The 140,191-nt window shown below is 40.5% G+C and overlaps 3 protein-coding genes across 7 annotated transcripts; all 3 read left to right on the top strand.

Annotated features, from left to right (window-relative positions):
• Positions 1-90: 90 nt before the first annotated feature.
• On the top strand, positions 91-22,375 carry Cep97 (centrosomal protein 97). 2 transcript variants are annotated; one of them, XM_090347073.1, is made up of 11 exons: positions 91-192; positions 2,304-2,446; positions 3,870-4,028; positions 4,746-4,847; positions 6,059-6,172; positions 6,967-7,133; positions 8,742-8,906; positions 11,575-11,699; positions 16,878-17,652; positions 19,280-19,355; positions 21,533-22,375. In XM_090347073.1, exons 1-11 carry the CDS (start codon positions 150-152, stop codon positions 22,223-22,225), a joined length of 2,562 nt encoding a protein of 853 aa, XP_090203199.1. In that variant the 5' UTR covers positions 91-149; the 3' UTR covers positions 22,226-22,375. The 2 variants fall into 2 exon arrangements, with proteins under 2 accessions (XP_090203199.1, XP_090203204.1); XM_090347078.1 differs by lacking the exon at positions 91-192 and adding an exon at positions 814-1,516.
• Positions 22,376-32,369: 9,994 nt separating this feature from the next.
• On the top strand, positions 32,370-65,943 carry Nxpe3 (neurexophilin and PC-esterase domain family member 3). 4 transcript variants are annotated; one of them, XM_090347051.1, is made up of 7 exons: positions 32,968-33,123; positions 34,587-34,650; positions 42,199-42,467; positions 45,404-46,152; positions 50,458-50,531; positions 57,187-57,393; positions 64,496-65,943. In XM_090347051.1, exons 3-7 carry the CDS (start codon positions 42,375-42,377, stop codon positions 65,044-65,046), a joined length of 1,674 nt encoding a protein of 557 aa, XP_090203177.1. In that variant the 5' UTR covers positions 32,968-33,123; positions 34,587-34,650; positions 42,199-42,374; the 3' UTR covers positions 65,047-65,943. The 4 variants fall into 4 exon arrangements, with proteins under 4 accessions (XP_090203178.1, XP_090203177.1, XP_090203176.1 ...); XM_090347052.1 differs by lacking the exons at positions 32,968-33,123; positions 34,587-34,650 and adding an exon at positions 32,370-32,444; XM_090347050.1 differs by lacking the exon at positions 34,587-34,650.
• A 22,302-nt stretch (positions 65,944-88,245) lies between these two features.
• On the top strand, positions 88,246-100,583 carry Nfkbiz (NFKB inhibitor zeta). Its single transcript, XM_090347049.1, has 12 exons — positions 88,246-88,623; positions 91,096-91,235; positions 91,686-91,716; positions 92,052-92,155; positions 92,315-93,087; positions 94,333-94,438; positions 94,838-94,984; positions 95,171-95,234; positions 95,932-96,101; positions 96,810-96,920; positions 97,027-97,194; positions 99,067-100,583. Exons 1-12 carry the CDS (start codon positions 88,329-88,331, stop codon positions 99,118-99,120), a joined length of 2,163 nt encoding a protein of 720 aa, XP_090203175.1. The 5' UTR covers positions 88,246-88,328; the 3' UTR covers positions 99,121-100,583.
• Positions 100,584-140,191: the final 39,608 nt, after the last annotated feature.

The raw sequence follows: 140,191 nt of genomic DNA, 5'->3' as shown, positions 1-140,191 counted from the left end.
ACCCAGCTACAAGCATCACTAGGCAGCCAATTGGGCCGTGTGGATGCCGAGCATTCTGGGAGTTGTAGTTTCCGACTCCCTCCTGAGGACTACTAGCTCCACTGAGCGGCTGGAGGACGGTTGCCTGGAGTCACCAGCGAGCCGCGAGTATGGCGGCGGCGCGCGCCGACGGGACTTCGCCTCCAGGAGAAGGTAGGGAGATTCCACACCCCTGACTTCCAGGTTTATTTCGCGGAGTTGGATAACTCAGTCGCCCGATGGAGAAGAGAAGCCTCGGTTTAGAGGAGCAGTTCTGAACCAGTTCTTCGGATGGGGGCTGTAGGCGTCGCGGAGGCGCGCGGTCTTCTGGGAGTTGTAGTCCCAGGGCGCTGGACAGCTCCGCAGCATTGCGGCGAGCGCCGAGTAGGGGGGGACTTCAACCCCCAGGAGGCTTCGCGATCCAGGGCGCCCCAGTCCCGCGCTCCCCAAGCCTGGCTGGGTGGTGGGTTTCGGACTGCATTGACCTTTCTGGGACGATTACTTTTGAGTTCCGAGTGTACCCGAGGGAAATTAGCCGGATCTCTCTTTTGCTTCAGCCGTCGCCCTTTCCCCTCCATTTCTAGAACGTTCCGGAAGCATCATATCAGTTACAGTTCGGTCGACTGCCTGGACTGTTCCTTGGAAGTGGAGGGTGGGCACCCCAGGGACGGTGGTCTCGCGCTCCCTCGTTTGCAGACCCTGTGGGCCCCGGGTTCGAGGTTGCATTCCGCTGCGCCGAGCGCGGGCATCCGGTGCGGGGCGGTCGGCCGGGAGCCGGACGTGGGACGCCACCGACCCGAGGTCCTTTTGTTGTGGCTACGGGTTGGTGGCTGCAGCCTCCCGGGCGGGTCCGCGGCTCGCCGGGCTCCGGGCTGGCCTCCACACTGCCGAGCCCGGGGCTGTCGGAGGAGGAGTGGGCCGGCGGCTGGAAGCGGTCAGCGCGCCCCGTGGCACGGGGGGTGGTGGTGGTGATGGGGGGCTCGTGTCTCCCCCACCCCCCGAATGCCGGGAGCCTTTGCGCCGTGACAGGGCCCTGGAAACCCTTCCAGAAGCGGAATCCCACCCCATTAATTCACCTTGTCACCCCCCAACTGGACGTTGGACGCCGGCCGTTACCTTGGCCCCGCCCCTTCTGGTAGCCCCAGTTCTTCCACGCTGGCCCACCACGGCAACCGAGCCCACTGGAGTAGCACTTCGTATTTATCCGGCCACGTTTCCAGACCACAGAGTATTCCCAATGCTGTGCTTCTGTTATCTCTTCTGTTTCTAGTTCCCTGCATGAAACATTTATAAGGCAGGTATTAGTAGAAAAGTCAGCCCCAGCTCCACGAGTGTGGCCTAGTGGGAGAGTGCTTGCCTAGCTTGCATGTAGACCCGGGTTCGAAGTGGTGCTGTGGCTCAAGTAGTAGAGCGCTAGCCTTGAGGAAGCCCCACGGACAGGGCCTAGGCCCTGAATTCAAGCCCTGGTACCGGCAAAAACAGAAAGAAAAAGAAAAAAGTAAGAAAAAAAGTCACTTAACTTGCTTAGAATGCTACATTGGTTAACGGGTGCTGCGATCTGATCTAAAGTGCTTTGTTGAGTGCTGTGTGTATATAATTTCTCCTTTAATTCTCACATCAACCTGTGAAATAGATGTATTATTTTACAGATGAATGAACTGTACTTGGATTTCCAAAATATTTTGGACCTTTCAGGATCTAATCATATTTATGTAGTAAACAGGTTGATCATTTTTTGTTAATCAGCCTCCCTTCCTTCCAGTCCTGGGGCTTGAACTCATGGCCTGAGGACTGTCCCTGAGCTTTTTTGTTCAAGGTTAGTGTCCTACAACTTGTGTCTCAAGTTCCACTTCTTGTGGAAGCTGATGGTTAGTTATCAAAGTTTCATTGATTTTCTTGCTCTGGCTGCCTTTGAATCACAATCCTCCCATAGCCCCCTGAGTAGTGTGGATTATAGGCATGAACCACCAGCACCTGGCTTCACTTCAAGTTTGAAAATGCTGTATTACATACAAAGTATAGGAGTACTAATTTACATATAAATATGAACAATATGAAAATATTATAGAAGCATATACCATAGAAACATAGTTTCACAAATTTAGTTATTTGCTATCTCTAAAGAATGTATCTATATCAACCTGTGGTTATTTAGAACTCTAGATTGCTTCAGTCTTAAAATCTTGATGTTCTGTTTTCTAATTTGTGTAGAGATTTTATTCTGTCCCTGTGTTCAGCTGCTGAACTTATTTTGTGTTTTCTAACAAATGTCTCTCTCTTTGAAGGATCAGTGGTCAATTGGTCAGGGCAAGGACTACAGAAATTAGGCCCAAACTTACCCTGTGAAGCTGATGTTCACACTCTGATTTTGGATAAAAATCAGATTATAAAATTGGAAAACCTAGAGAAATGCAAACAATTAATTCAGGTGGGTATTGTTGCCTGGGAAAGAGTTACATAGGACTAATTTGTAATTGCATAAAATAAAGCAAGAAACACTCAGGACTAAAAATCATTACATGTTTTCTTTAATTTTTACATGACAGCTATCTTGAAAATGAACACAGATGTGTCCAAGTGTCCAAGGACAGTGCCTAGGCCATGAGTTCAAGCCACAGGTCTTCCCCGCCCCCCCCCCCCACGGCTAGTTGTGGGGCTTGAACTCAGTTCCTGAGCACTGTCCTTGGGCTTTATCTCAAGGCTAAAGCTCTATTACTTGAGCCACAGCACCACTTCTGGCTTTTTTTTCTATGTATGAACCCTGGTCTTCGTGCATGCTAGGCAATCACTGTACTACTAGGCCAAATTCCCGGCCCCATAACTTTTTTTTGTCTATCCTAAGACTTGAACTCTAGGCCTTTGAGGTTTTTTTTTTGCTCAGTGCTAGTACTCTACCACTTGTGCCACAGTTCACTTCCAGCTTTTTGTTAATTGGAGATAAGAGTCTCATAGGCTGTGTGTCTGTGTGCCAGTCCTTGGGCTTAACCTCAGGGACTGATTGCTGCTCTTTAGCTTTTTTTTTTGTCAGTAGTGAGGCTTGAGCTCTGGGCCTGGTGGCTGTACTTGAGCTCTTCACCTTAAGACTAGTGAACTACCACTTGAACCACAGCACCACTTCCCAGTTTTCTGGTGATTAATTGGAGATAAGAGTTTCACAGACTTTCCTGCCTGGGCTGGCTTTGAACGGTGATCCTTAGATCTCAGCCTCTTGAGTAGATATGATTGTAGGCATGAGCCACCAGCATCCAGCTTGGTCTTTAGCTTTTGTGCTCAAGGTAGAGCCACAGCTCTACTTCTGGCTTTTTGGGTACTTAATTGGAGAGTCACATGGGCTGTACTTCCTGGGCTGGCTTCAAACTGTGATCCTCAGATCTTAGCCTCCTGAGAAGCTAAGATTACAGGCGTGAGCTGCTGGTGCTTGGTTGCTTGGCTTTGTTCTAGGTTTTGATTGTTGAGCTTACATTCACAAGTTGTTGCTGTGTTAAAATTTTCTTTAAGCAGCTAGGATGTGCCACAAATGCTGTAGCATTTGCAAACAACCTTGAGGCCTTGAATTCAGACTTTATGGCTGGGGAAACAAAAACCAGCAAACAAAAAATATCTAGTAATTGAAGGAAATCAATTTTATTCATATTTTCTGTTAGGAATAACAACAAAAGCTTATAATGTAGATAATAGTTTTAGGTAATATATGTGAAAAGTAAAAATTGAGTTTGTGTATTTGAGAATGTTTGGCCATCTAAACAACCATTATTTTTCCACCATAATAGATATATGCATATATGAGTGCGTATAGGCCTATTTACGTTTGTGTACAAATGTAGGAATAATGATATGTTTCCTTTTCATAGTTGTCAGTGGCTAATAATCGGCTGGTTCGGATGATGGGAGTGGCCAAACTGACTCAACTCCGAGTATTAAATTTACCTCACAACAGCATTGGCAATGTAGAAGGGCTAAAGGAGCTAGTACATTTGGAATGGCTGAATTTGGCAGGAAATAACCTTAAGGTAAGTTTTCACTAATTTTTTTTTTATACTTGCCAATCTGTTCTCTATGGAAACAACAAACAGTATAGAAGTAAGTAGAATTAAAAAAAAATAATAATGAAGCCATTCGTTTCTATGTCCAAAATCACAATCCAGGAAATTAAAGATCCAGATTTTAAATTCGGTCTGTTTGGCTTCTCTCTGAATTGACAAATTCTGTTGTGTGCCAACTGTCATAAGTCACTAAGATTACTTTTAGCTGTAGATATCTGGAAATACATGAACTACTTAATAATCTCCTACTTTTAAAGAGATAGCCCAGATGAAAGCTTGCAAAATCAGTACTTTTTTTTTTTTGCCAGTCTTGGGGTTGAACTCAGGGCCTAAGCACTGTCCTTGGGCTTTCTCAAGGCTAGAGCTCTACCACTTGAGCCACAGCACCATTTCTAGCTTTTTTCTGTACATGTGGTACTGAGGAATTGAAATTGAAACCAGGGATTCATGTTGTTTATTTATTGGTTGTTATATTCCTAGGGTGGGTCTATAGCTTGATTGTTGTGAATAGTCCTTCGATAAACATAGTTGTAACATGACAATTTAGTAAATTTTGTTATCCCTTTTCCTTTCCCTTCTTCCCTTGCTCTGCTCTGCTGCTCTACTTCTTTCAGCTGAGACTCAGCTGCAAAGAAGTAAGAAAGAATTTCAGTTTGTGATTTGGAGTGCATTTTCTTGTTGTAGGCCATGGAACAAATGAATAGCTGCACAGCTCTTCAGCACCTTGATTTATCAGACAATAACATACCCCAGTTAGGTGACTTATCTAAACTGATATCCCTGAAGGTAAGCATTTTTATCATGGTATTTCAAAATATCAAGAGACGTGATCTGATTAGCCTAAAACCAACTTACCCGATGTGAAGAACAAACTGCTTTATTATAAGAATTCTACTAGAGTACTAGAAATTAAGGATGAATCAAATCCAGGCTTCATGCATGCTAAGCAAGCCTTTTACCACTAAGTCACATTCCCAGCCCCATGAAGCATTTAAATTTTTTTTTTTTTAAATTTCTGATTTGCCAGTCCTGGAGCTGGTACTGAGGAATTGAATCCCAGTCTTTGTGCATGCTAGGCAAGCACTCTACCACTAGGCCAAACTCTCAGCCCCAAAGACTGAGCTCCCATTTGAGGCTTTTTTTGGCTAGTTCTGTGCTTGAGCTCAGGGCCTGAGCACTGTCCTTGGACTTTCTCAAGGATAGAGCTGTACCACTTGAGACTCAGCACCACTTCCAGCTTTTTTCCACATATATGGTACCAAGGAATCAAATCCGGGTCTTCGTGCATGGTAGGCAAGCACTCTACCACTAGGCCAAACTCCCAGCCTTCCCCTCCACCCTCCCCTGGCCAGTCCTGGGGCTTGATTCAGGTCCTGGGCACTGTCCTTGGATAGTTTTTGCTCAAGGCTAGTGCTCTGCCACTTGAGCTACAGCGCCAGCTTTTTCTGTACATATGGTACCAAGGAATCTAGCCTGTGTCTTTGTACATGCTCAGTGAGCACTCTACCACTAGGCTATGCTCCCGTCCCCTAGGGCTTAATTCGTTTGTTTCATCTGCTTGTCCTTGGCTGGCATTCCACTAATGGAGCCATGCCTCTCTTGTACAATGTTTTGCAGATTATTTGAAGACAAGTTTGAAGATTTTTTCTGAGCTAGGCTCAAACTGCAATTCTCCAGGTCCTAGCCTCCTAATTAGCTATTTTTTTTTTTTTTTTTTTTGCCAGTCCTGGGCTTGAGCTCAGGGCCTGAGCACTGTCCTTGGACTTTCTCAAGGCTAGAGCTCTACCACTTGAGCCTCAGCACTACTTCCAGCTTTTTTCTACATATGTGGTACCGAGGAATTGAACCCGGGTCTTCATGCATGCTAGGCAAGCACTTTAACCACTAGGCCAAACTCCCGGCCCCTAATTAGCTATTATTATAGGTTGATATTGTTAGAACTGAACCATTTGTGATCTATTTATTTGTAATGAATCCATCCTGTTTTTATTTTCAAGACACTGCTTTTACATGGAAACATTATCACTTCTCTTAGAATGGCACCTGCTTATCTACCCAGAAGTCTTGCTATACTTTCCTTGGCAGAAAATGAAATTCGGGACTTAAATGAGGTAAAATTTGAAGATATTTTATAGGATCCAGGAAGAGGAAGAGTCTAAGAGAGGCAGAGGACTGGTTTGTGTGCTCATTTTGCACTTGAGCATCTTGGCAGAAAATACCATTTTGATAAAACCACTTGACCCTAGAATGTTCACTGATTTTCTTCTTACTTTTCTTTTTTAGTATGTGCCAGTATTGGTGCTTGAACTCAGGGTCTAGGTGCTGTCCTTTAGATTTTGTGCACTCTACTTGAGCCACAGCTTCACTTTTTTTTTTTTTAATGGTTAAGTAGAGATAAGAGTCTCGTACACTTTCCTGCCTGGGCTAGCTTTGAACCACAATCCTTAGATCTTAGCTCCTAGACTAGTAGCTAGGATTACTGAGCCACTAGTGCCTGGCTCCTACTTTTCTTAATGGCATTCACTCATTAAGCTAGTTTTGTTTGTAGTGCTATAATTATCATCCCTTGGAAGAGATTGTTGTTAAAGGGATATCTATATTACAGAGGTTAATAAGATACACTTTCCACCTTTCCCTGGCTGCTCTTTGTTTTCAAAGTAGTATTCTCTTTGCTGGGAAATTATGCCAGTACTTTCTAAGGAGTCTTTGTACAGCAATGAAAAATGACCATATTGTTGGAATTTTAGAAGTCAGTGGCTAATAGAACAATGGTACTTACTGCTTTTCAGAATAAGAGGGAAATTGTTACATTCTCAAATGATGCCAAAGGCTATGTAATCAGTTGAAGCACTGTGTTTCACAGTGAATAGTCCATTTTGTTCATCGAAGATATTCTTTGTTCCAGATCTCTTATTTGGCATCCCTTTCTGAATTGGAGCAGTTGTCAATCATGAACAATCCTTGTGTGATGGCAACACCTTCCATTCCAGGCTTTGATTACCGACCATATATCGTCAGCTGGTGCTTAAATCTCAGAGTCCTTGATGGATATGTGATTTCTCAGAAGGAAAGGTAAACACCTCTTGAATATCATATTAATTATGGAAGTTAGCAAAAAGACCATTTCTAGCTTAATTACAAGTTAATACAGATTAATAAATATTTCTTAAAATATATGGTTAGAAATTAAGATAATGGGGCCAGGAGTTTGGCCTAGTGGCAGAGTGCCTGCCTAACATGCACACATACCTGCGTTCAATTTCTCTGTACCACATACATAGAAAAAAGCCAGAAGTGGTACTGTGGCTCAAGCGGTAGAGCTCTAGCTTTGAGAAAGCCCAAGGACAGTGCTCAGGCCCTGAGTTCAAGCAGCAGGATTGGCAAAAAAGTAAAATTAAAATAGAAATTAAGATAATGCACATGCTAGCATATAGATAATCATATAGTAGCACCTAGGCTATTATGTGATTGCTACTATGGGATGGTTTCCCCTATCTAAAGAAAGGAAAAGATATAAATATCAGCCCTAGAGTCTGGAGCTAATGGATCTAACTTAAGTAACAATTTACTTTCTAAAGTCTTTTGTTAACTGTTAGGAATTTAGAACACTGTTGTATAAAATCTTCGATTAATCTCATAAAAGCTTATAATGCATACTTTTTTTTTTTTGGTACCAGTCCTGGGCTTGAACTCATGCTCTGGGCTCTGTCCCTTAGCTTTTGTGCTCAAGGCCCTAACAGTCTACCATGCATTCTAGGCATGCCCTCTAACACTAGGCGATGTTCCCAGCCCCAGTTCTCTACCACTTTGAGCCATAGCACCACTTCTAGTTTTTTGCTGGTTAACTAGAGATAAGAATGTTGGGGACTTTCCTGCCCAAGCAGGCTTTGAACCAGATCCTTAGATTTTACCCCCCTGAGTAGCTAGGGTGATAAGTGTGGGCCATCAGTGCCCCGCCTTGATTTGTTTTTTAAAATAAATTCTCAAGTTTATGCTCAGGTCATCTTGGACTATGATTCTTCTAGAATGCTTCTTACCTGCCAAGCATTTTGTTGATTGTGATGGGCTTGCTAACTTTTTGCCTGGTTTTGAACCTCATCCTCCCAATCTCTGCCTACTGAGTAGCTAGGATTACAGGTGTGAGCTACTAGGCCTGGTGTATTTTTTTTTTCCTGATGCCATTATGATGTAGTGCCTTTAAAATGCAGGCAATGTATTTAGATGTTTCAGTTTGACAAAGTGAATGGGGGAACACTTATTGTTGCTTTTAAAATAATTGTAAAAGATATAGAGCCTGTAGTGCAAGATATACCTAAATGTTGGGGAAAATGTGCAAATCATTATGTCTTCATTTACAAAAGCATATAATAATTTTTATTTATTTATTTATCTATTTATTTATTTATTTATTTTTGTGAGTCATGGGGCCTGAACTCAGCCTGGGCATTGTCCCTGAGCTCTTCAGCTCAGGGCTACCACCCTACCCCTGAGCCTGGGCATGTCCCTGAGGTCTTGATCCTCAGGTCTCAGCCTCCTGAGTAGCTAGGATTACAGGCATGAGCCACCAGGCACATCCATTCATTTTTATAAAGGTAGATAAGAAAGGAAAATCATTGTTGCATAACAATGTGTTTGGACCTTCCCAGTGCCATCATCCCTTCTTTATTTCCTCAATTCCAGTTTGAAAGCTGAGTGGCTCTACAGTCAAGGCAAAGGGAGGGCTTATCGGCCTGGCCAGCACGTTCAGCTTGTGCAATATTTGGCTACAGTCTGTCCTCTCACTTCTACACTGGGTCTTCAAACTGCAGAAGATGCCAAACTAGAGAAGATTCTGAGTAAACAGAGGTGAGCCCATCTACTTATAGCAGGTGATGAATTCACAAGTAAAAATATCCTTCAGTAGTTCATATGGTTGTAGGATGGAGGCCAGTGATTTGGTGATTGGTCCATGTTTCTAGGTAGTTAGGCCTGTCACTGCAACAGCTCTGCAGGGGTGCCATACTTCACAGTGCCCACAGCAGCTATATTGCTAATCACTTTTTTTTTTTTTTGGCCAGTCCTGGGGCTTGAACTCAGGGCCTGAGCACTGTCTTTGGACTTTCTCGAGGTTAGAGCTCTCCCACTTGAACCACAGAACCACTTCTGGATTTTTCTATGTATGTGAATTGAACCCCAATCTTTGTGCATGCTAAGCAAGCACTGTGCCACTAGGCCAGACTCCTGGCTGCAAATCACTCTTTGAGTAGGAGGAAACAAGCAGTGTGGCTTGGGGCAATGGGATGTCTGTGTGTGTGTCCATGTCTGTGTCTGCATGTGCTGCTGATGGGGCTTGAACTCAAGGCTTGGGTACCGTTTCTTAGCTTTTCCACTTGAGCTACAGCTCCACTCCTGACTTTTTGCTGCTTAATTGGTAATAAGAGACTCATATCTGAACTGACTTCAAACCATGATTTTCAGATCTCAGCACTGAATAATCCTAACTGAATAGTTAGGATTATAGGCATGAACCACTAGTGCCCAACTAGCAATGGATCTTTTTTTTTTTTTTAAAGAATTTATTAATGTTGATTTTTATATCATATTTTAAATGACAAGTTTAACAAACAAGTGTTCAAGGAGGGAATCTCTATTTACAATCACTGGGACTTAGTATTTAGAACTTAATCAAAATTAGGCTAAAGGTTTGTATGTCATAGAGACATATTAATTTATGAAATAAAACATGTCTATAGAGTCATATGTTTTTATGTCTAAATAGTTATGTTTATATTTCCGCAATGGAGCTTTTAAAAATAGTTTTCCCCTCTAGAGGATATATTCTTTTTTTTTTTTTTCTTTTGCCAGTCCTGGACTTGAGCTCAGGGTCTGAGCAATGTCCTTGGACTTTCTCAAGGCTAACACTCTACCACTTGAGCCTCAGCACCACTTCTGGCTTTTTTTGATATGTATGTGGGGTACTGAGGAATCGAACCCGGTTCTTCATGCATGCTAGGCAAGCACTTTACCAGTAGGCCAAATCCAGGCCCCCTAGAGGATATATTCTTATTCAACAATGGGCTTTGTTGTTATTGTTGTTGTACCAGTTGAAAGGCTTGAACTCAAGACCTGAGCCTCTTTTTGTTCAAGGCTAGTAATGTACCTTGAGCCACAGCTCCACTAATGGCTTGGAAGTTTTTGGAGATCATAGATTTTCTTGCCTGGGCTGGCTATGAACCACAGTTCTCAGATCTCAGCCTTCTGAGTAGCAGGATTACAAGCATGAACCACCAGGGCCCAACTTATAAACAATCAATTTTTTTTTTTTTGTTGGTTCCATGATTGTTTATAAAACTTTGGAATTTTTTTTTGTCTTTCCATTTTTATTATCAGATATTAGTTGTACATAGAGATTTCACTGGAGTGTTTCCATATTTGCATAAAGTGTAGCCAAATCAAAACTATCCCCTCCATCACCCTGTCACTTTGTGTACAATCAACAGATTTCACTGTTCTATTTTCTGCCTTATTCACACAACTCTCTAGCCTCGGTTCTTCTCCACTGCCTGACTCCTACCTCCAAATGACTTGTTTTATATTCCTATCCTTCATTATTTTATTGGGACAGATTTCTTTTTTACTTTTTATTTTTAGTTTTTTACTTGTTATTATAAAGGTGATGTACAGAGGGGATACAGTTATGTAAGTCAGGAAAGAGCACATGTCAACCTTTCCGTCACTTTCTCCCAATTTTCTCCATCCTCACCCAGAAGTTGAGTATTTTATTTAACAACAGGACTTTTTTCCTCTTGGGTCCAGGGGCTTGATCTCAGCCTGGGTTCTGTCCCTGAGTTCTTTTGCTTAGGGCTTGCACTCTACCATTTTGAGCTACAGTACCACTTCCATTTTCTGGTGGTTAATTATACAGAAAAGAGTCTCATAGACTTTCCTGCCCAGACTGCCTTTCAACCGTGATCCTCAGATCTCAGCCTCCTGAGTAACTAGGATTACTGACAAGAGCCACTGGTGCTCGGCCAAGCAATGGGATTTTTTATGAAATGGTTTTGTCAGCGACTCAGGTTATAGCTCAACTGGAGACCACTTTCATAGCATGTGTAAGGCTTTAGTTTGATTCTCAGTGTCTCAAAAGAAAAAGAAACATATGGCTTTTTAATGTAGGTGCAGCATATGGACTTTCAAATACTAAATTAAGAAACATAACTAGAAACTTTTAATAGTGCTTTTTATTTGGCCAGGAACACAGTTTGAACTCAGAGCCTTGCTTTTAGCTGATACTCTACTATGAGTCACATCTCCATCTCTAGTAGTCAGCTACCAATCCTGCCTTTAAATGTTTGCATACACACACACACACACACACACACAAATGTGTGCATGTCATGGTGTCTATCCATGTAATTTAAAAATGTTTTAACCTCTTTTTACCCAGTGCTTTCAAATGAGACTATATAATTTGCCATTGACTAGAGTTACCTACTTAATGAACTTGTAAATGTCAGAGTTTATGGAATTTTAGGTTTCACCAGAGACAGTTGATGAACCAAAGCCAAAATGAAGAGTTTGCTCCTATTGAAATAAGGACACCTCCTTCACCTGAGCATTCAAGCCCTGTTCAAGATTCTCAGATCATCCAGGAAAAAGGTAAGGCATTAATTTATCTCTGATCACTTTTCTTTTCTTTTCTTTTTTTGTGGGCCATTGGGTTTGAACTCTGGGCCTGGGCACTGTCCTTGAGCTCTTCAGCTCAAGGCTACCACCCTACCCCTTGAGCCACAGCCCCTCTTCCAGTTTTCTAGTGATTAATTGGAGATAAAAGTCTCACATTCTTTAGTGCCAAGACTGGCTTTGAACAGTGATCTTCAGATCTCAGCCTCCTGAGTGGCTAGGATTACAGTCATGAGCCACTGTTTCCAGCCTCTGATCATTTTTCTTAAGCCATTTGATTTACTAGCTATCGTAGCACACACACACACACACACACACACACACGTATTTTTTAAGTTTATTATTATAGAGATGATATACAGAGGGATTATAACTACATGAGTCAGACAGTGAATACATTTCCTTTCATACAGTGTCTTCCCTTCCTTCATCTCATTCTCTCCCAGTCCTTTCCTCCTGTCTCAACCCATGAGTTGTATAGTTCACTTTTATCAATGTCCACTACTGCAATTTTTTTTTTTTGCCAGTCCTGGGGCTTGAACTCAGGACCTGGGCACTGTCCTTGGACACATTTTGTTCAAACCTAATGCTCTGCCACTTGAGCCACAGTGCCACTTCTGGCTTTTTCTGTAATGTGGTACTGAAGAATCAAACCCAGGGCTTCGTGCATGCTAGGCAGCACTCTACCATTAGGCTATGCTCCCGGCTTCTGCTGCAAGTTATTACCTTTTTCCTTCAAGTTCTGTGCCCTCCCCCCACCATCATGAAGATGTGTGTGTGTGTGTGTGTGTGTGTGTGTGTATACATATATACACACAATACATATGGTAAAGAAGACAGAATCATCAAAAACTAAAAATTGAGCCAGGTGCTGGTAGCTAACACCTGTAATCCTAACTACTTAGGTGATCTGATAATCACAGTTCAAAAGCCAGCCTGATCAAAAAAGTACCTGTGAAACTTTTTTTGTGGGTCCTGGGGCTGGAACTCTGCCACCCCACTGCTCCTGAGCTCTTCAGCTCAAGGCTACCACCCTACCCTTGGGCCTGGGGATTTTCCTTGAGCTCTTCAGCTCAAGACTACCGCCCTACCCTTGAGCCAAGCCCCACTTCCCATTTACTAGAGTTTAATTGGAGATAAGAGTCTCAGGTCTTTTTGTGCCTGGGCTGACTTTGAACCTTGATCCTCAGATCTTAGCCTCCTGAGTAGCTAGTACCTGTGAAACCCTTATCTCTAACTAACCACTTAAAAACTGGAAGTCAACTGTGGCTTAAGTGGTAGAGTACTAGCCTTGAACACAAAGAGGCTCAGGGACAGCACCCAGGCCCTGGGTTCAAGCCCTACAACTGACAAAAACAAAACAAAAACAAAAATCCCTAAAACTTAGACTTCTGTTTTCATATCTTGGAGTTCATTTCAGTATTTTATAAATATGCAGAGGCACTTAGGCATTGAGCCTTTGTAGTTCTCTCTGAAGACTATCCTCTTTTGATGTCACTGTATATATCTAGAATTCTGTATAATTTGTCATATCCGGGTGTGTTTTTTTTTTTTTTTTGTTTGTTTGTTTGTTTTGCCAGTCCTGTGGCTTGAGCTCAGGGCCTGAGCATTGTCCTTGGACTTTCTCAAGGCAAGCACTCTACCACTTGAGCCACAGCACCACTTCTGGCTTTTTTTTTATATGTATGTGGGGTGCTGAGGAATCGAACTGGAGTCTTCATGCATGCTAGGCAAGCACTCTTACCACTAGGCCAAACTCCCAGCCCCATCCCGGTGTGTTTTAGATCTAACTTCTACATATGAGAGAGAGAACATGCTCCCTTTGTCTCTCTGAGCTTGTCTTGTCTCACGTAACACAATTTCTTCCATTTCCATCCATTTCCCTGCAAATGACATTATTTTATTCTTTCTGATGGCTGTGTAAAGTTCCATGGTCATGGATGTACAGGTGTTTTTATCATATCCTGGCTCCTGATGTTAAAATAGTTGCCTAGAAAGTCTTTTTTTTTTTTTTTGCCAGTCCTAGGGCTTGAACTCAGGGCCTGGGCACTGTCCTTGAGCTTCTTTTGCTCAAAGCTACCACTTGAACCACTTTTTTGTGGCATTGAAGAATCAAACTCAGTGCTTCATGCGTACCACTTCATGAGCCACATTCTCAATCTTGGGAAGTCGTATGTTTAGTTTTTTGAGGAACCTCCAGACTGCTGTCCAGAGTGGTGTTTGTACTAGTTTACCTTCCCACTAATAGTGCAGTAGGGTTCCTTTGTTTCCCACATTCCCAGCATTTGTTGTTGTTTGAATTTACAGTATTAGCAAATCTTACTAGGGTGAGATGGAATCTCAGAGTTGTTTGGATTTGCATTTCCTTTATGGCCAGGGATGAGAACATTGCCTCATGTGTTTCTTTGTCATTCTTACTTCTCTTGAGAAGTCTCTTTCCTTCACTTCCTTGCTCATATAGTGTTGGTTTGCAGAGTTAGTTTCTTGCGCTCCTTGTTTATATCGGATATTAGGCCTTTGTCTAATACATTGCTGGTAAAGATCTTTTCCCAATTATTTGACTATCTTTATAGTTTAGTAACTATATCCTTAGCTGCGAAGAAGCTTTTTTTGTGTGTGTGTGTGTGGGGGGGGGCGGTCATAAGGCTTGAACTCTGGGTATGGGCGCTGTCCTTGAGCTCTTCAACTCAAGGCTTCCATCCTACCCCTGGGCCTGGCATTATCCCTGAGCTCTTCAGCTCAAGGCTACTGCCATACCTCTGGAGCCACAGCCCCACTTCTGATTTTTAATTGGAGATAAGAGTCTCACTGTCTTTAGTGCCATGCTGGCTTTGAACCTTGATCCTTAGATCTCAGCCTCCTAAGTAGCTAGGATTACAGGCATGAGCCACTGGTGCCTGGTTTTCTTATGGCTAATTGGAGATAAGAATCTCATGGGTTTTCCTTCATAGGCTGGCTTTGAACCAGTATTCTGATCTCAGCCTCTTGAGTAGCTAGGATTGCAAGGTGTGAGCCACCAACATCCACTCCTACTTTTTCCTTCCTTCCGTCCTTCCTTCTTTCCTTCCCTCTCTTCCTCTCTCCGTCCCTTTTTTCCTTCCTTCTTTCCCTCTCCCTCCCCCCCATCTCTCTCTCTCTTGCCTGTCCTGGGGACTGAACTCAAGGCCTGAGCACAGTCCTTGGGCTTTCCTCAAGGCTAGTGCTCTACCACTTGAGCCACTGCATCCCTCTGAGTTTTCTATATATTTGATGCCGAGGAATTGAATTGGGGTCTTCATGCGTGCTAGGGAAGCACTGTACTACTAGGCCAAACTCTCAGTCCAACTTTTCTCTTATTTTGTTTCTCTGTTTTCTCCTTACCCTTCTTTCTCTTTGTCTCCCTCTCTTTCTTTCTCTGTTTCTCTTTTCTTTCTGTGGGTATTAATTGTACAGTGGTTTTTACTATGGTAATTTATATGTGATTATGTTAAACTTTAGTCAGATTAACTTTTTTTTGCCAGTCTTGGGGCTTGCACTCAGGAGCCTGAGCACTCTCCTTGGGGCTTCTCCAGACTAGCATTCTACCACTTGAGCCACAGCACCATTTCCAGCTTTTTCTATGCATGTGGTACTGAGGAATCAAACCCGGGTTTTCATGCATTCTAAGCAAGCACTTTGCCACTAGGCCACACTCCTGGCCCAGTCAAATTAACATTATGTATTGCTATCTCTTAACCCCTTTTCCCCTCTCCCTCCCTCCTTCCCTCCCTTCCTTCTTTCCTTCTTTCCTTCCTTCTTTTTTTTTTTTTTTTTTTTTTTTTTGCCAGTCCTGGGCTTGAGCTCAGGGCCTGAGCACTGTCTTTGGACTTTCTCAAGGCTAGAGCTCTACCACTTGAGCCTCAGCACCACTTCCAGCTTTTTTCTATATGTGGTACCAAGGAATCGAACCCGGGTCTTCATGCATGCTAGGCAAGCACTTTAACCACTAGGCCAAACACCCTGTCCTCCTTCCTTCTTTCTTTCTTTTTTTTTTTTTGGTGCAAGTTCTGGGGCTTGAGCTTAGCAGCTAGCTCTGTCCCTGAGGGTTTTTTTTTTTTTTCGTTCTTTTTTTCCCCTTAAGACTGTTTACCACTTGAGCCATAGCTCTATTTTGGCTTTTTTAGTAGTTGATTGGAGATAGAAATCTCATAGACTTTCCTGCCTAGGCTGACTTCGAACCATGATCCTCAGATCTTAGCCTCCTGAGTATCTGGGATTATAGTTGTGAGTTACCAGTACTCAGCTGAGAACACATTTTCTAACAAATGTTTGATTTGAACATAAAAGTATGATTGTTTGGAGGAGGGTAACTAGTAGGAAGGAGGATGTGAAGTATAGGATGGAGGGAGAATATGTTTGAAATCATTGTATACATATAAGATACATTGTATACATATATGATACATTGTATACATATATGATAAGGTCATTATGAAACCTATATAAAAATTTATTAGGGGGAAAGAGGAAAAAGCAGTTAGGGGGGGTCAGGAAGTTTGGCCTAGTGGTAGAGTGCTTGCCTAGCATGCATGAAGACCTGGCTTCAATTCTTCAGTTCCACATACATAGAAAAAAGCCAGCGGGGTACTGAGGCTCAAGTGGTAGAGCTCTTACCTTGAGAAAACCCAAGGACAGTGCTCAGGCCCTGAGTCCAAGTCCAGGACTGCCAAAAAAAAAAAAAAAAAAAGGAAAAGTGGGGGCCGGGGGTTTGACCTAGTGATAAAATGCTTGTCTAGCATGCATGAAGACCCGGGTTCAAGTCTTTGGTACCACATACATAGAAAAAAGCTGGAAGTGGTGCTGAGGCCCAAGTGGTAGAGTTCTAGCCTTGAGAAAGGTCCAAGGACAGTGTTCAGGCCCTGAGCTCAAGCCCAGGACTGGCAAAAAAAAAAAAAAAAAAAAAGTAGGGAGGATGATTTAATGATCAAAATACATTGTGTGAATATCTGGAAATATCACCCTCACTGTATAGTTAATATACACTGAATTTAAAAAATGGTTGGTTTGATGTTTTAGGCATATTGAAATCACTAAATTTATTTATGTGTGTATTTCACTATACTTCAGGGATTAGTTTAAAAGGATATAGCTAAAAACACATAGCTAATTCAAATAATATTCTGTTGATTCTTCTAGAACCTGTCATCCAAGTCAATTCTTGGATTGGATTAAGCAATAATGAAGATCAGATATACGCTGTTATGAATAACTTTCCAGTCTCTACGCATACTCCAAGATATTCTCGAAGTGACTTGCACCTAGAAGATATACAGACAGATGAGGACAAGTTAAACTGTAGTCTTCTTTCTTCAGAGTCTACTTTCATGCCAGTTGCATCAGGACTGTCTCCAGTATCACCCACAGTGGAACTGAGGCTACAAGGCATTAACTTGAGCTTGGAAGCTGATGGTGTTGCAGATGAATCCATGAAAGGGCTGGAAAATGAGGACAGGAAGAAAGAAGAGTTAAAGGCTTTATGGGGTACAAATGAGGGTTCTGTTCAAATGTTGAAAAATAAGGTCTGTATAGAAGTCAATGAGAAAGCTGAGCTAATACCTTGTCAAAAGGCAGTGACAGTCAATTCAGTCTTGAAGAGTGCTAACTGTGGTCTTACATCTCTTCCTGAACCTGCCAGCCATAGTGTTTCCCATACAGAACCAAGCAGTGATGAAACTATGTCTCAAAGGACTTTAGAGGAACTTCCCTGCAGAATTTTAACCAAGACATCTATTGCTTTGGGACAAGATGACATTGTCCTTCAGAAATTGAATGAAGCAGCTACTAAGCTTCAGGCCTGCTGGCGAGGGTTTTATGCCAGGAACTACAACTCTCGAGCCAAAGAGGTGCGCTATGAAATCCGGCTGCGCAGAATGCAGGAGCATATCATCTGCTTAACTGATGAAGTACAGAGGTGAGCAAAGCTGTGCTGCCTTGTTCGATTGACAATGCCAGATTGTTACATTGTCTCACAATGTTGCTGTGTCAAATCAGTCAGATCAGTTCACACCATGTGAGCCCTATTGGTTTACTTGTTTTTCTCCTAAGATATTCTCAAAATAACTTTTTTTTTGGGGGGGGTGGTCATGGTGCTTGAATTGTGGGCCTGGACACTGTCCCTGAGTGCTACCACTGTGTGTGTGTGTGTGTGTGTGTGTGTGTGTGTGTGTGTGTAGTTTAATTTCTCACAGCTGTAGTGTGTGACTGTATGAACTTTGGCAATGTGTCCATATTCAGGGTTTTTATTACAGATCAGTCATATAGGCTTTAAGTTACCTGTGTGACCTGATTTATTAAGATGGCCTGTACCTTCTGTGCTTTCTGTGTGTTTGGCTAGGAAGTTGGAAGACGTGTAAAGAGGCAGTTAATATTTACTTTTTTTTTTTTATCATTGACAGTACTTTGTAGAATGAGCATCTGAATTTCAGTCATATCTCATTTGTCTGCTTCTTTGAATCATAGTTTAAAAAGTAGGTTCTGGAGATCTAAGAGTCATGACTTAAGTGGTAGAGTATCTGTTTGGCCAGCAGAAGGTCCTGAGTTTACACCTTAGTACCAGCAAAAAGAAAAATCCCAAAACAAAACAAACCCATCCTGGGGCTTGAACTCAAGGCCTAGGCATTATCCCTGAGGTTCTTTTGCTGAAGGCTAGCACTCTACCACACTTTCAGTGTGTATGTCCTACTGAGAAATGAAACCCAGGCTTCATGCAGCTAGGCAAGCACTCTACCACTAAGCCCACATTCCCAGCCCCTAGTTTTTTTTTTTTTTTCTTTTTGGTTAGTTGTGGGACTTGAACTCTGGGTCTGGATGCTGTCCCTGAGCTCTTCAGCTCAAGGCTACTGCCCTGCCCCTTGACCAATAGCACCACTCCTGGTTTTCTGGTGATTAATTGGAGATATGAGTTTCACAGACTTTTTTAGGGCCCAGGTTGGCTTTGAACCTCAGTCCTCAGATCTCAGTCTCCTGAGTAGCTAGGATTACAGGCAAGAGCCACTGTACCCGGCAACATTTTTTTTTTTTATTTATTTTTATTTTTTTGGTGGTCTTGGGTCCTGAACTCAGGGTCTAGGCAGTCTCTGAGTGAGCTTTGTTACTCAGGGTTGGTGCTCTACCACAGCCACAATTCTGGCATTTTTTTTTTTGCCACTCCCAGGGCTTAAACTCAGAGCTTGAGCATTCCGTGGGCTTTCTCAAGGCGCTCTACCACTTAAGCCACATTACCACTTCCAGCTTTTTTCTGTGTATGCAGTACCCAGATAGCAAATTCAAATCTCTGTGCATGCTAGACAAGCACTCTACACTAGGCTAACTGCCTGGCCTGGCTTTTTTTTTTTTTGCTTGGAGAGAAGTCTCATAGACTTTCCTACCAGAGCTGGCTTTGAACCAAGATCTTCAAATCTCAGCCTCCTTAGTACTTAGGATCACAGGGGTGAGCCACTGAAGCCCAGCTTGTTAATAGATTATTTAACTATAATGTACCTGTTTACCAGTTATAACAGGAAATTTACATCAAGACAACCCTTCTTGTATCATTTCAGGTTAAGAAAAGAAAGAGATGAAGAACGTGTTAAAAAGTTTGTACAAGAAGAGGCTGTGAGATTCCTTTGGAACCAGGTAAACCTCATGTGACTCATGCCTGTAATCCTAGCTACTCAGGAGGCTGAGATCTAAGGATCAAGGTTCAAAGCCAGCCAGGGCACTAAAGTCCCTGAGGAGACTTATCTCCAATTAGCCACCAGAAAACTGGAAGTGGTGCTGAGGTCAAAGGATAGGGCAATAACCTTGAGCTGAAGAGCTCAGGGACAATGCCCAGGCCCAGAATTCAAGTCCAACGACCGACAGGGAAAAAAAAAGAATTTCATGATGACTTTCCAACTGATAGAAAAAAGTTTCACAAAGCTAAACTTTCTAACCAAAGTTTTGCATAGCTATCTATCTGAAATATTTGAATGAAAGCTGACTAAAGGTACTGTATTTGCATGTCCTAAAAAGTACACATGAACGTATGTGAATACTTGAGATATAAGGTTTAAATCATGCGATAGCATACTTTAGATGTAGTTTAGACAATTGGTTTTTTAATTAATTTTGTGTTACATCAAATACTTATTGGGGCTGGGAGTTTGGCCTAGTGGTAGAGTGCTTGCCTAGCATGCAGGAAGACTCAGGTTTGATTCCTTGGTACCACATACATAGAAAAAAGCCGGAAGTGGTGCTGAAGCCCAAGTGGTAGAGCTCTAGTCTTTAGAAAGTTCAAGGATAGTGCTCAGGCCCTGAGGTCAAGCCCAGTACTGGCAAAATAAATAAATAAATAAATAAATAAAAATACTTCTTCTTTTGTGCCAGTTTTGGGGCTTGAACTCAGGCCTGAGCTTCTTATGCATATGGCTAGTGCACTACTATTTGAATGCCTGGCTCAAATGCTTCCCAATAATACATTTCTTGAAAATATTTTTTTTTTTTTTGCCAGTCCTGGGCTTAAGCTCAGGGCTTGAGGACTGTCCTTGGATTTTTCTCAAGGCTAAAACTCTACCACTTGAGCCTCAGCACCACTTCTGGCTTTTTCTAAGTGTGTGGTACCAAGGAATCGAACCCGGGTCTTCGTGCATGCTAGGCAAGCACTCTACCACTAGGCCAAACTCCAGGCCTCTTGGAAATACTTTTACAAAATAATTTGTTACAGGGTAGGATGGGGGGAAGTAGGAAAACAGCATGGGAAGGGTAACAGTGTTCAAGAAGTAATATACCCACTACCTGATAAATGTAACTGCGAACCCTCTGGACATCACTCAACAATTAGAAAAAAGTACAAAAAAAATTTGTTACAATAAAAATTGACCTATAAAATTAAAAATAGGACTGGGAGTTTGGCCTGGTGGCAGAGTGCTTGCCTAGCATGCACAAAGACCCCAATTCGATTCCTTGGTACCACAAACATAGAAAAAGGTCGGAAATAGTGCTGTGGCACAAGTGGTAGAGCATTAGTCTTGAGAAAGCCCAAGGACAGTGCGTAGGCCCTGAGTTCAAGCCCTAAGACTGGCAAAAAAAAAAAAAAAAAAATCAGCAAGCCACTGGTGGCTCATGCCTGTAATTCTAGCTACTCAGGAGACTGAGAACTGAGGATTATGGTTTGAAGCTAGCTAGGCAAGAAAGTCTATGAGATTAAAAAGCTGGAAGTAGAGCTGTGGCTCAAGTTGTAGAATATTAGCCTTGAGACAGGGATAACAAAAGCTAGGAAAGCACTCAGGCCCTGAATTCTAACTTAGTACAGGCGGTACAAAGAGACTTTTGCACTGATACTAACATAGGCTGTAATCAGTCTTACTGGTTTTATTGAATAGAGATTGGTGTAGAGTTTGAACATTATTGACCCCTTGCCCATGTACTATACTTCTGTGTTTTCCTAGTAGAAGCAAAAGAATTACCTTGGCCTATTCTCAGTGTCATGATGAGTGTCTGTTGTTCCTAAGGACGTGTGCAACTTTGCCTGCTTGGTTTAGGCTGGGCATACAATGAAATGTACAATGGTGAATAAAGAATGAAGGCAGTTTTTAATTCCATTTTCATGACTTCTAGAAAGCAAAAAGACTCAAAGTCTTAATTTTTTTAAAAGAATTTATTAATGTTGATTTTTTAAATTTTTTATTAGAGAATTTATTAATGTTGATTTTTACATCATATTTTAAATGACAAGTTTAACAAACAAGTGGTCAAGGATTGAATCTCTATTTTCAAAGTCTAATTTTAAACGGTGTGATTTTTATAGTAAAACTGTGCACTTTGGTTTATAGGTAAGATCTTTACAAGCTTGGCAGGAGACAGTAAACCAGCGACTAATTTCCTGGAATAAGGATGTTCCTCCTATATCAAGTACTCTGGTGCCATCTGAACCTCCGAGTCAGGAGCTCTCTTTTGATCAAAATTCTGATTGGTTCATTGCTCAGGACCAGGTTCCTCAAGAAAAATCCTTACCTGAATTTCCAGATTCTGGTTTTCATTCTTCCCTAACAGAACAAGTTCACTGTATGCAAGATTCTTTGGATTTTGAAAAAAGTTCCACAGAAGACAGTGAAAGTTCCATATTGGGGAATTCCATTGACACAGTGAAATATGGCAAAGAGCCAGATTTAGGGGATGTTAGTGAAGAACATGGTGACTGGAGTAGGGAAAGCTCCAACACTGAGCAGGATAATAATCTTCTTGAGCAATATTTAACTTCAGTTCAACAGCTGGAAGATGCTGAGGAGCGGACAAATTTCGATGAAGGTTCAGGAGATAGTAAGCTTCACATAGCGGGTTCCCCAGACAAATTAGATGCTTTGTCTGACAGTGTTTCTATAGAGGAGACCCAAAACATATTTCCCACTTCACAGGATGAAATCAGCCAGACACCAGAGCATTGCAAGTTAAATGCAGAAGTTCAGGAGCAGCAGGCAGAATGTGATTCTACATTTCAGATTTTGCATGTTGGTGTTATTGTATAGAATGTCTGATGAAACAGAAATGGACTTAAATTTTCCTGAGAACATTTTCAGTTGCCTTTCTTCTTTTTAAAGGCGAATACTACTTTCCTATTTTGTTATTATTTACATAAAATTGATATTCTTGTCTCATATTTTTCAGGTTCTAGATATTGAATTGTTGTCATTTTGATTTTGCTAGTTTTTTGGCTATAATATATTAAAATATTTATATTGAAAGCTATATGCACTTTATTTCTTAATATTTGCATCAACAATGTTTTTTAGTACTTCTTTCCTTTCAAAAACAGTTTCTTAAAAAAGTAGAAATAATAATACAAACTAGGATGATTTTGATTTTTCTGAGAAAATTATATAGTAAAAAATAGCAGTTTCTTAAAATGAATATAAATGACAATTGTGAACTATGGAAATTTGCCAGAGTTTCTTGAAATGAACACATATTTTAAAATGTTTTTCCTCCTCTCTGAGTCGGGGGAAACTCTTATATAAGTAAGTTGAAGAAGACAAATTGAGATCATAGAATCTTTTTTTTAGTGTATTTGATGTGCTGACACTTTGAGCATGCTAACATGTGTTCTCTCATTGAGCTCTCCCCTCTGCCTGCAGATGATCAGATTCTTCATGATTCATCATTCTTAGGATGGTCACCTTGTTTCATAGAAAACGTAGTAAATGTTATAGATAAGTTTTAAAGCATGAAGTATTCCATCCAGGATTAAAATCAAGCATACTTAGGCAATGTGTAAGTATCTCTCTCTTTGATATGAAGAGAGGAGATGCTAGGCTCCATTCACTCAATAATGCCAGGACCAAACATTATATCTTTTCATTAAGTGCTTTTTTATTCTACAGACAAATATGTGCCAGCATATGGCCAGATGTTAATGGATGTCTATCCCCTCTGTTCTTAGCTATATTTCCATATGTGTATTTGCCTAATATCAAAGGCCATTCACTGTTGTTGTTGATTTATTTTCTTTCCAGCCTTGGGAATTCAACTTGGGGCCTTGTGCATACCTGGCAAGTATTCTACCACTGAGCTACCTTGTCAGCCCTTACTTCTAACTCTGACCCAGAGTGAAGAAAAGTTCCAATAAATACTAGTGGTAGAGTAGGAGTAATTTTTTAAATTTTTACTACCTTATCTCTGACAAGTGCCACATTTGAAAGCTGACTGAATGGTGGTTAAGAAAAAAAAAATACACCCCCTTCTCCCCGACCTGTTGACAAAGCTACATGTTTGAATGTTTAGGTAGATACATTTGTAAATCAGGATAATATTTTGAAGTTTGGTATTTTAATCATTTAGAATGTTCTAATATCCCTAAATAGCACATTTTAAATATCCAATATACAAGTGTTTTTTAAATTTGGGTGCTAAATGACTATTTATTGTTCTTTTACATTTTATAGATTCTCTTCTTTTTTCTTTTTACTTTTATTTTTGTGAAGGCCCTGGGGCTTAAACTCAGGGCCTGGATGTTATCCCTGAGCTTTTTCTCTAAAGCTGGCATTCTACCACTTGAGCTCTACATCTTGGTTTTGGTCGTTACTGGAAATAAGAGTCTCAAACTGCAATCCTCAGATCACAGCCTCCTAAGTAGCTAGGATTACAATTGTGAGCCAGTGGTGCCAGCTTGATCCTCTTCTTTAAAATTATATAAAAGTTCTCGAGCTAAGTTAAGGATAACCTGGTGTCCTTTGTTGATACTTAGAAATATTTCTCCACTGTGGTCAGTTGTATCTTTCTCATTTTTCAACTATGAAGCTCTCAGGTTAAGAAGGCTTAGATTTCATTTTCAGAAATCTAGAGTCCCTTGAAATAGATGACTTCTGTTTCTTAAAAACAAAACAACAGTCCTAACCTTAAAAAAATTTTCTCTAGTGAGGCCTGTTCAACATTGAATGCATGTTAAAAATAGGATTTTTAACTTTTTGAATAATGCTAAGTATCTTTTATGAATGATTTTGAATTTCTTCCTAAATATACCTTATTTTTTTACTTTGCAGTTAAGTGCCTCATTTGTTGCCCACAGTTAGACAAAGAAAAACCAATTTGCATTGCACTAGTACCAAAATACTGCTTCATGGTGCATTAACTCCTCAGTGAAGCCAGAGACTTGTCATGGTTCAGTATTACCAAAATAGAGTGCTTCTGACATCTTTTTCTTCTCTCTCTTTCTCTCTCTCTCCTAAGTAATAGGAAACACAACCAAATGCATTAAGCATCACCATGTCAACATAGTTGTTCTTTTTTTTTTTCTTTGAAGGCTGGACCTCTACCACTTAAGCTACAGCTCAGATTCAGGCTTTTTGGTGGTTAATTGGAGAAAAAGTTTCACAGGCTTTCCTGCCTGGGCTGGCTTCAAACCATAGTCTTAGATCTCAGCTTCCTGAGTAGTTTAGGATTACTGGTATGAGCCACAGGCACTGCAGAATTGTAACTATATGCTTTTCTTAGTCTTGTCTTTCTAGCATGTAAATAGTATGCAGTATACTTTTGTAAGAAATTTGATAGGACATGACTATTAAATATTATTTTCTCTGTATCTTATTTTATAATAAGTTTAGAATTATAGGACTATATTAACTGATTCCCCTCTCTTAACTGTAGCCTATCTTGAATGCAGGTAGGCAGCATGAAAATTATATAAATTAAAATGTAGGTAAACTAAGTCATAGACAATATATTTTGATAGGTTTATAATGTAATATAAAGTTATTTATGTAACTAAGATATTTGACTTTGTAGGTTATTAGTTTGGCTGAAGAAGAAAATGGGTCTTGAAATGGAGACTTGAACTTTGAACATGACCTTTGGGACTTTTTCTGTTTTCTTTTTTTTTTTTTTGTCAGTTGTGGGGCTTGAACTCGGGCTGGCATGGTCCTTGAGCTCAAGGCTATTGCACTATCCCTTGAGCAACAGTGCCCAGCTCTTTGGGATTTTTTTCTAATGGGACTTTTTTTGTTGTTGACTTGTGGAAGATGCCAACTATTTATTAGAAATTATTGTAAAGCCAGGTGCTGGTGGCTCATGTCTGTAATTCTACCTACTCAGGAGGCCGAGATCTGAGAACCAGTAGCCAAGGCAGGGAAGTCCATGACACTCTTTATTTCCAATTTAGTACTAGAAAAACCATAAGTGGAACTGTGGCTCATCGTGATAGAGTTCTACCCTTGAGCAAAAGAACTCAGGAACAGTGCCCAGGCCCTGAGTTCAAGCACTATGCCTGATAATAAAAAGAAAAAGGCCAGGTGTGGTGGCTTATGCCTGTAATCCTAGCTACTCAGGAGCCTGAGATCTGAGGATCAAGGTTCAAAGCCAGCCTCGGCATAAATGGACCTGCCACTCTTATCTCCAATTAACCTCTAGGAAATGGGAAGAGGGGCTTGGGTCAAGAATAGGGCAGTAAGCCTTGAGCTGGAGAACTCAGAGACAGCACCTAGGTCGAGTTCATGCCCTGTGACCCACAAAAAATTAAAAAAAAAAGAAAAAGTTATTGTAGAAACAGACTATACTGTTTGAAAATTGGAAGAAATCTTTGAGATTATCTTTTCTAATTTGTCTTAAACCTTCCAAAGGAGAACTAATGCCATAGCACAAGGGGGTAATGTGTAAACTGTTCCCTTCATTGTTTTGAAGTTAAAACAAAAGCACAGAGAAATTATATGACTTGTTTTAGACTAGATTATAATAAATAAACTGTGAAGCATGATGCTGTGTTCCAAAAATTCATTTATTCTCAATCTTTGTACTGTTAGTATTTTTTTTTCATTTAATGAGTAAGAAAGTCTTTACATAGTAGCCATTCTCTTTGAAAGAAGAGCAAAACTTCCAAGAGAGCTATAATACTATCACTAATGGTAGAATAGCTTGTAGAAAATAACTGAGTCATTCAGAACTCTGAATGAAGGATCTCCAAGAAACTGGACTTTATTTAAATGAGTTTAAAGAGCAATAATAGGAGCCAGGACACAGTGGCTCATGCTTGTCACCCCACCTCTTAGGAGGTGTAGATATAAGTATCGTGATTGAAACCTCCATTTTCCCTTATCAACAAATACATTGGGCAAGTGATAGGTAGGTGTATAGCAGACTGAGAATAGACCTAGGCAAAAAATGAGACCCTATCTGAAAATATAACTTAAAGCAAAAGAGTCCCTGAGCTGAAACTCCATTACCATTAAATAAATAGATAAATATATATGAAAAGGATTCGTAGAATTACAGCAGCATGTAAATCATTTATTTGATGACAGGCAATATAAATCTTACACTTGAAATTCAGTTTGATTATATTTTATCTGCAGTTTTGTAGAACAGTAGACATTAGAGGTTTTCTTTTTTTGTTGTTTTTTGCCAATTCTGAGGACTGAACTCAGCGTCTGAGCACTGTCCTTGAGCTTCCTCAAGGCTAGAGCTCTACCTTTTGACCCACAGCTCCACATCCGGCTTTTTCAATGTATGTAGTTCTGAGGAATAGAACCCAGGGTCTTCATGTATGTTAGGCAAGCACTCTACCATTAGGCCAAACTTCCAGCCCCATATTGAAGTTTTAATGTTGCTGGTGGACAGAAAACGAATCAGTTGGTAAATATTCAGATAGTTTGGTTTTATAAGTTTAGTTACAAAAGGTATCAAAATATGCATGTCTCAGAAAAATGTTTTTTAGCCACATAATTGCATGTATAAGTAATTTTTCAAATAATTTGGGTACCATTCCTGAATGTGTATTTTTTGTTTTTATTTCTTTTGGATTATTTTTTTCTGTGTTTTTTTATTAAAGAATTTGTTAACATTGATTTTTACATCATATTTCAAATGACATGTTTAACAAACAAGTGTTCAAGAAGGGAATCTCTATTTTTTGGATTATTTTAAATGCAAATGCCAAAATAGTATGTTTTCCTGTTATCTACTTAAGTATAGTACTACTCTTCACAACTGCTTTCAGGATTTATAAGCATAATCTGCTGTGGTATTTGTTGGGACAGCCTTCAGTTGGATTTATAACATTAATTGTATAAAATATGAAACTTGGAGAACAAGTGGGATAGTAAGAAGAGAAAATATAGACTGAGTCTGATTAATTTCGTATTCATAAACTCTTCATTGTTTAGTTCATATCTTCATTGTGCCATATCCCTTAAAGGTATTTATGAAAATGTATATTATACTTTTGTATATGTATATGATACCATTGTTCATGGAGTGAAGCAGAAAGGGTATGTAGGACATCCTAAACTCCTAAACTTTTTTTTTGTTTTATAAAAAGGTGAATTTATTGCGGAAGTAGATGGTGAACTGACCGGCCAGGGACACAGTGCAGACTTGGGAGCTGACACTGTGATCCTCAGTGGTTCTCACACTGGGTTTTTAAGGGCAAAACCCATGTGGTCAAACCTGGCCACACACAGATGGCCAATGGGATTGTCACATACACAGAGGGACTATATAGCCAGCTCCAGACACACTTTTTTTTTTTTTTTTAATGTCAGTCATGAGGCTTGAACTTGGTGCTGGGCCCTGTCCCTAAGCTCTTGTTTGCTCAAGGCTAGTACTCTACCACTTGGAGCCACAGTGATATTTCCGGTTTTCTGGTGACTCATTAGAGGCAAGCGTCTCTTGGATTCCTGCTTTGGATAGCTTTGAACTATGATACAGATCTCAGCCTCCTGAGTAAATAGGACTATAGGCATCAAGCACCAGCACCTGGCTTCTAAACTTTTTTTTTTTTTTTTGCCAGTCCTAGGGCTTGGATTCATGGCCTGAGTACTGTCCTTGGGTTTTCTCAAGGCACTCCATCACTTGAGTCACAGCACCCCTTCTAGCGTTTGTCTATGTATGTGGTACCTAGGAATCAAACCCAGTCTTTGTGCATGCTAGGCAAGCACTCTACCACTGGGCCAAACTCTGGCCCCGTCTAAATTTTTTTTTCTTTTTTTTTGACAGTCCTGAGCTTGGGCTCAGGGCCTGAGCACAGTGCTTGGGTTTTTCTCAAAGCTAGAGCTCTACCACTTGAGCCACAGGACCACTTCTAGCTTTTTTCCACATATGTGGTACCTAGGCATTGAATCTGTCTTTGTGAATGCTAGGCAAGCACTCTATCACTAGGCCAAACTCCTGGCCCCACGTATAAACTTTTGGAGACACGGTCTTACTATGTTGTTTAGGCTTTAACTACAAATGGTCTTGCATTACCCGTAAAGTAGCTGAAACCACAGGCATCTAGATAAACATGTTTAATAATATTACTTTCTTTAATCAAGCCTATTGTTTCTTTTTTTTTTTAACTCTCTTGTTAGTTAATAAAATTAAGTCCAGTAATGAAAGCACTCCTCAGGCATGGTGATAAATACTTGTCTTTTTCAAATGATGTGCTTTTTAATCTGAATAGAAATCACCCTAAATTTTAATTCCTTATTTGGTTGTAGTGGATAGGAGGAATTATTTTGTAGATTTATGTGCTGTTTACTTTTCTAATTTTTGGATGTTTTGTATTATTATTATTATTATTATTATTATTATTTTGGTGGTACTGGGGATCTAACCCAGTGCCTTGCACATGCTAGGCAAGGCACTCCACTACTGATCTGCATCCCCAGGCCCCACTTTCTGTAATATTCTGAATGTTGGCAATAAGAATGAAAAAACAAACAATGATTTTGTACTATTTTTAGACTTCTCTTTAATTTTATTGTAGAAGTGTAGATGATTTAAAGAGGTAATGGTCTGTTTTATTAAAGCTTAACATTTTCTATTATACTTTAATTTATATATGGGTCTCTAATTTTAAATAAAAGGTTTTATATACTTGAATGCTTCATGTGCTTATTTTAATTTCAATGATCAATAGAAATGGTTGTTACTCATTTTGGTTGTTTTAATGCGTAAATAACCTTTGGAACAGATGGCAAATAGAATCCACTTTAGTGAGTCTTGTCATTATATAAGTGAATTTACAGCAAAACAGTGCTAGTCTTGTGAAAATGGATTTGAATTACAAGGCGTGCCAGTTTAGTTTTATTCGGTGTAGGTTTTATTCGTTTTCCAAAATGCTCACTGGAGTTCTCTGAGTAGAAAGCATAGGTATAGCTAGGTGCCAGTGGCTTACACCTCTATCCTAGCTACTCAAGAAGCTGAGCGCTGAGGATCATGGTTCAAAGCCAGCCCCAGAAGAAAAGTCCTGAGAGACTCTTATCCCCAATTAACCTCTCAAACACGAAGTGGCACTGTGGCTCAAGTGGTAGAGCACTAGCCTTGAGCACAAAGGTTCAGGGAAAGCACCCAGGCCCTGAGTTCAAGTCCCAAAACTTACCAAAAAAAAAAAAAGAAGGACGGAAAAGGAAAGAAAATACAGGTATACTCCCTGCAGAGTAAATATGACACCTCAAGGTTTGGGAAGACAGTGGGTGTTGAAAGTCTTAGGAGTGAGTAAGTAGAGTAGAAGCTCTCTCATTTGACAAAAGTAGGGCCTTTGGTTGGTTGGTGAATCAAAGTTAGAGCAGGCAATCATGAGGTCTAAATATCTTTATTGAGATAAAACTGACATATTAGACTACACATAAAATGGGGAATTTGATAAATGTTGATACATCTGTTCATTAAGCTATCACAGTTGTGTTGTTGGAAGGGGAGTAGATGCATAGAGGAGGGTGTGAGAATAGTTATAATATTCAGTGAACAGAGTGAAAAGGGAAGGGTAGAGTTGGAAGAGATGGAGTATGATGTAAGGGATGACATTAAGATCTATTTCACTCATAAACTGACATGCTGAATTAAAACAACTCCCCCCACCCCCCTTTATTTTGCCAGTAAGCCCTCAGGGCCTGGGCACTGTTCTTGGGCTTTCCTCAAGGCTAGCACACTCTACCACTTGAGCCACAGCACCAGTTCTGGCTTTTTCTGTGTATGTGATACCAAGGAATTGAACTCAGGGCTTCATGCATGCTACATGAGCACTCATCAATAGGTCACACTCCAGGCCCTGAAACCCCCCTTTTTTAAAAGGATAATTCCACCCCCATCAAAATTGTGAAGGCAGGAGGGAGATAAAACTAAACAGTTATCTCTTTGTTAAGCATAGAGGCTTGAGTACCAAAGTCTCTGAAAGGATTTATTTCCCAGAGAAGAGAATGAAATGGTTGCTGGGGAGAGACTGCTGTGTGGCAGAGCTTTCTGTTATCCCATTGGTGTGTCTGGTGACTCATGATTATGGGGCTGCGTGAGCACACAGAGCCCCCCATGGCTGATAACTATAAAAACCAGTGTCAGTTGCAATTTTGATTACTACTTCTCCAACCTTGGGAGTATTATTTGCTGGGGGGTGGGGTGGGGCAGGTTTCTTATTGGATCTGGGTTTTTCTCAGATAAAATAGCACTCCAAACCCTAGAGAAACCTCATCCAGGGAATGGCAATCTGAGAGCTCCTCTCAGTCCGTCACTTGTTTTGTTTTGTTTTGTTTTCATTAGATATCTTTATTCTCTCTTTCTTGTCTGTTTCCTACAGAATAGGAACCCCCCTTTTTTTTCTCATAGACAGTAGTAATGACCATGAAAGAAGGTAAACAAACACAGGATGATGCATTGGATAAAGCAAAAATCAGTTTCAGTTGGCAGAACCAGTACTGAATCTAGGAACAGTGTCTGATCTTCAAAGTCCAAGTTCAGATCTCAATACTGAGATATTAAAAGGACACATTATTGTGTGTAAGCTAGTATGCTATCATTATTAGGTCAGTCCCTCAGTTTGATGAAGCTGCTACTCACTAGTTAAATGTCTAAAATACACCAACCCAAAGCAGAGTGGAAAAGTATTCTGGCTGGCATCTTTTCCATATGCATATATACACAGAGTAGAAGGAAGGAGGCTATTGCAAGTGCAAGTTCAATCATAGGAACTTCGAAGCAGAAGATTCTAGGATCAGCCATCTCTTGGACTGTGATCAGCAAGTCGTATTTCCACAGAAGACGGAACCAGATATGCCACCAACCAAACTAGAAAGATGGCCCAGTTGTGCTCACTTCTCAGGATGCCTCTTTTTGCAAGAGCATATGGGCTCCAGGGGAATGCTGATGTCGGTAGGAGTTATGAGCTTAAAGATGTGATGGTAGAACAGGGGATAATGATGTGAAAATACTAACACAGTGAATATGATGCGAAAATAACAATGAATATGGTGTGAAAATCTAGAATATGGTATGAAAATTCTACATGAATATGATTGAAAAATACTAACAATGAATATGATTAGAATGAAAAACAATGGATGAAATACAGCTAAAATACTTAAATATATGGCCAATACAAACTTGTATCTAAAGGCATGTGGACATGGGAGATAAAATCGATGCAGGGACATCATAACCATAGGAACGTTCAGGAGCATGGCTTACAAGATAGAGTAAATCGTAAAATACCTAAGAGCCCAGATACCTGGACATAGGAGATAGAGCAACAGCTAGAGTAAAACACCAGCACATCTTTGGGCACCACCGACCAAGGGTGTAACCAATCCGAATCAAGCAAGAAGGAGTTTGGGCCAGAGAGGAACAGCCAAATACCAATAAACAAAAGACCCAGAATGAGGGACAGCACTTCTGCTGGCTTTAACCGAGACTGTGGTTCCAGGATCTCTGGCCTGCAGAAGCTGCTCCTTGCCCCAGAGGACTGATGAGGACTGAGACTTGTCGTGAATCCCAAGGGCTCACACCAAGGCAGGACTGGGAGCTGGGTCTAACATCTGATGGGTAGGCCCTGCTAGATTTGGGGTCTAAGACAGGTGGGAGAGGTGAGTCCAGCAGGTGTGCAGGATAGGCAGGATAGAATTAGGACTAGAATATAGTGTTAACTCTGCTCACCTATGTTAAATCAATAAACTGTGTTGCATCATATTACCTGCCTATTGGCGAATTACTTCTCCTGCTCACGACAGTAGGTCAGGAGCGATGGAGCAGAATTAGGGCTCAGATCTCAGGCCCCAGGACCAGAGCCTCAGGATCACCGTACCGGCCCCAGAGGGGAGGGGCGTCAACTCAGCCTCCCTGGGCACTGCTGTCAATCAACATCCTCGGTCCGCCTCTCTCGGAGATTGGCCAATCATAGCCGGGCTTGGGGGGGGTGGGGAGACGAAGCGGGGTCAGGAATTAGGGGGAGGAAGGGCCTGACGCAGCGGCCCCAGCCCGCATCGGGGAGCAAAGTGCTGGCGGCGGCCGTGGGTGAGGGTGAGTAAGCGCTGGGACTCCCGTGCGTGCGCGAGCCCGGCCCCCGTCTCCGGAACCGCCCGTGCGAGGTGCCCTCCTGCACGCCCCCGGGCTGTGAGCCCTCCCCTCCGCGCTCGCTGACTCCGGGATCGTCCCCAGGCCCGCGGGCTCGGGGAGGCGCGGCCCTAGGGGCCGGGCGGTGCGGACCCGGACCCGGACCCGGACCCGGACCCGGACCCGGACCCGGACCCCGGGCGGAGCTGCGCCCGCGGGGTGGGGCGGAGGGGCGCGCGGGAGGGCGGGAGCCGAGGCCGCGGCGGGCGGGGCGGGTTCCGAGCATCTCCTGCCTCCGCTCCCCGGGCTTGCTGCAGTGCTGCGCCGCTAGCCTGGTCGGGTGGCTGACGACGGGATCCCCGCTGCTCTCCCGGCGCGGAGCGCAGAGCGCAGAGCGTGGGGCCTGGCCGCCCTCTTTCCCGCGGCTCCCCGGCTCTCTGTGCAGTCTCTTCCTGAGCTGCAGTTTTGGGGGTGGAGGGACGATTCGGGGTTCAGAGTATGACTTGGCGAGGTGCTGACCCTCGCCGGTGGGTCAGCCCGAGCGGCGCGTGGTGACGGTGTTCTGGGTTGTTCTCGGATGATGAACAATCGGGAGGACTTTGTATGTCCTGACCAGGAGTAGAAAGCATCGCCGGGCCTGGTGAGTGCCTCCCCCCTCCCCCTCCCTTTCGTCACCCCCCCCCCCCCGGGTTATCTTTGGGAACATCAGGTGTGCTTGAAGCTGCAGCTGGCGGGACTCCCTGACCCTAACCGTTCATCCGGTGGTTAGCGGAGCTAGCCCTCCACAGTGCCTGGGCTCCCGGACTTCCCTTTGCCTGTGTTTTACAGGTTCCCCCCCCCTCGTTTGTCATCATAACCATGAAGTTGATAGATCATTACTGTGAAAGGGAACACAAGGGACAGGTCACCGAAGTGGACTTGGCTGACCCATCGCTCCAGACTCGGGTGGCCCTTTTGGCCAACCTAAGTTGCAATGGAAACCTCGTATGAAAGTCCATCCCTTACCACTGATAAAAACCGCACCTTCGGGCCCACTGGGCTAGGAGGTCTTCTGTTTCACTGCACACTAAAATCTCTGGGGAAGATTAAAAAAAATTAAACCATTGTCTCTTAATCCCACTCGTGAAGATTCTTGTTTAATTAGTTGGGTGGCGCTGAGACACTTAACATTTTTTTTTCTTGTTATTATTAAGTAGTTCAGAGGGGTTACTACAATTCCATACATTAGGTGAAGAGTACAGTTCTTTTTGGACAGTGTCACCTGTGCTTTCGATTTTCCTATATCCTTCTCCCATACTTCCCCACAAATTGCATAGATAATTTTTTACATAGTGTGTATTAAACAGTGCAGTTGTCTCTTAAATCTACTCCTTAGATTCCTGTTTAATTGTTTGGGTAGGGCTGAGGCACTGGTGTTTTAAAAGTTTCCTCAATTTTTTTTTTTTTTTTTTTTGGTCTTCGTGCATGATAGGCAAGCACTTTACCACTAGGCCAAACTCCCGTGCTCCCCCTCCCCCCTTTATTTTTTGATAATTTTTTTGTGTGTGTTACTCAGGAGGCTGAGATCTGAGGACCAGCCCAGGCACAAAAGGCCATGAGATTTATTATTATTTTTTTCAATCTCCTATTAACTACCAGAAAACCAGAAGTGGTATAGTGGCTCAAAGTGGTAGAGCATTAGCCTTCAGCTAAAGAGCTGAGGGACAGCACCCAGGCACAGAGTTCAAGTTCCACAAGGAAGGAAGGAAGGAAGGAAGGAAGGAAGGAAGGAAGGAAGGAAGGAAGGGTAGAGAAAGAAAAGAAGGAAGACTAGAGGCTACCGGGAACAATGACCTTCAGTATCAAGGCATTGCCCACCCTGAAGTATCTGTAAAGTCTGAGAAGCAGCGTTTTAGGACAGAGGATAATTTCATAATCAGGATCCCAGCTATTCTGCTACATAATGTTTTCTCCAAGAGTGGGAGAAGACCAAAGATGATAATACACAGGAGTTAGCTGTACCCCATAATGTGTGGTCTGTGGATAGTGCATTCGGCAGTAACCCAGTGGTGGTTGATGATGCAAACAGATCTTTCAATATTCCCTATTTTTTTTTTCTCATAGCACTTACAAGTATTGTGTAACTTACTTAACTGGATTCAATCCTCTCTCCTGGCTGTGTAATCTTGTAAGTACATTGAGTCCTGCTTTGGAAGAAGTGTAAGGGTAATTCTGAATGAGTCAGCACTTTGGGGTGTGAGATGTGGGTAACTGAAAGAGAAGTGAAATGTGTGGAAACCGGGTCTGCTCATTATTGTTCTTGGATCGTCTTTGTGTCAAGATGAATTTCATTTGGTCTACCCATCATTTGTGTAGATCCAGCTTTATTAAATCTCCAGTTCCTACTTAGTCCCTTATGAAATGCAGCTATTCTTTGGAAAGTTGAAATAGAGCCATATAGGTTTGGATACATTCCAAAAAAATAATGCATTTGCATTTTATATGTGGGGTGCATATATTCTGAATTATAATTCCAGACCCTTGTACAATTATATTTATGTGAATACCAAGTTAGAATATTTAGAATAGGGACTATCTGAGCTGGGTGTGGTGGCTCTCTCCTGTAATCCTAGCTACTCAGGAGGCTGAGATCTGAGGATCGCAGTTCAAAGCCTGCCTGGGCACTCAAGTCCATGAGACTCTTATCTCCATCTAACCTCTAGGAAATGGGAAATGGGGCTTGGCTCAAGGGTAGTGCAGTAGTCTTGAGCTGACAAGCTCAGGGAGAGCACCATGACCCACAAAAAAAATAAATAAATAAAAAAAGAATAGGGACTATCCGAAAACTGAGGTAGATGCATAAATGTCCTAGAATATATTCCTTTTGTGAAATGAATGATTGCCAGAATACATGCGCTCCCCAGTGAGTGGGGTTGCTGTTAAATTTCCTTAGCTCAGGTATTTCATTTGTGTTAATACAGTTATAGTGGAGGAACTACTTTGTGATTCTCTTGGGAAATGGGAGTACAAAGTACCTAACTGTAGATACCTAATTGCAGTCTTGTGTTGTTGCTACCAGCCATAAAGAAATTAGACTGACCAGTATGTGTCTAGGATTGGAAGTATTCTTAATCAAAATCAGGCAAAACAATCTGAATACAATACTGGGTTATCTCTGTAAGAGAGTTGGTGCCTTTTTCCTTCTCCTATCCATGCCAAAAAAAAAAAAAAAAAAGAAAAAGGAAAAAAAAAGCGTAAGTGGTGTTCTGACATTTTACAAAGATTTGAAAACAAGATTATGCAGGTTTCAATTCCTTGAATTATTTTATCTGAATTTATAGAGTTACTTTTTTCTTTTCTTTTTTTCTTTCTTTTTTAAAACTGTAGGAGGATGGACCACACAATTACATGGTTGTGTAGTTTTTGTTTTTGTTTTTGTCTTTTTATGAGAAAACAGTATTTGGAACTTTTATCTTTGGCTTTAAAATTTTTTCTGTTATTGTGGCTAGGAGTTTGGCCTAGTGGAAGAGTGCTTGCGTAGCATGCAAGAAGAGGGGTTCGATTCCTTGGTACCACATATACGGAAAAAGCTGGAAGTGGTGCTGTGGCTCAAGTAGTAGAGCTCTAGTCTTGAGAAAGCCCCAACGACAGTGCTCAGGCCCTCAGTTCGTACTCCAGAACTGGCAAAAAAAAAAAAAAAATCTGTTATTTAAGGTTTTGACCACCTAAAATCGAAGAGTAATTTTTCAGGTTGAAATTAATATATGTAGAGTACTTTTTTATTAAAGAATTTATTAACATTGATTTTTTTGCATATCATTCTAATTTTATGTTTTATTTTTAAGAACTTTTTTGTAATTAATAGGATTACAGTTATATTTACCAGGTAGAAGGTGCATTACTTCACATATAATGATACCCCTTCTCATGCTTTTGTCCCTATTTCCCTTCCCCCACTCCCTCCCCTCATCTTGTTTTGCCCCCTTCCCTTTCCTATTTCAAATAAACAAATAATTGTATATACAATATACCAGATAACAAGGTAAGATACTGTAACAATATGAGAATAACCAAGGGACAACAAAAGCGATGAGAAATAACATAGTACATTAAGAACAATAATCACACATTATATAGCTCTTGTTTCCATTTTATACTGCTGAAAATCACTTCAAAGTACCTCAAACAGACCATTTCTGATTCCTTGGAGATTTTTTTCCTGTCCAGTGACTTGGAGAGCATTTTCGTGACTCTGTGTTCATTCATCTTAGATTTTTCCAGAATAATCTCAGTAGTACAGAGAGGTTAAATATCCTTAATCTAGAAATGAAATATCCACAACTCTGGGAAACTCAAAACTTCTCAAGTTTCGAGAATGACAGGGATCCACAAATGAAAAAATATTTTACATCATCCTTCAACCCTAGCCACACATATGACTCAAGACAGCACCTGCCCATGTGAGGAAGTAACTAAGAGCATGAAACATTTGAGGACAGAACAGGATTCTTATACATTGACACAGAAATATGACCATATTTTATAGTCCTAGCTATTTTAGTGTTTATTCTTTTTTTATTAAATAATTTTTTATTGTGATGAATAGAAGGGTTACATTATATTCCACCAGATAGAAGGTGCATAACTTCACAAACATAGATGCCCTTTCTCATGACATGGTCCCCATTTCTCTCCCACCCTCCCCCTGCTTATCTTGATTTCTCCCCTTCCCTATCCAATTTCAAATAACCAATAAAGCACATATAAAATATATCAGATAACAAGGTGAAATATTTTAACACAGATTTTTACATCATATTTCAAATGACGTGTTTCACAAACAAGTATTCAAGAAGGGAATCTATATATACAATCACTGGCACTTAGTTTTTAGAACATAATCAAAATTAGGCTAAGGGTTTGTATATCATAAATACATATTAATCTATGTAATAAAACATTAATTTTTACATCATATTTTAAATGACAAATTTAACAAACAAGTGTTCAAGAAGGGAATCTCTATTTACAATCACTGGGACTTAGTATTTAGAACTTAATAAAAATTAGGCTAAGGGTTTGTATATCATAAATACATATTAATCTATGAAATAAAACATTATGTCTATAGAGTCATAGATTTTTATATCTATATAGCTATGTTTATATTTCCATTACCATGTCCATAGCATTGGGTATGCAGTTATTGAGGCCTTGCTCTTGTAGTCTTTGGATTTAATAGCCACATATTAAGGATACCATGCGCCTTTTGTTCCTTAGGTCTTGACTTGTCTCACTCAACATGATTCGCTCTAGATTCATCCACTTCCCTGCGAATGCCATTATTTTAACTTGTCTGTTGTCTATGTAGAATTCCATTGTGTACATATACCACATTTTCTGTATCCATTTATCTGCAGTAGGGCATCTGGATTGTTTCCATTGCCTGGCTATTGTGAATAGTGCAAAGATGAAAATAGCTGAGCAAGTGTCCTTATAATATCTTGGGTCATGATGTTCAGGATAGATGCCCAGAAGTGGTATGGCGGGATCGTAGGGAAGGTCTATTTACAGTTCTTTAAGAAACCTCCACACTGCTTTCCAGAATGGTTGAACTTGTTTACAATCCCACCAGCAGTGCAATAGGGTTCCTTTTTCTCCACAACCCTGCCAGCATCTGTCACTGTCTGAGTTCAGAATCTTGGCCATTCTAATTGGGATAAGGTGGTATCTTAGGGTTGTTTTTATTTGCATTTCCTTTATGATCATGGATGATGAGCATTTTCTCATCATTCTGTTTAACGTATTCGTTGGATACGTCTCTATTAACCTATTCATCCTATTTGATAAGTCTCTATTAACCTATTATTTTGATAAGTCTCTCTTTAGTCTCCTTGCCCATTTAGTGATTGGCTTTTTGGGTTTGGGAAGGATTAGTTTCTTGAGTTCCCTGTAGATACTGGATATTAAGCATTTGTCTGATGTATTATTGGTAAATATCTTTTCCCAGTTGGTCGGCTGTCTTTCTCCTTTTGTGGCTATGCTTTTATCTGTGTGGAAACTTTTCATTTTTAGGTAGTCCAATTTATCAAGTCTCTCTCCAATCTGTTGTGACCCTGGGGTTCTGTTCAGGAATCTCTTGCCTGTGCCTCTGAGTTCTAGTGTCTCTCCAACTCTATCATGTAGTAGTTTCAAAGTTTCTGGTCTGATATTGAGGTATTTGATCCATTTTGAGTTAATGCTTGTGCATGGCAAAAGGCTAGGATCAATTTTTAGTTTTCTGCATGTGGCTTCCCAGTTTTGCCAGCACCAATAATTGAATAGATATGTAGAGTACTTTGAGGTGGAATCTTGTTGTACTTCATAGCCTGGCTTCAAACTCCAGGTTCTTTTGACTCAGCCTCTCAAGTGGTTAGTAGTATAGTCTTGCGGCACTGTGCTCAGCTCAAATACTGTGCTGTATTAGTAAAAAAAATTAATGCTGGGCTGGGAGTTTGGCCTAGTGGTAGAGTGCCTGCCTAGCATGCATGAAGAGCCAGGTTCGATTCCTTGGTACCACATACACAGAAAAAGCCACAAGGGTGTGGTGGCTCAGGGTAGAACACTAGCCTTGAGGAAAGTCCAAGGACAGTGCTCAGGCCCTGAACTCAAGCCCAGGACTGGCAAAAAAAAAAATAAAATAAAATAAATTAATGCTTCTATAATTCTACTACTACAGCAAACTAAATATATGGATACCTCTTGCCTATGAAATTATACTCTTAATTTCTGATGTGGTTTTCTTTATATCATTTTTGCATTTTTATTTTTTATTTTTTGCAGTGAGGGAATCAGCAGTTTAACAGTAAGAAATTCCAAGTGCATATGAACACTGTTCCTGACAGAGGCGAAGTACATGCCAAGTTAATTAGAAAGCAGAGTATTAAAATACCAACAGCTATATTCAGAGCTTCTGTTCTTGCTTTGCCCAAGTTGTCTAAAGTGGCTTGAAAAAGTGGATTTTTATTTAAAATTTTTGAATAAAAAGCACATGTATAACACTTAAATATTCTCCAAATTATAGACAATGACAATAACAGCTAGCCTAAGGAGAGCTAGCTTTTGTGGTCATTTTTCCTTCCTTGACAGGAAGTTGTGTCTTGATACATGTGACAGTGCAAATTAAATTCACTGAGTAGGAAGAACTGAAACATTTTGTTGGATAAAACCAACTAAAGTTAATAAGAATTTCTTCAAATATACTTGTCATACCATTTTTTAGATACATGATGCCGTGCTCCTCACAACCACCATAGGAGGTAGGAAGTATGCCACTTCCCAGATGACAGGATAGACTGTAGTCTAAAGTGAGCCATTCAAAGCCTAGACAATTTACATCCTATCAAAATTCCCAGCTCTTCATACCGTTCTCATTCTGTTTGATACCGTTTTTTTTTGTTTTTCTCTCCGCTCAAGAGAGGTGAGGTAGAGGTAGAGGTAAGTTTAGATATAAGAAAGAGAGGAAGCCAGGAACTGGTGTCTCATACATGTAATCCTAGCTATTCAGGAGGCTGAAATCTGAGCATTGTGACTCAATGCCAGCCTGGGCAGGAAAGTCCATGAGACTCTTATCTCCAATCAGCCACCAAAAACCTGAAAGTGGAAGCAACTGTGGCTCAAAGTGGTAAAGCCTTGAGAACAGAAGTTCAAAGAATAGTACAAGGCCCTGAGTCAAGCCATGAATGAAAAAAAAAAAAAAGAATTTATGTTAAATGCATAGATGGCTTTCTTCCATTGTTCACAGAAGTCTGAGCAAGGTCACATAATGCAAAGAAACAATTTTTAGATTTCATTATATAATGACTCAGTCAAATATGAATTTGAATATTGGAGCCAAATTCAGTCTTTTGAAACTCAAAGAACCATTGTAACCCAATGTCTTGTAAGAGGACTTGCTCCTAGCACAATTATATTTCCTAAATATTACTTTTTCAGAGAGTAACTAGGATCATAGGCTTGAGCCACTGGTACCTGCTTTGTTCTTTCTTCCTTTTTCCCCTCTTTCTTTCTTTCTTTTTTTTTTTTGTGGGTCAAGGGGCCTATGGGCTGGCCCTGAGCTCTTCAGCTCAAGGCTACTGCCCTACCCTAGAGCCAAGCCCCACTTCTTATTTTCTAATTGGAGATAAGAGTCTCAGGCTGGCTTTGAACCTTGATCCTCAGATCTTAGCCTCCTGAGTAGTTAGGGTTACAGGTGTGAGCCACCATACCCAGCTCTTATTTCTTTTTTAAAAATAGAACTCTTTTTTTTTTTTTTTTGGTTGGTCATGGGGCTTGAACTCTAGGACTGGTCACTGTCCCTGAGCTCTTCAGCTCAAGGGTATCACCCTGCCCCATGAGCCACAGGCCCATTTTCCATTTTCTAGTGATTAAATGGAGATAAGAGTCTCACAGACTTTAGTGCCCGGGCTGGCTTTGAACAGGGACCCTCAGATCTCAGCCTCCTGAGTAGCTAGGATTACAGGCATGAGCCAATATGCCTGGCTTGTTTTTTAAATGTGGTAACAAGGAACTGAACCCAGGGCCTCATGCATGCTAGGCAAGCACTTTACCACTGTACCACATTTCCAGCCCCTGGTGTGGTTCTTATGGAATGGAAATGATTCAGTCAGGTACAGTAAAGGTAGGAGAAAATTGGCCACTTGCTAAGTGTGACACAAAGCTGAGGGGAATGTTAATGCAGTCAGGCTAGTCTGAGGTTCTCTGTACCATAATTACACACTCTTTCCATCTGTACCTCTACACTTGCACTCATGGAAAAGTCCTCTTCAGGAGCAAGACACTGTCTCTTGTTTGCCTGAATGAAAATAGCATCCGGAGCATGCATTTTGAATTCATATGTGACTGGATGATCTAGTCTATAGTGGCTGAAGTCCTCTGCCCCTCACAGGTATAATGAAGGATTAAGAACTTATATTACGTTCTCAAGCTTCATTTTTCCTCCCCACAGCTTCAGGGCAGATACCTTTCCTCCTTCAGCTTGTTAGCTGAGAGAGAATGTGGTGAGGAAGTTCAACACTCAAAGGGTGTGTTTTTTTATTAAAGAATTTATTAACATTGATTTTTTACATCATATTTCAAATGACAAGTTTAACAAACAAGTGTTCAAGAAGGGAATCTCTATATATAATCACTAGGACTTAGTTTTTAGAACTTAATCAAAATTAGGCTAAGGGTTTGTATGTCATAGAAACATATTAATTTATGAAATAAAACATTATGTCTACAGAATCATAGGTTTTTTATGTCTATATAGTTATGTTTTGTGTTTAGTGCCACAAAGATGGGTGGCACTCCATGTTTTCCAGTGTGCTGGGATAGTTAGCATACTCCCAGAGTTCCTCAGAAAAAACACAAGGCTTCATCTTAATTTTTTAAAAATATAATCATACAATTGCATAGTTAAGTCATGTAGCTTTGTAAGGAAAAGAAGGCAGTTTTTATTTACTTAGAGCTCTCTAAAAGTTATTCATTCTTTGCAACTTCTAAGTTTTGAGGCTATTTCCTTCATAAAAGTTGGTAATAGGACGCATATCTACATAGAAACCTGAGGCTGGGAAAGAAAGCAGGGAAGACATCTGAACATATTACTTTCTCCTTGTAATCAAGCCTTATGTAAGATTTTGGAAAAGGAAAGAAGTTTTTCTTCTTGTTCTCCCCTAGACTTTTGTCATTGATGATACTCTTTCCTCTTTGCAAGGAGCTTGTCGAAAAGAAAAAAAGGCTTTTCGAGTCGACTGCCGTCTCTCCTGTCCATAACTCTTCAGACTACGAGCAGCATAGACGCTCCTCTGCAGCTCAGAGGAAAAGACATGGAGTTTTGAGAGGTGAGGGGACCACAGTGGCGGCCATGGGTGATGAGGACACAGCCGGACAATGTGGACCAGTGTCTTCAGACTCCGGCTTTTCTGCTGTCTGCTTGCTCTGCTGATGGTGGTGGTGCTGGTCATCAACGTCACTCAGGTGGAGGTGAGTACCCGGCATGCTCCCTGACAACCCAGTCACTCAGGTGGCGGTGAGTCCCCGGCATGCCTCCTGACAACCAAGCGGTGCTGCCCAGCCTAAGCACGTGGTGGAAATCAGGAAGCTTATTCTACACCCAAGTTGGTTGGTTGGTTGGTTGTGCCAGTCCTGGAGCTTGAACTCGGGGCCTGAGCACTGTCCCAGAGTTTTTTGCTCAAGGCTAGCACTCTACCAGTTGAGTCACAGCTCTTTACTTTGGGATTTTTCTGTTCTATATAATTCCAAGGAATCAAACCCAGGGTTTCTCGAATGCTAGGTAAACATTTTACCATTAGGCCACACTCCTGACCCTACTTGTTTGTGTGTCTCCACATGTCTTCTCCTTTCAAAGGAAATTCTGACCTATGTCAGAACATGGAAGAATGATGAGGACATTCTGTTATCAGGAGTAAGCCAGTTACAGAAAGGGAAACACCATTCAGCTCCACTTCTATGCCGTATTTACAATAATCAAATCCATAGAGACCAAAAACAGAACAGTGGATGTCAGCAACTAAGGGAAGGAATAAGTAATTATTATTTATTATAGGTTCAGTTTTAGTCTGGGAAGGTAAAAATGTTCTGGAGATAGCTGGTAGTAGTAGTTGCTTTCAAGGTGAATATACTTAATTATAATGAACTTCGCACTTAAACCAGTGAAAATGGTAAATTTTATGTAAATACTATGTGTATTTTATAGGGAAAGAGACAGATAGACAGAGACACAGAAAGAGTGAAAGTTTTACAATATCGAGTTAGGTTGTGGACAGCTTCCAGGCAGGTGGCACTATCAGTATGAAATCAGCACTATCTTTATCATATCTGTAGTAAAACATTAACAGCTCAAGCCAAGAAAAGAAATAAATACCTGGTTTTTATACCTTAAGACCATTTCTGATAGAAAATATTTAGCGGAACCACTTCACATTCTTCAGAGTATCTAACGAATGTTACTAATGGCTCACAGACAAAAAAAAAATCTGTTGAACTCTATGTGACCATTTCATCATAAGATTAGGTATTCTGCTAAAAAGCACAATGTGAGTAAGAGAAATAAAAAGTCCTCTGGCTATCTTGTAGAACATCTAGTGTTTAAAACCTAATGAGCTTTAGAAGAGTGAGGGGAAGTGGAGAGGGAAAAGAAGGAGGGCAGATTACTTTGAAATATATTGCAACTGTGTCTAATGACAGCTCTGGGAACCTCAAGGATAGCTCTTGACTACAGTTGTGGGGGACAAGACAACAGATTTATTCTGAGCAGAATATACTGTGTGCATGTTTAAAACACCACAGTGAAACCCCTTGGTGCAATTAATATACCCTTAAAAAAAGTGACAGGAAAACAATAGGCTCTGATGTGGGCAAGGGTACCATGGGAGTAGATTAGGCTTAACAAGAAAAATGTGGATGAACTTGGACAAAGTAGTTTGTTTGCATGTACGAATATAAAACAGTGAAACCTGTTGAAATTATTATTATTATGATGTTGTTGTTTTTGTTGTTCTAGTCCTGGGGCTTGTGCTGGTTCAGAGCACTGTCCCTGAGCTTTTTTGCTTAAGGATAGCACTCTGCCACTTGAGCCACCACTCTACTTTGGCTTTTTGGTGGTTAACTGGAGATAAGGGTCTCCCGGGTTTTCTTGCCCATGCTAACTTCAAATACGATCCTCAGATCTCAGCCTCCTGACTGTTGAAATTATGCATTTTTGTTTCCATTTCCTGGTTGATTATTTTGTATGATTAGAGGCATGTTTGTGTCTTTCTCCTTTGGTTTCACTGTATGTAGATGCCTGAAATCCTGTATATTAACATTATTTTAAGAAGGGCAAGATAGAGAATAAGGACAGTGATGGAGGAGGTGTGAGATTGATTGGGATACCTTGTGTACCTATATGGAATGTCACAGTAACTCCCCTCCCTTTGTAAAGCTACTGCAAACTAATAAAATTTAAAAAATGAGCAAAGAAATACCATGATTAGGAGCTAGAAATGTGGTTTAGTGTTAGAGTTCATGCCTAGCATGCATGAAGCCCTGGGTTCAATTCCTCCATACCACATATACAGAAAAAGCCAGAAGTGACGCTGTGGCTCAAAAGGCAGAGTGCTATCCTTGAGCAATAGAAACTCAGGAACAATACCCAGGCCTTGAGCCCCAGGACCGACAGAGAAAGAGAAAGAGAGAGACAGAGAGAGGGGGGGGGGAGAGAGAGAGAACACAAGAGAGAACACGAGAGAGAACACGAGAGAGAACACAAGAGAGAGAGAGAGAACACAAGAGAGAGAGAGAGAGAGAATGAAAGGGGAAGGAAAGAAGGAAGGAAGGAAGGAAGGAAAGAAGGAAGGAAAGAAGGAAGGAAGAAACGAAGGAAATACCATAATTAAATAAGACTTGTAATTTAAGAAACGCCATAAATCAACACAATAATGGAATACCTTTTTTTTTCCCCCCAGAAACTAGTGTGTATATTTTGGGACTCTCTGTGTTCACAGGAGGAGGTGGAGGAGGGAAAAATAGTACCAAGTTTACCTTTTTTAGCGCTAGTCACTTGAGTGGGGTTCAGCAAGACCTGGTCCTACTGAAGACACCAGCTTTTTTTTGTGGGGCACACAGTTGTCCCCAGAACAGACTCCTCAGCTCCTTCCCCTGAAGATTCCTTCAGCCATTAGTTAGATGTCAGCCGAAAGGGTTTCTTGAGAAAGCTTTTCCTTCTTCACTGTAAGGCAACCCTATAGTTCCTCCTATGGACTCTCTTATGTTACAGTAAGATAGTACTATAAAACTTGGGAACTATGTCTTTTGAAATAAAGTCAGCCCAGTTGATCTTACACTCATCTAAACAGAAGCGACATCTGTTTGCCTGAAGGTTCAGCGGCGGTGTCAGTCGTTTGTATCTTTCTCTTTAGTACTTGGACCGTGAGACTGTCTCTGCCGTGGACAGCAGTGGCCAGTTTGTCCTCTCCCAGGCCACGGGCATTAGCCGAAGCCCCTACTGCGGTTATGAGCACCAGACCCTGTCCAGGCGGGAGCGCATGGAGGAAGACTCCTTGCTGGCCGCCTTGCAGTTGCAGGTGCCTGATGTGGGGCTCGTCCCATTTGTGAAGAGCACGGATCCTTCTTCAAGCTACTTCGTCATCTTGAACGCTGCAGGCTTCTTCAAGGTGGGAAGCCAGCTGGAAGTGCTGGTTCACATGCATGATTTTCAAAGGAAGCCCAAGAAGTACGGTGGAGACTACCTGCAGGCCAGAATCCATTCCCCCAAGCTGCAGGCAGGAGCTGTGGGCAGAGTGGTTGACTACCAGAATGGGTTTTATAAGGTTTTTTTCACTTTGCTCTGGCCGGGCAAAGTTAAAGTATCCATCTCTCTGGTTCACCCCAGTGAAGGAATCCGGGTTCTTCAGTACCTACAGGAAGAGAAACCAGATAGGGTCTATTTCAAGAGTCTCTTCCGTTCAGGAAGAATTTCTGAAACCACTGAGTGTAACGTATGTCTTCCTGGAAGCCTGCCCCTGTGCAACTTCACAGACCTCTACACGGGAGAGCCCTGGTTCTGCTTCAAACCAAAGAAGCTCCCTTGCAGCAGCAGAATTAACCATTACAAAGGTGGATACCTGAAGAGCCTCCTAACTGCCTCCCAGAGCGCTTTCTTCCAGAGGTGGGTGCTCCTCAGTCTAGGGGTTTCCACTGGCCTTGTTCCAATTAGGAGACTCCTGTTTGGTCTCAGGTTGACCCAGTTTAGGGAAACTGGAACTAAGAATATAAACAATACTTTATACCTATGATTAGCTTTTTTTCTTTTTCTTTTCTTTTCTGCCACTCCTGGGGCTTGAACTCTGGGCCTAGGCACTGTCCCTGAGCTCTTCAGTTCAAGGCTACTGCCCTACCCCTTGAGCCACAGCACTACTTATGGTTTTCTGGTGGTTAATTGGAGATAAGAGTCTCATGGACTTTAGTGCCCAGGCTGGCTTTGAACTGCGGTCCTCAGATCTCAGCCTCCTGAGTAGCTAGGATTACGGGTGTGCCCCACTGTGTCGGGCTACCCTTGAATTTTTATTCTTACCCAGATAGCTTTGTTTACTTCAGAACTGCACTTTGTATTTGCAGCTATATGGAATATTAAAACAAACTTTAAGGGGTGCCGGTGGCTCACGCCTGTAATGCTAGCTGCTCAGGCGGCTGAGCTCTGAGGAGCGTGGTTCAAAGCCAGCCTAAGCACAAAAGTCCATGAGACTCTTAGCTCTAGTTAACCACCAGAAAACTGCTGTGGCTCAAGGGGTAGAGTGCTAGCCTTGAACTGAAGAGCTTAGGGACAGAGCCCAGGCCCAGAGTTCAATTCTATGACCAACAAAAATAAACAAAAAACCTCACTCATGTCCAAGGTTGCTAGGAGTATAGTAGTTAGTCTGGAGTTTGAGCATGGTATTGACTTCACCTTTCCTTTTGTGATGTGGCCATTCACGAGACGTTGTCCTCTCATGAGGGGTCAGCCATGTTCTCTCAGAAGTCCTTTAGCAGAGATGGAAATCATATTCTTTAATGAAGTCAGCCCCCCACATGTACTGAATTACCTCATTAGAATAGCAGTTCCATAAACGAAGAGATTTCTGTGTGCTTTGTTACCCTGACAGCCCCGACCCAGACAGTATCTGGCACACAGTAGAAGCCTAAGACTTGTTTGCTGAATGAACATATTTTTTTCTAAAATGATGAAATTAATAAAATTCATGGTTGTACATTTCCTATGTTAAATGTTTGGTTACATATTTATTTACTTTTTTATTTGTTATCTTTGTGCCAGTCCTGAGACTAGAACTCAGGGTTAGGGTGCTGTCCCTGGGGCTACAGTGCCATTTGTGGCTTTCATGGTAATTAATTTAATAGAAGAGTCTCATGAAAAAGTGGCACCGTGGCTCAAGTGGTAGAGCACTGCGGGAGCCAGCCGGCAGCAAATTGGGATTCCTGAAATAGGGGACAGGGACTAGGAAAAAATAGGAGAGAGACAAACAGATGGGGTTCGGGAGGGCTATAGCCCATATCAGCAGCCACAGCTTAAGAAGACTGTAGCCCAGTTTATTTCAAGTTCTGACCTTAAATACACTTCTTTAAACTCGGGAACTGCCAGGAGTTACATTCGTACAAACAGTGTCAAGTCTCAAATAGCTTAAATGAGAAGCGATCAAGTCCCAAATAGGTTAAATGAGAAGCTATCAAGTCCCAAACAGGTTAAATAAGAAGCTATCAAGTCCCAAATAGGTTAAATGAGAAGCTATTGACACAGCCCAAAATCATAAGAGCTACTTCCTTGCATACACAATTGTGTGGGTCCAAGGTCACTGACCCCACAGTCATGGTCACTGACCCCACAGTCGGTCCCCAACAGAGCACTGGCCTTGAGTACAAAGAGGCTCAAAGATAGTGCCCGGGCTTCAAGACCCAGGACTGGCAGAAAAAAAAAAAAAAAGAAATTGCCCAGTGCTGATGGCTCATGTCTGTGCCTAGCTATTCAGGAGGCTGAGATCTGAGGACCCCAGTTTGAAGTCAGCTCAGGGAAGAAGCTTTGTGAGCCTCTTATTTTGAATAAACTATTCAAAAAACCAAAGTAAAATTAGAAGTAATGCTGTGGCTCAAGTGGTAGAATGCTAGCCTTGAGCAAAAGAATCTCAGGGAGGGGGGGACAGGAATGTGGCCTAGTGATAGCTCCTGCGTAGCATGCATGAAGCCCTGTGTTCGATTCCTTGGTACCACCTACACAGAAAAGACCGGAAGTGGTGCTGTGACTCAAGTGGTGGGGTGCTAGCCTTGAGAAAACTCAAGGATAGTTCTCAGGCCCTGGAGTCTTACAGACTTTCCTACTTGGGCTGGCTTCAAACCATAGTCTTTCTATTTCAACCTCCTGAGTAGCTAGGTTTACAGATGTGAGCCACTGGCATTAGCTTTTATTATTATTGTTGTTGTTGTTGTTGTTATTGCCAGTCCTGGGCTTGGGCTCAGGGCCTGAGCACTGTCCTTGGGTTTCCTCAAGGCTAGTGCTCTACTACTTGAGCCTCAGCACCACTTCTGGCTTTTTTCTATGTATGTGGTGCCGAGGAATCGAACACGGGTCTTTGTGCATACTAGGCAAGCATTCTACCACTAGGCCAAACTCCCGGCGCCTTATTATTATTATTATTGAGTAGTTATTCAAAGGAGTCATATAATTTCCTCCATTGTTTTTCACTCAATTCCATATATAATTTTTTACATATGTAAATTGAATAAAATGACTGCATTTGCTCATTCTGTCTCCCTCTATTTGAGTTCTCTCCCTTTCCCTTGCTTCCAAACATGTTTTTATTTCCTGGTATTCATTTTGATATTTAATACATTAGTTCAGAGGAGTTATACCTTTGGATTCTTCCCCAGTGATACTATCCTATAGTTAATGTGTAAATGCAGAGAGCCCTGTATATGTTATCATACCTATTTGTATTTTACACATACTTTCACATATGAGATAAAATAATTTTTTTAACTGAAGCATAAGAGGCCTAATTATTGTGACTGAGTTTTGGGAATAGTTGCCCCATTTTTTTGTTTTGTTTTGTTTTGCCAGTCCTGGGCTTGAGCTCAGGGCCCGATCCCTGTCCTTGGACTTTTTCAAGGCTAGAGCTCTACACTTGAGCCTCAGTACCACTTCCTGCTTTTTTTCTGTGTATGTGGTACTGAGAAACCACTAGGCCAAACTCCCAGCCCCCCCCCTTTTTTTCTTTTTCTCTTTTTTCTTTTTTACACTGATACTGGGATTTGAACTCACTGTACCACTTGAGCCACAGCTCTACTTCTGCATTTCTGGGTTATTAATTGGATGAACTTTTTGCTTGTTTGGCTGGCACTTCATCATTTAAGCCACCATTCTTAGCATTTTGTTTGTGTTTTTTGGTGTTGGTCTTAGGGCTTGAATTCAGGGCCTGCGTATTGTCCCTGAGCTTTGTTGCTCAAGGCTAGCCCTGTACCATCTGAGCCACAACTCTACTTCCAGCATTTTTGGTAGTTGATTAGAGATAAGAGTCTCACAGATAGACCTTCCTGTTGCTGTTGGCTTTGATCCACGAGCCTCAGGTTTTAGCCTCCTGAGCAGCTAGGATGACAGGTTTGACTCACCTTAGTGTCATGTTTAGCTTTCTGCTGGTTACATCAGAGATAGGGTGTCACAGACTTTTCAGCCTAGGCTTGCATTGAACTGCAGTCTTCCTGATCTCAGCTGTTGAAATAGCTAGAATTGTGGGTGTGAAATACCAGTGTCCAGTTTGCACTAGATTTTTATTCTTCTACTAGCTTTTACTGTCTTTCCATTTTTTTTTGGTGCCAAATATTTTACTGAGTATGTACTATAGTTCCAGGTTTGTGCTTAGTGTAAAGATACAGAGGAGAAGGGAGCACTGGCCATGTTTTTGAGGATCATCTGTTTTGGCACGGGGACAGACACTAAAGGCTCACCATCATGACGAGCTACTTGCTGGGTGAGCACAGGTCTGAGCTCTGTGTCCCAGGAGGACTCATCTCGCATAGGGACATCTCAGAAACCTACGTGTGACTTCTGCTGCATGAACTCGAACTCAAAGACTAGGTGGTGACAGGACTTTGTCAGCAGCATGAGCCATTCCACAGTCAAATGGGATTCATTCAAACCAGAGCTGGTCATTTTGTATTGTGCGTTCTAAGGGTTTGCTAAGTACTACATACACACACACACACATACACACATATATATTTGAACCCTTCCCCAAACCTCTTTGATTCATCTTACCTCCCTATGTAACCTGCTTCCTGTAGGAGATATAGTTTGCTGATTATTATTATTTACATTTATATTTAATCATATTGAGACTCTAGAATAATCTATTCTTTACTTGCAGATAATGATACATAACTGAAAACAGATGTCCATGAATCTAAGTTTTTTTTTTAATTTCTCCTAAAGTGGTGTCAATATCAAAATGCCAATCAACTCCAGTGGACCTGATTGGGTAACTGTGATTCCCAGGAAAATAAAAGGTAACAAAGGAATGAGCTCTGCTGTTTGTTGTTGTTTTTTTGGTTGTTGTTGTTGTTGTTAAAGTTATAATGTTATAAAATCTTTTCTCCCTTTAGTATGCCATGACTCCTTCATGACACAGCTGAAAATACTAAAATTGATTAGAAAATCAGCTAGACCTCATGCTCTTAAGTCTCTAGTTTGCTCTTTATGTTTACGTAGGTTTTTCTTTTTCTGTCTCCCCTCTATTTTTCTCCTCAAGAACTATGTTTTCAATGTGGTAGCTATGAACTTCATGTAGCTATTAAAATTAATTTAATTTAGTAAAACGTTCAGTTGTTTGATCACATATTTGATGCCCTTATGTTGGAGAGTATTTTACAGAGAATGTATCAATGGTTGCCAAAAGTTCTGTTGGACATTGCCTTTCGAAAGATACTCAAGGAATGTATATACAATTATCATGAAAAAATTTAAAATAAGAAACATTGAGGACTAAACATGATGACATCCACCCATAATCCCACTCAATTGAGAGGCAGACACAGAGGAATTAGTTCAGGCCTGCCCAGGCAAATGTCAGCGAGACCCTGTTTCAAAAACAAGCTCTAAGTGGCGGGAACATGCCTGCATTTCCACAGTTTGAAAACCAAACCGAAAACAAAAGAACTGGAGGAGAACTGGGATATTCCTTAGTGATAGAGCTCTTGTGTGAGTTGAATCCCTAGTACTGCAAACCAACAAAAAACCACGGGCCAGGAGTTTGGCCTAGTGGTAGAATGCTTGCCTAGCATGCATAAAGCCTTGGGTTCAATTCCCTGGTACCACATACACAGAAAAAGCTCGACATGGTGCTATGGCTCAACTGGTATATCATTAGCCTTGAGAAAGCCCAAGGACAGTGCTTAAATACTGAGTTCAAACCTAAGGATTGTCAAGGGAAAACTAACAAAAAACGATTGCTGGTGGCTAATGTCTATAATTATACTACCCAGGAGGTTGAGATTTGAGGGTTTCTGTTCAGAGCCAGCCTGGGCACAAAGGTCTGTGAGAATCTTATCTACAATTAACCACCGGAAAACCAGAAGGGGCACTGTGGTTCAAAGTGGAAGAGCAATAATCTTGACCTGAAGAGCTCAGGGACAGGGCCTTGGCCCAGAGTTCAAACCCCATGACTGACCAAAAAAAAAAAAAAGAAAGAAAGAAAATGTACTAAATATTGACTAGGAATGTGTGAGGGATAGGTAATATGGCTTGATGGTAATGTGCTTTAGGATGCTGGAGGCCCTGGGTTTGAATTCTCAGCATGCATGTGTGTGTGTACTTACACATGCACACACCCCCATCCACGCACGTAACTGCATTGATGAACACCAGCTGCCAATGTTTTCAGTGTGCACAAGCATCGGCATTACCACAGTATCTGCTAGGCCTAGAAACTCTCAGGCTTTTCCCTGGACTACTGAGTCAAACTGACTGGTGGGGTATAATAGTTGTTTTTTTTTGGTCAGTGTGGGGCTTGCACTCTGGGCTTGGGCGCTGTCCCCGAGCTCTTCAGATCAAGGCTAGCGTTCTACCACTTGAGCCACAGCACTACTTTAAGTAGTCTGTATTTTAATAAACTTTTTGCGTGATTCTGATCCATTGATATAGATTATTAACAGTAAAAGTCTCAGAAACTTTTCAGCTCTGGTTGGCATTGAACCACAGGCCTTAGATCTCAAACCTCCTGAGTAGCTAGGATTACAGGTAAGATCCACAGGTGCCCAGAAAGCTATAGTGATTTTTTAGAAAGAAAAGGGGAGCAATGTTAGATACTTTGGCAGGCAAAACCAGGAGGTACAAATCACTTGTCCTTTAGTTTTATAACATACCTGATCCAAACAGGGTGTTACGTGGATATTAGCCATATACATGCCTTGAGTGAATTAGAATAAGTGAAGACTGACTCAAGGAGGTGGTCTCTCCCCATGGGCAGATTCCCCCAGGTCAGCTCCTGCTTCTTTGTTACAAACTCAGTGCGAACAGATTTATAATTCTTTTTTAAATAAGAACTTAGAAATCTCCGTGCGTGTGTGTGTGTGTGTGTGTGTGTGTGTGTGTGTGTGTGTGTGCGCGCACGTGTGTGTGTGTACTGGGGCTTAAACTCAGACCTGGGCACTATCCATGAACTTTTTCGATCAAGGCTACTGCTCTACCACTAGAGCCACAGTTTCACTAACGGCTCTTTTGGTAGTTAAGTGGAGATAGATTCTCATGGACTTTCCTGTCCAGGCTGGCTTTGAACCACAATCCTCAGATCTGAGTCTACTGAATAGCCAAGAGTACAGTGTGCTACCAGTGAGCCACTGGTACCCAGCTGGAAATCCTAATTTTTTAAATATGATAGTTTCAGATTCTAAAACATGGGTATCAAGTTTTTAACTTTTGTTTTCTCCCTGTTTCTGGAGCTTGACTTTGGGCCTTGTGCTCTAGGTTGGCTGCTTGCACATGGCTGGTGCTCTATTACTTGAGCTACACTGCAGTCCAGCTTTTTTGCTGGTTAATTTGAAATGAATCCTCTCAAACATTTTTGTCTGGGCTGGCTTCAAACTCTGTTCCTCACATATCTGCCTCCTGAGTAGCTAGATGACAGGAATGAGCCCCTGGCACCTGACAGTTTTACTTTTAGTTTAGTTTTGTTTTCAGATAGGGTATCATGCTAACTTGGCTAGTTACCCTTGGTTGCCAATCTTGAATCAGATACACTATTACCTTTAGAGGATACATATGTGAAAGAAATATTAGTGGAAACAAATATCTTTTAGTTGTCTGAGTTTATTTCAGTTTATAGCCAAGATGTCTGAACATCAGTAGTACAGTACTTCAAACACCTCTAGTGTCTGACCCCCTCCAGACCCTGCATCTGCTTTGTGTTACTCCAGCTGTGTCTGCCTTGCTCACGTTGAGGTGTTCCTGGTGTCATGTGGAGAAGGTAGTTTACCTTTATTTGCAGGCCTTAGAGATCATTTAAGAACTGATAGTTTGTGATGTATTATTCTGGTTAGAGGGAGACAGGCAATAACTAGAAAATAAATTGACAGATTTTTATTGGAACAAAGTATTGAATGAGTAGGATTAGAATGGGTTGGCTTTGGATGAGAAAATAATTTTGCAACTGGTGCGTAACCAGCCAGCATAGTAGAACTTTGCTGAAGTTCACAATAGTGACCAGGAGAGGGCACTCAAATACCTCCTAACATTCTGTTTCTACTAACAAAATTTTAAGTGTTCATTAGATTTCATCTGTAGCAGTGATTTCCACAGTGTTCTAATGGTGTACTAATGTGTCTTTCGTTCTTTCAGCATTTATTAGTTGAAATTCTTTTGTAAGGAGGAATTGTCCTCTTCCTTCCACTAACTTTTTAAGCAATGTTAGATTGCTTGGAATCATATTAAATTAGTTAAGAAATATTTTTGTCCCAGTTGACCATAAGGGGTCAGTATATGTATTTCACTTAAAAGAAAGAAAGAAAGAAAAAAAGAAAGAAAGAAGGAAAGAAAGAAAGAAAGAAAGAAAGAACTAGCTGGGAGTTTGGCCTAGTGGTAGAGTGCTTGCCTAGCATGCATGAAGACCTATGTTCGATTCCTTGGTACCACACACAGAAAAAGCCAGAAGGGGTGCTGTGGCTCAAGTGGTAGAGCACTAGCTTTGAGAAAATCCAAGGACAGTGCTCAGGCCCTGAATTCTCAAGGCAACAAAAAATATTAGGATGTAGCACAATCCATGCTTAAAGATGAGCACCTGGTTTATGCCTGTAATCCCAGCTACTGGAAGCCAAGATCAGAAGGCTCCAGGTGTCTTCTGCTGAGCGGTAGATCTAGGCAAATTTGGTAAACTAAAATAATGAGGCAGATTGGGCAAAGTGAACTATCCCTATGATATGGAGCCATACTTAATGGTAACATGCTTTCTTTTTCTTTTTGTCTTTTCTTCCTTTTCTTTTCCCTCTCTCCCTCCCCCCTCCCTCTCTCCCTCCCTCCCTCCCTTTCTTCCTTCCTTTCTTTTTTTTTTTCTTTTTTGCCAGTCCTAGGGCTTGAACTCAGGGCTTGAGCCCTGCACTTCCTTGGGCTTTCTCAAGGCTAGAGCTCTATCACTTAAGCCACAACACCACTTCAGGCTTTTTCTAAGTATGTGGTACTAAGGAATCGAACCCAGTTTCAGGCATGCTAGGAAAGCACTCTACTACTAAGCAAAACTCTTGGCCCTTTTTTCCTTTCTTCCTTCCTTCCTTCCTTCCTTCCTTCCTTCCTTCCTTCCTTCCTTCCTCTCTTTCTTTCTTTCTTTCTTTCTTTCTTTCTTTCTTTCTTTCTTTCTTTCTTTCTTTCTTTTCTGAGAGGGCCTCATATTTACTAGAGAGGAGTTGTACTACTTGAATCACACCCTCTCAATTGTATTTTATTGTTGGGGTCATGTAGGGGTTACAGTTACATTCGTCAGGTAGTAGGTACATTACTTCTTGAATATTGATACTGCTTCTCATATTTTTGTTCCACTTTCCCTCCTTCTACCCCCTCCCAATTATCTTGATTTTTCACCTTCCCTTTCCTATTTCAAATAAACAAATAAATGCGTGTACAATATACCAGGTACCTTGATATATCGGATATATTTGTATTTGGTTATTTGAAATTGGATAGGGAACGGGGGAAAACAAGATGAGGGGTGGGGGTGGGAGGGAGGGAAATGGGGACCAAGACATGTGAAAGGATATCAATGTATGGGAATTAATTCACCATCTATCTGGCAAATATCATATAACCCTTCTATTAATTACAATAAAAAATATATGAAAAAAACAATATACCAGGTACCAAACTCAGATACAGTAACAACATGGGAAAGCATAAGTAGGGGGGGAAGAGAAGAGCAAGAGATGGGGGGAGGGAGAGAAATAACTTCACACAGTAGCTTGAGAACAACAAACACAAACATAAAACTCACGATTCCGTATCCTGGAGTTCATTTTGCTCATCTTCATCTTATATGGCCATATCTACATATCTACATATCTACCAGTAGAGGATTTACTCAAGTTTAAATTTTTGGGTATTTGTACTTCAAGTTGTGATTTAATAGATGGAAAAATGATTGGATTATGGTCATGGGTGAGCTTTGAGGTACACAGAGATGACATATAATGGTGGTTTCTTCAGGATTGTAGATTTAAATGGTAGAACTACACACTCCATTCATTGTTGTTACAAATAGATCTCCCTGCATTCATGGCTGCATGCCTGTAATTCTAGCTACTCAGGAGGCTGAGATCTGAGGATCGAGGTTGAAAGCCAGCCTAGGCACAAAAGACAGTGAAACTCTTATTCCCCAATTAACCACTAGAAAAAACAAAACAAAACAGGACGTGGGGCTGTGATTGAAGGGGTAGGGCAGTAGCCTTGAGCTGAAGAGCTGAGTCAGCACCCAGGTCCAGAGTTCAAGCCCCATGACCCACAAAAAAAAGAAAGAAAGAAAAAAAGAATGGCTGACATTTATTAATATCTAACAAGATGTGATCTAGCATAGCAGTTAAAAAGCGGGGCTTCTATGCTCTCCTGCTTGTGGCTAAATAAGTTGTGTCTTTATCCCTAAATCAGCTCTGGGACCTTGGTGAAGTTGTTCTGAAAGGCAGGACTAGCAGTAGGCTTCATGTGTAGTACTATGTTTAGAACAATATGTGATAAAGAGTAAACTTGCAAGAAATATTAGCCATCACTGTGTTTTGAAGCATGAATAATGGGTTTTTTCTGTAGTGGCATGTTCCATGAAAGGTATTGACTTTCCCTCTGAAAGGTGTCCTGGGGCTAATGTTACTGTGTGTCTCTAGGCTACAGCAGTGAGTATATAATGCTGATAGTTTCTGATATTGCGCATTATGCACAGACTTTTTTTTTTATTTGCCAGTCCTGGGCTTGAACTCAGGGCCTGAGCACTGTCCTTGGATTTTTCTCAAGGCTAGAACTCTACCACTTGAGCCTCAGCACCACTTCTGGCTTTTTCTAAGCATGTAGTACTAAGGAATCGAACCTGGGTCTTCGTGCATGCTAGGCAAGCACTCTACCACGAGGCAATGCACGGACATTTTCTGAGCCCTTTGTATTTCAGAGAATAGTTCTTTATATATCATTGGTTTATTTTCTATATTCAGTAGTGATTTTTGGAAATAAAATTTAAATTTGGAACAGATAGATCAAAACTTTTAACACTGAAAAGCATTATATTACAACTATAGCACATAGGTAAAATATGAAACTAAGTTGTTACCTGTCTTACAGATTTGGGGATGAAAATGTTTCTTCTATCTGAAACAATACTAGACAAACACACACACGATCACATATTTCCTTGTTTTCTGCCTTTTTTTTTAAACAATGCCTCATTAGTGAGGGTGCTGGTTTCTCTTCCTGTGTCCTCCACCACCCTTTCACCATTTCACATCTTCCTATTTGTGCACCAAGGAGAACCTACATGTATTGGGGGAAACTCTGGGATTTCTTTAAGATGTGACAGCAGGAAACACGGCCATGTGCTTAGAGGCTAATAAATATTTGAGCATAATTTTTATTTGTTGGAAAATTTTTCATCTATTTTTGGAGGAGAATTTCAGCAATATATCTTCCCCCCCTTTTTCTTTTTAGAAATTAACAACTTAGAAATCACTCAAGGTTCAGGACCCTTTCCTTCTGGGTATTATTTCAAAGATCAGTGGAGACCCAGAAACTTTAGGATGCGTCAATTCAACGACCCTGACAACATCACAGAATGCTTACAAAGAAAAATGGTATATTTATTTGGTGACTCGACAATCAGACAATGGTTTGAATACCTCACGACATTTGTTCCAGGTTGGTACTTTGCTTTTGTTTGGTCAGATAACTTCCTGCATGAATGAAATCAGATTTGAAATAAGCAGATTCACTTGATACCTGTTTGTCAAATGCTGGTCAGCTAGTAAATAATTGGACAGAGTTGTATTTGTGGGAAAATCTTTTCATCCATTTTTGGTACTGGGGCTTGAATTCAGGTTCTGCAAACTGTTCCTTAGCTTTTTTGCTCAAGACAAGTACTACCACTTGAATCATAGCTGCACCCTGGCTTGGAGGAGATCCTCAGATCTTAGACTCCTGAATATTTGGTATCTGGCTAAGGATTAGGTTCTTATCCAGATTCATCTTACTGATTTACTGCCTGACTTTGGACAAGTCATTTCGTGTGTGTGTGGGTGTGTGAGTGAAAGAGAGCATATGTACAGATACTGGGCTTGTCATTGTCTGATTTGACTTTTTAACACTTAGTGCTCCACCACTTGAGCTACGCCTCCAGTCAAGCTTTTTTGATAGCTAGTTGGCAGTAGAGTCTTGGAAGATCCCCAATCCCCCCCCCAAATTGGCTTTGAACCATAACCCTGAGATCTAGCTTCCTGAGTACATAGGATTATAGATTTGTGCCACTGGCAGCCAGGTCAACATTTCCTTTTTAGTTCTTAATTTCTCCACATGCTAGATGAGAAAGCTGAGCCATGTTATCTACTTCTAAAAACCAGGATTGTAAAACTGAGGAGGACATATCCAGTTGTTTTTCTTATGGTTCTGTTTGGTCTAAGTTCAAGGTCAGAGAGGATTTAACTGGAAGGAAGCCAATGTAATATGTTTCATTGTACCAAAATCATCTAGTGGGTCTACCATTCCCCTGACTCAGATAGAAGTAAAGCTTTGGGTGGGTGTTTGAGCTTAATCAAATAATAAGCCGGGCACAGTGACCAAGTCCGTAATTTTAGCTACTTGAGAGATAGAACTGGAGGGTTCTGGTTTAAGACTAATCCAGGCAAAAAGGAAAGTTGAGAGACTCCATGTGAGCCCGTGACTGCGAGCAGTCATGCATATTGCGCCTCCAGCTACAGAGCAAACAGTGGTGGCATCTGCAGCCACACAGAGAGCATCTCAGCCCAGACTGGTCCAGGCCTAAATACCTTGAAAATTTCCAGTATAAAGGAGGCTAGAGGTTTGGCTCAAATGGTAGAGTCTCAGTGCCCACTACCGAAAAGAGAAAAGAAAGAAAATGGTAGCTTGAGGTTTTATTTCATGTCAATAGGGCTGGATGCTGAGTAGTAGTGAAGGAAAGTATAGGAATATAGACAATTACAGTCTGACTCTATCTCTTCAGCAATGACTGTAAACACCCCAAGTGCTAAGGCTGTGCCCTCCACTCCTCACTTCTGACTGTCGTATGGATTGAACAGTCACTTAGGAAGTGTTCATGGAAGTTCATTGCCAACATTTATTTACTCTTTGTTAGGCACTAATGGGAATAGTGAGAGATATGAGACAGATTGTCTTTCTATATGGGCGCATTTGTACAGGTTAAAAAAAATTCCCACTGGGAAAATATTTTAGTTTAAAAAATTGTGTTAGCAGCTGGGTGCACACCTGTAATCCTAGCTACTCAGGAGGCTGAGATCCGAGAATCATGGTTCAAAGCCAGCCTGAGCACAAAAGTCCATGAGACTCTTAATCTCCAATTGACCACCAGAAAACCGAAGTGGTGCTGTGGCTCAAAGTGGTAGAGTGCTAACTAACCCTTGAGCTGAAGAGCTCAGGAATAGCACCCAGGCCCAGAGTTCAAGCCCTATGATGGACCCCCAAGAACATGCTAGCATGTATGAATTATAGAAAATAGTGGGCTTTGTCATGACATTTTCAATATATATATATATATGTATATATATATATATATATCTGTGCACAGTTTTTAGAAGTTAAAATGTCCCATTGTTTGGAGATAATCTTTGGAATAGTTCAGAGGAGTTCAAAATGGAAACATGGCTTCAAGGGAGAGGGAGAGAAGGGCATTCTGTTTTGTTTTTCTTTTTTTTTTTTTTTTGCCAGTCCTGGGCTTGAGCTCAGGGCCTGAGCACTGTCCTTGGACTTTCTCAAGGCTAGAGCTCTACCACTTGAGCCTCAGCACCACTTCCAGCTTTTTTCTATATGTGGTACTGAGGAATCGAACCCGGGTCTTCATGCATGCTAGGCTAGCACTCTACCACTAGGCCAAACTCCCGGCCCCGGCATTCTGTTTTTTAAAAATTTATTTATATTAAAATTTTTTTTGTCAGTCTTGGAGATTGATCTCTGGGCCTGGGCATTATCCCTGAACTTTTCAGCTCAAGTCTACCTCCCTATCCCTGGAGCGACAGCACCACTTCTGATTTTCTAGAGGTTAATTGGAGATAAAATTTTTCACTGCCGGAGCTAGTGCTGGAGCTAGCTTTGAACTGTAATCCTCAGAACTCAGCCTCCTGAGTAGCTAGGATTATAGGCATGAGCTACTGTGCCCAGCCTGAGAAGGGCATTGTAGATTGCTCTACTACCTCTGTTAAAGAAGTCCTCTTACAGAACCTAACGGTGATTTTCCAACCATAGGGTAAACTGAAAGTTAGAAAAAGAAGAACTGAAGAATTGCTTTTTTTTTTTTTTTGCTTATTGTAAAAAGAAGAACTTAGTCTTTACTTAGAATTATAGGGGCCAGGAGTTTAGCCTAGTGGTAGAGGGCTTGCCTACCATGCACAAAGACCCAGATTTGATTCCTTGGTACCACATACATAGAAAAGCTGGAAGTGTTGCTGTGGCTCAAGTGGTAGAGTGCTAACTTTGAGGGAAGCCCAGGGACAGTTCTGTGGTCCTGAGTTCAAACCCCAGGACTGGCAAAAAACCAAGCCAAAACAAAACAAAAAAACAAGGAAGATCAGAATTATAATTTAGATTGCTTTCTTTTTCTTTTTTCCTTTTATTATTAAGTGGTTGTTAGGTTACAATTCCAGAAACCAGGTTACAGTATTTCTTGATCAATGCCGTGTTTTTCATCATTCTGCTCCATTGTTTATGTATTTATGAATGTATTTTATCTTGTTTATTTATTGATTTGTTTTGCCATTCTTGAGTCTTGAACTTGGGCCTGGATGCTCAAAGCTAGCCTTTTACCACTTGAGCCACAGCTTTACTTCCAGCTTTTTAATGATTAATTGGAGATAAGAATATCATGGACTTTTTTCTCTGCGCTGGCTTGAAATATGATCCTTAGATCTCAGCTTCCTGAGTAGCTAGGATTACAGGTGTCAGCCACCGTGCCCAGCTTACCACTATCTCTTGCTTAAGAGTTTGTTTTTAATTAACAAATAATTGTATATGTTCAGGGTACAATGTAGATATTTTCATTTAGATACACATTGTGAAATATTCCATTAGATAATTACTAGTTTTAGTAAGTCAGTAAGTTAATCCACCAATTAGTTGCTAATTAAGGATTAATTTATGAATAACTTAGTATCATATAATTAATTTACTAATTAACATCTATCATATTACATATTTGTAATAAATTCACTCTTGGTGTAACTGTGAAATATACAATATATGCTTTTGGCATATATATGGGGTTTGAACGCAGGCCTGTGTCAGCTTTTATGCTGGCCCTCCATCACTTGAGCCATATCATCTCCACTTTGGGCTTTGTGATGGTTAATTGGAAATAAGAATATCACAGACTTTCCTGTTAGGCCTGCTTGGAGCCACAGTCCTCAGATGTCTGCCCCCTGAGGTGTGAGCCACCAGCACCCAGCCACAATATGTTCTTCTTCTTCTTTTTATTTATTTATTTTTTTGTCAGTCATGGGGCTTGAACTCCTGGGCACTGTCTTTTAGCTTTTTCCCTGAAGGCAAGCGCTGATAAAGTGCGTCACTTTAAGCCCAATATCACTTCTGGTTTTCTTTCTTTTTTGGGGGGCCAGTTCTGAGGCTAGACCTCAGGGCCTGAACACTGTCCTTGGACTTTCCTCAAGGCTAGTAGCGCTTTACCACTTGAGCCACCACAAGACTTCTGGCTTTTCTATGTGTGTGGTACCGAAGAATCAAACCCGGGTCTTCGTGCATTCTAGGCCAAACTCCCGGCCCTCACTTCTGGTATTCTGGTGGTTAATTGGAGATAGTCTTCTTGTTGGGATTAGCTTTGAACTGTGATCCTTAGATCTCACCCTCCTGAGTGGCTAGGATTACAGACATGTTACCCAGCTTGATTCTTAAATATTCAATAATCAGTGCCAATAGCAAGAATTTTTTTTATGTTTTAGATCTTCTTTTATTTTAATGTATAATGGGGTTAGTTATATTTGCCACATAGAAGGTGCGTTACTTCTCATGTTTTAGTCCCCATTTCCCTCCCCCCACTCCCTCCCCTCATTTTTTCTCCCTTTCCCTTTTCTATTTCAAATAAACAAATCAACATACATATAATGTACCAGGTAACCAAGTCAGATACTGTAACAATATGAGATTAACTAAAGGGCAAAAAAGAGAAGAGAAAAAAACACAGTACATTAAGAACAACTATCACTCATAATTAAGCTCTTGTTTCCATGAGTAGCAAAAAGTCCAACTTTAGAAGGCTTTCTGAAGCAGAAGTTAGATAAACCACCTTGGCTGGCTGAATACTGTACTAAATAAATTGATTTAGGAGAAAGATCAAGTTCAGGGTGTGGTCTTCCAAATTATAGCTCCAGAAAGCCTTTAGGTAGCTACTTTTTTATTAAAGAATTTATTAACATTGATTTTTGCATCATATTTCAGATGACAAGTTTAACAAACAAGTGTTCAAGGAGGGAATCTCTGTATACAATCACTGGGACTTTGTTTTTAGAACTTAATAAAAATTAGGGTAAGGGTTTGTATGTCATAGAAACATACTAATTTATGAAATAAAACATTATGTCTATAGAGTCACAGGTTTTTATGTCTATATAGTTATGTTTATATTTCCATTACTATGTCCATAACATTGGGTATGCAAATATTGAGTCCTCACTCTTGTACTCTTTAGATTTAATAGCCACATATTAAGGATACCATGTGCCTTTTGTTCCTTAGGTCTTGACTTGTCTCACTCAACATGATTCGCTCTAGATTCATCAAAACTTCCCTGCGAATGCCATTATTTTATCTTGTCTGTTGTCTATGTAGAATTCCATTGTGTATATATACCACATTTTCTGTATCCATTCATCTGCAATGGGGCATCTGGATTGTTTCCATTGCCTGGCTATTGTGATTAGTGCAGAGATGAACATAGCTGAGCAGGTGTCCTTATCATATCCTGGGTTATGATATTCAGGGTAGATGCCCAGAAGTAGTATGGCGGGATCATAGGGAAGGTCTATTTTCAGTTCTTTAAGGAACCTCCACACTGCTTTCCAGAATGGCTGAACCAGTCTACATTCCCACCAGCAGTGTAGTAGGGTTCCTTTTTCTTCACAACCCTGCCAGCAACTATCATTGTCTGAGTTCAAAATCTTGGCCATTCTTGTTGGGGTAAGATGGTATCTTAGGGTTGTTTTTATTTGCATTTCCTTTATGACCATGGATGATGAACATTTTCTCATATGCTTTTCTGCCATTTTAATCTCTTCTTCTGATAAGTCTCTCTTTAGTTCCCTTGCCCATTTAGTGAATGGTTTATTGGGTTTGGGGGGGATTAGTTTCTTGAGTTCCCTATAGATACTGGATATTAAGCATTTGTCAGGTGTATAACTGGTAAATATCTTTTCCCAGTTGGTTGGCTATCTCTCTACTTTTGCGACTATGCTTTTATCTGTACAGAAACTTTTTATTTTTAGGTAGTCCCATTTATCGAGTCTCTCTCCAATCTGTTGTGACCCTGGGATTCTGTTCAGGAATCTTTTGTCTGTGCCTATGAGTTCCAGTGTCTCTCCTACTTTATCATGTAGCAGTTTCATGGTTTTGGTCTGACATTGAGGTCTTTGGTCCACTTTGAGTTAATGCTTGTGCATGGCGAAAGGCTAGGGTCAATTTTTAGTTTTCTGCATGTGGCTGCCCAGTTTTGCCAGCACCAATAATTGAATAGACTGTGTTTGTTCCACTGTATATCTTTGGCTCCTTTGTCAAATACAAGTTGCCTATAGGTATGTGGTTCTATTTCTGGGTCTTTTATTCTGTTCCACTGATCTTCTGGTCTGTTTTTGTGCCAATACCAAGCGGTTTTTGTTATTATGGCTCTATAGTTGAGTTTGAAGTCTGATATTGTAATACCACCAGCATTGCTCTTTTTCCCTAGAGTTGTTTTGGCTATTCTGTGTCTTTTCTTGTTCTATATGAATCTTTGGATTATATCTTCTATTTCAGTAAAGAATGTCTTTGGGATTTTGATGGGGATTGCATTGAATTTGTATATCAATTTTGGCAGTATAGCCATTTTCACTAAGTTGGTTCTTCCTAGGCATGAGTATAGGATGTCTTTCCATTTCCTAGTGTCCTCTTTAATTTCTTTCGTTAGGCTTTTATAGTTTTCATTGAATACTTCCTTTACATTTTTGGTTAATTCCTAAGTATTTTATTCTTTTGTGGGCTATTGCGAATGGGATCATTTTCTTGATTTGGCCTTCTGTTTGTGTATTGTTGGTGTACAAGAAGGCTACTGACTTCTGAAGGTAAATTTTGTATCCTGCCACTTTGCTAAAGTAGTTTATTAATTCTAGGAGTTTGGGAGTGGAGTTTGTTGGTTCACTCAAGTAGAGGATCATGTCATCTGTGAATAGGGAAAGTTTAATTTCTTCTTTCCCTATGTGGGTCCCTTTGATGTCCTTTTCTCAATAGCAAGAATTTTTAAATAAAAGAGGTAAATAGGCTCTTTTATTCTTGATTCATCGCCATACTAATATATATATATATACATTCATACCATTACTGATAATATTACTGATCATACTATGTTTATAGAGTGATTTGAATAATAAACATGCTAGCTAAGCATCAGTCGATTCAAAATAGAGCACGAAATAATGAAAGAAGTATCCTTTTAACACTTGTAGTGTGTATTTTTGTATTACTTTTTATAAAATTGTTCTTTGAATGTGATTATGAATTTGAATTTTCCTTGTTTCAGATTTAGTGGAGTTTAACTTGGGTAGTCCGAAGAATGTGGGTCCTTTCCTTGCAGTGGACCAGAAGCACAACATCCTACTCAAATACCGCTGCCATGGCCCACCTATCCGCTTTACCACTGTCTTTAGCAATGAGCTCCGTTATGTGGCGAATGAACTGAATGGGCTAGTGGGTGGGAAGAACACAGTGGTTGCCATATCTGTGTGGTCTCACTTTAGCACCTTCCCCTTGGAAGTATACATTCGGAGACTCAGAAACATTCGTCGAGCAGTGGTCCAGCTCCTGGATCGAAGCCCTAAGACCGTGGTGGTAATCCGAACAGCCAATGCCCAAGAACTAGGGCCTGAGGTGAGCCTGTTCAACAGTGACTGGTACAACTTCCAGCTGGACACTGTACTTCGGAGGATGTTCTCAGGGGTTGGAGTGTATCTTGTTGATGCCTGGGAGATGACTCTAGCCCATTATCTACCCCATAAGCTGCATCCAGATGAAGTTATTGTGAAGAACCAGCTGGACATGTTCTTATCTTTTGTGTGCCCTTTGGAGACTTAGCCTGCTCTCAGGAAGACTAAAAGAATCCATCCCTTCAGTGACCTTCCCAGTAGACAGATGTTGTAGAAACTTTGGGGGTGGCCTATTGTGAGATGGCTTCTATAAACATGTATAAAATTTCAAAAAGAGTATACTTTATCTAATGACTTGTATAGAACTCAGAAAATCCAGGCTACATTTAGAGCTGTAGGATTTTTCCCTCCAACTTGACTTAGCCATGGTAGAACTCTTTATTAACGACATTATACACTGATGAATTGCCCTTGTAACCAAAGATGCTAATGAGTGTATGGAACTGGCTAGGGCTGAACTAGCTTCTCCTGTTAGTAGAGATTACCATGCTAAAGCATGTTCTGTTCAGCAGTGGATGTGTGTAGCTCCCCTGGTAAAGGCAATGAACACAACTTCATGAATAGGTCAAGTAGTCTGTCTTGGGGAGTGAACTAGAGAGGGTTTATAGTCCCGGGTCCTGTGAACACTAAAGACTGCCATGTCTCTAGAGTTTCTCTTGATCTACCTTTTTCTGAATTACTTGAAAAAGCCAATGGGCTTGATTAGAATTTTACAGTGAGGATATTAATATTTCCTGCTTTGTGTAGGAAAGAAGCAAAAAGGAAACATGGAATTAGTATATAGAGAATCTATGTGTGAATTGATCTTCGCATTGGATGATGATTGTGATCCTTTTTCCCTCCCTCCGTCCCTTCCTCCCTCTTTCTCTTTCTTCCTTTCTCCCTTCTTCCCTTTCTCCACTCTTCCCTTCCTTCCCTTTTTTGTGCCAGTCCTGGAGCTTGAACTCAGGGAGTAGATGTTATCCCTGAATATTTTTGCTCAAGGCTAGCACTCAACCATTTGAGCCAGAGCCCCACTTCCAGTTTCTTTTCCTCCCTCCCTCCCTCCCTCCCTTCCTTCTTTCCTTCCTTCCTTTCTTCTTTTTGCCAGTCCTGGGCACTGTCCTAGGGCTTTCTCAAGGCTAGAACTGTACCAATTGAGCCTCAGCACCATTTCCTGCTTTTTTCTTTCTATGTGGTACCGAGAAATTGAAGCCGGGTCTTTGTGCATGCTAGGCAAGCACTCTACCACTAGGCCAAATTCCCGGCCTCCAGTTTCTTTTTTAATTGGAGATAAAAGTCTCATGAACTTTATTGCTTGGGCTGGCTTTGAACTGCAATTCTTAGATCTCATCCTCCTGAGTAGTTAGGATTACAGGTGTAAGCCACTAGAGCCTGGCTTTCTTTCTTTCTTCTTTTTACGTGTGTGCCAGTACTGGGGCTTGAACTCAGGGCCTTGTGCTTTTGCTTAGCCTTTTCAGTTCTAGGCTGGAGTTCTACCACTCGAGTCCCACTTTCACTTGCAGATGATTCTGTTATTTTTAAAATTTAAGTAATTGTACAAAGCGATTTCAAATCAGTGAGTCAGACTATGAGTACAGTGCATCTTGACAGATGATTATTTCTTACTCAGCTAAATTTTATATGATGCTTGTAGAATAACCATTTTTGGAACTGAAAAGGGAAAAATCTATAAATAAGTTTATTTTTTTGTTCTAAAGTTTGAGGGTTTTAAGAATTGACTTTGATGTAAAGAATGCTTTTGATTATTACAAATTTGCAGAAATTTTTCCTCTCAATTTCAATTTTTTTGGTTATTTTGAACTATATGTGAAAATTAAAATTAAAGCCTAATAAATTAATAAAATTATGTACTGAAACTTATGACAAGTAAGTGTGTGTGCTGGTCCTGGCCTTGAACTCTGGACCTGGGTGATGTCTCTGAACTATTTTTTTTTGTCGGTTGTGGAGCTTGAACTCTGGGCCTGGGTGTTGTCCCTGAACTCTTCAGCTCAAAGTTGCTACCACAGTGCCACTTGTGGTTTTCTAGTGGTTAATTGGAGATAAGAATCTCCTGGTCTTTTGTGTCCAGGCTGGCTTTGAACTGAAATCCTCAGATCTCAGCCTTCTAAGTAGCTAGGATTCTAGGCGTGAGCCACCAGCTCCCAGCTCTTTTGAACCCCTTCTCAAGGAAGATTGGACAAAGGAAATTGAGGTGTTACTTTCCAAGGCTCTTCTAGTGGTTTGCAGTGTTTGCACCTTTGATTTGGCTACACAGGTCCTAAAGATTTGATGAGGTTCTTTAAGTGTGCTCCATCACTTTTACCCTTTGTCTATTTACACTTTTGTGTGGAAATTTTAGTAAAGTTTGAAATATTACCCAAACCATTCTCTGAACCAGTAGATACAGCTGGAGCATCTCTAAACTGAAAATCCAAAATGCTCCCAAATCCAAAGCTTTTAGAGTACTTGATGCCACAAGTGGAAAAATTTACACTTGATGTCAGTTGACGGTCACAGCCAAAATGTAGATGCATTAAAAATATACAATTGGAAGTGGTGCTGTGGATTCAATGGGTAGGGCAGTAGCCTTGAGCCGAAGAGTTCAGAGACAACGCCCAGGCCCAGAGTTCAAGCCCTACAACCAGACAAAAAAAATGATATACACTTACCTTCAGAGCCAGAAATGGTGACTGGTGTCAGTGATTCCAGCAACTTAGGAGGCAGGGAAAGGGAAATAGGGAAGATTATTGTTCAAAGCCAGCTTGGGTAGCAAGTTGCAAGACCCCACTCAGTGAATAAACCAAGTGTGGTGCCTTGTGCCTGTGATCTCAGTTATACAGGAGGCCATGGTAGGAGGGTCATAGATAGAAGACTCACTCTTTGAGGTAAAAAGTGAGGCTTTATGGGAAAAGAAAAATAACCCAAAATTATGAAAGATATGGAGGTGTAGTTCAAATGTTAAGTGTTTGCCAACAGGTACAAAGTCCTCACCTCAAACTTTCAACAAAGCAACAAAATAAGAAACAGTTCAGGCTATATATAAAGTATCTATGAAACAATCTTCATATTTAGGCTTAGATCACAGCATTAAGCTAACTAATTTTTATACAAACACACACTCCCAATCTAAAGTCTGAAACACTTCTGGCCCCAAATATTTCAGATAAAAGGGTATTTAACCTGTACAATAATTTCTATTCTTAATTTTAAAAATTGTTATCATAAAGGTGATGTAAAGAAGGGCTTCAGTTACATAAGTCAGGTAAGGAGCATGTTTCTCTTTGGACAATGTCTTCTTCCCTTCTAGTTTTCCCCTCCTGTCCCCACCCACAAGTTGTATACTTCATTTACAACAGTATCTAGTGAGTACCACTGCTACGTTTGTTTACCTTTTGTCCCTCCATTTCTGTGTCTCCTTTACCATCCCAAAGACAGATAAATGAATAAATAAGACAATAAGAAAACAAAAACAATGAAAAAAAATCTTTGCATTTCTTTTTCTTTTTTCAATCTCTGGATTTAATATACATCCTTTATAATTATATCTAATCATTACCTGAAAATATGGATTGAACTGTCAGTTTGAATAAAATAAGGAAACTGTAAACTTTAGGGGCGAGATTGTAGGTCTTTCTATTTCTTGGGGTTAATAATTTACATTTTTTGTTTTTGTTTTTGGTCGAGGGGCTTGAACTCTGGGCATGGGTGTTGTCCCTGAGCTCTTCAGCTCAAGCGTACCGCCCTACCCCTTGAGCTACAGCACCACTTCCCATTTTTTAGTGATTAATTGGAGATAAGAGTCTCAGGTCCTTTAGTGCCCAAGCTGGCTTTGAACCTCGATCCTCAGATTTCAACCTCCTGAGTAGCTAGGATTATAGGTGTGAGCCACAGTGCTCAGCAATAATTTATATTCTTATGAAATATTAGGCTACAAAGATATAATTGTAACTATTAGCATATCAGCCAGCATATACTTTATTTTCAACATGTAATTCCCTTTAGAATATGGAAAACTCAGGGGTTAAAATCCATAATTCTATCATCTGAATATGATGAATACTAACATTTTGATATATTTTCTTGCAGGTTTTTCACCATATGCAGTTGGCCCTCAGTATCTGTGACTTCTGTATTAGTGGGTCAGGCAAAGCTCATATAAAATGATTTGGGGGGAATTTCCTTCTATACTGGACATTTATACACTTTTCTTGTCATTATTCCCTGTATAGTACAGTGTAATACTTACACACATAACATTCTCACTGAATTAGGTATTCTGAGTAATGAATAGATAATTTAAAGTATGTGGGAGGATATACAGAGGTTATGAACAAATACTATATTACTTCATATAAGGAAGTGAGCATCTGTACAGAATTGCTAGTCTCAGAACTAAAATTCTGAAATAGTTTTCCATGTTAGTCTTAATAATAATTTTTGTGCTCAAGGTTGGCACTCTTCTACTTTTGTCATAGCTCCACATCTCGCTTTTAGATGTTAATCAGAGATGCTGTGTGTGTGTGTGTGTGTGTGTGTGTGTGTGTGTGTGTCTGTCTGTCTGTCTGTCTGCTATGCTGAGGCTTTACCTCAGTCTGGTGCTTGCCAGATGAGACTTCTACCATTTTAGCCACACTTCTAATCCTTTAATAATTTTTAGATAAAGTCTCAAAATTAATTAATTAATTAATTAATTAGCCTGGTATGTCTCAGATTGTTGCGCCTCCTCTGTCTTGGCCTCCTTAGTGTCTAGGTTTAGAGGCATGTACTATCATATCTGCCCAGATGTTTAGGTTTATGTTCAGTTTTTTGGCCATTTGTGGGGCTTGAACTCAGGGCCTGAGCTCTTTTGTTCAAGGCTAGTGCCCTTCCACTTGAACCACAGCTCCACTTCCAGAGTTTGAGTAGTTAATTGGAAATAAGAATCTCACTGAGGGTCAGAAGTGTGGCCTAGTGGTAGAGTGCTTGCCTAGCATGCACGAAGACCCAGGTTTGATTCCTTGGTACCGCTTCATAGAAAAAAGCCGGAAATGGTAACAAGGTTCAAGTGGTAGAGTTCTAGCCTTGAGAAAGTCCAAGGACAGTGCTCAGGCCCTGAGCTCAACCCCAGGACTGGGAAACAAACAAACAAACAAACAAACAAACAAACAAACAAAGAATCTTACTGGGACTGTTCTGTCTCGGCTGGCTTTGAACCACAATCCCCAGGCCTCCTAAATAGCTAGGATTATAGGCATGAGGCACTGGTGCCCCGTGTATATTAAATAATAAAACTAGTTTATGTACTATTTAACTGGATTCAGTTATAATTTTTTTACTGTACTGTAAGTGACTGTGCTGGTATCAGTAAACAAACCTCATATTACAGAATTGAAATGATTGTACTATGAAAGGGAAAACCCATAATAAGTGCCTTTTATGCAAACCATGTGTATAATTTTATTTCTTTGTGCTGGAACTGGACTTTGACATTAGGGCCTCCAGCTCTCTATTTTTATGCTCAAGGCTGGCACTCTACTACTTGAGCCATACCTTTACTTCTTACTTTTTAAAAAAAGAATTAAAGCATTTATTAACATTGATTTTTACATCATTACTTCTCACTTTTTGCTGGTTAATTGTAGATAAGAGTTGTATGGACTCTTCCTGCCCTGTCTAGTTTTGAACTGTGATTTTCAGATCTCATCTTCCTGAGCAACTAGGATTACTGGATTTGGTAGCAGTTATCCTATGGGAAAAACAAAGAAGCCAGCAAATGCATACCATACTTTTTGGTGTTCTAGTGTGATCCAGTTTACCACTGTTAACCATAATTCTATTAAATACTACTTAACTGATATGTAATGGCTTTAGATACTATTCCAGAATAAGAAGTCGGAGTACTTCAGAAGAAAAAAAATATGGTAAACCTTTATATATTCATGTGTTACCTGGTAGAAGTTGATCATCTGTTTCTGGACCCTAATAAAAGAAATGTCAGTCACTGAAAGGTAGAGTGATATAAACATCCAGGGGAAACAAGACATCCGGCCCCTTGGAAAGTTGCTTTCCCATGACTTTTGTAGATTCTGGCTATATTCAGCATTCAAGCTCTAGCTAATCTGCTAATGTAGAAATTCCTTTGCAAGTATATTCTTTTGTCTTTGTTGTTTGTTGCTGCTGTGCAGTCTTAAGGCACTACAAACTTCTGACACTAATGTGGACAGTCAACAAATAACATTTTCTGGGTCTGAGAATGTGGCCAGGTGGTAGAGTGCTTGCCTAGCATATACATAAACAGCACTACATAAACAGAAAAAGCTACAAGTGGCACTGTGGCTCAAGGGGTAGAGTATTAGCACTGAGCAAAAGAAGCTCAGGGACATTTCTCAGGCTCTTGAGTTCAGGCCCCAGGATTGGCCAAAAAAAATTGTTAGGGGCTAGGCATGTGGCCTAGTGATAGAGTGCTCGCCTAGCATGCACAAAACCCTGGGTTCATTTTCTCAGTACCACATACAGAGAAAGTGGTTCTATGACTCAAAGTTAGAGCACCTGGAGAAAACTCAAGGACAGTGCCCAGTCCCTGGCTGGATTTAGGCTCCAGGACTGGCAAAAAGTAAATAAATAGAATATAATAAATTAAAAAAAAAACAGGCAAAACCCTTGTTTAAGGTATCGTTGCTGTTTTTTTATGCTCATTTTTTATTAAATAATTTATTAATGTTGATTTTTACATCGTATTTTAAATGACAAGTTTAACAAACAAGTGTTCAAGGAGGGAATCTATTTACAATCACTGGGACTTAGTACTTAGAACTTAATCACAATTAGGCTAAGGATTTGTATGTCATAGAAACATTAATTTATGAAATAAAACATGTCTATAGAGTCATAGGTTTTTATGTCTATATAGTTATGTTTATATTTCCATTACCATGTCCATAGTATTGGGTATGCAAATATTGAGTCCTCGCTCTTGTACTCTTTGGATTTAATAGCCATATATTAAGAATACCATGTGCCTTTTGTTTCTTAGGTTGCTGTTTTTGTGAGACTACAGCTTGTGAATGCAGGGAGCTTCTGGGAGGCCCGGGGTGAGTGCAAGTTGGTGGGCAGAAGTTGCTAGGACACAGAAACTAAGAAGGTACAAAAACACATCATCAACTTCAGTATAATTTGTCTTTTGAAAGTGCACTTAGCATTTTACTATATATATATATATATTTATTTGTTGTAGAGGTAATGTACAGAGGGGTTACAGTTATGTAAGATAGATAATGAGTACATTTCTTGACAATGTCACCTCTTATCCGTCCTTCCTAGTTTTTCTTTCCTGTTCCCACCTACAAAGTGTATAGTTGATTTCTTTTTTAAAATCTAATGTGAATTTAGCAGGGAGGAGGGAAAAGAGACAGTAATAGGAGGAGGAGGTGAATGTGATCACTGTGTACCTGAAAATATAATGAAACTCATTATTTTGTACAATAGATGCTAATAAAACATGAAGCTAAACGTACCGTGGGTATAATTTCCTTTTTAATAAGTTGTGTTAAGCGAGAGGAATTAGCTGTTGAGTTTGAAGGACCAACCTTCAGCTGGAGAAGCCCATTCCTTTTCTCCAAGGGGAAGGTGCCAGCCATTCCCCCGGGGGCAGTTACAGCACTCGTTTAACACTGCTGGGAGGGTTAAGATGACTCTTAAACCCAGGGAAAGGGAAGCATTGCCAAGATCACAGTAGCAAACGTCCCGAAAGAGAAAGAAACTAAGTAACCTCAGTCCCGAAAGGCACGTCTGCTGAGGACGGCTCCTTGGGGGGGTTCCCGTCCTGGGTGGAGTCGCGTTCCGAGCCCCGGGGCGCGGGTCCAGGCCGGGTCTTGGAGCCGGCCGTGGCGGGAATGTCCCGAGCTGGTGGAGGTGAACTTTTTCAGCCTGGGAATTTCCAGTGTACGGAAGAAAAAAAAAAAAACCCACCTCCTCCGAGCCCGCGTCCGCGGCCCCTCCGTGCCCACGCCCGCCCGCACACGGCCGCCCCGGACGGGCCGCGCTCCGCGGCCCCGCCCCTCCTCCTCCGCCGGGTTGGGGAGCCCCGGGCCGGCCGGGCGGCGCGCTATAAAGCGGAGCCGGGCCGCGCGCTCCGCTCCCCCGCCGCCGCCGCCGCCACGTCCCCTGGCCCGTGCGGAGAGCCCGGCGCCCGGCCATGCAGCCCGTGGAGGACACGCGGCTCCGGGCCCGCGCGCGCCCGCCTGCCCCTCCGCTGAGCACGCCCGGAGACCAGTGACCGGCCCCGGTGTCGGGGCGAGGCTGGACGCCCCGCACACACAGGTACAGCTTCCTGCGTGGAGGAGAACGGAAGAGCCCGCCCCTCCTTCCTCGTCCCGCCTGTCTGCCTCACCTCGGAGCAGTCTGACTTTTGCTTTGAGGCCAAATATATAAATATATATATATATATATAATATCTTTCTCTATATATTGTTTTTTCTTTCTCTCTCTCTCTCTCTCTCTGTGTGTGTGTATATATATATATCCCTCCTTCCTCCCTTCCTTCTTTCCTTTTCTAAAATTTTCAGCACGGTTTTATATTTTGAGAATAGCATCGATTGTGCCTGCTTTAAAGCCCAAGTAAGACTACAGCGCTGACCAAAGGAGTGGACAGGATCAGTGACGAAGGAAACATAAATGTAACAATTTTTCATCAGCACCATCAATTATTATTATTACTGTTGTTATGCGTATGCCAGACCAGGGCTTGAACTGAGAGCCAGGGTGCATTCAAGGCTGGCACTCTGCCGCTTGAGCCACACCTCCACTTCTGTTTTCTGATTGGCTATTTGGAGACGAGTCTCTTGGACATTTCAAACTACGACTCTCAGTCCTCTGCCACCAGAGCAACTAGTAATGTAAGCGTCTGGTGCCATCTTGGGATTTCTCTTTAGTCAGTAGTGTGGAATTGTGTTATCTCACCACATTTATCTCCCAGAAAGCTTGCTGTATGAGTTTAGTATATTTTTTCTCCGTCAAGGGGAGACATAAAACTAGCTTTATGGAAAAATGTATCTGAGAAGACTTAAATATTTAGTATCACACCCTCAGTAATTACAGTTTTCTCTATAAAATTAAATATGATGGGGCTGGGAGTGTGGCCTACTGGTAGAGTGCTTGCCTAACATGTATGAAGCCCTGTGTGTGATGCCTTGATACCACATACACAGAAAAGGCTGGAAGTGGTGCTGTGGCTCATGTGGTAGAGCTTTAGCCTTGAGAAAGCCCAAGAACAGTGCCCAGACTCTGAATTCAAACCCCAAGACTGGCAAAAAAAAATTATGAATTACTGATTTACAAATGTAGGAAATGGAGATATTGATGACTTGGCTACACCTTCAGGTTGATAAGTTTGTGTGAGGTATTTTGAAAGCATGTTACCCAAATAGGATGTTTCTAGACAAGGATGAATGAAAGATTCTTTCCAAGGGGCTTAGCTTAGTGGCTGAAAGGGCTGTCCCAAAGAAGTTGACGTTTACTATGTAAATTTTAAACACTGGATAATATGTACACTCCATTTGAATCTGTCATTTAGAAACTCATAAATTATCTGCTTGAGGGGAATTATTTTTGCTTCTCTTAATTGGGGGGGAAAAGAGTTGTTTCAACAAAAATAGAAGAGAAAAAAATGTCCAAGACTCATTCACAGCTCTCAAACCTGATACTGAAGAAGGGAGCGTTCAGATGATGTCATTTTATTTAGCTTCAGAATACAACATATAGTCTACCCTCCTCTCCCCACGGTCAGTCATCTGGCATCTCTCACATCAGCTTGCTGAGATTAAGGGAAAGTGTAGGGTGCAGGTGGGGGGCGTGGAGGAAGCGGGGAGTGGATGCACCTGAAGTGCACACACCTTGTAAATGCTCGGCAGCTTTCTTTCCAGGGTGGAGGTGATGATCACAGCCAGCATAATTTAGTTCAGGTAGTGGCTTTGCTTCACTGAGGAAAAGGAGACAAACCTCACCTTGGACATCTGTTCTAAAATGTGTCTTGTTCTTTCCCAGAAGCTACAGACTGAGGAGAATTACAGAGGGCAAGACTTTGTAATTGTTCGGAGACACAGCACCAGTTTTGGTCTTGTTTTTGACTTACAGCTGGCACTGATCTCTCCACCTCCTGTCCCCTCCAGTTGCTGGGAAGACCCAGAGCCCCTGCAGAACTTGACCTTTTCACTTCTGTGACCTGATGCTGAAGTACTGAGGGTGAGGAGGGTGGACGGACATTTCTAACCAACAAGGGTCCACGTGGCACTGGGGCCTTGGCTAGTACATTCAAAATGGGGAGTGGGATGTTTTCTAAGTGTTTTCCTATCTCATTCTGTCTCTCTCTATCCCTCTTCCCTCTCCCCGCTCCCCTTTCACTCTTTCCTCCTCTCCTCTCCCCTCCCCTCCCCTCCCCTCCTCTCCTCTCCTCTCCTCTCCTCTTCCCTCCCCTCCCCTCCCCTCCCCTCCCTCCCTCCAGCTCTCTTTCTCTCTCTCTCTCTCCTCCAGCTCTCTCTCTCTCTCTCCCTCTCCCTCTCTCCCTCCCTCCATCTCTCCTTTTCTTCCTCTCTTTGCTGGCTGTAGGACTTGAACTTAGGGCTTTGGAGCTGGCCCTGCGCTTTATTTTTCTTAAGGCTAGCACTCTACCACTTGGAGTTGTAGCTCCACTTCTGGTCTTTCTTATTAAAAAAAGAAAAAAGGAAAAAAAAAAAAAGAAAAAGCCTCTTATGGCTTTCTGGCTGCCACATATTTTCTCTTTTCTTTCTTTCTTATTTATTTATTTATTTATTTTGGCCAGTCCTGGGCCTTGAACTCAGGGTTTGGGCACTGTTCTTGGGCTCTTGGGCTTTCTCAACTCTAGAGCTCTACCACTTGAGACACAACACCACTTCCAGCTTTTTTCTATGTATGTGGTACCAAGGAAACTCAGGTTTTCGTGCATGGTAGGCAAGCACTTTACCACTAGGCTAAATTCCCAACCCCTCACTTCTGGTTTTCTGTAGTTAACAGGAGATGAAAGTTTCATAGCCTTTCTTGCCCAGATTAGCTTTGAACTTTGATCCTCAGATCTCAGTCTTGTGAATAGCTAGGATTATAGGCATGAGTCACCAATGCTTGGCATAGCTTGTATTCTCTTTGGTGGTACTGGAGTTTGAACTCAGGGCCATGTCTTTTTCTTTATTAAAAATTTTATTAACATTGATTTTTACGTCATATTTCAAATGACATGTTGAGCATTCAAAAAGGGAATCTCTACATACAATCACTGGCATTTAGATTTTAGAACATAATCAAAATTAGGCTGAGGGTTTGTATGTCATAGATACATATTAATCTATCCTTGATAGACAAGCAGCTTACCACTTGAATCACAGCTCTAACCTTTTTGTTTTTAGGTTATTTTTCAGGTAAGATTTCATTTTTTTGCCTGTGCTACCCTGGAACCATTATCTTCATATCTGTAACTCCTGTGTAGCTGGGATTATAGGAATGAAACACCAGATCTGGCTTGTCTGTTGAGATTAACTTTTTGTCTTGTCTGATCTTGAATCATGATCTTACCAATTGCCATGTTCTGAGTTGCCAGGATTATATGCCTAGTCATCAAAATTAATTATATATCTGTAATACATGTATAACTCATTTTTGAAATTGCTGCATAACTAGGAATTTTATTTGTAATCATGTTACTGTGGTTTCTTGTGAACTAAACTAGTTTTTTTTTGTGGTGGTGGTTGATCATTTTTTAAAACAAATTTGTTGAGTTTCCATTCTTTTTCTTTTCTATTTTTGCCAGTCCTGGGCCTTGAACTCAGGGCCTGAGCACTGTCCTTGGGCTTTCTCAGGGCTTGAGCTCTACCACTTGAGCCACAGTACCACTTCTGACTTTTTTTTCTATGTATATGGTAACGAGAAATCGAACCAGGGTCTTTGGGCATGCTAGGCAAGCATTCTACCACTAGGCCAAACTCCCGGCCTCTCCGTTCTTTTTCACAGGAAGAACACAGGAACACATTGAAAGGAAATTCAGCTTTCTGATGACTGACGGTTTCAGGGTTATGCAATGTTTAACAGCCTCCAAGAACATCTTGGAGCATTTTGAAGAGGCTCATTAAAGCTAGGATATGTGGCTTTTTATTAAAGCATTTCCTGTTCCTTTAATTGGGAACTGTCAGATAAAAGATTTTACTGTTCCTAGAGAAGTTAGTGGATTAGGAAAGGGTGTGTGTAAATACTTGTTTAAATAGTTGACCACAAGAGTTCTTTTAGCCCTCACAACAGCATGAGGTAGGTATAATTAGCCTTATTTCAGAAATGAGAAAACTAAGGTTCTGGAGAGTTGAGTAAGTGGCTCAGAGTTCTCAGGATAGTAAGTAGCAGGACTGAGATTTGTCACTGGACCATCAAGATGTTAGGACAGGGAAGGTAGAGCAGGGAGAGACAACGTCTTCATAGGGCTCTGAATTCCTGAAGCCCTTCCTTTCTCCAGCTCTTACTAGTCTTTCACCTCCACTCTGCTCATAGTTAACTGTTGAATCTTTAGCTGGAAACATTTCATATTTTAATGGGAACCACCTCTGCTGTGGCCAAGTGAATTAGTGAACTCCCTGCATTTCAGGAGTAAGCTCTAAGATTGAATTTTTCATGTATTGCCTCTCCAATGAATTTCCAGCAATCACTTTCTAGTTGGCATCTCTCATAAACTCTGCAAAAGCAGTTGAGTAGAGAAGTAAGGAAATCTACTTGGATAGTTAAAAACAGAATACTCTGGGGAACTAAAAAATTGTATTGTTGTTGGATGTTTTGAGACAGCATTGTAGCTCAGGTTGGTCCTGAACCAAACCTCAGTCAGAAGGCAGTTAAAATTGCAGGAGTGTACCAACATACCCAGCTGACATGGTTCTCAACTGGTATGTGTAAGAGTTGTCCCATAGGAGCCTTGCTGTATTGCAGATTCTGTTACAGTAGAGTTGGAAGAGGTTGGATGCATGAGTGACTGTCTTTTCCTTTTCCTTTTTGGAACTCAGGGCCTCTTCCTTATTCTGATTTTTCTCTCAAGACTGGTGCACTACCACTCAACTCATGCCTTCAGTTCCAGCTTTATTTTTTTTTTAACTATTTAATTGGAGATAAATGTTTCCAGGATTTGTCTGTCCATGCTGGCTCTGAACTACTGTCTTCAAATCTCAATATCCCAAGTAGCTAGATTAGAGGAAAGAGCCATTTGTGGTCAGATGATTGTGCCTTTTGAAGAAGCTTCTAAGTGATGCTAACGTTACTAGTGCAAGGTCTGCACTCTGAGCAGCAGCTTGCACTTACATAAATAAGAAAAATCACGTAGCCTTTTACAAATTCTGTGTATAATATTTTTACCATATATAGAAATAGATTCTGTTATGGTTACATTAAGTAATAATAATGTTCTCTTCTCTATACATGATACTAAACATTTGCGGTAAACAAAATTCTGTGAAACATATAGGTTTTGAATCTATACAGTGTTAACCTTCAGACAGTTACAGTGGATTTCTGGTTTTGTTCAGTTGTTTAAGAGCAATTGGGCACTTTTAATATTAACATAAGGCTTTGGACACATTATAGCATTGATAATATTATGTACATGCTCAGTTTGCTCTTTGAATAGCAATGGTAGAGGTGTTAGTACTGTAACATGTATAACAAGGTGATGTTATCGTATAGAGGACAAATATCGGTTCTTGGGGAAAACAAGTCTAAAGTATTACAGTGTTTATGACTTTTTCAAAGAGCCAATGTACATAAACAGATATTTAGTGTATGTATACTATTATACTTTTATCAGGGGATGTCAGGAAAGAAATATGTCAAAATGTTCCTTAGCGGGGCTGGGAGTTTGGCCTAGTGGTAGAGTGCTTGCCTATTATGCAAGAAGATCAGGGTTCGATTCCTTGGTCCACATATATAGAAAAAGTCAGAAGTGGCACTGTGGCTCAAGAGGTAGAGCTCTAGCTTTGAGAAAGCCTAAGGACAGTGCTCAGGCCCTGAGTTCCAGCCCCATGACTGGCCAAAAGAAAAGAAAAGAAAAGAAAAGAAATGTACTATAGGAGGTATGGTAATAAAAGAAAATTGAGACACATTTCTCTAAATGCTTTGCATATACTTATTCAGTTAAAGTCAAAAGTTTTTTCTCAGGTTTATTTTGTCTTGCTTTGCCTCCAACAGTGTCATGAATTATAAAAAATATTCTAGAGAAGGAGTAATTATTTTTCAATATTTCTGTGTTTCAGGGAAATATACATAGTTTGAAGCATGTAGCTTAAGTAGCTCTCAGTACTTTCATTATATTTTATTATAGTTACATTTTTTTTTTGCCAGTCCTGGTCTTGAGCTCAGGGCCTGAGCACTGTCCTTGGACTTTCTCAAGGCTAGAGCTCTACCACTTGAGCCTCAGCACCACTTCTGGCTTTTTTCTATGTATGTGGTACCAAGGAATCGAACCCGGGTCTTCATGCATGCTAGGCAAGCACTTTAACCACTAGGCCAAACTCCTGGCCCTATTATAGTTACATTTATCTACAGAATCGTTCCATTTTCTCACACTGAAACTTGGCATCTGTTAAACAAAAACCTCTCTTTCCTCTTTCTCCAGTTCCCTAGCAGTCACCATTCTTTTTGTCACTGAGTTTATGATTCTAGATACCTTATATAAGCTGCATAGTAGGACCTTTTAGTGGTCGATTAATTTTATATCATGATTTACAGATTCGTTCATGTGGTCAGTATGTCAGGATATCTTCCTTCTCCCCTTTTTGGGGTACTGGGGCTAAAACTCAGGGTTGGAGCTTCCTGGGTAGGTTCTGCATGGCTGAGCCAATCTAAGCCCTTTTATTCACTGGTTATTTTTTGCCTGTTACTGGGGGTGAAGTCAGCACTTCTCTCTCACTAGGCTTTTTCTTCTCTTGGCTGGTACTCTGTCCATTGAGCCATACCTGTAGTTGTGGCTTTTTGCTAGTTAATTGGACATAAAAGTCTCTTGGATTTGTCTGCCTAGACTGGCTTTAAACTTCAGTGCTTAGATCTCCGTCTTGTGAGTATAGCTAGGATTATAAGTGTGAGCCACTCTTTGTTTTGTTTTTTAAATAAAGTGTTGTTTTTGCCCAAGTGCACGCCCAGACTTCTATCCACGTTTTTGGGGCTTCCCATTGTAGCTGAGCTGCCAAATGTGTGACACTGAAAACACCTATTGGGTCTCATGAACTTTCCTGCCCAGGCTGGCTTCAGATCAGGACCTTCCATTCTCATACTCAAACCACTGGCATCCAAGTACTTTTCTGTACAGTCTAAATACATTTTTTTGTGTGTATCTGTCCATACCACATTTTTTTCCATATATTTTTTTATTGTATTTAATAGAAGGGTTACATGATATTTGCCCGTTAGATGGTGCATTAATTCCTATACATACCACGTTTTTGAATCTACTTTTCAATGCATACCTGCTTAATCCTGCTTGTTGCTTTGAACAGTGTATATAAGAATCCTAGCTCTGTCTGGGTACTGTGGCTCACACCTGTAATCCTACCTACTCAGGAGGCTGAGATCTGAGGCTCGCAGTTCAAAGCCAGCTCTGGCACTAAAGACCGTGAGACTCTTATCTCCAGTTAACCACTACAGAAGCAGAAGTGGCACTGTGGCTCCAGTGATAGGGCGGTAGCCTTGAGCTAAAAAGCTCAGGGACAGTGCCCAACTTTTTGAGACAAACCAATTTCCATAGTGGCTACAGAAAGACTATTTTGGGGGGTAGTCAGTTGTGGAACTTGAACTCAAGGCCAGGGCACTGATCCTAACCTCTACTACTTGAGCCACAGCTCCACTTCCTGATTTTCAGTGTTTAATTGGAGATAGAGTCTTATGGACTTCATTACCAGGGCTGGCTTTGAACCATAATCTTCAGATTTCAGTCTCCCGAGTAGCTAGGATTATAAGCATGAGCCACCATGTGCTTGGCAAGACAATTTTTTTTAAACTCATTTTTCACAGGGCTAAGGGCACTGTGAAAATGTTTGTATACACCATGACTTTAAGATAGAAGATGATAGGAAGACTAAATAATCTATATAGTAAGCACACACATTTGAAAATAAATGCATGATTGGGAAGAATTTCTGAAAACCGTTGGAGCGGTATATTAAATTTCTTATGGATTAGATCCTTTTGAAAATTTGAATCTTTTGCCAGAGGATTACAAACATATTTGAAAGAAACAGTGGGATATTTCCCAGTGACTAGAACTACAAAGGAAAGACCTACTATGGGGATTAAGTCTTGAGGAATAAGGATGAATAAGGACTAAGCAAGAATTCCTGGAGGACAGGAAATGTGTGAGTTCTAATTTTCATTCTTTTCTTTGCCCCCATTTCTTCCAGTGCTTATAAATAGCTCATGTTCACTCCATGAATTTTGGTTGAACAAATTGGTTACTAAAAAAAAAGTGAAATAATAATTCTATGAAAAGCTCTGATCAAAGGTACAGGAGCTCTCTACTCCAAGGGCAAAAGTAGTAGATTACATTTGAGGTGAAAGATAAGGGTTGGGAGAAACAGAAGCACCCACTTGGTGCTTGGCTGCTGAATTTGCCCTTGGAGAATGACCTTATACCAGGGAGAATGATGTCAAACGATGTGAAAGTTAGCGGAGGTTGATGCAGCATGTCCTGCTGTGCATGATAATATTTCATGTAGTTTACATAGCCAGTGACAACCAGTTTGTTTGCCTGTGGCGTTGAACAGCATCCAGCATCAGGATAAGAAAGGGATTCTTAAACAAACATTAATTAAAAATCTAGGCCATGGAAACATATTGCAATCAATATTTGTAACAGGTGGGAAGTAGAACCTGTGATGATAATAATGATTAAGGGTACACGCTCTGTCTTGTACCTCATGTAACGTTTGTCTATTCTCCAAATTTCATGTCCTTTTTGGGGATCCTCTCTTTAGAATTCAGATAGCCTTTTCCATTTATGTCTTAGTATGATGTGGAGATCCTTTCTTGAAGATTTTTTTTGGAAGAGATTGCCTTGATCAGATTGCAGATAGAAAGGAGTCGGCAGGGTAGGAGCAGAATGAATGAACTGAAACTGAAGTTGAAAGTCTGCTTAGTCTCCCTTCTTTCACATGCCTTTTCATTTCTGTTCAGGGTTCTATCGTTTGCATCAGGCTCAAGCCTCTTTCTGTTTTTTTCCATTGCCAGTCCTTTAGATGATATGTCTGGCATTGTTCCTCTAAGCAGTTGCTTTCTTTTTGTTCCTGTAGACAACACTCGAGCAGTTTTAAAATGTGTCATCTTGACTGATGTGGAGATTTTCTTGATCAGTTACATGCACACAACAGCCACTTATGGTCATGTGTTTACTGTTTAGACCCGCCTCATGGGTTATCCCACTAACTCTCCCGTGTTCTCAGTTCAGTATCAGGCCTGTAAACTGCGGCTTCAAACTTGACTCTGTGGTTCTTCTTTTTTTCCCATATAGTCTCTTCCAGTTAGGCTAGTGAACTAAAGATGCCAGAATTCTTAACAATCAACTATCAAACATAAGTCTTGCAAAAGACGTAATCATCATCGGCCACATCGTTGGGTACATACTCTGTGCCAGAACTGTGTTATGCATATCATGTACTCTGCCTCATTGAATCTACATACCAACAGGATCTAGTTGAATTATCTTTCTATATCTACATACCAATGGGATGTAGTTGAATTATCATCCTATATATGTGACTTGAACTTGGTACCTGATGCTTTTCCTCACTGACTAGGGCTTTACCAACTGAGCCACACCTCTAGCCCCTGAATGGCCTTTTAAAGCTGATAAACAGTTCTTTAGACTGTAATGAGAATTCAAATTTTTTTCCCTTTCACTTTAAACCCTGTCTTTTTGAACAAGGTATGAAGAATATTACAAGGTACAATTTTAGCCTGCATAAACATCTGTGGCAAGAACTAATATGCTGTTTTCAAAAATAATTCATAAGGAAAGCATATTGAAGGATAGATGGAAGTGTGTATGATGGGATGGTGAATTAGATTGTTGGGACTGTGTACTAGTGGCTCATGCCTATAATCCTAGGTACTCAGGATGCTGAGATCTCAGGTTCAAAAAAAAGACTCTGTCTCCAATTAAGCAGCAAAATTTGGAAGTGGAGGTATGATTCAAGTGGTAGGGTGCCAGCCTTGAGCATAAGAAGCTAGGCAAGAACATAAGGCCATGGGTTCAAGCCCCAGTACTAGTGGGCATGTGTGTGTGGGCACGAATACACATGTGGCTAGAGCAAGAATCTACAGTCTCTACTCAAGTGGGAATTGAGTCAGTGGGACTGGGTAACATTGTTCAGAGTTCAGTAGAGATTGAAGATAAGAAATCTCAGCTCTCCATTTGCTTTGTTGTGACATACATTTAGAAGGTGCCATGAAGGTTTCTGAATAGTACTTCTGGCTTTCTTCCTGTCTCTTGCTTTGTTTCTCTTCATAGCACATTACCACTACCTGGCATTAGGTTATTAGTTATTGGATTCTTATCTCCATGGAGGCATGGACTGCCTTTCTGTTCATGGCTGAATTCTCAGTACTTAAAACATTGTAGGTGCTCCATAACAAATATTTATCGAATGAATCCATGAATGGGTGTTTTTTTGTGATCTATAGAATTTAAATTGACTTAAACTGACAGATATTGTCTTTTCTTGAAATAATGTTTTATTCTTTTTTTTAAACTAGTTCTGGGTCTTGAACTTGGGGCCTGAGCTCTGTCCTTGGGCTTTCTCAAGGCTAGCACGCTACCTCTTGAGCCACAGTACCACTTCCAGCCTTTTCTGTGTATGTGGTACCAAGGAATTGAACCCAGGGCTTTGTATATGCTAGCCAGGCACTTTGCCTTAGGCCACACTCCCAGCCCCAATAATGTTTTATTCTTAAATTTTTTATTGTCATAAATTGTACAAAGGGGTTTAATTTTGATATTCATTGGTATACATACAATGTACTTTGATCAAATTCACCCTTTATTTTACTCTTTCTTAAATCTCTCTGTTCACTTTTAATGGTTTTTAGTGGGTTTCATTGTGCTAGAAAATGTGGTTTTTTGACAAATGGCTTTTGATAAAGGAACACAGACACTTGCACAGGAGGCTCTGTAAATACCCAACCTGAAAAGTTTTGTTTCTCTTTGTGTTTTCCTTAACTTCCATTTTCTCCATATTGAGATGACCTCATCTCTTCTCTGCTGCATCACTGCATTCAGCGAAAGTACATGTGACTTTCTGAAAACTGGCCTTTTTGGTTTCTCCTAGTTTATTTGTCTACTATGGTTTATATTGCTACTTCATAGGAGGGTAGTTGTACAGTCCTTACTTCTGTCATTTTCTACAGCACACCTGCACTTGGCATCTATCTATCCCATTGTACCTTTGTGGGTACGCTGTCTCCCTGTACTGTATACACGTGAAGACTAGTCATCTAAATTTCTTTTTGCAGTAGTCAGAGTGATATAAGCAGCTGTGGACTTATTAGGTACTGTAACAAATCTCCAAAAGATGGAGAATTACCTTCTTTTCCCTTCTCCAGTCTCTCCTCCTTCCTCTTTCCTCCTCTCTCCTTCAAATTTTCTTCTTTAATTTCAATGTTAAATTCTTTCAATGATAAAATTTTTCCCATTCCTTGCTAAGCATGTCTGTTTTCTTTTAAAATTTATTTTATTTTTTATTGTCGGGGTAATGTATAGAGGAGTTACAATTAAATTTGGCAAGTAGAAGGTGCATAACTTCTCACACATTGATACCCCTTCTCATGTTTTTGTCTCCATTTCCCTTCCCCCATTTTTTTTTTTTTTTTTGGCTAGTCCCAGGTTTGAGCTCAGGGCCTGAGCACTGTCCTTACACTTTCTCAAGGCTAGAACTCTACCACTTGAGCCACAGCACCACTTCCAGATTTTTTTCTATGTATGTGGTACCGAGGAATTGAACCTGGGTCTTCCTGCATGCTAGGCAAGCACTCTACCACTAGGCCAAACTCCCGGCCCACCATGTCTGTTTTATCTTCCACTATGTATTGTGGTTGTCAAGACTTGGTAGCTGCCAGTTTCACTTCAATTTTTGACTACTCTTCCAATTATTACTTAACATTAGAGATAATGTACATATAAATTACCTAAGGTAGTCATCATGTCATGGACTTTCAATAGTTGTATTTACTATTATTAACATTATCAGTTGTATGAAAGTGTATTTTGTATAACTTGTATGATTTCTTTGGTTAGGTTGTCTGTTTTGCATGTGTTCTAGGTTAGTGTCTTTTTTTTAGTTGTAAAACTTTTTTTTTTCCCGTCCTGAGCTTGAGCTCAGGGCCTGAACACTGTCCTTGGGCTTTCCTCAAGGCTAGTGTTCTACCCTGAGCCACTGCACCACTTCTGGCTTTTTCTATGTATGTGGTACCGAGGAATCAAACCTGGGTCTTCGTGCTTACTAGGCAGGCACTCTACCACTAGGCCAAACTCCCGGTCCCTGTAAAACATTTTTATATCAGTCTTTTGTGTGTGTGTGTGTGTGTGTGTGTGTGTGTGTGTGTGTGTGTGTGTAAGTTGTGGGGCTTGAACTCTGGGCCTGGGTGCTGTCCCTGAGCTCTTCAGCTCTAGGCTACCACCCTACCCTTTGAGCCACAGTACCAAATTAATTAGAGATAAAAGTCTCATTGTTTTAAGTGCCCGAGCTGGCTCTGAACTGAAATCCTCAGATCTTAGCCTCCTGAGTAGCTAGGATTACTGGTATGAGCCACCATGGCCCGGGTTATATCAGTCTTCTTATCTGGCATATACATCTTTCTTGTTTTTAGAAATTCAGAATAAATCTTTTTAATGTAAAATACAACCAAAAATTGTCTCAAAACCAAACATTTCAAATTTTGAATACAATTTTAGATAAAAGTTATTCATGTAAAATCACAATTTTAGAATTTAAATTTTTGTTGGAAAAATACATCCTTGGGCTCGATTCCTCAGTACCACATAGAAAAAGCCAGGAGTGGCTCAAGTGGTAGAGCGCCAGCAGCCTTGAGAAGGCTCAAGGGGTAGAGTGCAGCCTTGAGAAAGCTCAAGGACAGTGCCCAAGCTCTGAGTTCAAGGCCTAGAACTGGAAAAAAATATAGCCTATACTTTATGTAAGGAATAAAATTATATTCCCAACTGGCAGACAGTTTGAAAAAAATACATATTTTCTATTTTTAAAAAAGAAAGGGAGAAGTTTGTGAATATGATTTGTGTGTGTGTGTGTGTGTGTTTGTGAGTGTGTGTTTGTGCTTGCATCCTGGTCCTGGGGCTTGAACTCAGGGCCAGTGCTCTCTCCTTTAGCTTTTTCACTCAAAGCTGGCACTCTGTCACTTGAGCCACACCTCCATGGCTGGCTTTTCACTGATTAATTGAAGGTAAGAGTCTCTTAGATTTGTCTGACTAGGCTGGTTTTAAACTATGACTTTTCATATCTCTCTTTCCTGAGCAGCTAGAATTACTGGCATGAATTATTGGTGCCACCTGACATGTTTTAATAATATAAGTTAATTTATACATCAGTTCAACATGTTCTTTTTTTTTTTTGTCGTTTGTGGGGCTTGAACTCTGGGCCTGAGCACTGTCCCTGAGCTCTTCAGCTCAAGGCCACCACCCTACCCCTTGAGCCACACCCCTTTTGGTTTTCCGGTGGTTAATTGGAGATAGGAGTCTCCCAGACTTTCTTGCCCTGCTGGCTTTGAACCACAGTCCTCAGATCTCAGCCTCCTAAGTAGCTAAGATTACAGGCGTGAGCTACTCCACCCCGCTAACAAGTTCTTTTTGTTGATTTTAATTTTGCTTTTGTGCTTTTGTTTCTGTAACTGTTTTTCGCTATATATTGTAAGCTGACCTGGAACTTGTTATGTTGTTTAGGGTGGCTTCAAACTCTTATCCTCTTGCCTTAGCTACCCAAGTACTGCTCAGGGAACTTTTTATATTCTGTACAGTTAAAAGCCTTTGCTCTCACTAGTATGTTGTATAGATCATTTGACCCATGTATAATTTTTGCAATCTCTTACTTTGTTCACTTGGAAAATAATAGTTAACTGAGTTAAATTTTTCCAAATGATAACACATCATTACATAATATAAAAAAAATCATAATCACCACCAGCCTCATAAAACATGTTTTCAAATGTTGAGAAGCTGTCAAGTTGAGGTTTTATTGGGGAAACCAAATGTATTGGGGTTTCCTAAAAAAGCAGACAAAGGCCCACACATATGTTTGTGTATGTACATAGACCCTGAATGATTATGGAGGCCAGGAATTACAACCATCTGCTGTCTCCAGTGGTGTAGTTCTGATGCAAGCACAAACAGAATTCAAACTGTCCTTGGGCTTTTCTCAAGGCTAGCACGCTACCCTTGAACCAAGGCACTACTTCCTGGCTTTTTCTGTTTATGGGTACCAAGGAATCGAACTAGGGTTTCATGCATGCTAGGCCAGCACTCTATCACTAGGCCACACTCCCGGCCCCAGAGGTGAAACTTTTAGAACAATCTTGTTTCTGTTTCTCTAGGAAGGCAGGGGAGGCAGGTCAGCTGGGCTGGGCTGTGAGTTAAATTCCCAGGCAGTTTTGGGGTGTGCCAGTGTTTGCACCCCAGGAAGATTTATCCAGTATTGATAGAATTAAAAGAGGCATTTTTAAAAAATTCCAAGCCTGTACATTAAAAAATTATTGTGGCTCAGCCGGTAATATGAAGACAGAAAAAATGCCATAGCTCATCTTTCAGCCTGTGTTTGTGGTGATTACTTGGCTCATGGACTTGGTGCCCCGGCTGGCTTCGAACCCCGACCCTCAGCTATCCGCTCGGGCCCAGGTGTGCGCCAGCAGCGCCCCGCTATTCGGGCAGGTTTGGGGGGCGGGTCGTGGCTTCAGGCCCCGCGGAGGAGGCCGTGCCCGGGCGGGCGGAGCGGAACCACCGGGCCGACCCGTTCGCGATCACGGTGTCGCCTCCCAGGAGGGCCCGGCGCCCCAGAGCCTCACGGCCTTCTCCAGGGCGCCATCCATCCGCCATCCGGAGCTGGGAGGCGGGGAGGCCGGGCCGGCTAGGCGCGGGGCCGGGAGGGCGGGGCGCGCGCATTGCCTCATCCTGGACATTTTACTGGAAACCCTCCGCATCCGGAGGCGGGGCGGGGCGGCGGCCCGGGCGCCGCCAATGGCCCGGCCGGGCGCGGGGGAGGTCCGGCCGCGTTGAGGCCGGTTAAATACCGGTTAGCCTCCGGGCGCGCCCGTGCCTGCGCCGTCCGTCCGCGGCTCTGTCCACTCCTCCGTCTGTCCATCCGTCCGTCCCTCGGTCGTCGGTCCAGCGGGGGTGCGCAGCGTGCGGGCGGCGCCGGTGTCTGTGGGTCCCCGACCGCCCCGTCGGGGAGCATGATCGTGGATAAGCTGCTGGACGACGGCCGTGGCGGAGAGGGGCTGCTGGACGCGGCCGGCGACGGCGGCCTCATGACCAGCCCGCTCAACCTGGCCTACTTCTACGGCACGTCTCCGCCCGCCGCCGCCGCCCCGGGGCTCAGCGACGCCGGCTGTCCCCCATCCGGGCCCTCGGCGCCCGGCTCGCCCGGCTCCGACTCCTCCGACTTCTCCTCCGCCTCGTCTGCGTCCTCCTGCGGGGCCGTCGAGTCCCGACCGAGAGGCGGCGCCCGCGTCGCCGAGCGCCCGCCAGGTATCCGCGTTCCCCGGGCGTGCGGGCTGGCGGGGTGGCACGTCTCCGGGCGCGGGGGCAGGGGACCGAAGGCGCCGCGGTCGTCCATTTATTTAAGTGACTGTTGGACGGACGCCCGTGGACTTCCCCAGTCCCGGTGCCTTCCAGCTGGCCTGGAGCTCCCTCTCCTCTTCCTCCCCCTCTCCTTCCCCCCACCCCACTTATTGAGTTAGGGGGAAGTAGGGGGGGGCGTTGAGGGCCGGGGTCGGATCCCGCGCCTGCGCAGTCTTCTCTTGGCCACCTCCAGCCTGGCGCAGGACAAGGTTCCTGACTTCCAGGTTATTTATGTGTGTGTGTGTGGGGGGGGGGGGTTAGGTGATGATGTAGGTGTGTAAAGTTGGAAGTTAAAACAAAAAGGGCGGAGGGGGGGCTTAATGAGGAAAGAAACCAACCTGGGGTCGGCCAGTGTCTTGGGTTTCAGGGTGCTTGAGAATGGATGGACTCAGTGTCTCAGGGTGCTTGAGAATGGATGGACTCGGTCCGTCCACCGCGGTGTCTGACCTTCTTTCCATTGGGAATGGGTTCGTCTCCTTTTCTTCACGCACCAAGTTGCTTAATTCGGGGCGGGAGGGGAAACAGGATGTCCTTGTGAGTAATTTATCAGAACACCTAGAGAACCCCAAACGGTGAAGGTTTAAAATGTCCATTTAAAAAACGTCAGCAGCTTGATTCTTCTTATTTTTTAAACATACCTTTTGGGTGTTCTCTGTTCCTGTTTTGGTTTTTTTTTTTTTAATTTGAAAAGTTATTCCCCCCCCACCTCCACCCCCACACTTAAATTATTTAAAAGTGGTTTAAGGCACACTGTTAAGAGGCCTGTCTAGAGTAAGTGTGGATGTTCAGGATTTTTTTTTTTTTCTGAGGCCTTCTGTGCTTTTTGACTTCCGTGTAGATGAAACTATTTTGCTGGTTCTTGGCTTGACCACACAGCCCAAGGGGATTCCTGAAACTACATGTTTCTCCTTGTGATGTGCAATTAACTGCTGTCATTTCCGAGGAATGTCCTGCTAGGTTCCAGGTTCCTGCAATTCTGGGATCTGTTGAAATCTCTAATCTTTCAACATAAAACCAACTAATCTTTTAATTCACCCACCATTGAGCTATATTTATGAAATATGCATGTTCAAATTAGACACGGTTTCTTGTGAGTTTCGGGTTTTCCCACTTTGCTAGTGTGAAGTCATTTCCTGATGTTTTGAACATTTATATTCAATCTGCCTCTCAAGAGAATGTCACAAAAAATACACTAAGACATGATAATTATTCAGGTCTCTAGGCATTCATACGCAGTGAGACCAAAGGAGGAGCACCAAGGTACAATGCAATATCTATGTTAATCTGATTATATGAAATAAGATTTATTGAAATGACTCCAAGAAAGGGAAACAAGAACTTTTATTTTTTTCTTCGTTGCTCTTTTCTTTTGTGGTTGTTTTCTTTTCCTTTTATCTGTCTTTGGGAGGGTGAGGGGGCACAGAAATGGAGGGACAAAGAGTGAACTAATGCAGCAGTGCTGCTCACTAGACACTGTTGAAAATGAACTAGACAACTTGTGGATGGGCATGGGAGGAAAAAAGTGGGAGAGCGAAGGAAGGGTGATGTTTTTCAGAAAGAAATGTACTTTTTACTTCATGGAATGAACTGTAACCCCTCTGTTTATCACCTTTATAATAATACCAAAAGCATGAATTGAATAAAGAGGATGCAACACAATAGTCAGAGGTAAAATACTGTACTTACATTCTAACCTTGAAGATGCATTCTGACCTTCACTTAGGAGGCCTGTACACACAGTTCTTAAAGTGAAGGGGAAATCCTGTGTGTATGCTCGTATGGGTTTGAGTTCAGTGAATTTAAGCTGATTTCTTGGCACAGTTGAATTGAAGGAAATGATTTAGGCTTTGGTACATGGAGATCTTTGGAAGAAGTTCTTTTGTTCCTTCTGACTGCTGTTAGGAGACTTAAAAATTCTTTTTATGTGAACATAAAGCTTTTAAGTTTCAAAAAGTGCAAAAACATTTTTACTGTGTTCCCCCAAGGTTTTGTTTTGTTTCAAAGTCAAAATAGTAATTATAAGTCTATAAGAATCTAGTAGGTAAAATCTGTGGTCTTTTTTTTTCATGAGTGGGTAGTACCGAGATAACACATTTAATCTAGGTTTTATCTGTTGAGACCTCAGGGGTCTCTGATCCCATTTGACTGAGCTTTACTTTCCTATGGAGCCTAGTAGAGGAAGCTGTTGGGTAACATAGAATCTTTGAAAGGAGTTGGGTTCTGGCACACACCACCCCTGGTTAGAGCAAGTCGCATACTTCCAAGCTCTCAGACTTCATGCAAAGGGCAGCGAGCCTTTTTTGGGAGGCAAGGGAGTAATTAGGATTTGTGACTGTGAAGACACTTAATTGGCACTTTTTCCACCCTCCTTTTAAACAGCTGAGCCCCATATGGGGATTGGCAGGCAGCACAGAGGGCCCTTTCAAGGTGTTCGTGTGAAGAACTCTGTGAAAGAACTCTTGCTACACATCCGAAGTCATAAACAGAAGACCTCTGGCCAAGTGTCGGATGATTTTAAGGTGAACCCGTTTTTTGTTTTTTTGTTTAGTTGAGAGATTAGTTTGTCATTGTTATTCCCTGACCTAGGTCCACAGGGCAGAAATCATTTGTCAGCTGTGCTATCCCTGTTGCTTAGTTCAATCAGTGTCTGGCACCTGACAGGTGTGCAAGAAAACCAGTGAATAGATGAAAGCAAGTGGAGGGGCAAGGAAAGTGAGCGTTAATGAACATGAAACATTGGCTAGAAAAGGAAAGATATATATATATATCTTGACCTGAGTTGAATTAGGTGAAAGTGCAAATGGAGAAGTTGAGAATTAAAATGAAGATTGAGATAGAAAATATTGATAGCATAACTGTATCAGAGATTTATGGTGTGCCATAAAGAATGGTAGAGATAAATTTTTATTGCTACATGTTAAGTAGCCATTTTTTACGCACTAAATTAGATTTTTTTTTTCCCCTTACAGACACAAAGTGTGAACATTGAACAGTTCACAGGTAAGAGTCACCATAATATATTGGGGCTACAGAATAAAGTAGTGTAGTGTGATGGTGAGTAAAAGTTATAAATTAAGGGCCAGGAGTTTGGCCTAGAGGTAGAGTGCTTTCCTAGCATGCATGAAGACCTGGGTTCAATTCCTTGGTACCACATACATAGAAAAAAAAAAAGCTAGAAGTGGCTGTGGCTCAAGTGGTAGAGCTCTAGCCTTGAGAAAGTCAAAGCACAGTGGTTAGGCCCTGAGCTCAAGCCCAGGACTGGCAAAAAAAAAAAAAAAAGTAAAAAGTTGAAAATTAAAATGATCACAGATTTCCTATCTCTTTCTTGGGTACAGAAGTGAAGAACACAGTATCATCCAGTGGGAAAAGAAAAGGGCCTGATTTTCTGTCCGATGGACCAGCTTGTAAAAGGCCAGCTCCCCTGCATACCCAGTTTTTGGTAAATATTTCATATCTTTTTCTAAATACACTTTGGATATCATTCCTGGACTCATTTAAACATTCTTCATTGATTGATGCTGGAGATTGATCCATACACTGTACCAGCTCCTAGAAGGTAGTGATTGTGCAGATGGCATTTCTTTTCATTTCTTTCCAGACACCACCTCAAACACCAACACCTGGGGAGAGCATGGAAGATGCTCATCACAGTGAATCCAGACTGGACAGCAGTGCCGATGTGCTTCAGAACATTATCAACATTAAGAATGAGTGCACCCCGGTTTCCCTGAACACAGTCCAAGTTAGCTGGATGAGCCCTGTGGTCAACCACAGCTCTCCCGGGGAGCAGCAGGAGGACTTCCACGGAGGGCAGGTCTTCTCTCCACCTCAGAAGTATCAGCCATTCCAAGTCAGCAGCTCCCCACAAATGATGGAGCAGGCTTCCATGTACCAGTACTCTCCACAGAACCAGAATGCCCAGCAGCCGCAGCCCTATACCCACAACCCATCTGTGGAATACAGTCCGTATTCCGGAACTTCACAGTCCCCCAACTATGAATCAAACCTCTTTGAGGGTCAAGAATCATCCTTCTGCCCAAACCAGAGCTTCGTGTCCCTTCTGAGTGGGTTTGGAGACTCTGGGGATATTGCCCTTCCCATTCAGTCACCTCCCAGCATCCAGCAACAAAGCAGTGCTCACCTGCAGAACTTCAGCATGAGGCCCAACAGCGCCTGTGAGGCTGTGGGGACTCGCGATGCAACTGTGACAGCTTTAAACACCTCGCCGCCATTCCCCAGCATCATCGGAAATCCCCTGAGCACGGCACAGTTAGGGAAGTCATTCTTTCAGTGGCAAGTAGAGCAGGAAGAGAACAAATTGGCCAACATCTCCCAAGACCAGTTTCTGTCAAAGGATTCGGATGGAGACACGTGAGTATCCATTTATCTCACGTTCTTAATTTGGTAAGCCACATTGTTGGACCAGTGGGCACAGAATTTTGCCAGAGGATACCAAATTATACTTCATTGGTTGTCTAACCAAGATAAAACCGTCTCTACTCTGTGATAACTTCTGTCTCAAGGAAATAGATCTCTTTTTTTCTTTTTATTTGGTGGGGGGCTGAAAAAACCCCCCACTTTATTATTTATCTATTAAGTAGTTGTATAAAGGGCTTACCATTCCATTAGTGAGGTTACGAGGACAATGCTTCTGGTCATTGTCAACCCCTCTGTACTCCTATTTCCCCCATCCCATACCTATCCTCAAATTATGTAGCTCAGTTTTAATATAGTATATATTGAATATAATAAACTGCATTTGCTTAGGTACATCATTTTCTTAGAATAATTGGTTTTGGAAGACCAGTGTAGGCATCATCTATGGAGCAGAAACAATTGGATCATAATCAGTAGCCTGAATCCTAACTTGTCTTGTGTTTATGGCCTTTGGCAAGTTATTTTAAAATCTCAATGCATTTATTTCTTTAAAAAAAATAAATCAGGAAGTAGCTCTATTTCAAGTTACTTAGAAACTACTGGAGCTCTCTAATTTTTTTTTTTTGCTAGTCGTGAGGCTTGAACTCAGGGCCTGAGCTCTGTCCTTGGGCTTTTTTCAGGGCTAGCACTCTGCCACTTGAGCCACAGCACCACTTCCAGCTTTTTCTATGTATGTGGAACTGAGGAATCAAATCCAGGCCTTCGTGCATGCTAGGCAAACACTCTACCACTAGGCCAAACTCCTGGCTCCTCAATGCATTTATTTCTTGACATGTAAAAGAATAATGCTTTCAACAAAAGAGTTTTTGTGAGTATTAAAAAAGTAATAGATTTAAATGGTCCAGCAAGGTATTTGACATTCTTTCTTTATACCCCAACTTTTCCTGTGGCAATTCAGATGGATTTTTATATATTTTTAACCTAGTAGAAAAAATAAAGTATGCTTTGTAATGTTTTCATTGGAGTGCAACAATACCATATGAAGAAAAGGGCTAACAGAAGAATTTTGTTTTGAAATATGCTCTGTAGTCTAGACTGGAATCCAACTCAAGAAACTTTAGCTTCAGCCTCCCAAGTGCTAGCAGAATAGGCATGCACCAACCACACTTGCCTGAATTATTAACTTTTTGGCAAACACTGCAATCAGAAATAATTCTCCTTTTTCTCTTTGTTTGCCAGGTTCCTCCATATTGCTGTTGCCCAAGGGAGAAGAGCACTTTCCTATGTCCTTGCAAGAAAGATGCATGCACTTCACATGTTAGATATCAAAGAGCACAACGGGCAGGTGAGTATGTGGAGAAGGTCTGAAGTGGATGTGGACAGGACAGCAATCTCCTGTGTGGATTGTTTCAAAGCTCAAGGTCAAGAGAGTTAATATTAAGAGAGTTAAAATCAAGAGTTAATATTAACTTTGAGATACTGACTTTTTGCCACCACCAATCTTGAAGTTATTAATGTTAACTCTAGTTAACTAAGTATCTGACCAAAGATTGAATACAATTAGGCCTCACCCCAAGATTGTTTCCTTGTTTTACGATATCAGATTGCTTATTAATAGGATTTATTTTCTCTGTGGGTTTTTCCCCTTATTCATAGTTTACTTTCGCATTCTTTGTTAGGATAGTGTTATATATGTATATATAAAATTTTTCTTTTTGTTTTTCTTTTCTCGGAATATGCACAGAGCGCCTTGCAGGTGGCAGTGGCTGCCAATCAGCATCTCATTGTGCAGGACCTAGTGAACCTCGGGGCCCAGGTGAATACTACGGACTGCTGGGGAAGAACGCCTCTGCACGTCTGTGCTGAGAAGGGCCACTCCCAGGTGCTTCAGGTGAGAGAAAAAGCCAGGCTTCTATCACAGGCTCAGAGAGAGCTTGGGTATTAGAGCTTAGATGTAGTGTGTCTGTTGCAATCATCTGTGTTGAGTTGCTTTATTAATTTCTTGGGAAACTAACAAATTGGTATTTATATGTTTCTCCTCTTTTGCTAACAGATGCCTGTTTTTAACATTTTGCAGGCAATCCAGAAGGGAGCAGTGAGGAGCAATCAGTTTGTGGATCTTGAGGCAACTAATTACGATGGTAAGCAACACCACAATTACTGGATAGAGGACCCTACCTGAAAAGTAGGTCCAGCGTCCTTAAGAATATATTTGTGTTGGCCTGGTGTGGTGGCTCCCACCTGTAATCTTAGCTATTCAGGAGGCTGAGATCTGAGGACCTGAGACTCTTATCTCTAATTAGCCTCTAGAAAACAGCGAAGTGGGGTTTGGTCAAGGGTAGGGCGGTAGCCTTGAGCTGAAGAGCTCAGGGACAGTGCCCAGGCCCAGTTCAAGCCCCATGACCCACCAAAAAAAAAAAAAAAGAATGTTAGTGTCAGCTGAGCATCGGTGGCTCACACTTGTAATCCTAGCTACTCAGGATCTTGGTTAGAAGCCAGCCTAGGTAGGAAAGTCTATGGGACTCTAATTATAAGCACCAAAATGCTAAAAGAGGAGCTGTAGCTCCAAGTGGTAGAATGCTATATAGCTAAGGGACAGCATCCAGGCACTGAGTTCAAGCCCTAGCACCAGCACACAAGAGAACAAAAGGAGTGTTAAGTATCATATTTAGAAAGAAGGGGGGTCAGAGGGCATGTTTATGTTCAGATTGCCTTCCTAGTTTTTGTGAAACCCATTTGTAGATGAAATGAGACGCCATCCTGTAGGTTTGTAATTTTAGAGCAACCTAAAAGAAACTTGACAAGATGCTCAACAGTTACTTCATTCTGTTTTCCTAGGCCTGACTCCTCTCCATTGTGCAGTCATAGCCCACAATGCTGTGGTGCATGAACTCCAGAGAAATCAACAGCCTCATTCTCCTGAAGTTCAGGAACTTTTAGTGAAGAATAAAAGTCTGGGTGACACCATTAAGTGTCTGATTCAAATGGGAGCATCCGCAGAAGCAAAGGTAATTTCACAGAAGAGGTTTGAGCTGGGCTAGGGAGGAAAGTGATTAGAGCAAAAGACCTGAATCCTGAGGACAGATGAAAGCTTTCCTTCTTTATTGTTTTAGTGGAGTACAGTAGCCATGTATGGGTAGTTAAGCTTAGACTTGAAAGATCTTTTATCTGCTTCCATTTTTAATAGCTCATAGCAAAGTTCATGCTTCTTTTTTTTTTTTTGAAGGGTTTTCTTCTTTGTTGTGGAATCTGGAATCTGGACTTAATCTTGTGTTTTTTAAGTTGGAAAATAGTCTTTTAAAAATATGAGGCTTAGTTTCCGAGTACAGTCCTACAGCACTGCGCTAGATGTTTTGTAGGGAAAAATGCCTAACAAAAACCAAATGGGCCATTTCAGAGTTTATTAACAAAAGAGGTGCACTGTAGCTCTGTATGGTAGTCACCAAGCCTGGAAACACAAGAGAATACATAATACATGCTAGGACAGATTTTATATTTGTATGTTTTTATGGCTCCACAGTGTACAGGGCTAGACGATAGGAGGTAAGTTAAACACATGGATAAGGAACTTCTGAGGAATAGAAGATTCCATCTAGCTTGGGCTTGAGGCTAGTTTTTTTTGTGGAAGTCTGCTCAGACACTTCAGAGACGGTGGAAAGCATGCTGTAAGGTGTTGTTCATGGATTTTCAGTGTTTTACTTTTTCACCTCTGCAAGGATCGGAAAAGTGGTCGCACAGCCCTGCACTTGGCAGCCGAAGAAGCAAATCTGGAACTCATTCGCCTCTTTTTGGAGCTGCCCAGTTGCCTGTCTTTTGTGAACACTAAGGTAATTGTAGAAAGCTTCAGAAACTTGAGAGTTGGAGGGAGCCTTGAAGCTCCCTCCGTGGAAATCCTCCTTGCTGATGTGTGGCATTTCAATTCTGTGTCTTCAGGCTTACAATGGGAACACCGCGCTGCATGTGGCTGCAAGCCTGCAGTACCGGGTGACACAGCTGGATGCCGTCCGCCTGCTGATGAGGAAGGGGGCCGACCCCAGCACTCGGAACTTGGAGAATGAGCAGCCAGTGCATTTGGTTCCCGATGGCCCTGTGGGGGAACAGGTGAGGGCCACCTCACCTGGAGGTGATGGCACGATAGGCTCACTGGTCTGAGGGAGAACAGAAAGTGAGGCTATGTAATGGGAGGCTGGCGGGATCTTCCAGGTATTAGCTAAAGCACTCTGGAGTGCGTTACTTTGTTCCCAAAGAAAGAGTTAAGACATTTGAGCTTATCCTTAGGCCCTTATCACATAAATAGCCACAGTCAGGAAGTCTTTTTTTTTTTTTTTTTTTTTACTCCTGTGACACAAACTTTGGTTTAGAAAAAGTCTAGTTCAAGGTTTTGGAGCTAATGAGAGAGCAAGTACGAAGACTCCTGTAGACAGACAGTAAGGTCAGAAAATCTTAATTTTGTAGACTGAGCCTTCAAATATTAAGAGGGTTAAATGAGATGATAACTGTAAAGTGCTCACATTGTCCCAGGCATGTAAATACTCAATGAAGTAAGCTGATACAATGATTTCTATCTACCAGGTCATACTGCTCAAGCAATGGAAAGGGTATTTATGTAATTTATAACCTAGCAGTGTTTTGTATGTTAAAATTTTGCTGTCCTCAATTGTCATTATATATATTATCATTAGGGATTGAATAGTTTCCCAGGTGAACTTTTCTAGATAATAGAACTCCATTACTTTTTTTTTTGGTTGTTGTTTAATGTTATTATAGAAGTTATTTACAGATAACTTTTTATTTTTTTATTATTTATTTATTTATTTTTGCCAGTCCTGGAGCAGGAACTCAGGGCCTGGGCACTGTCCTTGGGCTTTCCTCAAGGCTAGCACTCTGCCACTTGAGTCATAGCACCACTTCTGGGTTTTTCTGTGTATGTGATGCCAAGGAATTGAACCCAGGGGTTAATGCATGCTAGGCAAGCATGCTATCACTAAGCCACACTCCTGGCCCTACAAAGAATATTTTATGAAAATCTTTATAAGGTGTAATTGCATTCTTACTAGGTGAGGCTAATTTTAAGATGATTGAGTTCTTTTATTCATTATTTTTAAATCAAGTTAGGAAAGGAATACAGGCCCTATTGGAGGTTTTCAACTTACGATAATATTAATGGATTTACTTTAGCAGAGGCAGGAATCTTTTACTGCTAAAGACCATTTGAATAACATAACATCATTCAAGACCCATACAAAATTTCCAATATAGGAAGATAGGCTAATGACAGCTGATGAGAAGAAACATACATCAATTCCTGTCATATGCCAGATGATTTCTTGAGTGTTACATGCTTTCCACCCTGTCTACTGTCTTATAGTTGAAGATCATTTTCTTTTTCTTTCTTTTCTTTCTTTTGTGCCAGTCCTAGAGCTTGAATTCTGGGCTTGCTACTGTCACTGACACTTTTATTTTTTATTTTTTTGCCAGTCCTGGCTGGAGCTCAGGGCCTGAGCATTGTCCTTGGGTTTTCTCAAGGCTAGAACCCTACCACGTGAGCCACAGCACCACTTCTGGCTTTTTTTAATGTATGTGGTGCCAAGGAATTGAACCGGCTCTTCATGCATGCTAGGCAAGCACTCTGCCACTAGACTAAGCTCCTGGCAAACTCCTGGCTTCTTTTGGTGGTTAATTTAGAGATAAGACTGTCAAGGATATCCCTACCCAGGCTGGATCTTCAGCACTCAGCCTCCTCAGGAGCTGGGATTCACCTCTGCTCACTTAAACATCATTAGAGGAAAGCTAAAAAGTGGTGTAGTGTTTTTGAAAGTCACTTCAGTGGTGACAAATAGTGTGTGTGTTCCCTCATGTACTTACAAGTTGGGTTGGGAGTGTTACACGGTAGCAAGGGAATGAAACTGAAGAAAAGACACCACTTTACACATCAAAAATAAAGCTTACAAATCCTGTTTGTTTCTCTTTCAGATCCGACGTATTCTGAAGGGAAAGTCCATTCAGCAGAGAGCACCACCCTATTAGTTCCATTAGCTTGGAGCACGGTTAGCGACACTCACTGTCAGTTAGGCAGTCCTCATGTATCTGTACATAGACCATTTGCCCTGTATTGGCAAATGTAAGTTGTTTCTATGAAACAAACATATTTAGTTCACTATTATATAGTGGGTTAAACTAAAAGAAAAGAAGAAAAATACCCAATTTTTCTTGGCAGATTTACATATTTCATACCCAGGTATCTGGGGTCTCTACATCTGAATTTGATCATAATGATAAAGTTGCCATCAACAGTAGCTTTTGAGTAGGAAGACTTTAATTTGTGGCATAAATCATTGCCTCATGTAGCTATTGCTGGTTTCAGGTAAATTGCCAGTAAATTGTACACATTTACTTAAGAAAAATAAAAGCATTTGAAAGGGAGAAAACAAATGAGTTGGGATATAGTGCTGAGGTTTCTTTTAGCCTCAAGTGGTATCCAGTGGTTATTCTGGTGTTGGCAAGTCTAGTCAGAGTGACCAGATGAAAGGCACCTGTGCGTAGGATTTGATTTTTGCAAGCTGTGTATAGTTATTTTAATCTTGAGAATATTGTATATATTTGATCATTAATGTGGACATTTAAAATGTGTAGAAAAGAATGAGGGAATTAGCATTACTCTTTGTGTGTGTATGTGTGTGTCAGTCCTGGGACTTGAACTCAGAGCCTGAGTGCTCTCCCTGAGCTTTTTTGCTCAGGGTAGCACTCTGGCACATAAACCATAGCTCCACGTCCAGCTTTTTGGTGGTTAAGTGGAGGTAAGAGTTTCACAATCTTTCTTGCCCAGGCTGGCTTTGAACCTTGATGTTCTGGTTTCACCCTCCTGAGTAGCTGGGATAATAGGTGTGAGCTACCAGTGCCTGCTACTGCTTTTTAAAATTATACACATTGAAAGGAGATGTTACTGTAATCACCCAACTAAGGGTTTTTTGGTTTTTTTTTTTTTTGTTTTTTTGTCAGTGTGGGGCTTGAACTCTGGGCCTGGATGCCGTCCCTGAGCTCTTAAGCTCAGGGCTACCGCCCTACCCTTTGAGCCACAGGGCCATTTCCAGTTTTCTAGTGGTTAATTGGAGATAAGAATCTCACGGATTTTAGTGCCTGGGCTGGCTTTGAGCTGCGATTCTCAGATCTCAGCGTCCTGAGTAGCTAGGATTACAGGCATGAGCCACTGCGCCTGGCTCAACTAAAGCCTTTGTAGAGAAGGGAAATGGAAAATTGGTTTGTAAATAGGTGAAAGAGCTGTGTTTGAATTATAAATATGCTTCTCATGAATTGAAATGTAATAAAATGTAGATAATTGCATGCGTAAGAAGAAAACTTCCTTATATTGTAGCTCACATAGGTTGTATAATTTACATGTCCAGTTAAAATTTTGTTTTTTACCTTTATAGAAACAATAAAATGTTAATATTTAAGCTATCTTTCTGTTTGCTGTTGTCAAATAATAATGTGCCATAATAAAATGTTAATATTTAAACTATCTTTTCTGTTGTCAAATAATATGTACCATGATATTTATGTTATCATGCAGAAAAGTTTTATTGTTTTAATATTAATTACTTTAACATTATTTTGGTGACGTCTGGTATGCCCCAAGGTGTAACCTTAGCTTTCATTACATATTAATGATTCATTAGTCTTCAAAAAATTTTAAGTGAGATCTTAGTAGTGATTATCTTACCGTGTTTGTAGTTGGATCTTACCACTTTTGTAGTCAAGTATTATAATTCATTTTAAAAAGATTTTATTTGATTTGATCACATTTCTTGACCCAGGTTGTCTTATGGAAAAATGTTAACTAGTGTGATAAAAACCAGTCCATTCACATGGGAAAAACTTGTGCCTGGTTTTAAGGAAATATTAATACACAAATACTGTCTAAAGAATATGTATTTTCCTACTATCTGATTTCTATAGGTAGAGAAAGTACTATTAATGACATGTTTATACTTTTTAATTAATTAGATAATATCTTCATTTGGAACTTTGTTTTTTTTGCCAGTTGTGGGGCTTGAACTCAGGGCCTGAACACTATCCTTGGACTTTTCTCGAGGCTAGTTCCACTGCACCACTTCCAGTTTTGTTTTTGTTTTTTTTTCTATGTATGTGGTACTGAGGAATCAAACCCAGGTCTTTGTGCATGTTAGGCAAGCTCTTTACCACTAGGCCAAACTCCTGGCCCTTCATTTGGAACTTTTGAGAACAAGTTTTCTGAAGTTATGTACCTTTTAACATTCAAAACAAAACGAAACAAAACAAAATCTGACATTTTAACATCTAAAAACTTTCTCAGCAGCCGGGAGTTTGGCCTAGTGGCAAAGTGCTCGCCTAACATGCACGAAGACCTGGTTAGATCCTTGGTACCATATACCTAGAAAAAGCTGGAAGTGGTACTGTGGCTCAAGTGGTAGAGCACTAGCCTTGAGAAAGTCCAAGGACAGTGCTCAGGCCCAGAGTTCAAGCCCCAGGAACGGCAGAAAAAAAAAAAGAGGAACAAATGTCACAAGACAAGGTGTTGGTGGCTCACACTTATAATCCTTGCTTCTTGAGGCTTATGATTTTTTACTATCTTGGACAAAGAAGTTGGGGACAACCATTCAACTCATAGTTGACCATGGTGGGACACACACTTATCATCCAAAGCTTACAGGAAAGGCTGAGATTGGGAGAATCACAGTTCCAGGGTGACCTGGGCAGAAAGTCCAAGAAATGTTCCTTTTTCACAGAAGACAGTTGGATGTGGGTGGCTTTCCCCTGTGATCCTAGAAGGCTAAGGAGGCATGTGCCTGGGGGGAAAGTGAAGCACTATCTCCAAAATAGCAGAAGACAAAAGACACAACAAAAAAACAGGACTGGAGGGTTACCTCTACTGGTACCAAGTGTGGGGTTCAGGCTTTAGCTGCCACTTGAACCACAGCTCTGCTTACAGCTTTTTTTTTTTTGTTATTAGAGGTAAGAGTCATACAAACTTTTCTGCCCAGGCAGGCTTTGAACCTCGATCCTTAAATCTCAGTCTCCAGAGTGGGTAGGATTTCTGCCATGAGCCATTAGTGCCTGCCTTTTGCTAGGCATTTTAATAGACACCAGCTATGATGATGACTCACTCACCTAGTCTGTTTCCCTGATTTCATAAAACACTTTTTCTGAGATCATTCTGGTTTCAAAGTCCTCCAGGTTTATTAGTTTGCTGGGACTGTGTAACCACTGAAAACTTGGTGGCTTATACAAGAGAAATTCATTCTCTTGTAGATCTGGAGGTCAGAATACTGAAATCAAGGTGTTAATGGAAGCAGGCTCCTGCTGAAGATTGGTGGTACTGATACTGGTGGGTTTTTTCTACTTATTTCAGCTTCTGGTGGCTCATGTGTTCCTGGGCTGTGACAACATTACTCCAATAGCTATTTTCTTCACATGGCTTTTTATGTCTTCTCTCTGCAAATATCTTATAAGGGTACTTGTCTTTGGATTTAGGGCTCACTTGACTAATCTAGTATGATTTCATCTCAAAGTTTTTAATTACATTTGCAAAAGACTTTTTGCAGATTTGTAGTTTTTTATACACTATTATTTCTTTGTCTCTCCTTCCTCTCCATCTCTTCCCCTCTTCCTCTTTTTGATCATAGGACTTGAACTCAGGGCCTGAGTGCTGTCACTGAGCTCTTTTGCTCAAAGCTAGCACTCTACCACAGTGCCTCTTCCAATTTTTGGGTGGTTAATTGGGGATAAGAGTCTCACAGACTTTATTGCCCAGGCTAGCTTTGAATCATGATCCTCAGATCTCAGGCTCCTGAATAACTAGGATTACAGGCATAAGCCACGAGTGCCCAGCCGTTTCTCCCCCCTCCCCTCTCTTTTGCCACTCCTGGGCTTGAGCTCAGGGCTTGAGCCCTGTCCTTGGACTTTCTCAAGGCTAGAGCTCTTACCACGGCTTTTTTCTGTGCATGTGGTACCAAGGAATTGAACCCAGGTCTTAGTGTATGCTAGGCAAGCACTCTACCACTAGGCCAAACTCCTGGCCTGCTATTTCTCTTTTAAAATGAATAAAGTTCAAACAACTTTTTTTTTTATAGGGCTGGTACTGGGGCTTAAACTTAGCTTTCTTGCTCACTGTTTCTTCTCTACCATTTTAACTATGCCTCCAGTCCTTCATTTTGCTAGTTATTTTGTAAATGGAGTTTTATAGACTTTTCTGCCCAGGTTGGTCTTCATTTGCCATCCTTCAGGTCTTGGCCTCCTGAACAGTTAGGGTCTCTAGAATTTAAGTATTTTTTTTATTGTTTAAAGCTTCCCTGTCATACATGGATTTGTAATAAAAAGTAGGTGCCACTCAAATTTGTTTTTATAGAGGATATTCTTTCCTGTTTGTTTTAAAGAACTCTTCTTTCCAGAAATACTTAAGAATAAAAAATGTTTTTTTTTTTTTTTTTTTTTGCCAGTCCTGGGCTTGAGCTCAGGGCCTGAGCACTGTCCTTGGGCTTTCTCAAGGCTAGAGCTCTACCACTTGAGCCACAGCACCACTTCTGGCTTTTTCCTATGTATGTGGTACGGAAGAATTTAACCCAGGTCTTCGTGCATGCTAGGCAAGCATTCTACCACTAGGCCAAACTCCAGGCCCCTAAAAAAGGCTCCTTTTAGGCTTTTTCAATGCATGTCAATTTTGTTTGATATACTTAAATTTGTTTAAAGCTAAAATCCAGAACTAAGGCAAGTAAGTAAACATTTGGATGGTACCTTTCTACTCAAAAAAATTCTTGGATTTCTTTTATTGAAGAGGCAGTATTTTTTGTTTTGTTTTGTTTTGTCAGTCATGAGGCTTGAACTCTGGGCCTGGGTACTGTCCCTGAGCTTTTCAGTTCAAGGATAAAGAGGTAGCTTTTTAAACTCAACTCATAGGCAACTTCAAATACAATAAATTATACTCCTTTGTTTAAAGAAAAAAAACTAGAGATAACATTAAGGTTCCACAAAAGTGATCTTTGGTATGTATAGGAAAATAAGACTGTCAAACAAGACTATTATTTATTTATTATCAGGGTGATATATAGAGGGGTTTCAGTTGCATTCATAAAAAGTAGTGAGTACATTACTTCTTGAATGTTGTTACCCCTTCCCATATTTTTCCCCCACCTCCTCACAAGATGATGAGACAAAGGATAAAGGATGAACCAGTGTAACAGCGATACTCACAAGACAATATGTTGGAAAATACTATTTTCTTTATTGTCGGGATAATGTATAGAGGGGTTATAGTTACATTCATCAGGTAGTAGATGCACTACTTTTCACACAATGATACCCCTTCTCATGTTTTTGTCCCCGTTTCCCTCCTCCACCCCTCCCAATCACCTTGTTTTCCCCCCTTCCCTTCCCTATTTCAAATAAACAAACATATATACATTATACCAGGTAACAAAATCAAATATAGTAACAATATGAGATTAACCATAAGGGCAAAAAAGAAAAGAGAAATAACATAGTACATTAAGAACAATAACCACACAAGATAAAGCTCTTGTTTCCATATCCTAGAGATCATTTCATTTAGTCTCATCCTATATGAGCTGATGTACCTAGGTTTTGAGCTATTGTAATCCTCTGCTAGAAGAGAAAGACTGTTTTAAGCCAGTTTTTTTTCATGCAGTTCTAAATTTTCTGCTCACTTGTCACATTTTTCATATGATATAATGAAGATCTATACAGAAAAATTTAATTTATGCAGACAATTTTCATATATATGCTAGCCATATGAAGTAATGAGGTACATCAAAACCAAGAACATATAGACAATTGCCAGACTTCTCTTTTATGGCATTTTTTACTTTCCCATCTATATACATAAGAAGCCTAATTTCTTCTCATTTAAAGTTATATCAAATCTGTTACAGCAAAATACTCATTGAATTAATGTGTCTTGGTTCCATTTTCTTTCTATCCTACTCATATCAAGGTTTTCATTATTTTATTTCCAGATTGCTACCATAGACATTTTTTCTTTGAATTCAACTAATTTTTTAAAAATGAAACTTTCAAGTCCACACAAAAGTCTGGAGAATAATAAATTGAACCACATGTGCCTACCACAAAGCTTCAACAATTATGAACAGTTTGCTATTTTTTTTTTTGTTGTTGTTGTTGGTTGTGGGACCTGAACTCTGGGTCAGGCCGCTGTCCCTGAGTTCAACTCAAGGATACCATCCTACCCCTTGAATCACAGTGCCACTTCCGGTTTTCTGGTTAATTGGAGGGAAGAATCTCATGGACTTTTTAGTGCCAGGGCTAGCTTTGAACTGAGATCCTCAGATTTCAGCCTCCTGAGTAGCTAGATTACAGGCATGAGCCACGGTGCCCAGTGTAGCAATTTGCTATTCTAATTCTTTCCTTTCCCTTCATGTTTTTTTTTCTAGCATAAATTCACTCCACACATTACAGAATGACAGTAACTAACTCCAATCAATAATTTGTGTCCTCTAGTCTTTTCTAATTGTTCTTTAACTCTTCTTTCCTTGCCAGTTCAAAAATTCCCAGGTCTTTTCGTTTCTTTCTTTTCTTTTTTTTTTTTATTTCCAGGTTGTTCTGGAGTTTAAACTCAGGGATTTGCAATTGCTTAGCAGACATTCTACCATCTGAGTTACTCCAGTAGCTCCTGCCATTTCTTTTGAAACTTTTGCTCCACTTAGTTTTTCCTTTAGGTGGTTGTACAAAGGAGTTTCCCTTCAGTAAAACAGTTGATCAATGTCACTCCTTTAACATTCTCACCTACCCCTCCCTCCCTTCCCACCCCATCCCTTATGTATTGGACTTTTTGCCACTTAAAGCAATATATGTATAGTTTAAGATGCATATTCTGTGTCATTCCTTCAACATTCCACCACACAAACTATAACTCACTGCTTCCTTTATTTTTCTTACTTCTGTGGTATACACAATTCATTCTTGTCTGTATTTTTATTTATTTCCACATTCATTCTTCTACTCCTCTCTTCTAAACTCCCCACTCCGTTGCAAGTGTTATTTCCTAATATTCATGTTGTTAGGCATTGACTTAGTCTTTCTAAAGAATTATACTATCTGCATTCTCTATAGGTTCTTTTATACTTTAATTAATTCATCTGTAACTGCTTGGTGTCACCTAGTGTGCTCACTTCTAAATTCGTAGTCACATTTTAGTTCCCACTAATAAAAGAAACCATGGAACCTGTGCTTCTTTGGCTCTGGCGCCTCCCCAAGTCTTTCCATTTCCAATGAATGGTTCAATGTCATTCTTTCTAATGGCTGAGTAGAATTACACTGTGTATATGTACTACATTTTCCTGATCCATTTGTTCATTGATGGGCCTTTGGGCTGATTTCCTATTGTGGCTATTGTAAATAAAGTGGCAGTGAACATGGTTGTTCTGGTAGCTTTAGTGTCACCTGGTTTGTGGTCACTTTTTTTTGCCAGTCCTGGGCCTTGAACTCAGGGCCTAGGCACTGTCCTTGGGCTTTCTCAAGGCTAGAGCTCTACCACTTGAGCCACAGCACCATTTCTGGCTTTTTTCTATATATGTGGTACCAAGGAATGGAACCCGGGTCTTTGTGCATGCCAGTCAAGCACTCTACCACTAGGCTAAACTCCCAGCCCCTATGTTTAGTTTTTTGAGGACCCTACATGCTGCTTTCCAGAGTGATTAAACAAGGGCAAAGCAAAAGTAAGGCAAAAAGCAAAGCAAAAGGGCTTTGCAAACCGGAACAGGAGTTTGCATATGATTCTGATCTTTTCTGGTACCTAAGCTAGATGCCTACTGTGTTAATGAAGATTAACTAAGTCTTGTCACTTTGTCTTAGCCAGCACTACAAGGTCCATAAACACCGTCTTGCTGTCTAGAATCTCTTCAGGTGTATATGTGTGTGTGTGTGTGTGTGTGTGTGTGTGTGTGTGTGTGTGTGTGTGTGTGTGTGTTAGTATATTGGTATTGGGACTTGAACTCAGGGTCCTGTGCTCTTGGCTTTTATTCCATTCAAGATCAGAGCCTGAGTGTTTGAGTAGCACCTCCAGCTCCTCAATCCCTGTCTTCTACTGTCCTCTTGTTACTAAAGGATCAGGAAGTTTTGGCACTGGCATGGGGCATCAACCTTTAATTCATAAAGAACCTTCTATTCTACTTCTGGGCCCCTCTTTTTGTCCCTCATCAAATACACTTTCCTTACCTTTTGATACCCTACAGATTTCAGACTGCTTCAATTGTTCTAACCTCAGTAGGTTAGAACAGTAGCCCAGGATTGGGCTTCAGCTTTTTATGACATGGTTGCTAGATTACACCCAGGCAAAGATTAAAGGTAATCATTGAATTTCTTCTCTCATAGGGATCAGTATTAAGTTTCCTGTTTTCAGAACTTAAAAACAACTGCTTCTATAGGATTTGTAATTTTATTGCTAATGGATGACGGGTTAGACTAATGCCAGCAGCTTTAGCATACCTGGAAGTAGAAGTAGCTTATCATGCACTAAGCTCTGGTTTCTGTACTTTCTTCCCTCAAGTAAGAAAACAAAAAACAAAACATGAAAATAAATAAAAATATTACATATGCAGAAAAAGAATTAACAAGGAGGAGGTCCCCAAATCTGTTTGAGCTTCAAAAGAGTTTGGTAATTATGAATTCTACCCTAAGATGAGAACATTAGGTCCATTCACAGGAATTTAATAGGATTCAGTATAGTTTCTCTGTACTTTTCTAATATTGTTTTCTAGACATTTTTCTCTATAAAGCAAAAACAAAGATTGTAGCAATAGTACTTATTGCAGTAACATGATGTTATTAAATATTAATATTTGAAGGACTGTCCTTTAATTTTATTAATGGCTGTATTCTTTCTAATCTGATTACTAATTAACTACAAATCAACACATAAACATTAATTGCCATTTACTAATCTTTTTCACAGATAAGACAATGGAGGTACATGTAGATTAGTTTTCTTGAGGTGACACATAAGTGGTAGATTTGGGAGATCTATGAAAAGCTGTTTCCTGTTTCCATTATTCAAATGTTATAAGGGCTCTTAGATAGAAACACAAAGTATGTGTAGGAGCAAATCAGTGGGTAGATTTGTGGGGCCATTTATGAGTACCTGTGAGTAAGTGAAAATATTGTAATGTGAGTCCTCTTCAGGATCCACTTGAATTTCACTTGGTCTCAAACCTTCCTACCTTAAGTTAATTAAGCTTCCTTTACTACATTTCCATAAATCTGTTGTTAAGTGTACTTCCGTTTTGGAGTTTTAGAAATGCTTTCCCACTTTCATTAGAAGCTACCAATCCTATTTTGGAGTTTTCTCCAGCTTTCAACCAACAGTACACACCTATGTGTGACCTTGTCCCTTGGCCTGATTTCAGTTGGGCTTAACCATATCAGCTTGCGTACAGAAACTCAATTTGCAACTGTGGAAATGAAAAAGGGAAAAATGGAAGATGTTGAAAGTGAGCATGAATTTCCCACTTGTGGCTAACTGGCGTTGAACTTCCTCTCCATTGAAGCCCAGAGTAAAGTCAATGTCATTGTGTGCTCAGGACCCAGCTGGCCTGTTGTTTACCTCTTAATTTGCAGTGTTGTGTTCAGTCTCATATCCACTTAATGAACTATCATTCCAGGGATCTTTGACCCAGGATATATAGGGACCAAGTATTTGACATAGAAGTAAATTTAGTTCTTTCTTGTGAAAACTAAAGTATTAAATCCTGTAAAAATATTTTAATTATGTCAATACATTATAGAAACTGAAAGTAAATTAAAACCAAAAAAGAATCGAGACATGTACACAAGATAGAGTTGTAATATTTTGTTCTTGGCAAGAAGTGAAGGCAATTGGGAAAGAGGAGTATCTTTATATCTTCATCTTATTTGGCCACAGTTAAGGTCCCAGTGGGAATTCGCCTTTTGTTTTTTGTTTTTATTTCCCTTGTATGCTCACAGCTGTGAGCCTGGAACTTTCTGGCAAGGGAAATTAGCCATCTTGGAAGGCAATTATATATTCTAGGAAAGATTGAAGTTGTAAAGGAAATGTTTAGACCACACGTTATACTATGATTTTGGATAGTCATCAATCTAGGTTTGTCTTTCTCAAACTTGGTTTTTACTGGAATTGACTAGGAAGTTTGTTAAAAGAGACATCTTTGATTTTAATCCCTGGGGATTTTGGTTCAGTAAACTTGGTCTGGACCGTGTGTGTGTGTGTGTGTGTGTGTGTGTGTGTGTGTGTGTGTGTGTAGTGATTCTGGGACTTGAACTGAGGACTTGGAGACTGTCTCTAAGCTTTTTTTCTCAAAGCTAGTATTCTACCTCCACCAGAACCACATATCCACTTCTGTATTTGTTTTGTTTTTGATGGTTAATTGGTGATAAGAATCTTACGAACTTTTCTGCTGAACTTCTGACCAGTTATTAAAAATTATTAAGGGACAATTAACTGGGTAATCTTCAGAAAGAATATCTGCACAGTACATTTATCTGCACTGTGGCAAACATGTATGGGTGAACAATTGGCTTGCTTGACATTATACTCAGAAGTTCAGGCTTTGGGGGGCCAGGAGTTTGGCCTAGTGGTAGAGTGCTTGCCTAGCATGCACGAAGGCAAGGGTTCGATTCCTCGGTACCACGTACATAGAAAAAAGCCAGAAGTGGTGCTGTGGCTCAAGTGGTAGAGCTCTAGCCTTGAGAAAGCCCAAGGACAGTGCTCAGGCCCTGCATTCAAGCCCCAGAACTGGCACAAAAACCAAAAACCAAAAACAAAAAGTTCAGGCTTCAACAATAATGGCAAAAACTCTCAAAGGGATAACTTCTTTGAAATAGGTAGGTAGACACAAGTTATGATTTGTGCAAATTAGTTTTTAGTAAGTATATTTTACCTGCTTTGTCTTCTCTGTGGTGGTCCATATTGTTGCTGCCTTAGCATTCTTTTCCCAGCCTTTTACCTTTCCCCATCTGACCCAAGCATTTCTACAACTTTGACAGTGTTTCTCTTGTTCTTCTTAATCCCCAGATTCCCATCCTGTGTGTTATATTGGAAAATTCTCCAAGACCATCCTGTTCCACCATAGTAACAATCGCACTTACAGAAACTTGTTTCATAGGCATGATTTGGCACATTCTATTTTGTGGTAGATGACCTCATTTTGGAAAATGGAAAAACTGAGGTTCAGAGAGGACAAAGCAAGTTAAGACTGGATTGTGGCCTGCCTCAACTCATCTAAGATCTCTTTTTCAGAGAATTATCTTATGTTGACCAATAGGACTTACCTCTTTATTTCAAAACGCTTGAATCTAGGCATCATTTTAGTGTACAGAGACTCTGGCATTGTGTATGTCTGTGTTAGGATGAGGAGAAAATGAAATTGTCTTGGCAGTTAACATACTGCTGACCAACAAAATAAAAGAAGAAGGAAATATTTAACACAAAAGGAGAGAGGACCCTTGTATTTTTAACATAAAACATGATTTGAATAATTGCCAGTCAGTAATCCATAAGTCTACAATCTTATTACAGAGATTTTCTGAAGTTTTTCTAGAACCTTGCTCAGCAAGTAGCAGGAAAGAAATGGTTGGAAAAAACAAAAACGGTTCGGCCAGTTCCCTGTTGTGGTTGTGAGATGAATTTTATGCAATAGATTACTATTTAAAGAATGACCCATAGTTTTATATAGCTGACTTTACATAGTTCTAAAGAAAGAATGTGGAATGCTAGCTTTGAACCTTATAGTACAATAGTTTTAACCACATAAATTAGTTTAGTCTCACAGAGTTCCTGAGAGATTGGTGACTATTTTTCTCTAAATGCTGCAAAGTGCCGCAATAACATAAAAATAATGATAAAAATGGTATTCTAATTATAAAATATTTATTTCTCTATAGTATTTGGTACAATTGAAACCCATTCTTCATGTTGATAGAATTGAATTCAAGAGGCAATGAGGGCAAAGACAAACTATATAGTGTTTATGTTGAATTTACCCAATCATCCAGAAACAAGGACATACTACAAAGCTACTAGCACAACGATGTTCATTGCAGCACTATTTACCATAACAAAGATATGGAACCAACCCACATGCCTCTCAGTAGATGATTGGATCAACAAGATGTGGTATTTATACATGATGGAATTCTATGCTGCCATCAGAAAGAATGACATCACCTCATTTGTAAGGAAATGGAAAGACTTAGAAAAAATCATATTAAGTGAAGTAAGCCAGACCCAAAGGAACATAGGCTCAATAGTTTCCCCCATTTGTCATAATTAGTATAAACCTTGGAGGTTTACAATAGGGCAAAACCTAGATACATAAGGGCATATAAGGCTAAATGAAAGGAACTTCAGGATATTGAAACAAGAGCCATATAATATGTGATTGTTGTTCTTAATGTATTGTTATTTCTCATCTCTTTCGCTATCTCTTGGTTATCTTGTATTGTTACACTATCGTACCTTGTTATCTGGTATATTGTATATATGTTAATTTATTTATTTAAAATAGGATAGGGAAGGGGGAAAACAAGATGAGGGTCAGGGGTTGGGGGAAGGAAATGGGGACAAAAACATGAGAATGGGTATCAATGTATGTGAAGTAATGCACCTTCTATCTGGTGAATATAATGTAACCCTTCATTAATTACAGTAAAAAAAGAAAAAAAAGCATTAGTACATGAAAAAAAAAGAAAAAAAGTTGAATCATCACCCTGTTTCTTTGGGTGACAGTTACATTCTTTTATCTGAAATGTAAGAGGCCTTGGTTGCCAATAGCAATCTAGAAAAGCTTTAATACTTCACACACTGTTCTTCCACTCTTTTGTCTTTACTTGTTTTATCTTTTCATACAGGTTTGTGTACATCCTGTGCATACCCATGATCAACTTTTAAGTTTTGTGATTTTCATTTTTGACAAACAGACATAAACATATGTTTGTTTCCATAAATTAACAAGAAAAACTTAATGGGAAGTTTCTACTGGGGAAAGAACACATTGAGATCATATTTTTATTATTCTGGTGCTCCACAATGCCTCTGAATGGGTTTCTTGAGGTATACTGGGGACCAGCTGCCATTGTGTGGGAAAGTTCAAATAACTGAAAAGACCTTGTCAAGACCAAGCTAACACCTTCTCCTAGTAGACCCCCAAAATCAACATGCCTCACATTTGAATGAACCATTTTGGAATGATCCTTGTCTCTACTGGAATGGCCTTGTCTGATTCCACATGGAGCAAAGACGAACTATTCACACCTGTCTTGCCCAAATTGCACATTTCCCAGCACCTTAGTCCCTACATTTTGAAGTGTTTTGTTCTGTAGCAATAGGCAAGCAAATTGTCTTGAATATTGCTTCTAGGGCACAAGTTTTGCTTTGTCAATCTTACATAATCTCTTACCCACTTTGCCTCAGAGATGAGAAGTTAATAGTCTTCAGTTCAAACCAATTTCAGACATATTGTTACTGGCTTCATGTACCTGGAGAAGAGTGCTTGGAAACAAACTCCTGAGTGTGAAGTGAGGAGTCTGGTTACGTATTGGCTAGGTGAACTTTAGTCAGAGGTTTAAATTTCACAGAACCAAACTCTTCTCTTTTTAAATGGGAATAAGAATAATGGTCTTGCATTCATCTCTCTTTTGCCCATTCATTCATTCAACAGTGATTTATAGATTAAATGCAATATAATGTATGAGTCATGTGTATATAGATATAATAAATCTGTTGTTTTAATAGACTTTGTAGCTTACTAGGTGAGCTCATGACATAATAAAGTTAGAATAAAACAGCTTACTATGTGCTATTATAGAAATTAGCACAAGGTTAAATTGTCCCTGCTACTGGATGGCAGGGATAGTTTCAAAGAGCTGGAAACAGTGGCTTGTCCAAGATGAATAGGTATCACCAGGTAGACAAAGATAAAAAAGGCTTTTAGAGAAGGAAAGATATATAAAGACATAAATATATAAGAAAGCATTATGCCTTAGTACAACTGCAAAAACGTGAGGTTTGGAGGATTAAAAACTAGATTGGAGACAGGCAAAGGAAAGTATTAGTTTGGGAGAGTCTTGTATGCTATGGAAAGGAGTTAGGACATTGTGTTGCTGAAAAGGAAGTACTAAAGATATTAAATTATGCAAGTCACAGGACTGAACTGTAATGTAGAAAGGACTGGAACAGTGGAGAATAAACTATAGGACAAAGGAGAAGAAGGCAAATCTGCAGGTTGTCTATGATGCTAACACAGTATAGAAACCCAGGAGATGATTGTTGAAGGCCTGACTTACTGTAGAAGCAGAAGGATAGGGGAGGTTGAGACTAGGTCTGATAGATACTTGGGGCACAGAACACATTTTTTTTTTGCCAGTCCTGGGGCTTGAACTCAGGGTCTGGGCACTGTTCTTGAGTTTTCTCAAGGCTGGCGCTCTACCACTTGAGCCATAGCACCACTTCTGACTTTTTCTGTGTATGTGGTACCAAGGAACCAAATCAAAGGCTTCAAGTATGCTAGACAAGCACTCTACCACTGGGCCACATTCCTGGCCACACATTGACTTTTTTTTGACTAGCTTTTAGAACTGATCCAATGTTCAACTACAAAACATATGCTCTAATATAATTTTCTTTAAAAAAGCAAAGCATATGCTCTAGAAAGATGGTTTTTCAAATAATTAATGATAGGATTTGTAATATAAAACATCTTATATATTACCCTGAGGAAGGCATATCAGATAATGATAGCTTTTTTTCTAGTATAGCAAACATTTACATGTGACTTGTGTTCAGTTTTTATTGTTGGGACAAAATACCTGAGAAAATTGGTACACAGGAAGAAAAGGTTTATTCCTGCTCCCAGTTTCAGAGGTTTCAATCCATGGTTGCTTGGTTCCATTGTTGTGGGCCTGCCATAAGAGGAACTTTGGGGCTGGTCAGATAATCCTTGTGGGAAAGGTGTGGTGGAACAATACTGCTCACGTCATGGCTGCCAGGGAGCAAGCAAAGAGAGAACAGGAAAATAGAGGCCTTAACCTACCCACCTAGCACCAACTGATGCCTTCCGACCAGTTCTAGCCTTCTATGTTTCTACCACTTCCCCACATCAAATTATGAACTCAACGACTGATTAACCCATTCATGACATTAGAGTCTTTATAGTTTAATTCCTTTCCAAAGACCCATCTCTGTATCCTGTTGCCTGGTGAACAAAGCCTTCAGCACATGAGCTTTAGGAGGCTGTTTCATATCAAACAGCAATGTGCTTGTAGTGAAAAGATTTGAGTCATTAATATTTAAATTAGCTTGATTATTTACTACTAAATAGTGACCGTAAGTCCAGATGACCAGGAAACACCAAACCTGGTGGAAGAAATGAAAAGTGAGGCAGAGAGAAGTGGACGATATTAGTGTAGAACTCTTACAAATCCATGTCTCTGGATCTACAAGCATTTTTATTGGTTGTAGAGCTTTGCAATCTAGAACCTTTTGAGCACCTTCTTAAGTGGCAATAAGGAAAACTACCACTATCTCGTAGACATAAGAGGGTTGACCAAGATAACCTGGAAAGAGATGTTCTATTCACTTCTGCAGAAAGAGATCTGGAGAAGCCTAACTGATTGGCAAAATGAAAATGAGCAAGAACTTAGCATTTCCTCATGACTTCACTTACATTATGCCTTTGGGAAATTCATCTCTTCTTGATCTAGTTCAGGAAAAACCCTAGACTTGACCACACCTTCAGGTAGTGCTAGGTTCAAGTAGGCCAACCTTAGAAAGAGGGGAAGATATGCACATAAGGTACAGATATGGAAGATAATTTTTTTGGCATGTTTGAAGCAGCTACTCTACTAATAGTGGCAGGATCTGGGTTTTTTTGTGCCTCTACTAGGGTACTGGGGCTTAAATTCAGGGTCTCATGCTCATGGGTGACCTTTTTACTCAAGGCTAGCTATCTACTATTTGACGCATACCTATGGAAGATAATTTTGTGTTGATTTTTTTGCAAGAGTTTCAGGCTTGAAATGATGACAAATAAGAACGGAGAGAGGGCAAGGGCTGGGTATTGAAGCATTTTATTTGCTTTTCTAAGGAGTTAGATATGACAGAGGGTCCCAAGAAATAACGCACTCAAGGAAGATCCAAGATTAGGTTAAAAGAAAGTTATGAGGAGGATGGGTTATGGTCCAAGCAAGTAGAGGAAAGGCAAGATTTCAAGCCTGTCTTCCCAGAAAGAATGCCTGGGATCCGACAGTGTGCATGCTCGATAATGCTGGTTAACTCAGGGATTCTGCTATACAGGAGACATCAAGTATTAATTGACTTCTTCATACTCATTTTGCCTCTCAGAGAATCATTGGTACAGAAAGCTTCTATACATTAGTCACCAAGGGGAGGCAACTGGCTATAAAACCCATATGGAGTGTGAACTAGGTTAAGTTTTGAAGTGTTACTGAAAGCTAAGGAACACCTCACTCTTTTTTGCCCTCCCAACCCTTAGGTGAATATGAGTCAACTAAAGAAGTAACTAGACAGAACTTTGGAACAGTCTGGTTCTATACAAAGAGGCCCCAGTGTCATTAGGGAGAAAAATTCCCCAGGGTTTGGGGATTGTATACTTTTTCCTGGTTATTTTGCCTCCTCCTCCTCCTCCTCCTCCTCCTCCTCCTCCTCCTCCTCCTCCTCCTCCTCCTCCTCCTCCTCCTCCTCCTCCTCCTCCTCCTCCTCCTCCTTTTCCTCCTTCTTCTTGCTTGAAGAAGCAAGTGCTGTCCCCGAGTGCTTTTGGTCAAGGCTAGCACTCTACTACTTTGAGCCACAGCTTTACTTCCAGGTTTTAAGTGGTTAATTGAAGATGAGAGTCTCACTGGAACTTTCTGCTTGGGCTGGCTTTGAATTGTGATAGTCAAATTTCAGCCCCCCTTAGTAGCTAGGATTACAAGTGCCAGATTCCAATGATCTACGTTAGTGCATTCATTGAGGTTCTGGTCTAAAGGTGTCTTGGAGACCCACTGTCTCTGAGTGGATTCTTCCCTGAACCAGTGAGTAGCAGGTTAACCTGCCCAGGATTGCTTGTAGGGTAGGGCTCTCATTGCCTTGGGGGAAGCTTACTGGGTCCGGCATCACTTTCCATCATTTGCTCACACTGCCATCCCCCTACATGAAACAGTTTTAAGTTATCTTTTCCTTATTAAAGAATGTATTAACATTAATTTTTACATTCATATTTCAAATGACATGTTTAACAAATAAGTATTCAAGAAGGGAATCTCTATATATAATCACTGGCACTTAGATTTTAGGACATAATTAAAATTAGGCTGAGGGTTTGTATGTCATAGATACATATTAATCTATGTAATAAAATATTATGTCTATAAAGTCAGAAATTTTTATGTCTATGTAGTTGTGTTTATATTTCCAATGCCATGTTCAAAAAGATCTGTACCTCTTACAATTTAGTACTTTAAAAATTGTATTTAATAGAAGTGTTACAATTATATTCACCAGATAGAAGGTGCATTATTTCACAAACATTTATACCCCTTCTCATGTTTCTGTCCCCATTTCCCTCCCCTACCCCCTCTCCTCATCTTGTTTAATGGGCTATAATGCTGGAGCGAAATTCACAAGTAACCTTTGTGGTAAACTCTAGGACCATATATGCTTTGTAACTGTCACTCTTTGAATTGACTGTCCTTGGCAGATGGGTTACTCTGTCTCCCATTGCCTAGATTTTTCCTTTCCAGTATGTAAAATATGGAGAACCTGCTCTTTTCCCACGGTGATAAATGTGCTTCTTAAGCTATTCTCAGTAGGGAAAACCACATTCTACACTGTCATGAGGTTCGGAGTAAAGCCTGAATTGCTTTTTTTTGGTAATGAAATTGAATTTTGATGAAAAGTTTTGTTTTTCCTGATGAAACTCTGCAGATTTGCTGATAAAGATGTAATGAACAGGACCTATCCAAACTTCTTATCTCCTGACAATGAGAGGGTCCTGAAATCTTTCATAAACTCTGGAACTTCAGGACTAAATGTCCTTGCTACTATTGGTGACTGTGCAGGCTATATTAATGGCTGGTTGGTCATGACTGAATATGCATTTGATGCATCACTTCTCTCTGTGATCTCTGCTCCTCTTCCTCTAGACAGAGTGGGTGAAAAGGTGGATTGGAGAGCAAAATTTGGGGGGGGGGGAGGAGAGGTATGCCATATGAATGAAATATTAGTGCGGTTGAACCTGGGGCTTGAACTCAGGTCCTGGGCACTGTCCTTGAGCTTTTACAAGGCTAGGGCTCTGCCTCATGATCCATAGCACCATGTGTGCCTTTTCTGTGTCTGTGGTATGGAGGAATTGAACTCAGGGCTCTGTGCATACTAGGCAAGCACTCTACCACCAGGCTACACTCTCAGCCCCAGCCTCTTTTTAGGATTGTTTTGCTTCTACTTGTCTAACACTTTGTAAAGAAAATGGTTACGATTAAGTAGTTATTTAAAGGGGTTACAATTCCATAAGTGAGGGTTTAACACTTTTTTTGACCAACTCTTTCCCTATCTCTCACCCCCAACTGCCCCCAAACCACAACCACAGTTAAAGAATGAGGCTCATCAACAAATAAAACTGCCTCCCTGCAAGTGCTCTCTCTAGTCACGCCATCGCGGTGAAGGCCTCCGCCCTGCCAGCAGTAGCAGGCAGAATTTTCTGTGTGACAGACTCTGCACCCTCAGAGCTGCAGGGGGAGGGCAGGCCGGCACCTCTGGGTGGGGACCTGTTGGTTCTGGGAAGCCAAGGGTGGAGCAGAGGCACTCCCGAGAATCCTGGCAAACACCAGTTGCTGATTCCATGTGTTCACTTAGGACTTGGTTGATGTTTTGGGCTTCTGGCTGAGAGAAGGAGAGATAAGTGCTTTGGGAGCAGAGCTCTGGCATTGCCATACATGAGGCCGTTTCAAACAACTTGGGATTTATCTTTTAGTTTTTGCCTTGGTCCTGTGGCTAGAACTCAAGGTCTCACACTCTCATTCAGCTTCTTAGCTTACTGATGGTATTCTACCACTTGAGTCACACATCTACTTCTTTTTTTGTGTGTTTTTCTTTTTGCTGATTACCTGGAATCTTTTTGATTTGTCTGCCTGCATTGGCCTCAAACCTCAATCCTCAAATATCTGCCTCCTAAGTAGCTAGCATTATAGTCATGAGTTACTGGCATCTGGCTCAAACAACTGTTACATATATAAACTTTTAAAGGGATCTTTAAAATGAACTCTTTCAGAGTGAAAGAAGGGGTGACATTGTCCCAAAAGAAATGTACTCATGGGGCCAGGAGTTTGGCCTAGTGGTAGAGTGCTTGCCTAGCATGCATGAAGATCCAGGTTCGATTCCTTGGTACCACATACTTAGAAAAAGGCAGAAGTGGTGCTGAGGCGCAAGTGGTAGAGTTCTAGCCTTGAGAAAAATCCAAGGACAGTCCTCAGGCCCTGAGCTCAAGCCCAGGACTGGCAAAAAAAAAAAAAAGAAAAAAGAAATGTACTCATTACTTCAGTTATGACACTGCAAGCCCTATGTACACTACCTTTGTAATAATAAAAATATTCCAAAATGTATTTTCTCAGGGTTCTAAAGTTCTACTTAAAGTCTAACTAGGGAGTTAAGTTCCAAAGTAATAATTATATTTTTTCCGATTTTCCTATCTTTAATCTTAGCATGAAATGACAAGATTATTGTTAAACACAAAAACTGATATGGAGGGCCGGGAGTTTGGCCTAGTGGTAGAGTGCTTGCCTAGCATGCACGAAGACCCGGATTCAATTTCTCGGTACCACATACATAGAAAAGAGTCAGAAGTGGTGCTGAGGCTCAAGTGGTAGAGCTCTAGCCTTGAGAAAGTCCAAGGACAGTGCTCATGCCCTGAGCTCAAACCCAGGACTGGCAAAAAAATCCCCCAAAACCAAAAAACAAAACAAAAAACAAAAGAAAACCCCCCAAAACAAAAAACAAAACCCACCCACCCCCCAAAAAAAAACTCATATGGAAACTTTTAGGAAATAATAATAAAGAATGTAAAATAAAATCTTTTACAAACACTGTTGTTAATGAAACACTGTAATGAAATCAGCACTGCTTGCCGGATGGATAAAAGTTTACAATGAATTTAATGCACAGCCAGGGTTGAGAAACCACTGTGCTGAGTGAGCAATATTTATTAAGCAGTCATTTCTAGAAGCCTGCTCAGCATCAGTGTGGTGTTATGTTTTGGGACCAGAGATGCAGAGGTGATGTGAGTTCCCCAGTGATAGGGACGACCTGGCTGCCAGGGGAGGAGCCTCAGTGGAAGGAGGAAAACCAAAAAAAGAAGAGTCAAGGATGGCAAAGGAAGAAGAATCTTTCAAGCAGCAAGACCAGTTAACAGGACTGGTGCTGCAAGATGTCCCATAGTAAAATACTTGAAAATATCTCTTCACTGGATGACAGAAGTGTTATTGTTAACCATGGGGAGGTCAGTTACAAGATTTCAGTTTGTTGAAGTAATAAGGAAATAAATGAAAACGAGGACTAAAATTTGACGAATTCTGGTTGTAAAGTGACAATCTTAAAGGGAGAATTGAAAAAAGAGTTAAAAAGTAAAAATAAATGAGAAAAGAATTAAAAAAGGAGAATTAAAAAGAATTAGGAAGATTTTTTTTGGGGGGGGTGGGGAGTCAGTTGTGTAGTTTGGATTACAGGTGTGAGCCACTGGAGCTCAGCTAGGACGTTTTTAATCTTCTTCCTCTTCTTCTTCCTCCTCCTCCTCTTCTTCCTCTGCCTCCTCTTCCTCCTCTTTATGTATATTTTTTATATCAGAGATAACATGGAACATCTGGCTTTGGAGCTTAGTTAATCTCAGTCAACACAACGATAGCCAGTTTTAATCATTTTCCTGCTAATGACATTCTTTCATTATTTGTAGTACACACACACACACACACACACACACACACACCATTCAGCTTGGCTGTTCTGAATATTGTTGAAATAAACCTGGGTGTACAGGTATCTCTATTGCATGCTGACTTACACTTCTTGAATATTCACCCACGAGCAGTATAACAGGGTTATAAGGTCCATTTTTGGTTTTGGGAGGAATTTTCACAGTGTTTGTACTAGTTTGTATTTGTTTATATCCTCACCAACAATATATAAGGGTTCCCTGGCCAGCTATTGTTTTCTTAATGGCTCTTATTCTGATTAGGGTAAGATGGAAGCTTTTTTTTTTTTTTCCTGTTTTTGGGCAGTTGGTCATGGGGCATGAATGCTGGGCCTGGGCGTTGTCCCTGAGCTCTTCTGCTCAAGGCCACCTCCTTACCCCTTGAGCCACAGTGCTGGTTTTCTAGTGGTTAATTGGAGATAAGAGTCTCATGGACTTTAGTGCTCGGGTTGGCTTTGAAGCTCAATCCTTAGATCTCAGTCTCCTGATTATAGGCATGAGCCACTTCGCCCAGTGAAGGTGGAATCTTTGTGTAGTTTTGCTTTTCATTTTCCTTATGGCTAAGGATATTGAATATTTCTTTATGCATTGGCCATTTGTGTATTTTCTGAGAACTCTGTGCTCAATTAATTTTCCCATTTATTAACTTGATTATTCTTTTTGCTGTTTAATTTGTTGGGTGATTTTTATATTCTAGATATTAATCCTTTATCCATTAATCAATCATCACTTTTTTCTCCCAATCTGTGGAAGATCTGTTTAGTCTAGCAATTGTTTCCTTTGATGTGCAGAAGCTTTTTAATATGATGCAATCCCACTGTTAATTTTTGCCTTTATTTCTTGAACAACTGTAGTATTAATCAGAAATAGTTGCATATATATATGTATATATATATATATTCCAGAGTTTTTCCTGTTTTCCTGAAGGAGTTTCAAGAATTCAGACCTTACATTGGAGATCTTTAATCTATTTTAAATTTGTTTTTGTTCAGGTTTTGAGAAAAGGATTTAGTGTTAGTCTTCTATATATAGATAACTAGTCCTCCTAGCACTGTTCATTGAAGAGGATATCTTTTCCAATATATGTTTTAAATCCTTTTGATAAAAATAGATGGCTGTTGTGTGGGTTTATTCTGGGTCTTCTGTTCCATTGGACTTTATGTATGATTTTATGCTAGTATCATACTGTTTTCATTACTATGACACTGTACTATCATTTGAAGACTGGACCTGGGATACTTCAAGCATTGCTATTTTTTTTTTGCCTGTCCTGGGCTTAAACTCAGGTCCTGGGCAGAGTCCTTGAGCTTTCTCAAGGCTAGGTTTTACCAGTTGAGCCCCAGCACCACTCCTGGCCTTTTCTGAGTATGTGGTACTGAGGAATCAAACCCGGATCTTTGTGCATGCTAGGCAAGCACTCTACCACTAGGTCAAACTCCCAGCCCCAGCAGTGCTATTTTTTTGCAAAATTACTTTTGCTATTTGGTGTCTTTTTTCCATATATTTTTATTGTAATTAATAGAAGGGTTACATTATATTCACCAGATAGAAAGTGCATTACTTCACATACATTGATACACTTTCTCATGTCTTGGTCCTTATTTCCCTCCCCCCCCCACCTGCACCCCTCATCTTATTTTCCCCTCTTCCCTATCCAATTTCAAATAACCAAATACTCATTTATCCAATATATCAGTTAACAAAGTGAAATACTGTAACAATATGAGATAACCAAGGGACAGCAAAAGAGATGAGAGATAACATAGTACATTAAGGACAACAATCACGTATTGTATAGCTTTTGTTTTTATATCCTAGAGGTCCTTTCATTTAGCATCATACTGTATGGCCTTATGTATCTAGGTTTTGCTCTATTGCAAATCTCTGCTAGGAGAGCCCAAGGTTTCTACTGGTTATGGCAAATGAGGGAAACCATTGAGCTTATGTTCCTTTGAGTCTGGCTTACTTCACTTAATATGATTTTTTTCTAAGTCTTTGCATTTCCTTACAAATGGGGAGATGTCGTTCTTTCTGACAGCAGCATAGAATTCCATTGTGTATAAATACCACATCTTGTTGATCCACTCATCAACTGAGGGACATTTGGGTTGGTTCCATATCTTTGCTATGGTAAATAGTGCTGCAATGAACATCATTGTGCTAGTGGATTTAGTATGCCCTTGTTTCTGGACGGTTGGATTAATGCCAAGTAGTGGAATTGCTGGGTCATAGGGGAGCTCTATGTTTAGTCTTTTGAGGAACTGCCATACTGCTTTCCATAGTGGTTGAACGAGTTTGCACTCCCACCAACAGTGTAGTAGTGATCCCTCCTGGCCACATCCCCTCCAGCATCTGTTTGTATTAGATTTTTTGATCCTGGCCATTCTAACTGGAGTAAGGTGGACTCTTAGAGTTGTTTTGATTTACATTTCTTTTATGACCAGAGATGTCAAGCATTCCTTCATGTGTCTATAGGCCATTTTTTTTCTTCTTCAGAGAAGACTCTCTTTAAGTCTTTGGCCCATCTCTTAATGGGATGGTTGTTTCTTTGGAGATTAGTTTTGGAGTGACTCAATTTTTTGAGCTGTTGGTATATTTTAGATATGAGGCCTTTGTCTGTTGTATGGTTAGTGAAGATCTTCTCCCATTCTGTAGGCTTCCTATTTAATTTACTAGTTATGTCCTTTGCCCTACAGAAGCTCTGCAGTTTAATGCAGTCCCACTTATCCAGCCTTTCTCTGATTTGTTGTGTTTTTTGGTCCTTATTGAGAAAGTTTTGACGTGTGCCAAGGAGGCCTAGTGTATCTCCTATTCCTTCTTGTAAAGTTTTCAGTGTGTCAGCTTTTACCTCGAGGTCTTTGATCCATTTGGAGTTAATTCTAGTGCAGGGTGACAGAGAAGGATCCAACTTTAGTTTTCTGCAGGTGCTTAACCAGTTCTGGCAGCACAACTTGTTGAAGAGGCTATCTTTCTTCCAATCTATTTTTTTGGCTCCCTTGTCAAAGATTAGGTGGCAATAGGTTTAATATCTGGGTCCTCAGTTTTATTCCATTTTTCTTCGGGCCTGTTCTATTGCCATTACCAAGCTGTTTTGGTCACTATAGCTCTGTAATAGAGTCTATAGGTTGTTATTGAAATTCCTCCTGCGCTGTTCTTTCTGCTTAGAAGTGTTTTTTGCTATTCGGGGTCTTTTATTATTCCATATGAAATTTTGGATTGCCTCTTCTATTTCTTTAAAGAATGCCATTGGGATATTGATGGGTATTGCGTTGAATTTGTAGATAGCCCTTGGCAAGATTGTCATTTTCACGATGTGTATTCTTCCAATCCAGGAGCATGGGAGGTTTATCCATTTCCTCAGTTCTGTTTTAATTTCCTTTTTCAGGGTTTTAAAGTTTTCATCAAAAAGGTCCTATACATTCTTAGTTAAGATAATACCTAGGTACTTTGTTTTCTTTAGGGCTATTGCAAAAGGAGTTGCTTTCCTGATTGTTGCCTCGTTCCTCTCACTGTTGGCATAGAGGAAGGCAGTCGATTTTTGAGGGTTAATTTTATATTATTTGGTGCCTTTTATTTCCATATGAGTTTTGTTTTCGGTGTAGTCCTGGGACAAAGTGGTACCCTATGACTTTGGGCCACAATGCCACTTCCAGTTTTCTGGTGGTTAATTGGAAGTGAAAGATTTAGGCCAGGCATGAAAATAAACTATCTTTACTTCACTGTTCCCTTTTAAGAAAAAAAATCCCCACCCCGCAGTTCAATTTAGCACTGAATTACCTTATATCAACAATTCCGTAGTGACTTTTAGAGGTTGGCTTTTCCCGGGAAACAGAACTGCTGCTTCTGGTCTGGGTGTTATGCAATCCATCTAGTTGGTCCCTTTCAGAAATGCTAAGGAGAGTGAGAAGAGGCCATCCCGTAAGTGCCAAGGACTCTCCCTTACATGTGCTTTACTGATGAACTTCCTACAGGAAAATACATTGAGAGTATCCAGTAGAGCTAGAAATTCTCCATATTCAGATCCTATTCTCCACATTCAGTTCATAAACTTCACTGCCCACGCTGGCTTTAAAGCACAGTCCTCAGGTCTCAGCCTCCCGAGTAGCTAAGATTATAGGTATAATCACTGGTGTCCATCTTTTTTTTGTTTTTTTTCTTTTCAAGACAGTATCTCAAAGGAGACTGGCTTTGAAATCCTGATCTTCCTGCTGCAGGTTCCTGAGCTATGGGATTATAGGCACGTGACACCACACGTCATTATGGTATGTTCAATAGTAATATTGAGCACTTGTTCATGTGCCACTATTATATTTCTTTTGAGACATGTATATTTGTAAGCTCTTTGCTTATTCATCAATAGAAATCATTAAGATGATTAGCACATGAATTTAGAATGGCATTTTAAGTCATATTAAATCTTAGCTTTTCTTCTGTTACAGTAGCCCCTATTGTGAATGAGTGGCTTTTTGATGTTAATTCCAATTTTAAGTGGCACTAAATATGTCCTTCCCAGTTCTTATTGTAAGCTCTCATTTAAGATATGTATGTATACTTACTAAAAGATAAGGCAGATGCTATGTTTCTTGATATAGCAAGTAGATAGGCACGCATTATTTTTCCTGATGACTTGGTCCTACACTGAAGGATTGGTATCCAACAGGAAGAACGATTTAGTATTAAGTGTGACATCTTTACAATGAGTTTTGTTAGAGCTCCACAGTTCTACTGACTATGTCAATAGATTTTAGGCATTCTGGGTAGTGGTAGGAATTTTTGATCAGGTGGAACAAAAATGATTAATTTATAAATGAAGTTGAACATGCTGTTTCTCTCTCTCTTTATTCTTTCTTTCTTTCTTCTTTCTTTTTTGTTAGTCGTGGGGCTTGAACTCTGGGCCTGGGCCCTGTCCCTAAGCTCTTCAGCTGAAGGCTAGTGCTCTACCACTTGAGCAACAGTGCCACTTCCGGTTTTCTGTTTCATTTTTTTTTAAGTTCCAAGCACTTACATGAGAGAATAAACACTGACTAATTTTGTTGTGTTTTCCTTCATCTCTCCCATTTCATCCATGACCTTACACTGAACATCTGCTTCTCTCTTGTGAGAGGAAGTGAAAAGATTTAGGTCAGGCATAAAAATAAACTTTACTTCACTGTTCCCTTTTAAGAAAAAAAAATCCCCACCCTGCAGTTCAATTTAGCACTGAATTACCTTCTGTAATGACTTTTAGAAGTTGGCTTTTCCCAGGAAGCAGAACTCCTGGTGTTATGCACTCTATCTAGCTGGTCACTTTGAGGGATGCTAAGCAGAGTGAGGAGAGTCCATTCCCTAAGTGCCAAGGACTCTTCCTTCTATGTGCTTTACTGATGAGCTTCCTACAGGAAAAGACATTGAGAGTATCCACTAGAGCTAGAAATTCTACATATTCAGAGCCTACAAATATCTATAGTGCCAGGAGAGTTAACTCCAAATAAGAAGAGATCCAGTTGACTAAGACAAAGAAAAAGACTAGCATCCTTGGGTGAGTTTATCTATAGAATAGAATCCATTTGTGCTGAAGTCTGTATAAAGAACAGAATGACAGCACCTCTCTCTCTCTCTTTTTAAAATTGGTTATGGGTCTAGGTGCTGTTTCTGAGCTTTTTTCATATTCTTTTTATTGTAATTAATAGAAGGGTTACATTCTATTCACCAGATAGAAGGTGCATTACTTCACAAACATTGATACCCTTTCTCATGTTTTGGTCCCCATTTCCTCCACCCACCCCCACCCCTCATCTTGTTTTCCCTCCTTCCCTATCCGATTTCAAATAACCAAATAAACCTATATACAATATATCAGATAACAAAGTAAAATACTGTAACAATATGAGATAACCAAGGGACAGCAAAAGAGATGAGAGATAACACAGTACATTAAGGACAACAATCTCTTATTATATGGCTTTTGTTTCTATATCCTGGAGGTCCTTTCATTTAGTGTCATCCTATATGGTCTTATGTATCTAGGTTTTGCTCTATTGTAAAACTCTGCTAGGAGAGCCCAAGGTTTCTACTGATTATGACAATTGAGGTAAACCTCTGAGCCTATGTTCCTTTAAGTCTGGTTTACTTCACTTAATATGATTTTTTCTAAGTCTTTCCATTTCCTTACAAATGGGGAGATGTCGTTCTTTCTGACAGCAGCATAGAATCCTATTGTGTATAAATACCACATCTTGTTGATCCACTCATCAACTGAGGGGCATCTGGGTTGGTTCCATATCTTCTCTATGGAAGATATCTACAGATTCAATGCAATATCTATCAATATCCCAATGTCACTCATTAAGGAAATAGAAGAAGCAATCCAAAATTTCATATGGAATAATAAAAGACTCCTTATAGCAAAAACAATTCTCAGCAGAAAGAACAGCGCAGGAGGAATTTCAATACCAAACTATAGACTCTATTACAGAGCTATAGTAACCAAAACAGCTTGGTACTGGCACAAGAACAGGCCCGAGGACCAATGGAATAGAACTGAAGACTCAGAAATCAACCCAAAGACCTATGGCCGCCTAATCTTTGATAAGGGAGCCAAAAAATAGAATGGAAGAAAGACAGCCTCTTCAACAAAGGGTCCTGGCAGAACTGGTTAAGCACCTGCAGAAAACTAAAATTGGATCCTTCTTTGTCATCCTGCACCAGAATTAACTCCAAATGGATCAAAGACCTCGAGGTAAAAGCTGACACACTGAAAACTTTACAAGAAGGAATAGAATATACAGTAGGTCTCCTTGGCACAGGTCAAAACTTCCTTAATAAGGACCCAGAAACACAACAAATCAGAGAAAGGCTGGATAAGTGGGACTGCATTAAACTGCAGAGCTTCTGTAGGGCAAAGGACATAGCTAGCAAACGAAGTAGAAAGCCTACAGAATGGGAGAAGATCTTCACTAACCATACAATGGACAAAGGCCTCATATCTAAAATATATCAATAGTTCAAAAAATTGAGTCACCCCAAAACTAATCTCCAAAGAAACAACCATCCCATTAAAAGACTGGACAAAAACTCAAAGAGAGTCTTCTCCGAAGAAGAAATAAAAATGGCCTATAGACACATGAAGAAATGCTTCACATTTCTGGCCATAAAAGAAACGCAAATCAAAACAACTCTAAGTTTCCTCCTCACTCCAGTTAGAATGGCCATGATGAAGAAATCCAATAACAACAGATGCTGGAGGGAATGTGGCCAGGAAGGATCACTACTACACCGTTGGTGGGAGTGCAAACTTGTTCAACCACTATGGAAAGCAGTATGGCGGTTCCTCAAACGACTCAACATAGAGCTCCCCTATGACCCAGCAATTTCACTACTTGGACATACTAAATCCACTAGCACAACGATGTTCTTTAAAGAATGACATTGGGACATTGACTGGGTATTGCGTTGAATTTGTAGATAGCCCTTGGCAAGATTACCATTTTCACAATGTTGATTCTTCCAATCCAGGAGCATGGGAGGCTTTTCCATTTCTTCAGTTCTGCTTTAATTTCCTTTTTCAGGATTTTAAAGTTTTTGTCATAAAGATCCTTTACATTCTTAGTTAATTTCTAGGTATTTTAATTTTTTTGAGGCTATTGCAAAAGGAATTGCTCTCCTGATTGCTTCTTCTAGGTAAGTACTCTTACCACAAGGCCAAACTCCAGGCCTTTTTTTTTTTTTTTTTTTTTTTTTTTTTTTGGTGGTAATAGAATTTCAACTCAGGGTTTATACTTAATTGGCAATTTCCTCACCAAGGAAACCCTAATGCTTTCCTTGTTTAAGAATTGATTATGGGACCAGGAGTGTGGTCTAGTGGTAGAGTCCTTGCCTCGTATGCATGAAACCTTGGGTTCAATTCCCCGGTACCACATACACAGAAAAAGGTGGAAGTGGTGCTCAAGTGGTAGAGCACTAACCTTGAGAAAACTCAAGCACAGTGCCTAGGCTCTGAGTTCAAACCCGATGACTGGCCAAAGAAAAAAAGAAGAATTGATTATCTCAGATATTTTCTCACACACATAGAAAGCTGACTTATACATCTGCTAATCTGGATATATGTCCAAGTTGGCCTGAAAGTTCTCAGCTTGAGGAAAATTCACTCAGGCTTCTTTGTGATTTCAGCTCCCTGACTTTCCTCTTCTTAGAGTATCTATTTTGGAAACTTACAATTGTAAATTCTTTCTTCTTGAAATAAAATCTTGTCCTTCCTTTTGTCAGTTTTGTAATCCAGAATTGTTTTACTTTTCATTCTTTTTTTTTTTATGGAGGAGATGGTATGAAACTGAGTCTTGAATCTGGTACTTGACTGTCACTCATTGGCTAGTGCTCTACCAATTGAGCCAGACTAACAACCCCCAGAAATGCCTTTCTTAAGGTTTCAAGGGAGTGTGGTATGAATATGTAATATGCACACTTGGGAGACTGAGCAGGAGGATTGGAAATCTGAGGCTATCTGAGCTACATAGTAAGACCCTCTTACAAAACAATCTCAAAGAAAAAAGAACCATCTCAGAAGCACACGAGAGCCTTCCTTCCATTTGGAATGTGAACTTTAACTAGTAAAGGTAACTTCTGTTTCTAAATTTCTGTAGGAAGGGGGGCCTTAAATTCCAACTAAGTGCCCACTAACAAGTAGGTGACTTACTCACTTTGACCAACTTTCCCAAACCCAGTGCCTTCAGCATTTTTCCACTAGGTAAAAACTAATGTCTTTTGTTATAAGGGAATTCAAATTAGATTCTCATTTTTAAAAAATTCTCATTAAAAAAATTGGTCATGGGTCTTGAACACAGAGCCTGTCTCTGTGCTTTGAGCTTTTTTTTTTTTCCTTAAGACTAACTTTCTACCTATTTGAGCAGTACTACTTCCAGTTTTCTGGTGGTTAATTAGAGATAAAAGTCTCATGAATTTTTCTGCCTGGGCTGGCTTTGAACTGTCATCCTCAGATCTCAGCTTCCTGAGTAGCTAGGATTATAGGCTTGAAACAAGGGTGCCCAGCTAGATTACTTTTATTGCAACAGAATTGACCCCTATTGAAAGAAATCTTCAATGAAGTAATTCTTGATGGGTTCATTATTTCCAATGTCATTTTTATTTGGCACATAGAGACTTGCATAGTTTTTATATAAACTAATTCTTGGTGAGTTTGAAAAAAAGACCTGTGACCTATGTTGCAAGATAACTAATCCAGCTCTATCATTTACAATTAGGATTTTATCACATAAAATGACATTTTTTTTCATAACTGGAGTTTGAATTCTATTCTTCCCTCTTGTTAAGTATGTGCTGGCCCTTTTAAATTTTAATTAATACAAAACTAAAGTGCTTCTTATCTTTGTCATGAACTACACAAGAGATCCAAATCACACACAATTTTATACACACATGACACCTACATATATACACATGATTAATAATAGCCATCTTTTTTTGTAGGCCCTTGAACAGTCTGCTTTCTGCACATAGTACTTCATAAATATTTCCTTATTTAATCTATAACATCTTTGGGCCAGGTACCATTACTTATTTCACAGATGAGGAAGCTGGGGTTCAGAGAGGATAAGTAACCACCATAAATCACACAAGTATATGTCAGAAGTGTGATATTTCCCATCACTCAGTCTTCAGATTGTGACATGAAGCTTTCAACAGTTCTCCTAAGAGGAGCAATCTCATTAGGATTCTGCACAGAGGGCAGAATGAATATATGAGCAAAAGGATGAAGAAAAGCTTCTGTTAAGTTTTGCCTTCATCCTTGTTCCTTGAGGCTCTGCTTTACTGTTCATTGATGGATCTAATATCTTCTTCCCTAATTTCCTCTTTGCCACTTGTATTTCTGCCTCATGGCCTGGTCCAAGCTCTTGGAGAAGCCATTTTTTTTATTAAAGAATTTATTAACATAGATTTTTATATCATATTTCAAATGACGCGTTTAACAAACAAGTATTCAAGAAGGGAATCTCTATATACAATCACTGGCACTTAGACTTTAGAACATAATTAAAATTAGGCTGACGGTTTGTATGTCATAGATACATATTAATCTATGTAACCATTATGTAAACATTATGTCTGTATAGGGAGAAGCCATTTTGATCTTTGAGTCAGAGTTGTTTGGACCAGATAGCTTCCCGAGCTTGGTATGTACTTTCTCAATGGAACCTGAAGACAGTAGCATGCTCCTCTCTGAGTCATGTGTAGAGGACATTTCTTTTTTTTCAGGTGGGGGGTGGTCATCTCTCAACGACATGTTCTCTCTGCAGCACTTGAGCAACGAACACACCTCAAACAAGTCACTGACTTCTAAAAATGCCCTCGAGACACACAAAACCAAGAATTCATTTTTAGTGTTATTGTCAATCAGTAGGCAAGCTACTTCAAAGCTCATCTATAAAATAAGGAAAACAAGATTTGTACAGGTGAGATAACCTACCTAATGTGTTCAGTTTAGTCTCTGTTGCACAAGCTTTCAAAGATAGTGATAAATATTATAAGCAGAGAAAGTGTAAATTAAGAAACCAAGCAATCTATCATTTGCCAGTCTTTGGATATTTTCCTACTTGCTTGTAGGACCAAATCATCATTTATTATCTGACAAATGATTCAGTTTGACTATAAGTCACCTTGTGATTGTCATGGCATTATCAGTCAAAGAAGGTTTTTAGCAAGTGTATTTTGGAAGTCCAGATTTTTCTGAAAAGGACTTTTTTTTTGGTCACAGAAGACTTTCAGAAGATAGCAGATATTTACTTCCAATGAAGATTTAGTATTACATTTTCACTATGGAGATGGTGAAAAAAAAACTGAACAACCATTCTCTTCCTTGAAAAATTTAATAATGGACACATTTGGTGTCATTACAACACGACTTCTTGCAGCCCTCGGAGCTGTAAGCAGCTAATGGCAGGAAAATGGAGAAACAAGAAACCATGAAAATACTGTAGTGACATTTATGAGGAAACCTTTTTTTAACCAGTACCCTGTGTGTATGGTATAAAAGGAGAATAATTTTTGAAAATACATGTTTTTAAGATCTGATATATATTGTTATTTATATCATAGAATTAAACCATCTTTATTTTAAAAAATTTAGAAAACAGAATAAGAATAAAAAAGGGAAAACCAATCTTGACATTCTGATGCAGTAATACACATTGAACTATGAATATGCACTTGTAATTTTCAGATAGGTTTGCTAGACATTCATTTTCCTGAGAAGCTCTTGGGGAATCATTGGAGAATCCAGGTTGATTCACTTGATTCTGGCAGGCTAGGACTGTGAGGATCTATAGGATCATTATCACTTAGGGACATATTAGAAATGAAGAATTTTACACTCTAGTTTCAATTTGGTAAATTCCAAACCACAGTATAGTATGATTTCTGGATGACAATGACTTTTTGAGGGCCACTTTTTGGCCAAGAGTTGCTGAAGGTATGATTATTTCTGCTTCCAGACCATCAGCAGTTTCCTGAGCTCTCACTTCCACAAGGCTGGATGGAACCAGGCTGACTGGAGATCCTCAGAAGAGTCCACAGGAAACACTTCCTTCTGTCAGGAGTTAAGGACACAAAATGAATCTAGAATGTACAAATATACCAGAACAAATCCATATTTGAACACTTTATTACTTTATCAAAGTAGTCTCCCTGAGCTTACGCTTACTGTTGAATTGCCTGGCAATGCTGTTGAACTCATAGGTGCATTTCCCCCCTCCTCTCTCCCTCTCCTCCTCTCCCCCCCCCTCTCTCTCTCCCCCCCTCTCGCTCTCCTCTCTCTCTCTCTCCTCTCTCTCTCTTTCTCCTCTCTCTCTCTTTCTCTCCACTCTCTCCTCTCTCTCTCTTTCTCTCTTCTCTCTCTCTCCTCTCTCTCTCCCTCCCTCCTTCTCTCCCTTTCTCTCCTCTCTCTCTCTCCCTCCTTCCCTCCTTCCCTCCCTCCCTCCCCCCCCTCTTTCTTTCTTTGCCAGAGGCTTGAACTCAGGGCCTGGGCACTATCCTTAGGTTTTCTCAAGGCTAGGGCTCTATCACTTGAACCACAGCACCACTTCTGGCTTTTTCAATGTATGTGGTACTGAGGAAATCAGACCCAGGTCTTGGTGCATGCTAGGCCAGCACTCTACCACTAGGCCAAACTCCAGGCCCCTCTTGGTGCATTTTTCAATTGCTATTTTTCTATATTCTGGTTTTCCTTTGCTAGTTATTTCAGTTACTTAGATATTTTAGATATCAACTCTTTAGTTTTCAGAAAGTTTTTACATTTCTGTAGGTTCCCTTTTCATCTTGTTTCCTTTCCTTTTTTTTTTTTTTTTGTCTGTCCTAGGGCTTGAATTCTGTGCTTAGGCTCTGTCCCTGAGCTATTCAGCGCAAAGCTAGTTGTCTACCACTTGAACCACAGCACCATTTCTTGTTTCCTTTTCTGTATAGGAACTTTTTAGTTTCTATTAGCATCTAGAAAGAATAGGAGGTGGGGCTGGGCCCCGAGTTCAAGTCCCAGGACTGGCAAAAAAAAAAAAAGAACAGAAAAAGAATAGTAAGTCTGTCTGCAGGAAAGCTTTCAGACTAAAGAAAGTAGTGATGGTGCACACACTGGGGAGAGAATCTCCAAGAAAATGGGCCGAGCTACATCAATATGTCCAGAGAAGCTAACAGTATACAAGCATCAGCCACGGGGCCTGCTCTTAAGTGTAGATAGATAAGTATTGTCTCAGCCACTGACAAAAGATTTCATTATGCAACATGGACACGAAAACAAAAATCCAGGAATTATTTCTCACCAACCTCTTGACTTGAAGAAAATAAAAGTAATTATTTTGGAATAAAGATCTCAGCTATGAATGAGACTTATTGTGCCAACTCATGTGAACAATATTACAATGTTTGTAAATTATATTGTTAAGAATGAATGTTATCTGGGTGCTGGTGGCTCACGCTTGCAATCCTAGTTACTCAGGAGACTGAGATTTGAGGATTGCAATTCAAAGTCAGCCAGGGAACAGTCTGTGAGACTCTTATTTCCAATTAACCACAAGAAAACCGGAAGTGGCGAAGTGGCTCAAAGTGGTAGAGTGCTAGCCTTGAGCTGAATAGTTCAGAGACAGCACCCAGGTCCAGAGTTCAAGCCTCATGACTGAACAAACAGAAAGTGAAGTTTGTGTGTGTGTGCATGTGTGTGTGTGTGTAAAAGTAAAAAGAGAAGACTTAAGAAAGCTAGTGTCACCTTCCTGTTAGAAAACCAATAGCTCATGACTAAATTGAAAAGTTAATACATGTTATTTAGAAATGTAGCAATAGACACCAAGAGCATCCTATGAAAACAGGAAATATATTGGCTCTAAGGAGGCCACAATTTTACATATCTGTAAATATAAGCACATATATTTACATATTTTATATACATTTTATGACTTTGTTGTCAGGGTCTTGTTACTTGTTAGACAGGTGCTCTGCCACTTGAATCAATCCTAAGCCAATTTTTCCTTTACTTATATTGAAGGTAGAGTCTTATGATTTGGCCGGATGCTAACCTCAGACTACTACCATTGCATCTATGACTTTCCAAATATTTGGTATCACTGGTATACACCACTATTCACAGCTAATTTTTTGTGATAGGAGAGGAAGGAATCTTGGCTGGGGCTGGTCTTGAGCCATGTTCCTTTCAATGATGACTTACTTCCCTTGCAGTTGGAATTACAAACATGAACCACCACACCAAGTATTATATTTTAATATTTTCAAACAATTCTAAGTCTCTACATTAGGTGAGCAAAAATAAAAAGAACAAACTTTATTCCAGCTGTTTGATGATACTTATTTACCTTTTTAAATTAAAAATTGTTTTACAAAGGTGATTACAGAGATATTTGCCTTGCTTAACAATTTGTCTAAAAAAAAGAGCATTTCAGTAATTAGAAGATATTTCATTTTGGCTGGTTGTTCTGTTCTGTATTCCTGCAGAGACCTTTTGGAAAGTGACCCTCTGTTGTTTTTATACAAGGGTTCTGTGGAGCCAAGAACAAGAGAAGTGGCAGGAAGAAGGAGGACCTTTAGGTATTTCTACAAGAGGATGATTAGTCGATGAATTAGGTTCGTTGTTCATGGATAATTCCTAATGAACAAACTTCCCCATCACTCAGAACCAGAAAAACGAGTTTGCTTGTTTACTGAGTGACTTACATAGTGACCAATGGGGAGAAAGAATCTTGTAATTAAAGAACCTTGACTCTATCATGAAACAGATGGTTATTCGGTGTGCCATTGAAAAGTGATCAGCCTTCCTATGAAATAAGACTAGAAGGAAAGACCAACATGGCGCAAGATGTACTACACATAAGGTAATGGGTGGAAGTTTGGGCACCAAATTACCTCTGGCTCAGGTTCCAACATCTTGCTTGCAAAGCATCGACAGAGTTAAACTTCTCCAACTATTGTGAGCCTCTGCATGATGAGAAGATCTTGTTAAAACAGGTATTCTGAGTCTCATGTCTAGAAACTCTGAGTATTGGGGCCCAATACTCTTCCAAACATAACAAATTTTCTTCAGAATATTCAGTTAAAAAAAAACAAGTTCTCATGTACTGCTATTGTTGTTTTGTGTTGGATCACATTTTGTGAAGCACAACCTCAGAATTTTGAGTAGTTCAATAGCAGATAAGTTGTAGAGAACTATGGGTGTGTGTCAGAAGCTAATGGGGATTAGTTGGCTTTAAGAACAATTAACATCATAAACAAGTGTACAGCATGTCTTTGAACAAATATGTATTCATCCATTCAATTTAAAAGATAAATTGTTAAAATACATCTCATGTACGTACTGGTTAGATTAACAGAAAGAATTTACAGTAGTAACCTTTGGAGCACTGAAGTGTAATGGGAGAAATCCATTACCCAGACACTGCCATACTGGGGAGACATATGCTGTGACCTTGGGTGCCAGCTTTAGCTAAACTAGTCCTTTACCCAGGAACTGCCAATTATGTAGTCAAAGAAAGGAAGAGAGACTGCCCCTACTCTTCTTGCTTTAAGAGTCATCATAACTGGCATTCAGATATCACCAAGCAGAGATAAATCATGCCTTTCCCTCTATGTTCTGTTAAATTCCCCTCGCCAGAAGGGAGGAATGTAATGCATATGGTTTGGTTACCCAGGTGATTTGTTATGCAAGAAAACCAGGCCACATAAGGAGGTGGCAAGCTTCCATTTTTGTCTATCACTATTTCTAGACTCACACGTAGCCATTCATCCTTTAACAATGAAGAAGTTTGGCTGGATGTGGGAAGATATACACAATAACTAGTGTTGAACTTGGCTTAGGATCTTTAAATAGTAGCTGCCAGGCTTAGCCGGATCAACCATTTTAAAGCAGCAAATGTCTCTTAGAAGAAAATAATTTCTCTCATGAATAGATTTCCTCTTTTTGTGGCTAACTCTATCAGGTGATCAACTAGAGAGTCATAATGTCTATGCCCTAATCCTATTTATTTGCTCTGGAAAAGCAAATGAAATAACACTCCAAGATTTGTCCTTGACATGGATTTTTCATTTTAAATGTGCCCTAGGCCAGTCTACATTTTGTTTTGAGGTTGCTAGGACAAAGCTAGTTTTTTTTTAAAGAATTTATTAACACTGATTTTTATATCATATTTCAAATGACATGTTTAACAAACAAGCATTCAAGAGGGAATCTATATACAATCACTAGGACTTAGTTTTTAGAACATAATCAAAATTAGGCTAAGGGTTTGTATATCATAGATACATATTAATCAATGTAAAACATTATGTCTATAGAGTCATAGATTTTTATGTCTATGTTTGCATTTCCAATACCATGTCCATAGCATTGGGTATGCGAATATTGAGTCCTCGCTCTTGTACTGTTTGAATCTAGTAGCTACATATTAAGGATACCATGTGCCTTTTGTTCCTTTGGTCTTGACTTGTCTCACTCAACATGATTCACTCTAGATTCATCCACTTCCCTGCAAATGCCATTATTTTATCTTGTCTGTTGGCTATGTAGAATTTCATTGTATATATATGCCACATTTTCTGTATCCATTCATCTGCAGTAGGGCATCTGGATTGTTTCCATCGCCTGGCTATTGTGAATAGTGCAGAGATGAACATAGCTGAGCAGGTGTCCTTAAAATATCTTGGGTCATGATGTTCAGGATAGATGCCCAGAAGTGGTATGGCGGGATCGTAGGGAAGGTCAATTTTCAGTTCTTTAAGAAACCTCCACACTGCTTTCCAGAGTGGCTGAACGAGTCTGCATTCCCACCAGCAGTGTAGTAGGGTTCCTTTTTCTCCACAATCCCACCACAACTGTCATTGTCTGAGTTCAAAATCTTGGCCATTCTTGTTGGGGTAAGGTGGTATCTTAGGGTTGTTTTTATTTGCATTTCCTTTATGACCATAGATGATGAACATTTTCTCATATGCTTTTCTGCCATTTTAATCTCTTCTTCTGATAAGTCTCTCTTTAGTTCCCTTGCCCATTTAGTGAATGGTTTATTGGGTTTGGGGGGGGATTAGTTTCTTGAGTTCCCTATAGATACTGGATATTAAGCATTTGTCATGTATTGTTGATGAATATCTTTTCCCAGTTGGTTGGCTGTCTCTCTACTCTTGTGACTATGTTTTTATCTGTACAGAAACTTTTTATTTTTAGGTAGTCCCATTTATCGAGTCTCTCTCCAATCTGTTGTGACCCTGGGATTCTGTTCAGGAATCTGTTGCCTGTGCCTATGAGTTCCGGTGTCTCTCCTACTTTATCATGTAGCAGTTTCACGGTTTCAGTCTGACGTTGAGGTCTTTGATCCACTTTGAGTTAATGCTTGTGCATGGCGAAAGGCTAGGGTCAATTTTTAGTTTTCTGCATGTGGCTGCCCAGTTTTGCCAGCACCAATAATTGAATAGACTGTTTGTTCCACTGTATATCTTTGGCTCCTTTGTCAAATACAAGTTACCTATAGGTGTGTGGTTCTATTTCTGGGTCTTTTATTCTGTTCCACTGATCTTCTGGTCTGTTTTTGTGCCAATACCAAGTGGTTTTTGTTATTATGGCTCCATAGTAGAGTTTGAAGTCTGGTATTGTAATACTACCAGCATTGCTCTTTTTGCCTAGAATTGTTTTGGCTATTCTAGGTCTTTTCTTGTTCCATATGAACCTTTGGATTGTATCTTCTATTTCAGTAAAGAATGTCTTTGGGATTTTGATGGGGATTGCATTGAATTTGTATATCAATTTTGGCAGTATAGCCATTTTCTCTATATTGGTTCTCCCTAGCCATGAGCATGGGATGTCTTTCCATTTCCTAGTGTCCTCTTTAATTTCTTTTATTAGGCTTTTATAGTTTTCATTAATTTCTTTGCATCTTTGGTTAAGTTAATTCCTAAGTATTTTATTCTTTTGTGGGCTATTGTGAATGGGATCATTTTCTTGATTTGGCCTTCTTTGTGTATTGTTGCTGTACAAGAAGGCTACTGACTTCTGAAGGTTAATTTTGTATCCTGCCACTTTGCTAAAGTGGTTTATTAGTTGTAGGAATTTGGCAGTGGAGCTTATTGGGTCACTCAAATAGAGGATCATGTCATCTGCGAATAGGGATATTTTAATTTCTTCTTTCCCTATGTGGATCCCTTTGATGTCCTTTTCTTGCCTTATTGCTCTGGCTAAGGATTCTAGCACTGTATTGAAGAGAAGTGGAGAGAATGGGCATCCCTGGCTAGTTCCTGATTTTAAGGTAAATGGTTCTAGTCTTTCACCATTTAGTATAATGTTGGCTGTAGGTTTATCATATATGGCTTTAATTATTTTAAAGAATGTACTTCTTGTTCCTATTTTTTCTAGTGCTTAAACCAGCCTTGCATCTGTGGGATGAGACCTACTTCATTGTAGGGTATAATTTTTAAAATTTGTTTCTGGATTCTGTTGGCAAATATTTTATTGAGGAGTTTTGCATCTGTGTTCATTAGAGAGATAGGTCTGTATTTTTCTTTTTTTGTTGTTTTTTTCCCTGGTTTGGGGATGAGTGTAATATTAGCTTCATAACATGAGTTTGGTATTGCTCCTTCTGCTTCAACCAAGGTAGTTTTTAACAGGGTGTCCAAACATCATGTCTGCCAGAATAAGATTATGCCAATATTTTAGTGTTGTATTTTCTTTGGACATTTGCTGGAGTTCGGTCACCTTTTTATTTGTGGATTCTATGAATTCGTCCATTTTTCTTTGAAAAACCTTTATTATGGCTTCCCTTATGGCTTCTTCTTTTTCACTCATCACCTTGTTTATGGTTTCCTCTTGTTTAGCTATGGCTTCCTCCCTTATCTCTTTCTTTATATTTTCACATTTTTCATTAATGATGTTTATCAATTGCATTTGTATAGCACTTGGAAGACTCTCCTCCAGGTTTGCTAGTGACTGTTCCATTGTCTGTTTATATTGGGTGGGGGATGTTATTCCTTGATTTGACATTTTTCTTGAGTTTCTTGTTCTGCCCATTTGAAAATGGGAGGAAGATTAATACTAAACACGATTATAGTTTTTTAGATATAACCAACCTAGACCTCTGTAGCTGGTAGACACTAGATTTTCACAATTTTTTTTCTTTTTTATTGTAATTAGTAAAAGGGTTACATGATATTTGCCAGATAGAAGGTGCGTTAATTCACATACATTGATACCCTTTCACATGTCTTGGTACCCGTTTCCCTCCCCCCCCACACCCCCCACCCGTCTTGGTTTTCCCCCCTTCCCTATCAAATTTCAAATATCCAAATACAAATAAATTCAATATATTAGATAACAAAGTGAGATACTATACCAATATGAGATAACAAGGGACAGCAAAGGAGATGAGAGACAACATAGTACATTAAGGACAACAATCATTCATTATATGGCTTTTGTTTCACTATCCTGGAGGTCCTTTTAATTAGCTTCACATTATATGTCCTTATGTATCAAGATTTTGCTCTATTGCAAATCTATGCTAGTAGAGCCCAAGGTTTCTACTGATTATGACGAATGAATTTTCACAATTTTTGATTGGTGTTATCACTCTTTCTTTTTGTGCACTTACAGACCAGTCTAATACAACCACTGATAAGCAATTTATGACCAAAACAAAAAGCCTCTCAATCCAATCTCTATTGTATTTAAGTCCCTCTGAACCTAGAGTATAATTGAACACCTAGATATAGAGTATTGCTCAACAGCCATCAAGTGTAGATCCGTGTATTATAAGGGTTGAAAGATGAACAGAGGACCAGAGATAGAAAAATAGAATGAGAGAGGTCAGGGGAGGTACAAGAGGATTAACGTAGGAGTGTAAGATTATTATAGTAATGAAGAAAAGGTATAGCATAAGGATAAGTGACCTAAGTTGGTAAGTATGTAGCGTATTTGAGTACAAAGTTTGGAAAGTATTAGATAAAACTTATGTGTTGCTGCATGACTAGCTCTCAGCCCAACCAGTGGCCTCACAGTGGGCTGTGGGATGGATCTGCGAGCTTCAGTCTGGGCGCGCTGGTAAGATGTTTTCCTGTGCTGCTTCCAGGGATGGCCCCCGCCCAAGGGTCTGGAGTTTGAGAGTTTCCAGGGGCTCTCAGCAGGACCAGCAGGAGACCACTCTGTTCCCAGGGGCGGAGCCCAGCTGAGGACTTCTGATTCTCAGAAGGCGAGCTTGGCTGCTGGTTGGCCCTTGAGATCCCTGCTGCTTTGTCAGAGAGTCTGTGACTGTGGGGGGCACCTCGGTGCTGTCTTGCTCAGGATTCCCAGCTGGAGGGGGGCAGATGCTAGCTCCTATTTTCCTGCACACCCCACCAGCTGTTGTAACGCAGGGACTCAGCGCCGTCCACTCTCCAGATCTAGTGGCCTGGGAGAGGAATCTGTTGGGTGGGTGGGAGCTGGGACACCTCTGCCTCCCCTGGTGGGGTGCTGAGTCTTAGTGTAGCCGGCCTGTCAGTCTCCAGTCAGAGGGCTGGGAGTTGAGCTTGTTGGGCGGGTGGGAGTTGGGACAGCCCTGCCTCCCTTGGTGGGGTGCTGGGTCTTAGCGCTGCCCACCTGTCAG

The sequence above is a fragment of the Megascapheus bottae genome, chromosome 1, assembly GCF_031878675.1.
Source record: "Megascapheus bottae isolate mThoBot1 chromosome 1, mThoBot2.hap1, whole genome shotgun sequence".
NCBI lineage: Eukaryota > Metazoa > Chordata > Mammalia > Rodentia > Geomyidae > Megascapheus > Megascapheus bottae.
The sequence above is the reverse complement of the archived record's forward strand: the minus strand, read 5'-3'. Positions and strand labels throughout refer to the sequence as shown.

Excerpts from the sequence above, each read along its gene's own strand:
- Cep97 (XM_090347073.1), top strand. The coding sequence starts at position 150 with ATGGCGGCGGCGCGCGCCGACGGGACTTCGCCTCCAGGAGAAG. Across the intron at positions 8,907-11,574 it reads AAGATTCTGAGTAAACAGAG|GTTTCACCAGAGACAGTTGA; the intron begins GTGAGCCCATCT and ends ATGGAATTTTAG. Across the intron at positions 19,356-21,532 it reads TGAGATTCCTTTGGAACCAG|GTAAGATCTTTACAAGCTTG; the intron begins GTAAACCTCATG and ends TTTGGTTTATAG.
- Nxpe3 (XM_090347052.1), top strand. The coding sequence starts at position 42,375 with ATGTGGACCAGTGTCTTCAGACTCCGGCTTTTCTGCTGTCTGCTTGCT. Across the intron at positions 46,153-50,457 it reads CAGAGCGCTTTCTTCCAGAG|TGGTGTCAATATCAAAATGC; the intron begins GTGGGTGCTCCT and ends TTTCTCCTAAAG. Across the intron at positions 50,532-57,186 it reads GATTCCCAGGAAAATAAAAG|AAATTAACAACTTAGAAATC; the intron begins GTAACAAAGGAA and ends TTTTCTTTTTAG.
- Nfkbiz (XM_090347049.1), top strand. The coding sequence starts at position 88,329 with ATGATCGTGGATAAGCTGCTGGACGACGGCCGTGGCGGAGAGGGGCTG. Across the intron at positions 95,235-95,931 it reads TGAGGCAACTAATTACGATG|GCCTGACTCCTCTCCATTGT; the intron begins GTAAGCAACACC and ends CTGTTTTCCTAG. Across the intron at positions 96,921-97,026 it reads TGTCTTTTGTGAACACTAAG|GCTTACAATGGGAACACCGC; the intron begins GTAATTGTAGAA and ends CTGTGTCTTCAG.